A 144,179-nucleotide genomic window follows, 5' to 3' on the forward strand; every position below is an offset into this window, starting at 1 on the left:
TCTCACAGAGTTACAGCTTTCCCCTCAAGAAGCCTTTCGCTAAGACAGTTCTTGTGGAATTGGCAAAGTGATATTTGGAAGCCCATAGAGGGCTATGGTGAAAAAGGAAATATCCTCAGATGAAATCTGGAAAGAAGCTTTCTGAGAAACTGCTTAGTGTTCTGTTAATTCATCTCACAGAGTTACATCTGTATTTCGGGGATCACTTGGCTAGCCTTATTTCTGTGGAATCTGAGAACAGATATTTCGGATCCCTTTGAAGACTATAGGGCCAAAGGAAATATCCTCCGATAACTAAGAGAAAGAAGCTTTCTGAGAAACTTCTTTGTGTTCTGTGAAATCATCTCACAGAGTTACAGCTTTCCCCTCAAGAAGCCTTTCGCTAAGACAGTTCTTGTGGAATTGGCAAAGTGATATTTGGAAGCCCATAGAGGGCTAAGGTCAAAAAGGAAATATCCTCAGATGAAATCTGGAAAGAAGCTTTCTGAGAAACTGCTCAGTGTTCTGTTAATTCATCTCACAGAGTTACATCTGTATTTCGTGGATCTCTTTGCTAGGCTTATTTCTGTGGAATCTGAGAACAGATAATTCGGATCCCTTTGAAGACTATAGGGCCAAAGGAAGTATCCTCGGATAACAAAGAAAAAGAAGCTTTCTGAGAAACTTCTTTGTGTTCTGTGAAATCATCTCACAGAGTTACAGCTTTCCCCTCAAGAAGCCTTTCGCTAAGACAGTTCTTGTGGAATTGGCAAAGTGATATTTGGAAGCCCATAGAGGGCTATGGTGAAAAAGGAAATATCCTCAGATGAAATCTGGAAAGAAGCTTTCTGAGAAACTGCTTAGTGTTCTGTTAATTCATCTCACAGAGTTACATCTATATTTCGTGGATCTCTTTGCTAGCCTTATTTCTGTGGAATCTGAGAACAGATATTTCGGATCCCTTTGAAGACTATAGGGCCAAAGGAAATATCCTCCGAAAACTAACAGAAAGAAGCTTTCTTATAAACTTCTTTGTGTTCTGTGAAATCAGCTCACAGAGTTACAGCTTTCCCTTCAAGAAGCCTTTCGCTAAGACAGTTCTTGTGGAATTGGCAAGGTGATATTTGGAAGCCCATAGAGGGCTATGGTGAAAAAGGAAATATCCTCAGATGAAATCTGGAAAGAAGCTTTCTGAGAAACTGCTCAGTGTTCTGTTAATTCATCTCACAGAGTTACATCTGTATTTCGTGGATCTCTTTGCTAGCCTTATTTCTGTGGAATCTGAGAACAGATATTTCGGATCCCTTTGAAGACTATAGGGCCAAAACAAATATCCTCCGAAAACTAAGAGAAAGAAGCTTTCTGAGAAACTTCTTTGTGTTCTGTGAAATCATCTCACAGAGTTACAGCTTTCCCCTTAAGAAGCCTTTCGCTAAGACAGTTCTTGTGGAATTGGCAAAGTGATATTTCTTAGCCCATAGAGGGCTATGGTGAAAAAGGAAATATCCTCCGATGAAATCTGGAAAGAAGCTTTCTGAGAAAATGCTTAGTGTTCTGTTAATTCATCTCACAGGGTTACATCTGTATTTCGTGGATCTCTTTGCTAGCCTTATTTCTGTGGAATCTGAGAACAGATATTTCGGATCCCTTTGAAGACTATAGGGCCAAAGGAAATATCCTCCGAAAACTAACAGAAAGAAGCTTTCTGAGAAACTTCTTTGTGTTCTGTGAAATCAGCTCACAGAGTTACAGCTTTCCCCTCAAGAAGCCTTTCGCTAAGACAGTTCTTGTGGAATTGGCAAAGTGATATTTGGAAGCCCATAAACGGCTATGGTGAAAAAGGAAATATCCTCCGATGAAATCTGGAAAGAAGCTTTCTGAGAAACTGCTTAGTGTTCTGTTAATTCATCTCACAGAGTTACATCTATATTTCGTGGATCTCTTTGCTAGCCTTATTTCTGTGGAATCTGAGAACAGATATTTCGGATCCCTTTGAAGACTATAGGGCCAAAGGAAATATCCTCCGAAAACTAACAGAAAGAAGCTTTCTTATAAACTTCTTTGTGTTCTGTGAAATCAGCTCACAGAGTTACAGCTTCCCCTTCAAGAAGCCTTTCGCTAAGACAGTTCTTGTGGAATTGGCAAAGTGATATTTGGAAGCCCATAGAGGGCTATGGTGAAAAAGGAAATATCCTCAGATGAAATCTGGAAAGAAGCTTTCTGAGAAACTGCTTAGTGTTCTGTTAATTCATCTCACAGAGTTACATCTATATTTCGTGGATCTCTTTGCTAGCCTTATTTCTGTGGAATCTGAGAACAGATATTTCGGATCCCTTTGAAGACTATAGGGCCAAAGGAAATATCCTCCGATAACTAAGAGAAAGAAGCTTTCTGAGAAACTTCTTTGTGTTCTGTGAAATCATCTCACAGAGTTACAGCTTTCCCCTCAAGAAGCCTTTCGCTAAGACAGTTCTTGTGGAATTGGCAAAGTGGTATTTGGAAGCCCATAGAGGGCTATGGTGAAAAAGGAAATATCCTCAGATGAAATCTGGAAAGAAGCTTTCTGAGAAACTGCTCAGTGTTCTGTTAATTCATCTCACAGAGTTACATCTGTATTTCGTGGATCTCTTTGCTAGGCTTATTTCTGTGGAATCTGAGAACAGATATTTCGGATCCCTTTGAAGACTATAGGGCCAAAGGAAATATCCTCGGATAACAAAGAAAAAGAAGTTTTCTGGGAAACTTCTTTGTGTTCTGTGAAATCATCTCACAGAGTTACAGCTTTCCCCTCAAGAAGCCTTTCGCTAAAACAGTTCTTGTGGAATTGGCAAAGTGATATTTGGAAGCCCATAGAGGGCTATGGTGAAAAAGGAAATATCCTCAGATGAAATCTGTAAAGAAGATTTCTGAGAAACTGCTTAGTGTTCTGTTAATTCATCTCACAGAGTTACATCTGTATTTCGGGGATCACTTGGCTAGCCTTATTTCTGTGGAATCTGAGAACAGATATTTCGGATCCCTTTGAAGACTAAAGGGCCAAAGGAAATATCCTCCGATAACTAAGAGAAAGAAGCTTTCTGAGAAACTTCTTTGTGTTCTGTGAAATCATCTCACAGAGTTATAGCTTTCCCCTCAAGAAGCCTTTCGCTAAGACAGTTCTTGTGGAATTGGCAAAGTGATATTTGGAAGCCCATAGAGGGCTATGGTGAAAAAGGAAATATCCTCCGATGAAATCTGGAAAGAAGCTTTCTGAGAAACTGCTTAGTGTTCTGTTAATTCATCTCACAGAGTTACGTCTATATTTCGTGGATCTCTTTGCTAGCCTTATTTCTGTGGAATCTGACAACAGATATTTCGGATCCCTTTGAAGACTATAGGGCCAAAGGAAATATCCTCCCATAACTAAGAGAAAGAAGCTTTCTGAGAAACTTCTTTGTGTTCTGTGAAATGAGCTCACAGAGTTACAGTTTCCCTTAAGAAGCCTTTCGCTAAGACAGTTCTTGTGGAATTGGCAAAGTGATATTTGGAAGCCCATAGAGGGCTATGGTGAAAAAGGAAATATCCTCAGATGAAATCTGGAAAGAAGCTTTCTGAGAAACTGCTTAGTGTTCTGTTAATTCATCTCACAGAGTTACATCTGTATTTCGTGGATCTCTTTGCTAGCCTTATTTCTGTGGAATCTGAGAACAGATATTTCGGATCCCTTTGAAGACTATAGGGCCAAAGGAAATATCCTCCGATAACAAAGAGAAAGAAGCTTTGTGAGAAATTTCTTTGTGTTCTATGTAATCATCTCACAGAGTTACAGCTTTCCCCTCAAGAAGCCTTTCGCTAAGACAGTTCTTGTGGAATTGGCAAAGTGACATTTGGAAGCCCTTAGAGGGCTATGGTGAAAAAGGAAATATCCTCAGATGAAATCTGGAAAGAAGCTTTCTGAGAAACTGCTTAGTGTTCTGTTAATTCATCTCACAGAGATACATCTGTATTTCGTGGATCACTAGGCTAGCCTTATTTCTGTGGAATCTGAGCACAGATATTTCGGATCCCTTTGAAGACTATAGGGCCAAAGGAAATATCCTCCGATAACTAAGAGAAAGAAGCTTTCTGAGAAACTTCTTAGTGTTCTGTGAAATCATCTCACAGAGTTACAGCTTTCCCCTCAAGAAGCCTTTCGCTAAGACAGTTCTTGTGGAATTGGCAAAGTGATATTTGGAAGCCCATAGAGGGCTATGGTGAAAAAGGAAATATCCTCCGATGAAATCTGGAAAGAAGCTTTCTGAGAAACTGCTTAGTGTTTTGTTAATTCATCTCACAGAGTTACATCTATATTTCGTGGATCTCTTTGCTAGCCTTATTTCTGTGGAATCTGAGAACAGATATTTCGGATCCCTTTGAAGACTATAGGGCCAAAGGAAATATCCTCCGAAAACTAAGAGAAAGAAGCTTTCTGAGAAACTTCTTTGTGTTCTGTGAAATCAGCTCACAGAGTTACAGCTTTCCCTTCAAGAAGCCTTTCGCTAAGACAGTTCTTGTGGAATTGGCAAAGTGATATTTGGAAGCCCATAGAGGGCTATGGTGAAAAAGGAAATATCCTCAGATGAAATCTGGAAAGAAGCTTTCTGAGAAACTGCTTAGTGTTCTGTTAATTCATCTCACAGAGTTACATCTACATTTCGTGGATCTCTTTGCTAGCCTTATTTCTGTGGAATCTGAGAACAGATATTTCGGATCCCTTTGAAGACTATAGGGCCAAAGCAAATATCCTCCGAAAACTAAGAGAAAGAAGCTTTCTAGGAAACTTCTTTTTGTTCTGTGGAATGAGCTCACAGAGTTACAGCTTTCCCCTCAAGAAGCCTTTCGCTAAGACAGTTCTTGTGGAATTGGCAAAGTGATATTTGGAAGCCCATAGAGGGCTATGGTGAAAAAGGAAATATCCTCAGATGAAATCTGGAAAGAAGCTTTCTGAGAAACTGCTTAGTGTTCTGTTAATTCATCTCACAGAGTTACATCTGTATTTCGGGGATCACTTGGCTAGCCTTATTTCTGTGGAATCTGAGAACAGATATTTCGGATCCCTTTGAAGACTATAGGGCCAAAGGAAATATCCTCCGATAACTAAGAGAAAGAAGCTTTCTGAGAAACTTCTTTGTGTTCTGTGAAATCATCTCACAGAGTTACAGCTTTCCCCTCAAGAAGCCTTTCGCTAAGACAGTTCTTGTGGAATTGGCAAAGTGATATTTGGAAGCCCATAGAGGGCTAAGGTCAAAAAGGAAATATCCTCAGATGAAATCTGGAAAGAAGCTTTCTGAGAAACTGCTCAGTGTTCTGTTAATTCATCTCACAGAGTTACATCTGTATTTCGTGGATCTCTTTGCTAGGCTTATTTCTGTGGAATCTGAGAACAGATAATTCGGATCCCTTTGAAGACTATAGGGCCAAAGGAAGTATCCTCGGATAACAAAGAAAAAGAAGCTTTCTGAGAAACTTCTTTGTGGTCTGTGAAATCATCTCACAGAGTTACAGCTTTCCCCTCAAGAAGCCTTTCGCTAAGACAGTTCTTGTGGAATTGGCAAAGTGATATTTGGAAGCCCATAGAGGGCTATGGTGAAAAAGGAAATATCCTCAGATGAAATCTGGAAAGAAGCTTTCTGAGAAACTGCTTAGTGTTCTGTTAATTCATCTCACAGAGTTACATCTATATTTCGTGGATCTCTTTGCTAGCCTTATTTCTGTGGAATCTGAGAACAGATATTTCGGATCCCTTTGAAGACTATAGGGCCAAAGGAAATATCCTCCGAAAACTAACAGAAAGAAGCTTTCTTATAAACTTCTTTGTGTTCTGTGCAATCAGCTCACAGAGTTACAGCTTTCCCTTCAAGAAGCCTTTCGCTAAGACAGTTCTTGTGGAATTGGCAAGGTGATATTTGGAAGCCCAAAGAGGGCTATGGTGAAAAAGGAAATATCCTCAGATGAAATCTGGAAAGAAGCTTTCTGAGAAACTGCTCAGTGTTCTGTTAATTCATCTCACAGAGTTACATCTGTATTTCGTGGATCTCTTTGCTAGCCTTATTTCTGTGGAATCTGAGAACAGATATTTCGGATCCCTTTGAAGACTATAGGGCTAAAACAAATATCCTCCGAAAACTAAGAGAAAGAAGCTTTCTGAGAAACTTCTTTGTGTTCTGTGAAATCATCTCACAGAGTTACAGCTTTCCCCTCAAGAAGCCTTTCTCTAAGACATTTCTTGTGGAATTTCCAAAGTGATATTTGGAAGCCCATAGAGGGCTATGGTCAAAAAGGAAATATCCTCCGATGAAATCTGGAAAGAAGCTTTCTGAGAAACTGTTTAGTGTTCTGTTAATTCATTTCACAGAGTTACATCTATATTTCGTGGATCTCTTTGCTAGCCTTATTTCTGTGGAATCTGAGAACAGATATTTCGGATCCCTTTGAAGAGTATAGGGCCAAAGGAAATATCCTCCGAAAACTAACAGAAAGAAGCTTTCTGAGAAACTTCTTTGTGTTCTGTGAAATCAGCTCACAGAGTTACAGCTTTCCCTTCAAGAAGCCTTTCGCTAAGACAGTTCTTGTGGAATTGGCAAAGTGATATTTGGAAGCCCATAGAGGGCTATGATGAAAAAGGAAATATCCTCAGATGAAATCTGGAAAGAAGCTTTCTGAGAAACTGCTTAGGTTTCTGTTAATTCATCTCACAGAGTTACGTCTATATTTCGTGGATCTCTTTGCTAGGCTTATTTCTGTGGAATCTGAGAACAGATATTTCGGATCCCTTTGAAGACTATAGGGCCAAAGCAAATATCCTCCGATAACTAAGAGAAAGAAGCTTTCTGAGAAACTTCTTTGTGTTCTGTGAAATCAGCTCACAGAGTTACAGCTTTCCCCTCAAGAATCCTTTCGCTAAGACAGTTCTTGTGGAATTGGCAAAGTGATATTTGGAAGCCCATAGAGGGCTATGGTGAAAAAGGAAATATCCTCAGATGAAATCTGGAAAGAAGCTTTCTGAGAAACTGCTTAGTGTTCTGTTAATTCATCTCACAGAGTTACATCTGTATTTCGTGGATCTCTTTGCTAGCCTTATTTCTGTGGAATCTGACAACAGATATTTCGGATCCCTTTGAAGACTATAGGGCCAAAGGAAATATCCTCCGATAACAAAGAGAAAGAAGCTTTGTGAGAAATTTCTTTGTGTTCTATGTAATCATCTCACAGAGTTACAGCTTTCCCCTCAAGAAGCCTTTCGCTAAGACAGTTCTTGTGGAATTGGCAAAGTGATATTTGGAAGCCCATAGAGGGCTATGGTGAAAAAGGAAATATCCTCAGATGAAATCTGGAAAGAAGCTTTCTGAGAAACTGCTTAGTGTTCTGTTAATTCATCTCACAGAGTTACATCTGTATTTCGGGGATCACTTGGCTAGCCTTATTTCTGTGGAATCTGAGAACAGATATTTCGGATCCCTTTGAAGACTATAGGGCCAAAGGAAATATCCTCCGATAACTAAGAGAAAGAAGCTTTCTGAGAAACTTCTTTGTGTTCTGTGAAATCATCTCACAGAGTTACAGCTTTCCCCTCAAGAAGCCTTTCGCTAAGACAGTTCTTGTGGAATTGGCAAAGTGATATTTGGAAGCCCATAGAGGGCTAAGGTCAAAAAGGAAATATCCTCAGATGAAATCTGGAAAGAAGCTTTCTGAGAAACTGCTCAGTGTTCTGTTAATTCATCTCACAGAGTTACATCTGTATTTCGTGGATCTCTTTGCTAGGCTTATTTCTGTGGAATCTGAGAACAGATAATTCGGATCCCTTTGAAGACTATAGGGCCAAAGGAAGTATCCTCGGATAACAAAGAAAAAGAAGCTTTCTGAGAAACTTCTTTGTGTTCTGTGAAATCATCTCACAGAGTTACAGCTTTCCCCTCAAGAAGCCTTTCGCTAAGACAGTTCTTGTGGAATTGGCAAAGTGATATTTGGAAGCCCATAGAGGGCTATGGTGAAAAAGGAAATATCCTCAGATGAAATCTGGAAAGAAGCTTTCTGAGAAACTGCTTAGTGTTCTGTTAATTCATCTCACAGAGTTACATCTATATTTTGTGGATCTCTTTGCTAGCCTTATTTCTGTGGAATCTGAGAACAGATATTTCGGATCCCTTTGAAGACTATAGGGCCAAAGGAAATATCCTCCGAAAACTAACAGAAAGAAGCTTTCTTATAAACTTCTTTGTGTTCTGTGAAATCAGCTCACAGAGTTACAGCTTTCCCTTCAAGAAGCCTTTCGCTAAGACAGTTCTTGTGGAATTGGCAAGGTGATATTTGGAAGCCCATAGAGGGCTATGGTGAAAAAGGAAATATCCTCAGATGAAATCTGGAAAGAAGCTTTCTGAGAAACTGCTCAGTGTTCTGTTAATTCATCTCACAGAGTTACATCTGTATTTCGTGGATCTCTTTGCTAGCCTTATTTCTGTGGAATCTGAGAACAGATATTTCGGATCCCTTTGAAGACTATAGGGCCAAAACAAATATCCTCCGAAAACTAAGAGAAAGAAGCTTTCTGAGAAACTTCTTTGTGTTCTGTGAAATCATCTCACAGAGTTACAGCTTTCCCCTTAAGAAGCCTTTCGCTAAGACAGTTCTTGTGGAATTGGCAAAGTGATATTTCTTAGCCCATAGAGGGCTATGGTGAAAAAGGAAATATCCTCCGATGAAATCTGGAAAGAAGCTTTCTGAGAAAATGCTTAGTGTTCTGTTAATTCATCTCACAGGGTTACATCTGTATTTCGTGGATCTCTTTGCTAGCCTTATTTCTGTGGAATCTGAGAACAGATATTTCGGATCCCTTTGAAGACTATAGGGCCAAAGGAAATATCCTCCGAAAACTAACAGAAAGAAGCTTTCTGAGAAACTTCTTTGTGTTCTGTGAAATCAGCTCACAGAGTTACAGCTTTCCCCTCAAGAAGCCTTTCGCTAAGACAGTTCTTGTGGAATTGGCAAAGTGATATTTGGAAGCCCATAGAGGGCTATGGTGAAAAAGGAAATATCCTCAGATGAAATCTGGAAAGAAGCTTTCTGAGAAACTGCTTAGTGTTCTGTTAATTCATCTCACAGAGTTACCTCTGTATTTCGTGGATCACTTGGCTAGCCTTATTTCTGTGGAATCTGAGAACAGATATTTCGGATCCCTTTGAAGACTATAGGTCCAAAGGAAATATCCTCCGATAACTAAGAGAAAGAAGCTTTCTGAGAAACTTCTTTGTGTTCTGTGAAATCATCTCACAGAGTTACGGCTTTCCCCTCAAGAAGCCTTTCGCTAAGACAGTTCTTGTGGAATTGGCAAAGTGGTATTTGGAAGCCCATATAGGGCTATGGTGAAAAAGGAAATATCCTCAGATGAAATCTGGAAAGAAGCTTTCTGAGAAACTGCTCAGTGTTCTGTTAATTCATCTCACAGAGTTACATCTGTATTTCGTGGATCTCTTTGCTAGGCTTATTTCTGTGTAATCTGAGAACAGATATTTCGGGTCCCTTTGAAGACTATAGGGCCAAAGGAAATATCCTCGGATAACAAAGAAAAAGAAGCTTTCTGAGAAACTTCTTTGTGTTCTGTGAAATCATCTCACAGAGTTACAGCTTTCCCTTCAAGAAGCCTTTCGCTAAGACAGTTCTTGTGGAATTGGCAAAGTGATATTTGGAAGCCCATAAACGGCTATGGTGAAAAAGGAAATATCCTCCGATGAAATCTGGAAAGAAGCTTTCTGAGAAACTGCTTAGTGTTCTGTTAATTCATCTCACAGAGTTACATCTATATTTCGTGGATCTCTTTGCTAGCCTTATTTCTGTGGAATCTGAGAACAGATATTTCGGATCCCTTTGAAGACTATAGGGCCAAAGGAAATATCCTCCGAAAACTAACAGAAAGAAGCTTTCTTATAAACTTCTTTGTGTTCTGTGAAATCAGCTCACAGAGTTACAGCTTCCCCTTCAAGAAGCCTTTCGCTAAGACAGTTCTTGTGGAATTGGCAAAGTGATATTTGGAAGCCCATAGAGGGCTATGGTGAAAAAGGAAATATCCTCAGATGAAATCTGGAAAGAAGCTTTCTGAGAAACTGCTTAGTGTTCTGTTAATTCATCTCACAGAGTTACATCTATATTTCGTGGATCTCTTTGCTAGCCTTATTTCTGTGGAATCTGAGAACAGATATTTCGGATCCCTTTGAAGACTATAGGGCCAAAGGAAATATCCTCCGATAACTAAGAGAAAGAAGCTTTCTGAGAAACTTCTTTGTGTTCTGTGAAATCATCTCACAGAGTTACAGCTTTCCCCTCAAGAAGCCTTTCGCTAAGACAGTTCTTGTGGAATTGGCAAAGTGGTATTTGGAAGCCCATAGAGGGCTATGGTGAAAAAGGAAATATCCTCAGATGAAATCTGGAAAGAAGCTTTCTGAGAAACTGCTCAGTGTTCTGTTAATTCATCTCACAGAGTTACATCTGTATTTCGTGGATCTCTTTGCTAGGCTTATTTCTGTGGAATCTGAGAACAGATATTTCGGATCCCTTTGAAGACTATAGGGCCAAAGGAAATATCCTCGGATAACAAAGAAAAAGAAATTTTCTGGGAAACTTCTTTGTGTTCTGTGAAATCATCTCACAGAGTTACAGCTTTCCCCTCAAGAAGCCTTTCGCTAAAACAGTTCTTGTGGAATTGGCAAAGTGATATTTGGAAGCCCATAGAGGGCTATGGTGAAAAAGGAAATATCCTCAGATGAAATCTGTAAAGAAGATTTCTGAGAAACTGCTTAGTGTTCTGTTAATTCATCTCACAGAGTTACATCTGTATTTCGGGGATCACTTGGCTAGCCTTATTTCTGTGGAATCTGAGAACAGATATTTCGGATCCCTTTGAAGACTAAAGGGCCAAAGGAAATATCCTCCGATAACTAAGAGAAAGAAGCTTTCTGAGAAACTTCTTTGTGTTCTGTGAAATCATCTCACAGAGTTATAGCTTTCCCCTCAAGAAGCCTTTCGCTAAGACAGTTCTTGTGGAATTGGCAAAGTGATATTTGGAAGCCCATAGAGGGCTATGGTGAAAAAGGAAATATCCTCCGATGAAATCTGGAAAGAAGCTTTCTGAGAAACTGCTTAGTGTTCTGTTAATTCATCTCACAGAGTTACGTCTATATTTCGTGGATCTCTTTGCTAGCCTTATTTCTGTGGAATCTGACAACAGATATTTCGGATCCCTTTGAAGACTATAGGGCCAAAGGAAATATCCTCCCATAACTAAGAGAAAGAAGCTTTCTGAGAAACTTCTTTGTGTTCTGTGAAATGAGCTCACAGAGTTACAGTTTCCCTTAAGAAGCCTTTCGCTAAGACAGTTCTTGTGGAATTGGCAAAGTGATATTTGGAAGCCCATAGAGGGCTATGGTGAAAAAGGAAATATCCTCAGATGAAATCTGGAAAGAAGCTTTCTGAGAAACTGCTTAGTGTTCTGTTAATTCATCTCACAGAGTTACATCTGTATTTCGTGGATCTCTTTGCTAGCCTTATTTCTGTGGAATCTGAGAACAGATATTTCGGATCCCTTTGAAGACTATAGGGCCAAAGGAAATATCCTCCGATAACAAAGAGAAAGAAGCTTTGTGAGAAATTTCTTTGTGTTCTATGTAATCATCTCACAGAGTTACAGCTTTCCCCTCAAGAAGCCTTTCGCTAAGACAGTTCTTGTGGAATTGGCAAAGTGACATTTGGAAGCCCTTAGAGGGCTATGGTGAAAAAGGAAATATCCTCAGATGAAATCTGGAAAGAAGCTTTCTGAGAAACTGCTTAGTGTTCTGTTAATTCATCTCACAGAGATACATCTGTATTTCGTGGATCACTTGGCTAGCCTTATTTCTGTGGAATCTGAGCACAGATATTTCGGATCCCTTTGAAGACTATAGGGCCAAAGGAAATATCCTCCGATAACTAAGAGAAAGAAGCTTTCTGAGAAACTTCTTAGTGTTCTGTGAAATCATCTCACAGAGTTACAGCTTTCCCCTCAAGAAGCCTTTCGCTAAGACAGTTCTTGTGGAATTGGCAAAGTGATATTTGGAAGCCCATAGAGGGCTATGGTGAAAAAGGAAATATCCTCCGATGAAATCTGGAAAGAAGCTTTCTGAGAAACTGCTTAGTGTTTTGTTAATTCATTTCACAGAGTTACATCTATATTTCGTGGATCTCTTTGCTAGCCTTATTTCTGTGGAATCTGAGAACAGATATTTCGGATCCCTTTGAAGACTATAGGGCCAAAGGAAATATCCTCCGAAAACTAAGAGAAAGAAGCTTTCTGAGAAACTTCTTTGTGTTCTGTGAAATCAGCTCACAGAGTTACAGCTTTCCCTTCAAGAAGCCTTTCGCTAAGACAGTTCTTGTGGAATTGGCAAAGTGATATTTGGAAGCCCATAGAGGGCTATGGTGAAAAAGGAAATATCCTCAGATGAAATCTGGAAAGAAGCTTTCTGAGAAACTGCTTAGTGTTCTGTTAATTCATCTCACAGAGTTACATCTACATTTCGTGGATCTCTTTGCTAGCCTTATTTCTGTGGAATCTGAGAACAGATATTTCGGATCCCTTTGAAGACTATAGGGCCAAAGCAAATATCCTCCGAAAACTAAGAGAAAGAAGCTTTCTAGGAAACTTCTTTTTGTTCTGTGGAATGAGCTCACAGAGTTACAGCTTTCCCCTCAAGAAGCCTTTCGCTAAGACAGTTCTTGTGGAATTGGCAAAGTGATATTTGGAAGCCCATAGAGGGCTATGGTGAAAAAGGAAATATCCTCAGATGAAATCTGGAAAGAAGCTTTCTGAGAAACTGCTTAGTGTTCTGTTAATTCATCTCACAGAGTTACATCTGTATTTCGGGGATCACTTGGCTAGCCTTATTTCTGTGGAATCTGAGAACAGATATTTCGGATCCCTTTGAAGACTATAGGGCCAAAGGAAATATCCTCCGATAACAAAGAGAAAGAAGCTTTCTGAGAAACTTCTTTGTGTTCTGTGAAATCATCTCACAGAGTTACAGCTTTCCCCTCAAGAAGCCTTTCGCTAAGACAGTTCTTGTGGAATTGGCAAAGTGATATTTGGAAGCCCATAGAGGGCTAAGGTCAAAAAGGAAATATCCTCAGATGAAATCTGGAAAGAAGCTTTCTGAGAAACTGCTCAGTGTTCTGTTAATTCATCTCACAGAGTTACATCTGTATTTCGTGGATCTCTTTGCTAGGCTTATTTCTGTGGAATCTGAGAACAGATAATTCGGATCCCTTTGAAGACTATAGGGCCAAAGGAAGTATCCTCGGATAACAAAGAAAAAGAAGCTTTCTGAGAAACTTCTTTGTGTTCTGTGAAATCATCTCACAGAGTTACAGCTTTCCCCTCAAGAAGCCTTTCGCTAAGACAGTTCTTGTGGAATTGGCAAAGTGATATTTGGAAGCCCATAGAGGGCTATGGTGAAAAAGGAAATATCCTCAGATGAAATCTGGAAAGAAGCTTTCTGAGAAACTGCTTAGTGTTCTGTTAATTCATCTCACAGAGTTACATCTATATTTCGTGGATCTCTTTGCTAGCCTTATTTCTGTGGAATCTGAGAACAGATATTTCGGATCCCTTTGAAGACTATAGGGCCAAAGGAAATATCCTCCGAAAACTAACAGAAAGAAGCTTTCTTATAAACTTCTTTGTGTTCTGTGCAATCAGCTCACAGAGTTACAGCTTTCCCTTCAAGAAGCCTTTCGCTAAGACAGTTCTTGTGGAATTGGCAAGGTGATATTTGGAAGCCCATAGAGGGCTATGGTGAAAAAGGAAATATCCTCAGATGAAATCTGGAAAGAAGCTTTCTGAGAAACTGCTCAGTGTTCTGTTAATTCATCTCACAGAGTTACATCTGTATTTCGTGGATCTCTTTGCTAGCCTTATTTCTGTGGAATCTGAGAACAGATATTTCGGATCCCTTTGAAGACTATAGGGCCAAAACAAATATCCTCCGAAAACTAAGAGAAAGAAGCTTTCTGAGAAACTTCTTTGTGTTCTGTGAAATCATCTCACAGAGTTACAGCTTTCCCCTTAAGAAGCCTTTCGCTAAGACAGTTCTTGTGGAATTGGCAAAGTGATATTTCTTAGCCCATAGAGGGCTATGGTGAAAAAGGAAATATCCTCAGATGAAATCTGGAAAGAAGCTTTCTGAGAAACTGCTTAGTGTTCTGTTAATTCATCTCACAGGGTTACATCTGTATTTCGTGGATCTCTTTGCTAGCCTTATTTCTGTGGAATCTGAGAACAGATATTTCGGATCCCTTTGAAGACTATAGGGCCAAAGGAAATATCCTCCGAAAACTAACAGAAAGAAGCTTTCTGAGAAACTTCTTTGTGTTCTGTGAAATCAGCTCACAGAGTTACAGCTTTCCCCTCAAGAAGCCTTTCGCTAAGACAGTTCTTGTGGAATTGGCAAAGTGATATTTGGAAGCCCATAGAGGGCTATGGTGAAAAAGGAAATATCCTCAGATGAAATCTGGAAAGAAGCTTTCTGAGAAACTGCTTAGTGTTCTGTTAATTCATCTCACAGAGTTACCTCTGTATTTCGTGGATCACTTGGCTAGCCTTATTTCTGTGGAATCTGAGAACAGATATTTCGGATCCCTTTGAAGAGTATAGGGCCAAAGGAAATATCCTCCGATAACTAAGAGAAAGAAGCTTTCTGAGAAACTTCTTTGTGTTCTGTGAAATCATCTCACAGAGTTACGGCTTTCCCCTCAAGAAGCCTTTCGCTAAGACAGTTCTTGTGGAATTGGCAAAGTGGTATTTGGAAGCCCATATAGGGCTATGGTGAAAAAGGAAATATCCTCAGATGAAATCTGGAAAGAAGCTTTCTGAGAAACTGCTCAGTGTTCTGTTAATTCATCTCACAGAGTTACATCTGTATTTCGTGTATCTCTTTGCTAGGCTTATTTCTGTGGAATCTGAGAACAGATATTTCGGATCCCTTTGAAGACTATAGGGCCAAAACAAATATCCTCCGAAAACTAAGAGAAAGAAGCTTTCTGAGAAACTTCTTTGTGTTCTGTGAAATCATCTGACAGAGTTACAGCTTTCCCCTTAAGAAGCCTTTCGCTAAGACAGTTCTTGTGGAATTGGCAAAGTGATATTTCTTAGCCCATAGAGGGCTATGGTGAAAAAGGAAATATCCTCAGATGAAATCTGGAAAGAAGCTTTCTGAGAAAATGCTTAGTGTTCTGTTAATTCATCTCACAGGGTTACATCTGTATTTCGTGGATCTCTTTGCTAGCCTTATTTCTGTGGAATCTGAGAACAGATATTTCGGATCCCTTTGAAGACTATAGGGCCAAAGGAAATATCCTCCGAAAACTAACAGAAAGAAGCTTTCTGAGAAACTTCTTTGTGTTCTGTGAAATCAGCTCACAGAGTTACAGCTTTCCCCTCAAGAAGCCTTTCGCTAAGACAGTTCTTGTGGAATTGGCAAAGTGATATTTGGAAGCCCATAGAGGGCTATGGTGAAAAAGGAAATATCCTCAGATGAAATCTGGAAAGAAGCTTTCTGAGAAACTGCTTAGTGTTCTGTTAATTCATCTCACAGAGTTACCTCTGTATTTCGTGGATCACTTGGCTAGCCTTATTTCTGTGGAATCTGAGAACAGATATTTCGGATCCCTTTGAAGACTATAGGGCCAAAGGAAATATCCTCCGATAACTAAGAGAAAGAAGCTTTCTGAGAAACTTCTTTGTGTTCTGTGAAATCATCTCACAGAGTTACGGCTTTCCCCTCAAGAAGCCTTTCGCTAAGACAGTTCTTGTGGAATTGGCAAAGTGGTATTTGGAAGCCCATAGAGGGCTATGGTGAAAAAGGAAATATCCTCCGATGAAATCTGGAAAGAAGCTTTCTGAGAAACTGCTTAGTGTTCTGTTAATTCATCTCACAGAGTTACATCTATATTTCGTGGATCTCTTTGCTAGCCTTATTTCTGTGGAATCTGAGAACAGATATTTCGGATCCCTTTGAAGACTATAGGGCCAAAGGAAATATCCTCCGAAAACTAAGAGAAAGAAGCTTTCTGAGAAACTTCTTTGTGTTCTGTGAAATCAGCTCACAGAGTTACAGCTTTCCCTTCAAGAAGCCTTTCGCTAAGACAGTTCTTGTGGAATTGGCAAAGTGATATTTGGAAGCCCATAGAGGGCTATGGTGAAAAAGGAAATATCCTCAGATGAAATCTGGAAAGAAGCTTTCTGAGAAACTGCTTAGTGTTCTGTTAATTCATCTCACAGAGTAACATCTACATTTCGTGGATCTCTTTGCTAGCCTTATTTCTGTGGAATCTGAGAACAGATATTTCGGATCCCTTTGAAGACTATAGGGCCAAAGCAAATATCCTCCGAAAACTAAGAGAAAGAAGCTTTCTAGGAAACTTCTTTTTGTTCTGTGGAATGAGCTCACAGAGTTACAGCTTTCCCCTCAAGAAGCCTTTCGCTAAGACAGTTCTTGTGGAATTGGCAAAGTGATATTTGGAAGCCCTTAGAGGACTATGGTGAAAAAGGAAATACCCTCAGATGAAATCTGGAAAGAAGCTTTCTGAGAAACTGCTTAGTGTTCTGTTAATTCATCTCACAGAGTTACATCTGTATTTCGTGGATCTCTTTGCTAGCCTTAATTCTGTGGAATCTGAGAACAGATATTTCGGATCCCTTTGAAGACTATAGGGCCAAAGGAAATATCCTCCGATAACAAAGAGAAAGACGTTTTGTGAGAAATTTCTTTGTGTTCTATGTAGTCATCTCACAGAGTTACAGCTTTCCCCTCAAGGAGCCTTTCGCTAAGACAGTTCTTGTGGAATTGGCAAAGTGATATTTGGAAGCCCATAGAGGGCTATGGTGAAAAAGGAAATATCCTCCGATGAAATCTGGAAAGAAGCTTTCTGAGAAACTGCTTAGTGTTCTGTTAGTTCATCTCACAGAGTTACATCTATATTTCGTGGATCTCTTTGCTAGCCTTATTTCTGTGGAATCTGAGAACAGATATTTCGGATCCCTTTGAAGACTATAGGGCCAAAGGAAATATCCTCCGATAACAAAGAGAAAGAAGCTTTCTGAGAAACTTCTTTGTGTTCTGTGAAATCATCTCACAGAGTTACAGCTTTCCCCTCAAGAAGCCTTTCGCTAAGACAGTTCTTGTGGTATTGGCCAAGTGATATTTGGAAGCCCATAGAGGGCTATGGTGAAAAAGGAAATATCCTCAGATGAAATCTGGAAAGAAGCTTTCTAGAAACTGCTTAGTGTTCTGTTAATTCATCTCACAGAGTTACATCTGTATTTCGTGGATCTCTTTGGTAGCCTTATTTCTGTGGAATCTGAGAACAGATATTTCGGATCCCTTTGAAGACTATAGGGCCAAAGGAAATATCCTCCGAAAACTAAGAGAAAGAAGCTTTCTGAGAAACTTCTTTGTGTTCTGTGAAATCAGCTCACAGAGTTACAGCTTTCCCATCAAGAAGCCTTTCGCTAAGACAGTTCTTGTGGAACTGGCAAAGTGATATTTGGAAGCCCATAGTGGGCTATGGTGAAAAAGGAAATATCCTCAGATGAAATCTGGAAAGAAGCTTTCTGAGAAACTGCTTAGTGTTCTGTTAATTCATCTCACAGAGTTACATCTATATTTCGTGGATCACTTGGCTAGCCTTATTTCTGTGGAATCTGAGAAGAGATATTTCGGATCCCTTTGAAGACTACAGGGCCAAAGGAAATATCCTCCGATAACTAAGACAAAGAAGCTTTCCGGGAAACTTCTTTGTGTTCTGTGAAATCATCTCACAGAGTTACAGCTTTCCCCTCAAGAAGCCTTTCGCTAAGACAGTTCTTGTGGAATTGGCAAAGTGATATTTGGAAGCCCATAGAGGGCTATGGTGAAAAAGGAAATATCCTCCGATGAAATCTGGAAAGAAGCTTTCTGAGAAACTTCTCAGTGTTCTGTTAATTCATCTCACAGAGTTACATCTGTATTTCGTGGATCTCTTTGCTAGGCTTATTTCTGTGGAATCTGAGAACAGATATTTCGGATCCCTTTGAAGACTATAGGGCCAAAGGAAATATCCTCCGAAAACTAAGAGAAAGAAGCTTTCTGAGAAACTTCTTTGTGTTCTGTGAAATCATCTGACAGAGTTACAGCTTTCCCCTCAAGAAGCCTTTCGCTAAGACTCTTCTTGTGGAATTCGCAAAGTGATATTTGGAAGCCCATAGGGGGCTATGGTCAAAAAGGAAATATCCTCAGATGAAATTTGGAAAGAAGCTTTCTGAGAAACTGCTTAGTGTTCTGTTAATTCATCTCACAGAGTTACATCTATATTTCGTGGATCTCTTTGCTAGCCTTATTTCTGTGGAATCTGAGAACAGATATTTCAGATCCCTTTGAAGACTATAGGGCCAAAGCAAATATCCTCCGAAAACTAAGAGAAAGAAGTTTTGTGAGAAATTTCTTTGTGTTCTATGTAATCATCTCACAGAGTTACAGCTTTCCGCTCAAGTAGCCTTTCGCTAAGACAGCTCTTGCGGAATTGGCAAAGTGATATTTGGAAGCCCATAGACGGCTATGGTGAAAAAGGAAATATCCTCAGATGAAATCTGTAAAGAAGCTTTCTGAGAAACTGCTTAGTGTTCTGTTAATTCATCTCACAGAGTTACATCTGTATTTCGTGGATCACTTGGCTAGCCTTATTTCTGTGGAATCAGAGAACAGATATTTCGGATCCCTTTGAAGACTATAGGGCCAAAGGAAATATCCTCCGATAACTAAGAGAAAGAAGCTTTCTGAGAAACTTCTTTGTGTTCTGTGAAATCATCTCACAGAGTTACAGCTTTCCCCTCAAGAAGCCTTTCGCTAAGACAGTTCTTGTGGAATTGGCAAAGTGGTATTTGGAAGCCCATAGAGGGCTATGGTGAAAAAGGAAATATCCTCCGATGAAATCTGGAAAGAAGCTTTCTGAGAAACTGCTCAGTGTTCTGTTAATTCATCTCACAGAGTTACATCTGTATTTCGTGGATCTCTTTGCTAGGCTTATTTCTGTGGAATCTGAGAACAGATATTTCGGATCCCTTTGATGACTATAGGGCCAAAGGAAATATCCTCGGATAACAAAGAAAAAGAAGCTTTCTGAGAAACTTCTTTGTGTTCTTTGAAATCATCTCACAGAGTTACAGCTTTCCCCTCAAGAAGCCTTTCGCTAAGACAGTTCTTGTGGAATTGGCAAAGTGATATTTGGAAGCCCGTAGAGGGCTATGGTCAAAAAGGAAATATCCTCAGATGAAATCTGGAAAGAAGCTTTCTGAGAAACTGCTTAGTGTTCTGTTAATTCATCTCACAGAGTAACATCTGTATTTCGTGGATCTCTTTGCTAGCCTTATTTCTGTGGAATCTGAGAACAGATATTTCGGATCCCTTTGAAGACTATAGGGCAAAAGAAAATATCCTCCGATAACAAAGAGAAAGAAGCTTTGTGAGAAATTTCTTTGTGTTCTATGTAATCATCTCACAGAGTTACAGCTTTCCCCTCAAGAAGCCTTTCGCTAAGACAGTTCTTGTGGAATTGGCAAAGTGATATTTGGAAGCCCATAGACGGCTATGGTGAAAAAGGAAATATCCTCAGATGAAATCTGGAAAGAAGCTTTCTGAGAAACTGCTTAGTGTTCTGTTAATTCATCTCACAGAGTTACATCTGTATTTCGTGGATCACTTGGCTAGCCTTATTTCTGTGGAATCTGAGAATAGATATTTCGGATCCCTTTGAAGACTATAGGGCCAAAGGAAATATCCTCCGAAAACTAAGAGAAAGAAGCTTTCTGAGAAACTTCTTTGTGTTCTGTGAAATGAGCTCACAGAGTTACAGCTTTCCCCTCAAGAAGCCTTTCGCTAAGACAGTTCTTGTGGAATTGGCAAAGTGATATTTGGAAGCCCATAGAGGGCTATGGTGAAAAAGGAAATATCCTCAGATGAAATCTGGAAAGAAGCTTTCTGAGAAACTGCTCAGTGTTCTGTTAATTCATCTCCCAGAGTTACAACTGTATTTCGTGGATCTCTTTGCTAGGCTTATTTCTCTGGAATCTGAGAACAGATATTTCGGATCCCTTTGAAGACTATAGGGCCAAAGGAAATATCCTCGGATAACAAAGAAAAAGAAGATTTCTGAGAAACTTCTTTGTGTTCTGTGAAATCATCTCACAGAAGTACAGCATTCCCCTCAAGAAGCCTTTCGCTAAGACAGTTCTTGTGGAATTGGCCAAGTGATATTTGGAAGCCCATAGACGGCTATCGTGAAAAAGGAAATATCCTCAGATGAAATCTGTAAAGAAGCTTTCTGAGAAACTGCTTAGTGTTCTGTTAATTCATCTCACAGAGTTACATCTGTATTTCGGGGATCACTTGGCTAGCCTTATTTCTGTGGAATCTGAGAACAGATATTTCGGATCCCTTTGAAGACTATAGGGCCAAAGGAAATATCCTCCGATAACTAAGAGAAAGAAGCTTTCTGAGAAACTTCTTTGTGTTCTGTGAAATGAGTTCACAGAGTTACAGTTTCCCCTCAAGAAGTCTTTCGCTAAGACAGTTCTTGTGGAATTGGCCAAGTGATATTTGGAAGCCCATAGAGGGCTATGGTGAAAAAGGAAATATCCTCAGATGAAATCTGGAAAGAAGCTTTCTGAGAAACTGCTTAGTGTTCTGTTAATTCATCTCACAGAGTTACATCTGTATTTCGTGGATCTGTTTGCTAGCCTTATTTCTGTGGAATCTGAGAACAGATATTTCGGATCCCTTCGAAGACTATAGGGCCAAAGGAATTATCCTCCGATAACAAAGAGAAAGAAGCTTTGTGAGAAATTTCTTTGTGTTCTATGTAATCATCTCACAGAGTTACAGCTTTCCTCTCAAGAAGACTTTCGCTAAGACAGTTCTTGTGGAATTGGCAAAGTGATATTTGGAAGCCCTTAGACGGCTATGGTGAAAAAGGAAATATCCTCAGATGAAATCTTTAAAGAAGCTTTCTGAAAAACTGCTTAGTGTTCTGTTAATTCATCTCACAGAGTTACATCTGTATTTCGTGGATCACTTGGCTAGCCTTATTTCTGTGGAATCTGAGCACAGATATTTCGGATCCCTTTGAAGACTATAGGGCCAAAGGAAATATCCTCCGAAAACTAAGAGAAAGAAGCTTTCTGAGAAACTTCTTTGTGTTCTGTGAAATGAGCTCACAGAGTTACAGCTTTCCCCTCAAGAAGCCTTTCGCTAAGACAGTTCTTGTGGAATTGGCAAAGTGATATTTGGAAGCCCCTAGAGGGCTATGGTGAAAAAGGAAATATCCTCAGATGAAATCTGGAAAGAAGCTTTCTGAGAAACTGCTTAGTGTTCTGTTAATTCATCTCACAGAGTTACATCTGTATTTCGTGGATCTCTTTGCTAGCCTTATTTCTGTGGAATCTGAGAACAGATATTTCGGATCCCTTTGAAGACTATAGGGCCAAAGGAAATATCCTCCGAAAACTAAGAGAAAGAAGCTTTCTGAGAAACTTCTTTGTGTTCTGTGAAATGAGCTCACAGAGTTACAGCTTTCCCCTCAAGAAGCCTTTCGCTAAGACAGTTCTTTGGAATTGGCAAAGTGATATTTGGAAGCCCATAGAAGGCTATGGTGAAAAAGGAAATATCCTCAGATGAAATCTGGAAAGAAGCTTTCTGAGAAACTGCTCAGTGTTCTGTTAATTCATCTCACAGAGTTACAACTGTATTTCGTGGATCTCTTTGCTAGGCTTATTTCTCTGGAATCTGAGAACAGATATTTCGGATCCCTTTGAAGACTATAGGGCCAAAGGAAATATCCTCGGATAACAAAGAAAAAGAAGCTTTCTGAGAAACTTCTTTGTGTTCTGTGAAATCATCTCACAGAAGTACAGCATTCCCCTCAAGAAGCCTTTCGCTAAGACAGTTCTTGTGGAATTGGCCAAGTGATATTTGGAAGCCCATAGACGGCTATGTTGAAAAAGGAAATATCCTCAGATGAAATCTGTAAAGAAGCTTTCTGAGAAACTGCTTAGTGTTCTGTTAATTCATCTCACAGAGTTACATCTGTGTTTCGGGGATCACTTCGCTAGCCTTATTTCTGTGGAATCTGAGAACAGATATTTCGGATCCCTTTGAAGACTATAGGGCCAAAGGAAATATCCTCCGATAACTAAGAGAAAGAAGCTTTCTGAGAAACTTCTTTGTGTTCTGTGAAATGAGCTCACAGAGTTACAGTTTCCCCTCAAGAAGTCTTTCGCTAAGACAGTTCTTGTGGAATTGGCCAAGTGATATTTGGAAGCCCATAGAGGGCTATGGTGAAAAAGGAAATATCCTCCGATGAAATCTGGAAAGAAGCTTTCTGAGAAACTGCTTAGTGTTCTGTTAATTCATCTCACAGAGTTACATCTGTGTTTCGGGGATCACTTCGCTAGCCTTATTTCTGTGGAATCTGAGAACAGATATTTCGGATCCCTTTGAAGACTATAGGGCCAAAGGAAATATCCTCCGATAACAAAGAGAAAGACGTTTTGTGAGAAATTTCTTTGTGTTCTATGTAGTCATCTCACAGAGTTACAGCTTTCCCCTCAAGGAGCCTTTCGCTAAGACAGTTCTTGTGGAATTGGCAAAGTGATATTTGGAAGCCCATAGAGGGCTATGGTGAAAAAGGAAATATCCTCCGATGAAATCTGGAAAGAAGCTTTCTGAGAAACTGCTTAGTGTTCTGTTAGTTCATCTCACAGAGTTACATCTATATTTCGTGGATCTCTTTGCTAGCCTTATTTCTGTGGAATCTGAGAACAGATATTTCGGATCCCTTTGAAGACTATAGGGCCAAAGGAAATATCCTCCGATAACAAAGAGAAAGAAGCTTTCTGAGAAACTTCTTTGTGTTCTGTGAAATCATCTCACAGAGTTACAGCTTTCCCCTCAAGAAGCCTTTCGCTAAGACAGTTCTTGTGGAATTGGCCAAGTGATATTTGGAAGCCCATAGAGGGCTATGGTGAAAAAGGAAATATCCTCAGATGAAATCTGGAAAGAAGCTTTCTAGAAACTGCTTAGTGTTCTGTTAATTCATCTCACAGAGTTACATCTGTATTTCGTGGATCTCTTTGGTAGCCTTATTTCTGTGGAATCTGAGAACAGATATTTCGGATCCCTTTGAAGACTATAGGGCCAAAGGAAATATCCTCCGAAAACTAAGAGAAAGAAGCTTTCTGAGAAACTTCTTTGTGTTCTGTGAAATCAGCTCACAGAGTTACAGCTTTCCCATCAAGAAGCCTTTCGCTAAGACAGTTCTTGTGGAACTGGCAAAGTGATATTTGGAAGCCCATAGTGGGCTATGGTGAAAAAGGAAATATCCTCAGATGAAATCTGGAAAGAAGCTTTCTGAGAAACTGCTTAGTGTTCTGTTAATTCATCTCACAGAGTTACATCTATATTTCGTGGATCACTTGGCTAGCCTTATTTCTGTGGAATCTGAGAAGAGATATTTCGGATCCCTTTGAAGACTACAGGGCCAAAGGAAATATCCTCCGATAACTAAGACAAAGAAGCTTTCCGGGAAACTTCTTTGTGTTCTGTGAAATCATCTCACAGAGTTACAGCTTTCCCCTCAAGAAGCCTTTCGCTAAGACAGTTCTTGTGGAATTGGCAAAGTGATATTTGGAAGCCCATAGAGGGCTATGGTGAAAAAGGAAATATCCTCCGATGAAATCTGGAAAGAAGCTTTCTGAGAAACTTCTCAGTGTTCTGTTAATTCATCTAACAGAGTTACATCTGTATTTCGTGGATCTCTTTGCTAGGCTTATTTCTGTGGAATCTGAGAACAGATATTTCGGATCCCTTTGAAGACTATAGGGCCAAAGGAAATATCCTCCGAAAACTAAGAGAAAGAAGCTTTCTGAGAAACTTCTTTGTGTTCTGTGAAATCATCTGACAGAGTTACAGCTTTCCCCTCAAGAAGCCTTTCGCTAAGACTCTTCTTGTGGAATTCGCAAAGTGATATTTGGAAGCCCATAGGGGGCTATGGTCAAAAAGGAAATATCCTCAGATGAAATTTGGAAAGAAGCTTTCTGAGAAACTGCTTAGTGTTCTGTTAATTCATCTCACAGAGTTACATCTATATTTCGTGGATCTCTTTGCTAGCCTTATTTCTGTGGAATCTGAGAACAGATATTTCAGATCCCTTTGAAGACTATAGGGCCAAAGCAAATATCCTCCGAAAACTAAGAGAAAGAAGTTTTGTGAGAAATTTCTTTGTGTTCTATGTAATCATCTCACAGAGTTACAGCTTTCCGCTCAAGTAGCCTTTCGCTAAGACAGCTCTTGCGGAATTGGCAAAGTGATATTTGGAAGCCCATAGACGGCTATGGTGAAAAAGGAAATATCCTCAGATGAAATCTGTAAAGAAGCTTTCTGAGAAACTGCTTAGTGTTCTGTTAATTCATCTCACAGAGTTACATCTGTATTTCGTGGATCACTTGGCTAGCCTTATTTCTGTGGAATCAGAGAACAGATATTTCGGATCCCTTTGAAGACTATAGGGCCAAAGGAAATATCCTCCGATAACTAAGAGAAAGAAGCTTTCTGAGAAACTTCTTTGTGTTCTGTGAAATCATCTCACAGAGTTACAGCTTTCCCCTCAAGAAGCCTTTCGCTAAGACAGTTCTTGTGGAATTGGCAAAGTGGTATTTGGAAGCCCATAGAGGGCTATGGTGAAAAAGGAAATATCCTCCGATGAAATCTGGAAAGAAGCTTTCTGAGAAACTGCTCAGTGTTCTGTTAATTCATCTCACAGAGTTACATCTGTATTTCGTGGATCTCTTTGCTAGGCTTATTTCTGTGGAATCTGAGAACAGATATTTCGGATCCCTTTGAAGACTATAGGGCCAAAGGAAATATCCTCGGATAACAAAGAAAAAGAAGCTTTCTGAGAAACTTCTTTGTGTTCTTTGAAATCATCTCACAGAGTTACAGCTTTCCCCTCAAGAAGCCTTTCGCTAAGACAGTTCTTGTGGAATTGGCAAAGTGATATTTGGAAGCCCGTAGAGGGCTATGGTCAAAAAGGAAATATCCTCAGATGAAATCTGGAAAGAAGCTTTCTGAGAAACTGCTTAGTGTTCTGTTAATTCATCTCACAGAGTAACATCTGTATTTCGTGGATCTCTTTGCTAGCCTTATTTCTGTGGAATCTGAGAACAGATATTTCGGATCCCTTTGAAGACTATAGGGCAAAAGAAAATATCCTCCGATAACAAAGAGAAAGAAGCTTTGTGAGAAATTTCTTTGTGTTCTATGTAATCATCTCACAGAGTTACAGCTTTCCCCTCAAGAAGCCTTTCGCTAAGACAGTTCTTGTGGAATTGGCAAAGTGATATTTGGAAGCCCATAGACGGCTATGGTGAAAAAGGAAATATCCTCAGATGAAATCTGGAAAGAAGCTTTCTGAGAAACTGCTTAGTGTTCTGTTAATTCATCTCACAGAGTTACATCTGTATTTCGTGGATCACTTGGCTAGCCTTATTTCTGTGGAATCTGAGAATAGATATTTCGGATCCCTTTGAAGACTATAGGGCCAAAGGAAATATCCTCCGAAAACTAAGAGAAAGAAGCTTTCTGAGAAACTTCTTTGTGTTCTGTGAAATGAGCTCACAGAGTTACAGCTTTCCCCTCAAGAAGCCTTTCGCTAAGACAGTTCTTGTGGAATTGGCAAAGTGATATTTGGAAGCCCATAGAGGGCTATGGTGAAAAAGGAAATATCCTCAGATGAAATCTGGAAAGAAGCTTTCTGAGAAACTGCTCAGTGTTCTGTTAATTCATCTCCCAGAGTTACAACTGTATTTCGTGGATCTCTTTGCTAGGCTTATTTCTCTGGAATCTGAGAACAGATATTTCGGATCCCTTTGAAGACTATAGGGCCAAAGGAAATATCCTCGGATAACAAAGAAAAAGAAGATTTCTGAGAAACTTCTTTGTGTTCTGTGAAATCATCTCACAGAAGTACAGCATTCCCCTCAAGAAGCCTTTCGCTAAGACAGTTCTTGTGGAATTGGCCAAGTGATATTTGGAAGCCCATAGACGGCTATGGTGAAAAAGGAAATATCCTCAGATGAAATCTGTAAAGAAGCTTTCTGAGAAACTGCTTAGTGTTCTGTTAATTCATCTCACAGAGTTACATCTGTATTTCGGGGATCACTTGGCTAGCCTTATTTCTGTGGAATCTGAGAACAGATATTTCGGATCCCTTTGAAGACTATAGGGCCAAAGGAAATATCCTCCGATAACTAAGAGAAAGAAGCTTTCTGAGAAACTTCTTTGTGTTCTGTGAAATGAGTTCACAGAGTTACAGTTTCCCTTCAAGAAGTCTTTCGCTAAGACAGTTCTTGTGGAATTGGCCAAGTGATATTTGGAAGCCCATAGAGGGCTATGGTGAAAAAGGAAATATCCTCAGATGAAATCTGGAAAGAAGCTTTCTGAGAAACTGCTTAGTGTTCTGTTAATTCATCTCACAGAGTTACATCTGTATTTCGTGGATCTGTTTGCTAGCCTTATTTCTGTGGAATCTGAGAACAGATATTTCGGATCCCTTCGAAGACTATAGGGCCAAAGGAATTATCCTCCGATAACAAAGAGAAAGAAGCTTTGTGAGAAATTTCTTTGTGTTCTATGTAATCATCTCACAGAGTTACAGCTTTCCTCTCAAGAAGACTTTCGCTAAGACAGTTCTTGTGGAATTGGCAAAGTGATATTTGGAAGCCCTTAGACGGCTATGGTGAAAAAGGAAATATCCTCAGATGAAATCTTTAAAGAAGCTTTCTGAAAAACTGCTTAGTGTTCTGTTAATTCATCTCACAGAGTTACATCTGTATTTCGTGGATCACTTGGCTAGCCTTATTTCTGTGGAATCTGAGCACAGATATTTCGGATCCCTTTGAAGACTATAGGGCCAAAGGAAATATCCTCCGAAAACTAAGAGAAAGAAGCTTTCTGAGAAACTTCTTTGTGTTCTGTGAAATGAGCTCACAGAGTTACAGCTTTCCCCTCAAGAAGCCTTTCGCTAAGACAGTTCTTGTGGAATTGGCAAAGTGATATTTGGAAGCCCCTAGAGGGCTATGGTGAAAAAGGAAATATCCTCAGATGAAATCTGGAAAGAAGCTTTCTGAGAAACTGCTTAGTGTTCTGTTAATTCATCTCACAGAGTTACATCTGTATTTCGTGGATCTCTTTGCTAGCCTTATTTCTGTGGAATCTGAGAACAGATATTTCGGATCCCTTTGAAGAATATAGGGCCAAAGGAAATATCCTCCGAAAACTAAGAGAAAGAAGCTTTCTGAGAAACTTCTTTGTGTTCTGTGAAATGAGCTCACAGAGTTACAGCTTTCCCCTCAAGAAGCCTTTCGCTAAGACAGTTCTTGTGGAATTGGCAAAGTGATATTTGGAAGCCCATAGAAGGCTATGGTGAAAAAGGAAATATCCTCAGATGAAATCTGGAAAGAAGCTTTCTGAGAAACTGCTCAGTGTTCTGTTAATTCATCTCACAGAGTTACAACTGTATTTCGTGGATCTCTTTGCTAGGCTTATTTCTCTGGAATCTGAGAACAGATATTTCGGATCCCTTTGAAGACTATAGGGCCAAAGGAAATATCCTCGGATAACAAAGAAAAAGAAGCTTTCTGAGAAACTTCTTTGTGTTCTGTGAAATCATCTCACAGAAGTACAGCATTCCCCTCAAGAAGCCTTTCGCTAAGACAGTTCTTGTGGAATTGGCCAAGTGATATTTGGAAGCCCATAGACGGCTATGTTGAAAAAGGAAATATCCTCAGATGAAATCTGTAAAGAAGCTTTCTGAGAAACTGCTTAGTGTTCTGTTAATTCATCTCACAGAGTTACATCTGTGTTTCGGGGATCACTTCGCTAGCCTTATTTCTGTGGAATCTGAGAACAGATATTTCGGATCCCTTTGAAGACTATAGGGCCAAAGGAAATATCCTCCGATAACTAAGAGAAAGAAGCTTTCTGAGAAACTTCTTTGTGTTCTGTGAAATGAGCTCACAGAGTTACAGTTTCCCCTCAAGAAGTCTTTCGCTAAGACAGTTCTTGTGGAATTGGCCAAGTGATATTTGGAAGCCCATAGAGGGCTATGGTGAAAAAGGAAATATCCTCAGATGAATTCTGGAAAGAAGCTTTCTGAGAAACTGCTTAGTGTTCTGTTAATTCATCTCACAGAGTTACATCTGTATTTCGTGGATCTGTTTGCTAGCTTTATTTCTGTGGAATCTGAGAACAGATATTTCGGATCCCTTTGAAGACTATAGGGCCAAAGGAATTATCCTCCGATAACAAAGAGAAAGAAGCTTTGTGAGAAATTTCTTTGTGTTCTATGTAATCATCTCACAGAGTTACAGCTTTCCTCTCAAGAAGACTTTCGCTAAGACAGTTCTTGTGGAATTGGCAAAGTGATATTTGGAAGCCCTTAGAGGGCTATGGTGAAAAAGGAAATATCCTCAGATGAAATCTGGAAAGAAGCTTTCTGAAAAACTGCTTAGTGTTCTGTTAATTCATCTCACAGAGTTACATCTGTATTTCGTGGATCACTTGGCTAGCCTTATTTCTGTGGAATCTGAGCACAGATATTTCGGATCCCTTTGAAGACTATAGGGCCAAAGGAAATATCCTCCGAAAACTAAGAGAAAGAAGCTTTCTGAGAAACTTCTTTGTGTTCTGTGAAATGAGCTCACAGAGTTACAGCTTTCCCCTCAAGAAGCCTTTCGCTAAGACAGTTCTTGTGGAATTGGCAAAGTGATATTTGGAAGCCCCTAGAGGGCTATGGTGAAAAAGGAAATATCCTCAGATGAAATCTGGAAAGAAGCTTTCTGAGAAACTGCTTAGTGTTCTGTTAATTCATCTCACAGAGTTACATCTGTATTTCGTGGATCTCTTTGCTAGCCTTATTTCTGTGGAATCTGAGAACAGATATTTCGGATCCCTTTGAAGACTATAGGGCCAAAGGAAATATCCTCCGATAATAAAGAGAAAGACGTTTTGTGAGAAATTTCTTTGTGTTCTATGTAATCATCTCACAGAGTTACAGCTTTCCCCTCAAGGAGCCTTTCGCTAAGACAGTTCTTGTGGAATTGGCAAAGTGATATTTGGAAGCCCGTAGACGGCTATGGTGAAAAATGAAATATCCTCAGATGAAATCTGGAAAGAAGCTTTCTGAGAAAATGCTTAGTGTTCTGTTAATTCATCTCACAGAGTTACATCTGTATTTCGTGGATCACTTGGCTAGACTTATTTCTGTGGAATCTGAGAACAGATATTTCGGATTCCTTTGAAGACTATAGGGCCAAAGGAAATATCCTCCGAAAACTAACAGAAAGAAGCTTTCTGAGAAACTTCTTTGTGTTCTGTGAAATCAGCTCACAGATTTACAGCTTTCCCTTCAAGAAGCCTTTCGCTAAGACAGTTCTTGTGGAATTGGCAAAGTGATATTTGGAAGCCCATAGAGGGCTATGGTGAAAAAGGAAATATCCTCAGATGAAATCTGGAAAGAAGCTTTCTGAGAAACTGCTTAGTGTTCTGTTAATTCATCTCACAGAGTTACATCTATATTTCGTGGATCTCTTTGCTAACCTTATTTCTGTGGAATCTGAGAACAGATATTTCGGATCCCTTTGAAGTCTATAGGGCCAAAGCAAATATCCTCCGAAAACAAACAGAAAGAAGCTTTCTGAGAAACTTCTTTGTGTTCTGTGAAATGAGCTCACAGAGTTACAGCTTTCCCCTCAAGAAGCCTTTCGCTAAGACAGTTCTTGTGGAATTGGCAAAGTGATATTTGGAAGCCCATAGAGGGCTATGGTGAAAAAGGAAATATCCTCCGATGAAATCTGGAAAGAAGCTTTCTGAGAAACTTCTCAGTGTTCTGTTAATTCATCTCACAGAGTTACATCTGTATTTCGTGGATCTCTTTGCTAGGCTTATTTCTGTGGAATCTGAGAACAGATATTTCGGATCCCTTTGAAGACTATAGGACCAAAGGAAATATCCTCCGAAAACTAAGAGAAAGAAGCTTTCTGAGAAACTTCTTTGTGTTCTGTGAAATCAGCTCACAGAGTTACAGCTTTCCCCTCAAGAAGCCTTTCACTAAGACTGTTCTTGTGGAATTGGCAAAGTGATATTTGGAAGCCCATAGACGGCTATGGTGAAAAAGGAAATATAATCAGATGAAATCTGGAAAGAAGCTTCCTGAGAAACTGCTTAGTGTTCTGTTAATTCATCTCACAGAGTTACATCTGTATTTCGTGGATCTCTTTGCTAGCCTTATTTCTGTGGAATCTGAGAACAGATATTTCGGATCCCTTTGAAGACTATAGGGCCAAAGGAAATATCCTCCGAAAACTAAGAGAAAGAAGCTTTCTGAGAAACTTCTTTGTGTTCTGTGAAATGAGCTCACAGAGTTACAGCTTTCCCCTCAAGAAGCCTTTCGCTAAGACAGTTCTTGTGGAATTGGCAAAGTGATATTTGGAAGCCCATAGAGGGCTATGGTGAAAAAGGAAATATCCTCAGATGAAATCTGGAAAGAAGCTTTCTGAGAAACTGCTTAGTGTTCTGTTAATTCATCTCACAGAGTTACATCTGTATTTCGTGGATCTCTTTGCTAGCCTTATTTCTGTGGAATCTGAGAACAGATATTTCGGATCCCTTTGAAACTATAGGGCCAAAGGAAATATCCTCCGATAACAAAGAGAAAGAAGCTTTGTGAGAAATTTCTTTGTGTTCTATGTAATCATCTCACAGAGTTACAGCTTTCCCCTCAAGAAGCCTTTCGCTAAGACAGTTCTTGTGGAATTGGCAAAGTGATATTTGGAAGCCCATAGAGGGCTATGGTGAAAAAGGAAATATAATCAGATGAAATCTGGAAAGAAGCTTCCTGAGAAACTGCTTAGTGTTCTGTTAATTCATCTCACAGAGTTACATCTGTATTTCGTGGATCACTTGGCTAGCCTTATTTCTGTGGAATCTGAGAACAGATATTTCGGATCCCTTTGAAGACTACAGGGCCAAGGGAAATATCCTCCGATAACTAAGAGAAAGAAGCTTTCCGAGAAACTTCTTTGTGTTCTGTGAAATCATCTCACAGAGTTACAGCTTTCCCCTCAAGAAGCCTTTCGCTAAGACAGTTCTTGTGGAATTGGCAAAGTGATATTTGGAAGCCCATAGAGGGCTATGGTGAAAAAGGAAATATCCTCCGATGAAATCTGGAAAGAAGCTTTCTGAGAAACTTCTCAGTGTTCTGTTAATTCATCTCACAGAGTTACATCTGTATTTCGTGGATCTCTTTGCTAGGCTTATTTCTGTGGAATCTGAGAACAGATATTTCGGATCCCTTTGAAGACTATAGGGCCAAAGGAAATATCCTCCGAAAACTAAGAGAAAGAAGCTTTCTGAGAAACTTCTTTGTGTTCTGTGAAATCAGCTCACAGAGTTACAGCTTTCCCCTCAAGAAGCCTTTCACTAAGACTGTTCTTGTGGAATTGGCAAAGTGATATTTGGAAGCCCATAGACGGCTATGGTGAAAAAGGAAATATCCTCAGATTAAATCTGGAAAGAAGCTTTCTGAGAAACTGCTTAGTGTTCTGTTAATTCATCTCACAGAGTTACATCTGTATTTCGTGGATCACTTGGCTAGCCTTATTTCTGTGGAATCTGACAACAGATATTTCGGATCCCTTTGAAGACTATAGGGACAAAGGAAATATCCTCGGATGACAAAGAAAAAGAAGCTTTCTGAGAAACTTCTTTGTGTTCTGTGAAATCATCTCACAGAGTTACAGCTTTCCCCTCAAGAAGCCTTTCGCTAAGACAGTTCTTGTGGAATTGGCAAAGTGATATTTGGAAGCCCATAGACGGCTATGGTGAAAAAGGAAATATCCTCAGATGAAATCTGTAAAGAAGCTTTCTGAGAAACTGCTTAGTGTTCTGTTAATTCATCTCACAGAGTTACATCTGTATTTCGTGGATCTCTTTGCTAGGCTTATTTCTGTGGAATCTGAGAACAGATATTTCGGATCCCTTTGAAGACTATAGGGCCAAAGCAAATATCCTCCGAAAACTAAGAGACAGAAGCTTTCTGAGAAACTTCTTTGTGTTCTGTGAAATGAGCTCACAGAGTTACAGTTTCCCCTCAAGAAGCCTTTCGCTAAGACAGTTCTTGTGGAATTGGCAAAGTGATATTTGGAAGCCCTTAGAGGGCTATGGTGAAAAAGGAAATATCCTCAGATGAAATCTGGAAAGAAGCTTTCTGAGAAACTGCTTAGTGTTCTGTTAATTCATCTCACAGAGTTACATCTGTATTTCGTGGATCTCTTTGCTAGCCTTATTTCTGTGGAATCTGAGAATAGATATTTCGGATCCCTTTGAAGACTATAGGGCCAAAGGAAATATCCTCCGAAAACTAAGAGAAAGAAGCTTTCTGAGAAACTTCTTTGTGTTCTGTGAAATGAGCTCACAGAGTTACAGCTTTCCCCTCAAGAAGCCTTTCGCTAAGACAGTTCTTGTGGAATTGGCAAAGTGATATTTGGAAGCCCATAGAGGGCTATGGTGAAAAAGGAAATATCCTCAGATGAAATCTGGAAAGAAGCTTTCTGAGAAACTGCTTAGTGTTCTGTTAATTCATCTCACAGAGTTACATCTGTATTTCGTGGATCACTTTGCTAGCCTTATTTCTGTGGAATCTGAGAACAGATATTTCGGATCCCTTTGAAACTATAGGGCCAAAGGAAATATCCTCCGATAACAAAGAGAAAGAAGCTTTGTGAGAAATTTCTTTGTGTTCTATGTAATCATCTCACAGAGTTACAGCTTTCCCCTCAAGAAGCCTTTCGCTAAGACAGTTCTTGTGGAATTGGCAAAGTGATATTTGGAAGCCCTCAGAGGGCTATGGTGAAAAAGGAAATATAATCAGATGAAATCTGGAAAGAAGCTTCCTGAGAAACTGCTTAGTGTTGTGTTAATTCATCTCACAGAGTTACATCTGTATTTCGTGGATCACTTGGCTAGCCTTATTTCTGTGGAATCTGAGAACAGATATTTCGGATCCCTTTGAAGACTACAGGGCCAAGGGAAATATCCTCCGATAACTAAGAGAAAGAAGCTTTCCGAGAAACTTCTTTGTGTTCTGTGAAATCATCTCACAGAGTTACAGCTTTCCCCTCAAGAAGCCTTTCGCTAAGACAGTTCTTGTGGAATTGGCAAAGTGATATTTGGAAGCCCATAGAGGGCTATGGTGAAAAAGGAAATATCCTCCGATGAAATCTGGAAAGAAGCTTTCTGAGAAACTTCTCAGTGTTCTGTTAATTCATCTCACAGAGTTACATCTGTATTTCGTGGATCTCTTTGCTAGGCTTATTTCTGTGGAATCTGAGAACAGATATTTCGGATCCCTTTGAAGACTATAGGGCCAAAGGAAATATCCTCCGAAAACTAAGAGAAAGAAGCTTTCTGAGAAACTTCTTTGTGTTCTGTGAAATCAGCTCACAGAGTTACAGCTTTCCCCTCAAGAAGCCTTTCACTAAGACTGTTCTTGTGGAATTGGCAAAGTGATATTTGGAAGCCCATAGACGGCTATGGTGAAAAAGGAAATATCCTCAGATGAAATCTGGAAAGAAGCTTTCTGAGAAACTGCTTAGTGTTCTGTTAATTCATCTCACAGAGTTACATCTGTATTTCGTGGATCACTTGGCTAGCCTTATTTCTGTGGAATCTGACAACAGATATTTCGGATCCCTTTGAAGACTATAGGGACAAAGGAAATATCCTCGGATGACAAAGAAAAAGAAGCTTTCTGAGAAACTTCTTTGTGTTCTGTGAAATCATCTCACAGAGTTACAGCTTTCCCCTCAAGAAGCCTTTCGCTAAGACAGTTCTTGTGGAATTGGCAAAGTGATATTTGGAAGCCCATAGACGGCTATGGTGAAAAAGGAAATATCCTCAGATGAAATCTGTAAAGAAGCTTTCTGAGAAACTGCTTAGTGTTCTGTTAATTCATCTCACAGAGTTACATCTGTATTTCGTGGATCTCTTTGCTAGGCTTATTTCTGTGGAATCTGAGAACAGATATTTCGGATCCCTTTGAAGACTATAGGGCCAAAGCAAATATCCTCCGAAAACTAAGAGAAAGAAGCTTTCTGAGAAACTTCTTTGTGTTCTGTGAAATGAGCTCACAGAGTTACAGTTTCCCCTCAAGAAGCCTTTCGCTAAGACAGTTCTTGTGGAATTGGCAAAGTGATATTTGGAAGCCCTTAGAGGGCTATGGTGAAAAAGGAAATATCCTCAGATGAAATCTGGAAAGAAGCTTTCTGAGAAACTGCTTAGTGTTCTGTTAATTCATCTCACAGAGTTACATCTGTATTTCGTGGATCTCTTTGCTAGCCTTATTTCTGTGGAATCTGAGAATAGATATTTCGGATCCCTTTGAAGACTATAGGGCCAAAGGAAATATCCTCCGATAACAAAGAGAAAGAAGCTTTGTGAGAAATTTCTTTGTGTTCTATGTAATCATCTCACAGAGTTACAGCTTTCCCCTCAAGAAGCCTCTCACTAAGACAGTTCTTGTGGAATTGGCAAAGTGATATTTGGAAGCCCTTAGAGGGCTATGGTGAAAAAGGAAATATCCTCAGATGAAATCTGGAAAGAAGCTTTCTGAGAAACTGCTTAGTGTTCTGTTAATTCATCTCACAGAGTTACATCTGTATTTCGTGGATCACTTGGCTAGCCTTATTTCTGTGGAATCTGAGAACAGATATTTCGGATCCCTTTGAAGACTATAGGGCCAAAGGAAATATCCTCCGATAACAAAGAGAAAGAAGCTTTGTGAGAAATTTCTTTGTGTTCTATGTAATCATCTCACAGAGTTACAGCTTTCCCCTCAAGAAGCCTTTCGCTAAGACAGTTCTTGTGGAATTGGCAAAGTGATATTTGGAAGCCCTCAGAGGGCTATGGTGAAAAAGGAAATATAATCAGATGAAATCTGGAAAGAAGCTTCCTGAGAAACTGCTTAGTGTTCTGTTAATTCATCTCACAGAGTTACATCTGTATTTCGTGGATCTCTTTGCTAGCCTTATTTCTGTGGAATCTGAGAACAGATATTTCGGATCCCTTTGAAGACTATAGGGCCAAAGGAAATATCCTCCGAAAACTAAGAGAAAGAAGCTTTCTGAGAAACTTCTTTGTGTTCTGTGAAATGAGCTCACAGAGTTACAGCTTTCCCCTCAAGAAGCCTTTCGCTAAGACAGTTCTTGTGGAATTGGCAAAGTGATATTTGGAAGCCCATAGAGGGCTATGGTGAAAAAGGAAATATCCTCAGATGAAATCTGGAAAGAAGCTTTCTGAGAAACTGCTTAGTGTTCTGTTAATTCATCTCACAGAGTTACATCTGTATTTCGTGGATCTCTTTGCTAGCCTTATTTCTGTGGAATCTGAGAACAGATATTTCGGATCCCTTTGAAACTATAGGGCCAAAGGAAATATCCTCCGATAACAAAGAGAAAGAAGCTTTGTGAGAAATTTCTTTGTGTTCTATGTAATCATCTCACAGAGTTACAGCTTTCCCCTCAAGAAGCCTTTCGCTAAGACAGTTCTTGTGGAATTGGCAAAGTGATATTTGGAAGCCCTCAGAGGGCTATGGTGAAAAAGGAAATATAATCAGATGAAATCTGGAAAGAAGCTTCCTGAGAAACTGCTTAGTGTTCTGTTAATTCATCTCACAGAGTTACATCTGTATTTCGTGGATCACTTGGCTAGCCTTATTTCTGTGGAATCTGAGAACAGATATTTCGGATCCCTTTGAAGACTACAGGGCCAAGGGAAATATCCTCCGATAACTAAGAGAAAGAAGCTTTCCGAGAAACTTCTTTGTGTTCTGTGAAATCATCTCACAGAGTTACAGCTTTCCCCTCAAGAAGCCTTTCGCTAAGACAGTTCTTGTGGAATTGGCAAAGTGATATTTGGAAGCCCATAGAGGGCTATGGTGAAAAAGGAAATATCCTCCGATGAAATCTGGAAAGAAGCTTTCTGAGAAACTTCTCAGTGTTCTGTTAATTCATCTCACAGAGTTACATCTGTATTTCGTGGATCTCTTTGCTAGGCTTATTTCTGTGGAATCTGAGAACAGATATTTCGGATCCCTTTGAAGACTATAGGGCCAAAGGAAATATCCTCCGAAAACTAAGAGAAAGAAGCTTTCTGAGAAACTTCTTTGTGTTCTGTGAAATCAGCTCACAGAGTTACAGCTTTCCCCTCAAGAAGCCTTTCACTAAGACTGTTCTTGTGGAATTGGCAAAGTGATATTTGGAAGCCCATAGACGGCTATGGTGAAAAAGGAAATATCCTCAGATGAAATCTGGAAAGAAGCTTTCTGAGAAACTGCTTAGTGTTCTGTTAATTCATCTCACAGAGTTACATCTGTATTTCGTGGATCACTTGGCTAGCCTTATTTCTGTGGAATCTGACAACAGATATTTCGGATCCCTTTGAAGACTATAGGGACAAAGGAAATATCCTCGGATGACAAAGAAAAAGAAGCTTTCTGAGAAACTTCTTTGTGTTCTGTGAAATCATCTCACAGAGTTACAGCTTTCCCCTCAAGAAGCCTTTCGCTAAGACAGTTCTTGTGGAATTGGCAAAGTGATATTTGGAAGCCCATAGACGGCTATGGTGAAAAAGGAAATATCCTCAGATGAAATCTGTAAAGAAGCTTTCTGAGAAACTGCTTAGTGTTCTGTTAATTCATCTCACAGAGTTACATCTGTATTTCGTGGATCTCTTTGCTAGGCTTATTTCTGTGGAATCTGAGAACAGATATTTCGGATCCCTTTGAAGACTATAGGGCCAAAGCAAATATCCTCCGAAAACTAAGAGAAAGAAGCTTTCTGAGAAACTTCTTTGTGTTCTGTGAAATGAGCTCACAGAGTTACAGTTTCCCCTCAAGAAGCCTTTCGCTAAGACAGTTCTTGTGGAATTGGCAAAGTGATATTTGGAAGCCCTTAGAGGGCTATGGTGAAAAAGGAAATATCCTCAGATGAAATCTGGAAAGAAGCTTTCTGAGAAACTGCTTAGTGTTCTGTTAATTCATCTCACAGAGTTACATCTGTATTTCGTGGATCTCTTTGCTAGCCTTATTTCTGTGGAATCTGAGAATAGATATTTCGGATCCCTTTGAAGACTATAGGGCCAAAGGAAATATCCTCCGATAACAAAGAGAAGGAAGCTTTGTGAGAAATTTCTTTGTGTTCTATGTAATCATCTCACAGAGTTACAGCTTTCCCCTCAAGAAGCCTCTCACTAAGACAGTTCTTGTGGAATTGGCAAAGTGATATTTGGAAGCCCTTAGAGGGCTATGGTGAAAAAGGAAATATCCTCAGATGAAATCTGGAAAGAAGCTTTCTGAGAAACTGCTTAGTGTTCTGTTAATTCATCTCACAGAGTTACATCTGTATTTCGTGGATCACTTGGCTAGCCTTATTTCTGTGGAATCTGAGAACAGATATTTCGGATCCCTTTGAAGACTATAGGGCCAAAGGAAATATCCTCCGATAACTAAGAGAAAGAAGCTTTCTGAGAAACTTCTTTGTGTTCTGTGAAATCATCTCACAGAGTTACAGCTTTCCCCTCAAGAATCCTTTCACTAAGACAGTTCTTGTGGAATTGGCAAAGTGATATTTGGAAGCCCATAGAGGGCTATGGTGAAAAAGGAAATATCCTCAGATGAAATCTGGAAAGAAGCTTTCTGAGAAACTGCTCAGTGTTCTGTTAATTCATCTCACAGAGTTACATCTGTATTTCGTGCATCTCTTTGCTAGGCTTATTTCTGTGGAATCTGAGAACAGATATTTCGGATCCCTTTGAAGACTATAGGGCCAAAGGAAATATCCTCGGATAACAAAGAAAAAGAAGCTTTCTGAGAAACTTCTTTGTGTTCTGTGAAATCATCTCACAGAGTTACAGCTTTCCCCTCAAGAAGCCTTTCGCTAAGACAGTTCTTGTGGAATTGGCAAAGTGATATTTGGAAGCCCATAGAGGGCTATGGTGAAAAAGGAAATATCCTCCGATGAAATCTGGAAAGAAGCTTTCTGAGAAACTGCGTAGTGTTCTGTTAATTCATCTCACAGAGTTACATCTATATTTCGTGGATCTCTTTGCTAGCCTTATTTCTGTGGAATCTGAGAACAGATATTTCGGATCCCTTTGAAGACTCTAGGGCCAAAGGAAATATCCTTCGATAACAAAGAGAAAGAAGCTTTCTGAGAAACTTCTTTGTGTTCTGTGAAATCAGCTCACAGAGTTACAGCTTTCCCTTCAAGAAGCCTTTCGCTAAGACAGTTCTAGTGGAATTGGCAAAGTGATATTTGGAAGCCCATAGAGGGCTATGGTGAAAAAGGAAATATCCTCATATGAAATCTGGAAAGAAGCTTTCTGAGAAACTGCTTAGTGTTCTGTTAATTCATCTCACAGAGTTACATCTATATTTCGTGGATCTCTTTGCTAGCCTTATTTCTGTGGAATCTGAGAACAGATATTTCGGATCCCTTTGAAGACTATAGGGCCAAAGGAAATATCCTCCGAAAACTAAGAGAAAGAAGCTTTCTGAGAAACTTCTTTGTGTTCTGTGAAATGAGCTCACAGAGTTACAGCTTTCCCCTCAAGAAGCCTTTCGCTAAGACAGTTCTTGTGGAATTGGCAAAGTGATATTTGGAAGCCCATAGAGGGCTATGGTGAAAAAGGAAATATCCTCCGATGAAATCTGGAAAGAAGCTTTCTGAGAAACTGCTTAGTGTTCTCTTAATTCATCTCACAGAGTTACATCTGTATTTCGTGGATCTCTTTGCTAGCCTTATTTCTGTGGAATCTGAGAACAGATATTTCGGATCCCTTTGAAACTATAGGGCCAAAGGAAATATCCTCCGAAAACAAAGAGAAAGAAGCTTGGTGAGAAATTTCTTTGTGTTCTATGTAATCATCTCACAGAGTTACAGCTTTCCCCTCAAGAAGCCTTTCGCTAAGACAGTTCTTGTGGAATTGGCAAAGTGATATTTGGAAGCCCACAGAGGGCTATGGTGAAAAAGGAAATATAATCAGATGAAATCTGGAAAGAAGCTTCCTGAGAAACTGCTTAGTGTTCTGTTAATTCATCTCACAGAGTTACATCTGTATTTCGTGGATCACTTGGCTAGCCTTATTTCTGTGGAATCTGAGAACAGATATTTCGGATCCCTTTGAAGACTACAGGGCCAAGGGAAATATCCTCCGATAACTAAGAGAAAGAAGCTTTCCGAGAAACTTCTTTGTGTTCTGTGAAATCATCTCACAGAGTTACAGCTTTCCCCTCAAGAAGCCTTTCGCTAAGACAGTTCTTGTGGAATTGGCAAAGTGATATTTTGAAGCCCATAGGGGGCTATGGTGAAAAAGGAAATATCCTCCGATGAAATCTGGAAAGAAGCTTTCTGAGAAACTTCTCAGTGTTCTGTTAATTCATCTCACAGAGTTACATCTGTATTTCGTGGATCTCTTTGCTAGGCTTATTTCTGTGGAATCTGAGAACAGATATTTCGGATCCCTTTGAAGACTATAGGGCCAAAGGAAATATCCTCCGAAAACTAAGAGAAAGAAGCTTTCTGAGAAACTTCTTTCTGTTCTGTGAAATCAGCTCACAGAGTTACAGCTTTCCCCTCAAGAAGCCTTTCACTAAGACTGTTCTTGTGGAATTGGCAAAGTGATATTTGGAAGCCCATAGAGGGCTATGGTCAAAAAGGAAATATCCTCAAATGAAATCTGGAAAGAAGCTTTCTGAGAAACTGCTTAGTGTTCTGTTAATTCATCTCACAGAGTTACATCTATATTTCGTGGATCTCTTTGCTAGCCTTATTTCTGTGGAATCTGAGAACAGATATTTCGGATCCCTTTGAAGACTATAGGGCCAAGCAAATATCCTCCGAAAACTAAGAGAAAGAAGTTTTGTGAGAAATTTCTTTGTGTTCTATGTAATCATCTCACAGATTTACAGCTTTCCCCTCAAGTAGCCTTTCGCTAAGACAGTTCTTGTGGAATTGGCAAAGTGATATTTGGAAGCCCATAGAGGGCTATGGTGAAAAAGGAAATATCCTCAGATGAAATCTGTAAAGAAGCTTTCTGAGAAACTGCTTAGTGTTCTGTTAATTCATCTCACAGAGTTCCATCTGTATTTCGTGGATCACTTGGCTAGCCTTATTTCTGTGGAATCTGAGAACAGATATTTCGGATCCCTTTGAAGACTCTAGGGCCAAAGGAAATATCCTCCGATAACTAAGAGAAAGAAGCTTTCTGAGAAACTTCTTTGTGTTCTGTGATATCATCTCACAGAGTTACAGCTTTCCCCTCAAGAAGCCTTTCGCTAAGACAGTTCTTGTGGAATTGGCAAAGTGGTATTTGGAAGCCCATAGAGGGCTATGGTGAAAAAGGAAATATCCTCAGATGAAATCTGGAAAGAAGCTTTCTGAGAAACTGCTCAGTGTTCTGTTAATTCATCTCACAGAGTTACATCTGTATTTCGTGGATCTCTTTGCTAGGCTTATTTCTGTGGAATCTGAGAACAGATATTTCGGATCCCTTTGAAGACTCTAGGGCCAAAGGAAATATCCTCCGATAACAAAGAGAAAGAAGCTTTCTGAGAAACTTCTTTGTGTTCTGTGAAATCAGCTCACAGAGTTACAGCTTTCCCTTCAAGAAGCCTTTTGCTAAGACAGTTCTTGTGGAATTGGCAATGTGATATTTGGAAGCCCATAGAGGGCTATGGTGAAAAAGGAAATATCCTCATATGAAATCAAGAAAGAAGCTTTCTGAGATACTGCTTAGTGTTCTGTTAATTCATCTCACAGAGTTACATCTATATTTCGTGGATCTCTTTGCTAGCCTTATTTCTGTGGAATCTGAGAACAGATATTTCGGATCCCTTTGAAGACTATAGGGCCAAAGGAAATATCCTCCGAAAACTAAGAGAAAGAAGCTTTCTGAGAAACTTCTTTGTGTTCTGTGAAATGAGCTCACAGAGTTACAGCTTTCCCCTCAAGAAGCCTTTCGCTAAGACAGTTTTTGTGGAATTGGCAAAGTGATATTTGGAAGCCCATAGAGGGCTATGGTGAAAAAGGAAATATCCTCAGATGAAATCTGGAAAGAAGCTTTCTGAGAAACTGCTTAGTGTTCTGTTAATTCATCGCACAGAGTTACATCTGTATTTCGTGGATCACTTGGCTAGCCTTATTTCTGTGGAATCTGAGAACAGATATTTCGGATCCCTTTGAAGACTACAGGGCCAAGAGAAATATCATCCGATAACTAAGAGAAAGAAGCTTTCCGAGAAACTTCTTTGTGTTCTGTGAAATCATCTCACAGAGTTACAGCTTTCCCCTCAAGAAGCCTTTCGCTAAGACAGTTCTTGTGGAATTGGCAAAGTGATATTTGGAAGCCCATAGAGGGCTATGGTGAAAAAGGAAATATCCTCCGATGAAATCTGGAAAGAAGCTTTCTGAGAAACTTCTCAGTGTTCTGTTAATTCATCTCACAGAGTTACATCTGTATTTCGTGGATCTCTTTGCTAGCCTTATTTCTGTGGAATCTGAGAACAGATATTTCGGATCCCTTTGAAACTATAGGGCCAAAGGAAATATCCTCCGATAACAAAGAGAAAGAAGCTTTGTGAGAAATTTCTTTGTGTTCTATGTAATCATCTCACAGAGTTACAGCTTTCCCCTCAAGAAGCCTTTCGCTAAGACAGTTCTTGTGGAATTGGCAAAGTGATATTTGGAAGCCCACAGAGGGCTATGGTGAAAAAGGAAATATAATCAGATGAAATCTGGAAAGAAGCTTCCTGAGAAACTGCTTAGTGTTCTGTTAATTCATCTCACAGAGTTACATCTGTATTTCGTGGATCACTTGGCTAGCCTTATTTCTGTGGAATCTGAGAACAGATATTTCGGATCCCTTTGAAGACTACAGGGCCAAGGAAAATATCCTCCGATAACTAAGAGAAAGAAGCTTTCCGAGAAACTTCTTTGTGTTCTGTGAAATCATCTCACAGAGTTACAGCTTTCCCCTCAAGAAGCCTTTCGCTAAGACAGTTCTTGTGGAATTGGCAAAGTGATATTTGGAAGCCCCTAGACGGCTATGGTGAAAAAGGAAATATCCTCCGGTGAAATCTGGAAAGAAGCTTTCTGAGAAACTTCTCAGTGTTCTGTTAATTCATCTCACAGAGTTACATCTGTATTTCGTGGATCTCTTTGCTAGGCTTATTTCTGTGGAATCTGAGAACAGATATTTCGGATCCCTTTGAAGACTATAGGGCCAAAGGAAATATCCTCGGATAACAAAGAAAAAGAAGCTTTCTGAGAAACTTCTTTGTGTTCTGTGAAATCATCTCACAGAGTTACCGCTTTCCCCTCAAGAAGCCTTTCGCTAAACAGTTCTTGTGGAATTGGCAAAGTGATATTTGGAAGCCCATAGAGGGCTATGGTGATAAAGGAAATATCCTCAGATGAAATCTGGAAAGAAGCTTTCTGAGAAACTGCTTAGTGTTCTGTTATATCATCTCACAGAGTTACATCTGTATTTCGTGGATCTCTTTGCTAGCCTTATTTCTGTGGAATCTGAGAACAGATATTTCGGATCCCTTTGAAGACTATAGGGCAAAAGAAAATATCCTCCGATAACAAAGAGAAAGAAGCTTTGTGAGAAATTTCTTTCTGTTCTATGTAATCATCTCACAGAGTTACAGCTTTCCCCTCAAGAAGCCTTTCGCTAAGACAGTTCTTGTGGAATTGGCAAAGTGATATTTGGAAGCCCATAGACGGCTATGGTGAAAAAGGAAATATCCTTAGATGAAATCTGTAAAGAAGCTTTCTGAGAAACTGCTTAGTGTTCTGTTAATTCATCTCACCGAGTTACATCTGTATTTCGTGGATCACTTGGCTAGCCTTATTTCTGTGGAATCTGAGAACAGATATTTCGGATCCTTTTGAAGACTCTAGGGCCAAAGGAAATATCCTCCGATAACTAAGAGAAAGAAGCTTTCTGAGAAACTTCTTTGTGTTCTGTGAAATCATCTCACAGTGTTACAGCTTTCCCCTCAAGAAGCCTTTCGCTAAGACAGTTCTTGTGGAATTGGCAAAGTGGTATTTGGAAGCCCATAGAGGGCTATGGTGAAAAAGGAAATATCCTCAGATGAAATCTGGAAAGAAGCTTTCTGAGAAACTGCTCAGTGTTCTGTTAATTCATCTCACAGAGTTACATCTGTATTTCGTGGATCTCTTTGCTAGGCTTATTTCTGTGGAATCTGAGAACAGATATTTCGGATCCCTTAGAAGACTATAGGGCAAAAGAAAATATCCTCCGATAACAAAGAGAAAGAAGCTTTGTGAGAAATTTCTTTCTCTTCTATGTAATCATCTCACAGAGTTACAGCTTTCCCCTCAAGAAGCCTTTCGCTAAGACAGTTCTTGTGGAATTGGCAAAGTGATATTTGGAAGCCCATAGACGGCTATGGTGAAAAAGGAAATATCCTCAGATGAAATCTGGAAAGAAGCTTTCTGAGAAACTGCTTAGTGTTCTCTTAATTCATCTCACAGAGTTACATCTGTATTTCGTGGATCACTTGGCTAGCCTTATTTCTGTGGAATCTGAGAATAGATATTTCGGATCCCTTTGAAGACTATAGGGCCAAAGGAAATATCCTCGGATAACAAAGAGAAAGAAGCTTTCTGAGAAACTTCTTTGTGTTCTGTGAAATCATCTCACAGAGTTACAGCTTACCCCTCAAGAAGCCTTTCGCTAAGACAGTTCTTGTGGAATTGGCAAAGTGATATTTGGAAGCCCATAGACGGCTATGGTGAAAAAGGAAATATCCTCAGATGAAATCTGTAAAGAAGCTTTCTGAGAAACTGCTTAGTGTTCTGTTAATTCATCTCACAGAGTTACATCTGTATTTCGGGGCTCACTTGGCTAGCCTTATTTCTGTGGAATCTGAGAACAGATATTTCGGATCCCTTTTAAGACTATAGGGCCAAAGGAAATATCCTCCGATAACTAAGAGAAAGAAGCTTTCTGAGAAACTTCTTTGTGTTCTGTGAAATCATCTCACAGAGTTACAGCTTTCCCCTCAAGAAGCCTTTCGCTAAGACAGTTCTTGTGGAATTGGCAAAGTGATATTTGGAAGCCCATAGAGGGCTATGGTGAAAAAGGAAATATCCTCAGATGAAATCTGGAAAGAAGCTTTCTGAGAAACTGCTCAGTGTTCTGTTAATTCATCTCACAGAGTTACATCTGTATTTCGTGGATCTCTTTGCTAGGCTTATTTCTGTGGAATCTGAGAACAGATATTTCGGATCCCTTTGAAGACTATAGGGCCAAAGCAAATATCCTCCGAAAACTAAGAGAAAGAAGCTTTCTGAGAAACTTCTTTGTGTTCTGTGAAATGAGCTCACAGAGTTACAGTTTCCACTCAAGAAGCCTTTCGCTAAGACAGTTCTTGTGGAATTGGCAAAGTGATATTTGGAAGCCCTTAGAGGGCTATGGTGAAAACGGAAATATCCTCAGATGAAATCTGGAAAGAAGCTTTCTGAGAAACTGCTTAGTGTTCTGTTAATTCATCTCACAGAGTTACATCTGTATTTCGTGGATCTCTTTGCTAGCCTTATTTCTGTGGAATCTGAGAACAGATATTTCGGATCCCTTTGAAGACTATAGGGCCAAAGGAAATATCCTCCGATAACAAAGAGAAAGAAGCTTTGTGAGAAATTTCTTTGTGTTCTATGTAGTCATCTCACAGAGTTACAGCTTTCCCCTCAAGAAGTCTCTCGCTAAGACAGTTCTTGTGGAATTGGCAAAGTGATATTTGGAAGCCCTTAGAGGGCTATGGTGAAAAAGGAAATATCCTCAGATGAAATCTGGAAAGAAGCTTTCTGAGAAACTGCTCAGTGTTCTGTTAATTCATCTCACAGAGTTACATCTGTATTTCGGGGATCACTTGGCTAGCCTTATTTCTGTGGAATCTGAGAACAGATATTTCGGATCACTTTGAAGACTATAGGGCCAAAGGAAATATCCTCCGATAACTAAGAGAAAGAAGCTTTTTGAGAAACTTCTTTGTGTTCTGTGAAATCATCTCACAGAGTTACAGCTTTCCCCTCAAGAAGCCTTTCGCTAAGACAGTTCTTGTGGAATTGGCAAAGTGATATTTGGAAGCCCATAGAGGGCTATGGTGAAAAAGGAAATATCCTCAGATGAAATCTGGAAAGAAGCTTTCTGAGAAACTGCTCAGTGTTCTGTTAATTCATCTCACAGAGTTACATCTGTATTTCGTGCATCTCTTTGCTAGGCTTATTTCTGTGGAATCTGAGAACAGATATTTCGGATCCCTTTGAAGACTATAGGGCCAAAGGAAATATCCTCGGATAACAAAGAAAAAGAAGCTTTCTGAGAAACTTCTTTGTGTTCTGTGAAATCATCTCACAGAGTTACAGCTTTCCCCTCAAGAGGCCTTTCGCTAAGACAGTTCTTGTGGAATTGGCAAAGTGATATTTGGAAGCCCATAGAGGGCTATGGTGAAAAAGGAAATATCCTCCGATGAAATCTGGAAAGAAGCTTTCTGAGAAACTGCGTAGTGTTCTGTTAATTCATCTCACAGAGTTACATCTGTATTTCGTGGATCTCTTTGCTAGCCTTATTTCTGTGGAATCTGAGAACAGATATTTCGGATCCCTTTGAAGACTATAGGGCCAAAGGAAATATCCTCCGATAACAAAGAGAAAGACGTTTTGTGAGAAATTTCTTTGTGTTCTATGTAATCATCTCACAGAGTTACAGCTTTCCCCTCAAGGAGCCTTTCGCTAAGACAGTTCTTGTGGAATTGGCAAAGTGATATTTGGAAGCCCATAGACGGCTATGGTGAAAAAGGAAATATCCTCAGATGAAATCTGTAAAGAAGCTTTCTGAGAAAATGCTTAGTGTTCTGTTAATTCATCTCACAGAGTTACATCTGTATTTCGTGGATCACTTGGCTAGCCTTATTTCTGTGGAATCTGAGAACAGATATTTCGGATCCCTTTGAAGACTATAGGGCCAAAGGAAATATCCTCCGATAACTAAGAGAAAGAAGCTTTCTGAGAAACTTCTTTGTGTTCTGTGAAATCATCTCACAGAGTTACAGCTTTCCCCTCAAGGAGCCTTTCGCTAAGACAGTTCTTGTGGAATTGTCAAAGTGATATTTGGAAGCCCATAGAGGGCTATGGTGAAAAAGGAAATATCCTCAGATGAAATCTGGAAAGAAGCTTTCTGAGAAACTGCTCAGTGTTCTGTTAATTCATCTCACAGAGTTACATCTGTATTTCGTGGATCTCTTTGCTAGGCTTATTTCTGTGGAATCTGAGAACAGATATTTCGGATCCCTTTGAAGACTACAGGGCCAAAGGAAATATCCTCGGATAACAAAGAAAAAGAAGCTTTCAGAGAAACTTCTTTGTGTTCTGTGAAATCATCTCACAGAGTTACAGCTTTCCCCTCAAGAAGCCTTTCTCTAAGTCAGTTCTTGTGGAATTGGCAAAGTGATATTTGGAAGCCCATAGAGGGCTATGGTGAAAAAGGAAATATCCTCAGATGAAATCTGGAAAGAAGCTTTCTGAGAAACTGCTTAGTGTTCTGTTAATTCATCTCACAGAGTTACATCTGTATTTCGTGGATCTCTTTGCTAGCCTTATTTCTGTGGAATCTGAGAACAGATATTTCGGATCCCTTTGAAGACTATAGGGCCAAAGGAAATATCCTCCGATAACTAAGAGAAAGAAGCTTTCTGGGAAACTTCTTTGTGTTCTGTGAAATCATCTCACAGAGTTACAGCTTTCCCCTCAAGAAGCCTTTCGCTAAGACAGTTCTTGTGGAATTGGCAAAGTGATATTTGGAAGCCCATAGAGTGCTATGGTGAAAAAGGAAATATCCTCCGATGAAATCTGGAAAGAAGCTTTCTGAGAAACTGCTTAGTGTTCTGTTAGTTCATCTCACAGAGTTACATCTATATTTCGTGGATCTCTTTGCTAGCCTTATTTCTGTGGAATCTGAGAACAGATATTTCGGATCCCTTTGAAGACTATAGGGCCAAAGGAAATATCCTCCGATAACAAAGAGAAAGAAGCTTTCGGAGAAACTTCTTTGTGTTCTGTGAAATCATCTCACAGAGTTACAGCTTTCCCCTCAAGAAGCCTTTCGCTAAGACAGTTCTTGTGGAATTGGCAAAGTGGTATTTGGAAGCCCATAGAGGGCTATGGTGAAAAAGGAAATATCCTCAGATGAAATCTGGAAAGAAGCTTTCTGAGAAACTGCTCAGTGTTCTGTTAATTCATCTCACAGAGTTACATCTGTATTTCGTGGATCTCTTTGCTAGGCTTATTTCTGTGGAATCTGAGAACAGATATTTCGGATCCCTTTGAAGACTATAGGGCCAAAGGAAATATCCTCGGATAACAAAGAAAAAGAAGCTTTCTGAGAAACTTCTTTGTGTTCTGTGAAATCATCTCACAGAGTTACCGCTTTCCCCTCAAGAAGCCTTTCGCTAAACAGTTCTTGTGGAATTGGCAAAGTGATATTTGGAAGCCCATAGAGGGCTATGGTGATAAAGGAAATATCCTCAGATGAAATCTGGAAAGAAGCTTTCTGAGAAACTGCTTAGTGTTCTGTTATATCATCTCACAGAGTTACATCTGTATTTCGTGGATCTCTTTGCTAGCCTTATTTCTGTGGAATCTGAGAACAGATATTTCGGATCCCTTTGAAGACTATAGGGCAAAAGAAAATATCCTCCGATAACAAAGAGAAAGAAGCTTTGTGAGAAATTTCTTTCTGTTCTATGTAATCATCTCACAGAGTTACAGCTTTCCCCTCAAGAAGCCTTTCGCTAAGACAGTTCTTGTGGAATTGGCAAAGTGATATTTGGAAGCCCATAGACGGCTATGGTGAAAAAGGAAATATCCTCAGATGAAATCTGGAAAGAAGCTTTCTGAGAAACTGCTTAGTGTTCTCTTAATTCATCTCACAGAGTTACATCTGTATTTCGTGGATCACTTGGCTAGCCCTTTTTCTGTGGAATCTGAGAATAGATATTTCGGATCCCTTTGAAGACTATAGGGCCAAAGGAAATATCCTCGGATAACAAAGAAAAAGAAGCTTTCTGAGAAACTTCTTTGTGTTCTGTGAAATCATCTCACAGAGTTACAGCTTTCCCCTCAAGAAGCCTTTCGCTAAGACAGTTCTTGTGGAATTGGCAAAGTGATATTTGGAAGCCCATAGACGGCTATGGTGAAAAAGGAAATATCCTCAGATGAAATCTGTAAAGAAGCTTTCTGAGAAACTGCTTAGTGTTCTGTTAATTCATCTCACAGAGTTACATCTGTATTTCGGGGCTCACTTGCCTAGCCTTATTTCTGTGGAATCTGAGAACAGATATTTCGGATCCCTTTTAAGACTATAGGGCCAAAGGAAATATCCTCCGATAACTAAGAGAAAGAAGCTTTCTGAGAAACTTCTTTGTGTTCTGTGAAATCATCTCACAGAGTTACAGCTTTCCCCTCAAGAAGCCTTTCGCTAAGACAGTTCTTGTGGAATTGGCAAAGTGATATTTGGAAGCCCTTAGAGGGCTATGGTGAAAACGGAAATATCCTCAGATGAAATCTGGAAAGAATCTTTCTGAGAAACTGCTTAGTGTTCTGTTAATTCATCTCACAGAGTTACATCTGTATTTCGTGGATCTCTTTGCTAGCCTTATTTCTGTGGAATCTGAGAACAGATATTTCGGATCCCTTTGAAGACTATAGGGCCAAAGGAAATATCCTCCGATAACAAAGAGAAAGAAGCTTTGTGAGAAATTTCTTTGTGTTCTATGTAGTCATCTCACAGAGTTACAGCTTTCCCCTCAAGAAGCCTCTCGCTAAGACAATTCTTGTGGAATTGGCAAAGTGATATTTGGAAGCCCTTAGAGGGCTATGGTGAAAAAGGAAATATCCTCAGATGAAATCTGGAAAGAAGCTTTCTGAGAAACTGCTTAGTGTTCTGTTAATTCATCTCACAGAGTTACATCTGTATTTCGTGGATCACTTGGCTAGCCTTATTTCTGTGGAATCTGAGAACAGATATTTCGGATCCCTTTGAAGACTATAGGGCCAAAGGAAATATCCTCCGATAACTAAGAGAAAGAAGCTTTCTGAGAAACTTCTTTGTGTTCTGTGAAATCATCTCACAGAGTTACAGCTTTCCCCTCAAGAAGCCTTTCGCTAAGACAGTTCTTGTGGAATTGGCAAAGTGATATTTGGAAGCCCATAGAGGGCTATGGTGAAAAAGGAAATATCCTCAGATGAAATCTGGAAAGAAGCTTTCTGAGAAACTGCTCAGTGTTCTGTTAATTCATCTCACAGAGTTACATCTGTATTTCGTGCATCTCTTTGCTAGGCTTATTTCTGTGGAATCTGAGAACAGATATTTCGGATCCCTTTGAAGACTATAGGGCCAAAGGAAATATCCTCGTATAACAAAGAAAAAGAAGCTTTCTGAGAAACTTCTTTGTGTTCTGTGAAATCATCTCACAGAGTTACAGCTTTCCCCTCAAGAAGCCTTTCGCTAAGACAGTTCTTGTGGAATTGGCAAAGTGATATTTGGAAGCCCTTAGAGGGCTATGGTGAAAAAGGAAATATCCTCCGATGAAATCTGGAAAGAAGCTTTCTGAGAAACTGCGTAGTGTTCTGTTAATTCATCTCACAGAGTTACATCTATATTTCGTGGATCTCTTTGCTAGCCTTATTTCTGTGGAATCTGAGAACAGATATTTCGGATCCCTTTGAAGACTCTAGGGCCAAAGGAAATATCCTCCGATAACAAAGAGAAAGAAGCTTTTTGAGAAACTTCTTTGTGTTCTGTGAAATCAGCTCAGAGAGTTACAGCTTTCCCTTAAAGAAGCCTTTCGCTAAGACAGTTCTTGTGGAATTGGCAAAGTGATATTTGGAAGCCCATAGAGGGCTATGGTGAAAAAGGAAATATCCTCAGATGAAATCTGGAAAGAAGCTTTCTGAGAAACTGCTTAGTGTTCTGTTAATTCATCTCACAGAGTTACATCTATATTTCGTTGATCTCTTTGCTAGCCTTATTTCTGTGGAATCTGAGAACAGATATTTCGGATCCCTTTGAAGACTATAGGGCCAAAGGAAATATCCTCCCAAAACTAAGAAAAAGAAGCTTTCAGAGAAACTTCTTTGTGTTCTGTGAAATCATCTCACAGAGTTACAGCTTTCCCCTCAAGAATCCTTTCGCTAAGACAGTTCTTGTGGAATTGGCAAAGTGATATTTGGAAGCCCATAGAGGGCTATGGTGAAAAAGGAAATATCCTCAGATGAAATCTGGAAAGAAGCTTTCTGAGAAACTGCTTAGTGTTCTGTTAATTCATCTCACAGAGTTACATCTGTATTTCGTGGATCTCTTTGCTAGCCTTATTTCTGTGGAATCTGAGAACAGATATTTCGGATCCCTTTGAAGACTCTAGGGCCAAAGGAAATATCCTCCGATAACAAAGAGAAAGAAGCTTTCTGAGAAACTTCTTTGTGTTCTGTGAAATCAGCTCACAGAGTTACAGCTTTCCCTTCAAGAAGCCTTTCGCTAAGACAGTTCTTGTGGAATTGGCAAAGTGATATTTGGAAGCCCATAGAGGGCTATGGTGAAAAAGGAAATATCCTCAGATGAAATCTGGAAAGAAGCTTTCTGAGAAACTGCTTAGTGTTCTGTTAATTCATCTCACAGAGTTACATCTATATTTCGTTGATCTCTTTGCTAGCCTTATTTCTGTGGAATCTGAGAACAGATATTTCGGATCCCTTTGAAGACTATAGGGCCAAAGGAAATATCCTCCCAAAACTAAGAGAAAGAAGCTTTCTGAGAAACTTCTTTGTGTTCGGTGAAATGAGCTCACAGAGTTACAGCGTTCCCCTCAAGAAGCCTTTCGCTAAGACAGTTCTTGTGGAATTGGCAAAGTGATATTTGGAAGCCCATAGAGGGCTATGGTGAAAAAGGAAATATCCTCAGATGAAATCTCTAAAGAAGCTTTCTGAGAAACTGCTTAGTGTTCTGTTAATTCATCTCACAGAGTTACATCTGTATTTCGTGGATCTCTTTGCTAGCCTTATTTCTGTGGAATCTGACAACAGATATTTCGGATCCCTTTGAAGACTATAGGGCCAAAGGAAATATCATCCGATAACAAAGAGAAAGACGTTTTGTGAGAAATTTCTTTGTGTTCTATGTAATCATCTCACAGAGTTACAGCTTTCCCCTCAAGGAGCCTTTCGCTAAGACAGTTCTTGTGGAATTGGCAAAGTGATATTTGGAAGCCCATAGACGGCTATGGTGAAAAAGGAAATATCCTCAGATGAAATCTGGAAAGAAGCTTTCTGAGAAACTGCTTAGTGTTCTGTTAATTCATCTCACAGAGTTACATCTGTATTTCGTGGATCTCTTTGCTAGCCTTATTTCTGTGGAATCTGACAACAGATATTTCGGATCCCTTTGAAGACTATAGGGCCAAAGGAAATATCCTCCGATAACAAAGAGAAAGACGTTTTGTGAGAAATCTCTTTGTGTTCTATGTAATCATCTCACAGAGTTACAGCTTTCCCCTCAAGAAGCCTTTCGCTAAGACAGTTCTTGTGGAATTGGCAAAGTGATATTTGGAAGCCCATAGAGTGCTATGGTGAAAAAGGAAATATCCTCCGATGAAATCTGGAAAGAAGCTTTCTGAGAAACTACTTAGTGTTCTGTTAGTTCATCTCACAGAGTTACATCTATATTTCGTGGATCTCTTTGCTAGCCTTATTTCTGTGGAATCTGAGAACAGATATTTCGGATCCCTTTGAAGACTATAGGGCCAAAGGAAATATCCTCCGATAACAAAGAGAAAGAAGCTTTCTGAGAAACTTCTTTGTGTTCTGTGAAATCATCTCACAGAGTTTCAGCTTTCCCCTCAAGAAGCATTTGTCTAAGACATTTCTTGTGGAATTGGCAAAGTGATATTTGGAAGCCCATAGAGGGCTATGGTCAAAAAGGAAATATCCTCCGATGAAATCTGGAAAGAAGCTTTCTGAGAAACTGCTTAGGGTTCTGTTAATTCATCTCACAGAGTTACTTCTATATTTCGTGGATCTCTTTGCTAGCCTTATTTCTGTGGAATCTGAGAACAGATATTTCGGATCCCTTTGAAGACTACAGGGCCAAGCGAAATATCCTCCGATAACTAAGAGAAACAAGCTTTCAGAGAAACTTCTTTGTGTTCTGTGAAATCATCTCACAGAGTTACAGCTTTCCCCTCAAGAAGCCTTTCGCTAAGACAGTTCTTGTGGAATTGGCAAAGTGATATTTGGAAGCCCATAGAGGGCTATGGTGAAAAAGGAAATATCCTCAGATGAAATCTGGAAAGAAGCTTTCTGAGAAACTGCTCAGTGTTCTGTTAATTCATCTCACAGAGTTACATCTGTATTTCGTGGATCTCTTTGCTAGCCTTATTTCTGTGGAATCTGAGAACAGATATTTCGGATCCCTTTGAAGACTATAGGGCCAAAGGATATATCCTCGGATAACAAAGAAAAAGAAGCTTTCTGAGAAACTTCTTTGTGTTCTGTGAAATCATCTCACAGAGTTACAGCTTTCCCCTCAAGAAGCCTTTCGCTAAGACAGTTCTTGTGGAATTGGCAAAGTGATATTTGGAAGCCCATAGGGGGCTATGGTGATAAAGGTAATATCCTCAGATGAAATATGGAAAGAAGCTTTCTGAGAAACTGCTTAGTGTTCTGTTAATTCATCTCACAGAGTTACATCTGTATTTCGTGGATCTCTTTGCTAGCCTTATTTCTGTGGAATCTGAGTACAGATATTTCGGATCCCTTTGAAGACTATAGGGCAAAAGAAAATATCCTCCGATAACAAAGAGAAAGAAGCTTTGTGAGAAATTTCTTTGTGTTCTATGTAATCATCTCACAGACTTACAGCTTTCCCCTCAAGAAGGCTTTCGCTAAGACAGTTCTTGTGGAATTGGCAAAGTGATATTTGGAAGCCCGTAGACGGCTATGGTGAAAAAGGAAATATCCTCAGATGAAATCTGGAAAGAAGCTTTCTGAGAAACTGCTTAGTGTTCTGTTAATTCATCTCACAGAGTTACATCTGTATTTCGTGGATCACTTGGCTAGCCTTATTTCTGTGGAATCTGAGAATAGATATTTCGGATCCCTTTGAAGACTATAGGGCCAAAGGAAATATCCTCGGATAACAAAGAAAAAGAAGCTTTCTGAGAAACTTCTTTGTGTTCTGTGAAATCATCTCACAGAGTTACAGCTTTCCCCTCAAGAAGCCTTTCGCTAAGACAGTTCTTGTGGAATTGGCAAAGTGATATTTGAAAGCCCATAGACGGCTATGGTGAAAAAGGAAATATCCTCCGATGAAATCTGGAAAGAAGCTTTCTGAGAAACTGCTTAGTGTTCTGTTAATTCATCTCACAGAGTTACATCTGTATTTCGGGGATCACTTGGCTAGCCTTATTTCTGTGGAATCTGAGAACAGATATTTCGGATCCCTTTGAAGACTATAGGGCCAAAGGAAATATCCTCCGATAACAAAGAGAAAGAAGCTTTCTGAGAAACTTCTTTTTGTTCTGTGAAATCATCTCACAGAGTTACAGCTTTCCCCTCAAGAAGCCTTTCGCTAATACAGTTCTTGTGGAATTGGCAAAGTGATATTTGGAAGCCCTTAGAGGGCTATGGTGAAAAAGGAAATATCCTCAGATGAAATCTGGAAAGAAGCTTTCTGAGAAACTGCTCAGTGTTCTGTTAATTCATCTCACAGAGTTACATCTGTATTTCGTGGATCTCTTTGCTAGGCTTATTTCTGTGGAATCTGAGAACAGATATTTCGGATCCCTTTGAAGACTATAGGGCCAAAGCAAATATCCTCCGAAAACTAAGAGAAAGAAGCTTTCTGAGAAACTTCTTTGTGTTCTGTGAAATGAGCTCACAAAGTTACAGTTTCCCCTCAAGAAGCCTTTCGCTAAGACAGTTCTTGTGGAATTGGCAAAGTGATATTTGGAAGCCCCTAAAGGGCTATGGTGAAAAAGTAAATATCCTCAGATGAAATCTGTAAAGAAGCTTTCTGAGAAACTGCTTAGTGTTCTGTTAATTCATCTCACAGAGTTACATCTGTATTTCGTGGATCTCTTTGCTAGCCTTATTCTGTGGAATCTGACAACAGATATTTCGGATCCCTTTGAAGACTATAGGGCCAAAGGAAATATCCTCCGATAACAAAGAGAAAGAAGCTTTGTGAGAAATTTCTTTGTGTTCTATGTAATCATCTCACAGAGTTACAGCTTTCCCCTCAAGAAGCCTCTCGCTAAGACAGTTCTTGTGTAATTGGCAAAGTGATATCTGGAAACCCTTAGAGGGCTATGGTGAAAAAGGAAATATCCTCAGATGAAATCTGGAAAGAAGCTTTCTGAGAAACTGCTTAGTGTTCTGTTAATTCATCTCACAGAGTTACATCTGTATTTCGTGGATCACTTGGCTAGCCTTATTTCTGTGGAATCTGAGCACAGATATTTCGGATCCCTTTGAAGACTATAGGGTCAAAGGAAATATCCTCCGATAACATAGAGAAAGAAGCTTTCTGAGAAACTTCTTTGTGTTCTGTGAAATCATCTCACAGAGTTACAGCTTTCCCCTCAAGAAGCCTTTCGCTAAGACAGTTCTTGTGGAATTGGCAAAGTGATATTTGGAAGCCCATAGAGGGCTATGCTGAAAAAGGAAATATCCTCAGATGAAATCTGGAAAGAAGCTTTCTGAGAAACTGCTCAGTGTTCTGTTAATTCATCTCACAGAGTTACATCTGTATTTCGTGCATCTCTTTGCTAGGCTTATTTCTGTGGAATCTGAGAACAGATATTTCGGATCCCTTTGAAGACTATAGGGCCAAAGGAAATATCCTCGGATAACAAAGAAAAAGAAGCTTTCTGAGAAACTTCTTTGTGTTCTGTAAAATCATCTCACAGAGTTACAGCTTTCCCCTCAAGAAGCCTTTCGCTAAGACAGTTCTTGTGGAATTGGCAAAGTGATATTTGGAAGCCCATAGAGGGCTATGGTGAAAAAGGAAATATCCTCCGATGAAATCTGGAAAGAAGCTTTCTGAGAAACTGCTTAGTGTTCTGTTAATTCATCTCACAGAGTTACATCTATATTTCGTGGATCTCTTTGCTAGCCTTATTTCTGTGGAATCTGAGAACAGATATTTCGGATCCCTTTGAAGACTATAGGGCCAAAGGAAATATCCTCCGAAAACTAACAGAAAGAAGCTTTCTGAGAAACTTCTTTGTGTTCTGTGAAATCAGCTCACAGAGTTACAGCTTTCCCTTCAAGAAGCCTTTCGCTAAGACAGTGCTTGTGGAATTGGCAAAGTGATATTTGGAAGCCCATAGAGGGCTATGGTGAAAAAGGAAATATCCTCAGATGAAATCTGGAAAGAAGCTTTCTGAGAAACTGCTTAGTGTTCTGTTAATTCATCTCACAGAGTTACATCTATATTTCGTGGATCTCTTTGCTAGCCTTATTTCTGTGGAATCTGAGAACAGATATTTCGGATCCCTTTGAAGACTATAGGGCCAAAGGAAATATCCTCCGAAAACTAAGAGAAAGAAGCTTTCTGAGAAACTTCTTTGGGTTCTGTGAAATGAGCTCACAGAGTTACAGCTTTCCCCTCAAGAAGCCTTTCACTAAGACAGCTCTTGTGGAATTGGCAAAGTGATATTTGGAAGCCCATAGAGGGCTATGGTGAAAAAGGAAATATCCTCAGATGAAATCTGGAAAGAAGCTTTCTGAGAAACTGCTTAGTGTTCTGTTAATTCACCTCACAGAGTTACATCTGTATTTCGTGGATCTCTTTGCTAGCCTTATTTCTGTGGAATCTGAGAACAGATATTTCGGATCCCTTTGAAGACTATAGGGCCAAAGGAAATATCCTCCGATAACAAAGAGAAAGACGTTTTGTGAGAAATTTCTTTGTGTTCTATGTAATCATCTCACAGAGTTACAGCTTTCCCCTCAAGGAGCCTTTCGCTAAGACAGTTCTTGTGGAATTGGCAAAGTGATATTTGGAAGCCCATAGACGGCTATGCTGAAAAAGGAAATATCCTCAGATGAAATCTGGAAAGAAGCTTTCTGAGAAACTGCTTAGTGTTCTGTTAATTCATCTCACAGAGTTACATCTGTATTTCGTGGATCACTTGGCTAGCCTTATTTCTGTGGAATCTGAGAACAGATATTTCGGATCCCTTTGAAGACTATAGGGCTAAGGAAATATCCTCCGATAACTAAGAGAAAGAAGCTTTCTGAGAAACTTCTTTGTGTTCTGTGAAATCATCTCACAGAGTTACAGCTTTCCCCTCAAGGGGCCTTTCGCTAAGACAGTTCTTGTGGAATTGGCAAAATGATATTTGGAAGCCCATAGAGGGCTATGGTGAAAAAGGAAATATCCTCCGATGAAATCTGGAAAGAAGCTTTCTGAGAAACTGCTCAGTGTTCTGTTAATTCATCTCACAGAGTTACATCTGTATTTCGTGGATCTCTTTGCTAGCCTTATTTCTGTGGAATCTGAGAACAGATATTTCGGATCCCTTTGAAGACTACAGGGCCAAAGGAAATATCCTCGGATAACAAAGAAAAAGAAGCTTTCTGAGAAACTTCTTTGTGTTCTGTGAAATCATCTAACAGAGTTACAGCTTTCCCCTCAAGAAGCCTTTAGCTAAGACAGTTCTTGTGGAATTGGCAAAGTGATATTTGGAAGCCCATAGAGGGCTATGGTGAAAAAGGAAATATCCTCAGATGAAATCTGGAAAGAAGCTTTCTGAGAAACTGCTTAGTGTTCTGTTAAATCATCTCACAGAGTTACATCTGTATTTCGTGGATCTCTTTGCTAGCCTTATTTCTGTGGAATCTGACAACAGATATTTCGGATCCCTTTGAAGACTATAGGGCCAAAGCAAATATCCTCCGATAACTAAGAGAAAGAAGCTTTCTGAGAAACTTCTTTGTGTTCTGTGAAATCATCTCACAGAGTTACAGCTTTCCCCTCAAGAAGCCTTTCGCTAAGACAGTTCTTGTGGAATTGGCAAAGTGATATTTGGAAGCCCATAGAGGGCTATGGTGAAAAAGGAAATATCCTCCGATGAAATCTGGAAAGAAGCTTTCTGAGAAACTGCTTAGTGTTCTGTTAATTCATCTCACAGAGTTACATCTATATTTCCTGGATCTCTTTGCTAGCCTTATTTCTGTGGAATCTGACAACAGATATTTCGGATCCCTTTGAAGACTATAGGGCCAAAGGAAATATCCTCCGAAAACTAACAGAAAGAAGCTTTCTGAGAAACTTCTTTGGGTTCTGTGAAATCAGCTCACAGAGTTACAGCTTTCCCTTCAAGAAGCCTTTCGCTAAGACAGTTCTTGTGGAATTGGCAAAGTGATATTTGGAAGCCCATAGAGGGCTATGGTGAAAAAGGAAATATCCTCAGATGAAATCTGGAAAGAAGCTTTCTGGGAAACTGCTTAGTGTTCTGTTAATTCATCTCACAGAGTTACATCTATATTTGGTGGATCTCTTTGCTAGCCTTATTTCTGTGGAATCTGAGTACAGATATTTCGGATCCCTTTGAAGACTATAGGGCAAAAGAAAATATCCTCCGATAACAAAGAGAAAGAAGCTTTGTGAGAAATTTCTTTGTGTTCTATGTAATCATCTCACAGACTTACAGCTTTCCCCTCAAGAAGGCTTTCGCTAAGACAGTTCTTGTGGAATTGGCAAAGTGATATTTGGAAGCCCGTAGACGGCTATGGTGAAAAAGGAAATATCCTCAGATGAAATCTGGAAAGAAGCTTTCTGAGAAACTGCTTAGTGTTCTGTTAATTCATCTCACAGAGTTACATCTGTATTTCGTGGATCACTTGGCTAGCCTTATTTCTGTGGAATCTGAGAATAGATATTTCGGATCCCTTTGAAGACTATAGGGCCAAAGGAAATATCCTCGGATAACAAAGAAAAAGAAGCTTTCTGAGAAACTTCTTTGTGTTCTGTGAAATCATCTCACAGAGTTACAGCTTTGCCCTCAAGAAGCCTTTCGCTAAGACAGTTCTTGTGGAATTGGCAAAGTGATATTTGAAAGCCCATAGACGGCTATGGTGAAAAAGGAAATATCCTCCGATGAAATCTGGAAAGAAGCTTTCTGAGAAACTGCTTAGTGTTCTGTTAATTCATCTCACAGAGTTACATCTGTATTTCGGGGATCACTTGGCTAGCCTTATTTCTGTGGAATCTGAGAACAGATATTTCGGATCCCTTTGAAGACTATAGGGCCAAAGGAAATATCCTCCGATAACTAAGAGAAAGAAGCTTTCTGAGAAACTTCTTTGTGTTCTGTGAAATCATCTCACAGAGTTACAGCTTTCCCCTCAAGAAGCCTTTCGCTAAGACAGTTCTTGTGGAATTGGCAAAGTGATATTTGGAAGCCCTTAGAGGGCTATGGTGAAAAAGGAAATATCCTCAGATGAAATCTGGAAAGAAGCTTTCTGAGAAACTGCTCAGTGTTCTGTTAATTCATCTCACAGAGTTACATCTGTATTTCGTGGATCTCTTTGCTAGGCTTATTTCTGTGGAATCTGAGAACAGATATTTCGGATCCCTTTGAAGACTATAGGGCCAAAGCAAATATCCTCCGAAAACTAAGAGAAAGAAGCTTTCTGAGAAACTTCTTTGTGTTCTGTGAAATGAGCTCACAAAGTTACAGTTTCCCCTCAAGAAGCCTTTCGCTAAGACAGTTCTTGTGGAATTGGCAAAGTGATATTTGGAAGCCCCTAAAGGGCTATGGTGAAAAAGTAAATATCCTCAGATGAAATCTGTAAAGAAGCTTTCTGAGAAACTGCTTAGTGTTCTGTTAATTCATCTCACAGAGTTACATCTGTATTTCGTGGATCTCTTTGCTAGCCTTATTTCTCTGTAATCTGAGCACAGATATTTCGGATCCCTTTGACGACTATAGGGTCAAAGGAAATATCCTCCGATAACATAGAGAAAGAAGCTTTCTGAGAAACTTCTTTGTGTTCTGTGAAATCATCTCACAGAGTTACAGCTTTCCCCTCAAGAAGCCTTTCGCTAAGACAGTTCTTGTGGAATTGGCAAAGTGATATTTGGAAGCCCATAGAGGGCTATGCTGAAAAAGGAAATACCTCAGATGAAATCTGGAAAGAAGCTTTCTGAGAAACTGCTCAGTGTTCTGTTAATTCATCTCACAGAGTTACATCTGTATTTCGTGCATCTCTTTGCTAGGCTTATTTCTGTGGAATCTGAGAACAGATATTTCGGATCCCTTTGAAGACTATAGGGCCAAAGGAAATATCCTCGGATAACAAAGAAAAAGAAGCTTTCTGAGAAACTTCTTTGTGTTCTGTAAAATCATCTCACAGAGTTACAGCTTTCCCCTCAAGAAGCCTTTCGCTAAGACAGTTCTTGTGGAATTGGCAAAGTGATATTTGGAAGCCCATAGAGGGCTATGGTGAAAAAGGAAATATCCTCCGATGAAATCTGGAAAGAAGCTTTCTGAGAAACTGCTTAGTGTTCTGTTAATTCATCTCACAGAGTTACATCTATATTTCGTGGATCTCTTTGCTAGCCTTATTTCTGTGGAATCTGAGAACAGATATTTCGGATCCCTTTGAAGACTATAGGGCCAAAGGAAATATCCTCCGATAACTAAGAGAAAGAAGCTTTCTGAGAAACTTCTTTGTGTTCTGTGAAATCATCTCACAGAGTTACAGCTTTCCCCTCAAGGAGCCTTTCGCTAAGACAGTTCTTGTGGAATTGGCAAAGTGATATTTGGAAGCCCATAGAGGGCTATGGTGAAAAAGGAAATATCCTCCGATGAAATCTGGAAAGAAGCTTTCTGAGAAACTGCTCAGTGTTCTGTTAATTCATCTCACAGAGTTACATCTGTATTTCGTGGATCTCTTTGCTAGCCTTATTTCTGTGGAATCTGAGAACAGATATTTCGGATCCCTTTGAAGACTACAGGGCCAAAGGAAATATCCTCGGATAACAAAGAAAAAGAAGCTTTCTGAGAAACTTCTTTGTGTTCTGTGAAATCATCTCACAGAGTTACAGCTTTCCCCTCAAGAAGCCTTTCGCTAAGACAGTTCTTGTGGAATTGGCAAAGTGATATTTGGAAGCCCATAGAGGGCTATGGTGAAAAAGGAAATATCCTCAGATGAAATCTGGAAAGAAGCTTTCTGAGAAACTGCTTAGTGTTCTGTTAATTCATCTCACAGAGTTACATCTGTATTTCGTGGATCTCTTTGCTAGCCTTATTTCTGTGGAATCTGACAACAGATATTTCGGATCCCTTTGAAGACTATAGGGCCAAAGCAAATATCCTCCGATAATTAAGAGAAAGAAGCTTTCTGAGAAACTTCTTTGTCTTCTGTGAAATCATCTCACAGAGTTACAGCTTTCCCCTCAAGAAGCCTTTCGCTAAGACAGTTCTTGTGGAATTGGCAAAGTGATATTTGGAAGCCCATAGAGGGCTATGGTGAAAAAGGAAATATCCTCCGATGAAATCTGGAAAGAAGCTTTCTGAGAAACTGCTTAGTGTTCTGTTAATTCATCTCACAGAGTTACATCTATATTTCCTGGATCTCTTTGCTAGCCTTATTTCTGTGGAATCTGACAACAGATATTTCGGATCCCTTTGAAGACTATAGGGCCAAAGGAAATATCCTCCGAAAACTAACAGAAAGAAGCTTTCTGAGAAACTTGTTTGTGTTCTGTGAAATCAGCTCACAGAGTTACAGCTTTCCCTTCAAGAAGGCTTTCGCTAAGACAGTTCTTGTGGAATTGGCAAAGTGATATTTGGAAGCCCATAGAGGGCTATGGTGAAAAAGGAAATATCCTCCGATGAAATCTGGAAAGAAGCTTTCTGAGAAACTGCTTAGTGTTCTGTTAATTCATCTCACAGAGTTACATCTATATTTGGTGGATCTCTTTGCTAGCCTTATTTCTGTGGAATCTGAGAACAGATATTTCGGATCCCTTTGAAGACTATAGGGCCAAAGCAAATATCCTCCGAAAACTAAGAGAAAGAAGCTTTCTGAGAAACTTCTTTGTGTTCTGTGAAATGAGCTCACAGAGTTACAGTTTCCCCTCAAGAAGCCTTTCGCTAAGACAGTTCTTGTGGAATTGGCAAAGTGATATTTGGAAGCCCATAGAGGGCTATGGTGAAAAAGGAAATATCCTCAGATGAAATCTGGAAAGAAGCTTTCTGAGAAACTGCTTAGTGTTCTGTTAATTCATCTCACAGAGTTACATCTATATTTCGTGGATCTCTTTGCTAGCCTTCTTTCTGTGGAATCTGACAACAGATATTTCGGATCCCTTTGAAGACTATAGGGCCAAAGGAAATATCCTCCGATAACTAAGAGAAAGAAGCTTTCTGGAAACTTCTTTGTGTTCTGTGAAATGAGCTCACAGAGTTACAGCTTTCCCCTCAAGAAGCCTTTCGCTAAGACAGTTCTTGTGGAATTGGCAAAGTGATATTTGGAAGCCCATAGAGGGCTATGGTGAAAAAGGAAATATCCTCCGATGAAATCTGGAAAGAAGCTTTCTGAGAAACTGCTTAGTGTTCTGTTAATTCATCTCACAGAGTTACATCTGTATTTCGTGGATCACTTGGCTAGCCTTATTTCTGGGGAATCTGAGCACAGATATTTCGGATCCCTTTGAAGACTATAGGGTCAAAGGAAATATCCTCCGATAACATAGAGAAAGAAGCTTTCTGAGAAACTTCTTTGTGTTCTGTGAAATCATCTCACAGAGTTACAGCTTTCCCCTCAAGAAGCCTTTCGCTAAGACAGTTCTTGTGGAATTGGCAAAGTGATATTTGGAAGCCCATAGAGGGCTATGGTGAAAAAGGAAATATCCTCCGATGAAATCTGGAAAGAAGCTTTCTGAGAAACTGCTCAGTGTTCTGTTAATTCATCTCACAGAGTTACATCTGTATTTCGTGCATCTCTTTGCTAGGCTTATTTCTGTGGAATCTGAGAACAGATATTTCGGATCCCTTTGAAGACTATAGGGCCAAAGGAAATATCCTCGGATAACAAAGAAAAAGAAGCTTTCTGAGAAACTTCTTTGTGTTCTGTGAAATCATCTCACAGAGTTACAGCTTTCCCCTCAAGAAGCCTTTCGCTAAGACAGTTCTTGTGGAATTGGCAAAGTGATATTTGGAAGCCCATAGAGGGCTATGGTGAAAAAGGAAATATCCTCCGATGAAATCTGGAAAGAAGCTTTCTGAGAAACTGCTTAGTGTTCTGTTAATTCATCTCACAGAGTTACATCTATATTTCGTGGATCTCTTTGCTAGCCTTATTTCTGTGGAATCTGAGAACAGATATTTCGGATCCCTTTGAAGACTATAGGGCCAAAGGAAATATCCTCCGAAAACTAACAGAAAGAAGCTTTCTGAGAAACTTCTTTGTGTTCTGTGAAATCAGCTCACAGAGTTACAGCTTTCCCTTCAAGAAGCCTTTAGCTAAGACAGTGCTTGTGGAATTGGCAAAGTGATATTTGGAAGCCCATAGAGGGCTATGGTGAAAAAGGAAATATCCTCAGATGAAATCTGGAAAGAAGCTTTCTGAGAAACTGCTTAGTGTTCTGTTAATTCATCTCACAGAGTTACATCTATATTTGGTGGATCTCTTTGCTAGCCTTATTTCTGTGGAATCTGAGAACAGATATTTCGGATCCCTTTGAAGACTATAGGGCCAAAGGAAATATCCTCCGAAAACTAAGAGAAAGAAGCTTTCTGAGAAACTTCTTTGTGTTCTGTGAAATGAGCTCACAGAGTTACAGCTTTCCCCTCAAGAAGCCTTTCACTAAGACAGTTCTTGTGGAATTGGCAAAGTGATATTTGGAAGCCCATAGAGGGCTATGGTGAAAAAGGAAATATCCTCAGATGAAATCTGGAAAGAAGCTTTCTGAGAAACTGCTTAGTGTTCTGTTAATTCACCTCACAGAGTTACATCTGTATTTCGTGGATCACTTTGCTAGCCTTATTTCTGTGGAATCTGAGAACAGATATTTCGGATCCCTTTGAAGACTATAGGGCCAAAGGAAATATCCTCCGATAACAAAGAGAAAGACGTTTTGTGAGAAATTTCTTTGTGTTCTATGTAATCATCTCACAGAGTTACAGCTTTCCCCTCAAGGAGCCTTTCGCTAAGACAGTTCTTGTGGAATTGGCAAAGTGATATTTGGAAGCCCATAGACGGCTATGCTGAAAAAGGAAATATCCTCAGATGAAATCTGTAAAGAAGCTTTCTGAGAAACTGCTTAGTGTTCTGTTAATTCATCTCACAGAGTTACATCTGTATTTCGTGGATCACTTGGCTAGCCTTATTTCTGTGGAATCTGAGAACAGATATTTCGGATCCCTTTGAAGACTATAGGGCTAAGGAAATATCCTCCGATAACTAAGAGAAAGAAGCTTTCTGAGAAACTTCTTTGTGTTCTGTGAAATCATCTCACAGAGTTACAGCTTTCCCCTCAAGGAGCCTTTCGCTAAGACAGTTCTTGTGGAATTGGCAAAGTGATATTTGGAAGCCCATAGAGGGCTATGGTGAAAAAGGAAATATCCTCCGATGAAATCTGGAAAGAAGCTTTCTGAGAAACTGCTCAGTGTTCTGTTAATTCATCTCACAGAGTTACATCTGTATTTCGTGGATCTCTTTGCTAGCCTTATTTCTGTGGAATCTGAGAACAGATATTTCGGATCCCTTTGAAGACTACAGGGCCAAAGGAAATATCCTCGGATAACAAAGAAAAAGAAGCTTTCTGAGAAACTTCTTTGTGTTCTGTGAAATCATCTAACAGAGTTACAGCTTTCCCCTCAAGAAGCCTTTCGCTAAGACAGTTCTTGTGGAATTGGCAAAGTGATATTTGGAAGCCCCTAGAGGGCTATGGTGAAAAAGGAAATATCCTCCGATGAAATCTGGAAAGAAGCTTTCTGAGAAACTGCTTAGTGTTCTGTTAATTCATCTCACAGAGTTACATCTGTATTTCGTGGATCTCTTTGCTAGCCTTATTTCTGTGGAATCTGACAACAGATATTTCGGATCCCTTTGAAGACTATAGGGCCAAAGCAAATATCCTCCGATAATTAAGAGAAAGAAGCTTTCTGAGAAACTTCTTTGTCTTCTGTGAAATCATCTCACAGAGTTACAGCTTTCCCCTCAAGAAGCCTTTCGCTAAGACAGTTCTTGTGGAATTGGCAAAGTGATATTTGGAAGCCCATAGAGGGCTATGGTGAAAAAGGAAATATCCTCCGATGAAATCTGGAAAGAAGCTTTCTGAGAAACTGCTTAGTGTTCTGTTAATTCATCTCACAGAGTTACATCTATATTTCCTGGATCTCTTTGCTAGCCTTATTTCTGTGGAATCTGAGAACAGATATTTCGGATCCCTTTGAAGACTATAGGGCCAAAGGAAATATCCTCCGAAAACTAACAGAAAGAAGCTTTCTGAGAAACTTCTTTGTGTTCTGTGAAATCAGCTCACAGAGTTACAGCTTACCCTTCAAGAAGGCTTTCGCTAAGACAGTTCTTCTGGAATTGGCAAAGTGATATTTGGAAGCCCATAGAGGGCTATGGTGAAAAAGGAAATATCCTCAGATGAAATCTGGAAAGAAGCTTTCTGAGAAACTGCTTAGTGTTCTGTTAATTCATCTCACAGAGTTACATCTATATTTGGTGGATCTCTTTGCTAGCCTTATTTCTGTGGAATCTGAGAACAGATATTTCGGATCCCTTTGAAGACTATAGGGCCAAAGCAAATATCCTCCGAAAACTAAGAGAAAGAAGCTTTCTGAGAAACTTCTTTGTGTTCTGTGAAATGAGCTCACAGAGTTACAGTTTCCCCTCAAGAAGCCTTTCGCTAAGACAGTTCTTGTGGAATTGGCAAAGTGATATTTGGAAGCCCATAGAGGGCTATGGTGAAAAAGGAAATATCCTCAGATGAAATCTGGAAAGAAGCTTTCTGAGAAACTGCTTAGTGTTCTGTTAATTCATCTCACAGGGTTACATCTGTATTTCGTGGATCACTTGGCTAGCCTTATTTCTGTGGAATCTGAGCACAGATATTTCGGATCCCTTTGAAGACTGTAGGGCCAAAGGAAATATCCTCCGATAACTAAGAGAAAGAAGCTTTCTGAGAAACTTCTTTGTGTTCTGTGAAATCATCTCACAGAGTTACAGCTTTCCCCTCAAGAAGCCTTTCGCTAAGACAGTTCTTGTGGAATTGGCAAAGTGATATTTGGAAGCCCATAGAGGGCTATGGTGAAAAAGGAAATATCCTCCGATGAAATCTGGAAAGAAGCTTTCTGAGAAACTGCTCAGTGTTCTGTTTATTCATCTCACAGAGTTACATCTGTATTTCGTGCATCTCTTTGCTAGGCTTATTTCTGTGGAATCTGAGAACAGATATTTCGGATCCCTTTGAAGACTATAGGGCCAAAGGAAATATCCTCGGATAACAAAGAAAAAGAAGCTTTCTGAGAAACTTCTTTGTGTTCTGTGAAATCATCTCACAGAGTTACAGCTTTCCCCTCAAGAAGCCTTTCGCTAAGACAGTTCTTGTGGAATTGGCAAACTGATATTTGGAAGCCCATAGAGGGCTATGGTGAAAAAGGAAATATCCTCCGATGAAATCTGGAAAGAAGCTTTCTGAGAAACTGCTTAGTGTTCTGTTAATTCATCTCACAGAGTTACATCTATATTTCGTGGATCTCTTTGCTAGCCTTATTTCTGTGGAATCTGAGAACAGATATTTCGGATCCCTTTGAAGACTATAGGGCCAAAGGAAATATCCTCCGAAAACTAAGAGAAAGAAGCTTTCTGAGAAACTTCTTTGTGTTCTGTGAAATGAGCTCACAGAGTTACAGCTTTCCCCTCAAGAAGCCTTTCACTAAGACAGTTCTTGTGGAATTGGCAAAGTGATATTTGGAAGCCCATAGAGGGCTATGGTGAAAAAGGAAATATCCTCAGATGAAATCTGGAAAGAAGCTTTCTGAGAAACTGCTTAGTGTTCTGTTAATTCATCTCACAGAGTTACATCTGTATTTCGTGGATCACTTTGCTAGCCTTATTTCTGTGGAATCTGAGAACAGATATTTCGGATCCCTTTGAAGACTATAGGGCCAAAGGAAATATCCTCCGATAACAAAGAGAAAGACGTTTTGTGAGAAATTTCTTTGTGTTCTATGTAATCATCTCACAGAGTTACAGCTTTCCCCTCAAGGAGCCTTTCGCTAAGACAGTTCTTGTGGAATTGGCAAAGTGATATTTGGAAGCCCATAGACGGCTATGCTGAAAAAGGAAATATCCTCAGATGAAATCTGTAAAGAAGCTTTCTGAGAAACTGCTTAGTGTTCTGTTAATTCATCTCACAGAGTTACATCTGTATTTCGTGGATCACTTGGCTAGCCTTATTTCTGTGGAATCTGAGAACAGATATTTCGGATCCCTTTGAAGACTATAGGGCTAAGGAAATATCCTCCGATAACTAAGAGAAAGAAGCTTTCTGAGAAACTTCTTTGTGTTCTGTGAAATCATCTCACAGAGTTACAGCTTTCCCCTCAAGGAGCCTTTCGCTAAGACAGTTCTTGTGGAATTGGCAAAGTGATATTTGGAAGCCCATAGAGGGCTATGGTGAAAAAGGAAATATCCTCCGATGAAATCTGGAAAGAAGCTTTCTGAGAAACTGCTCAGTGTTCTGTTAATTCATCTCACAGAGTTACATCTGTATTTCGTGGATCTCTTTGCTAGCCTTATTTCTGTGGAATCTGAGAACAGATATTTCGGATCCCTTTGAAGACTACAGGGCCAAAGGAAATATCCTCGGATAACAAAGAAAAAGAAGCTTTCTGAGAAACTTCTTTGTGTTCTGTGAAATCATCTAACAGAGTTACAGCTTTCCCCTCAAGAAGCCTTTCGCTAAGACAGTTCTTGTGGAATTGGCAAAGTGATATTTGGAAGCCCATAGAGGGCTATGGTGAAAAAGGAAATATCCTCAGATGAAATCTGGAAAGAAGCTTTCTGAGAAACTGCTCAGTGTTCTGTTAATTCATCTCACAGAGTTACATCTGTATTTCGTGCATCTCTTTGCTAGGCTTATTTCTGTGGAATCTGAGAACAGATATTTCGGATCCCTTTGAAGACTATAGGGCCAAAGGAAATATCCTCGGATAACAAAGAAAAAGAAGCTTTCTGAGAAACTTCTTTGTGTTCTGTGAAATCATCTCACAGAGTTACAACTTTCCCCTCAAGAAGCCTTTCGCTAAGACAGTTCTTGTGGAATTGGCAAAGTGATATTTGGAAGCCCATAGAGGGCTATGGTGAAAAAGGAAATATCCTCCGATGAAATCTGGAAAGAAGCTTTCTGAGAAACTGCTTAGTGTTCTGTTAATTCATCTCACAGAGTTACATCTATATTTCCTGGATCTCTTTGCTAGCCTTATTTCTGTGGAATCTGAGAACAGATATTTTGGATCCCTTTGAAGACTATAGGGCCAAAGGAAATATCCTCCGAAAACTAACAGAAAGAAGCTTTCTGAGAAACTTCTTTGTGTTCTGTGAAATCAGCTCACAGAGTTACAGCTTTCCCTTCAAGAAGCCTTTCGCTAAGACAGTTCTTGTGGAATTGGCAAAGTGATATTTGGAAGCCCATAGAGGGCTATGGTGAAAAAGGAAATATCCTCAGATGAAATCTGGAAAGAAGCTTTCTGAGAAACTGCTTAGTGTTCTGTTAATTCATCTCACAGAGTTACATCTATATTTCGTGGATCTCTTTGCTAGCCTTATTTCTGTGGAATCTGACAACAGATATTTCGGATCCCTTTGAAGACTATAGGGCCAAAGGAAATATCTTCCGATAACTAAGAGAAAGAAGCTTTCTGAGAAACTTCTTTGTGTTCTGTGAAATCATCTCACAGAGTTACAGCTTTCCCCTCAAGAAGCCTTTCGCTAAGACAGTTCTTGTGGAATTGGCAAAGTGATATTTGGAAGCCCATAGAGGGCTATGGTGAAAAAGGAAATATCCTCCGATGAAATCTGGAAAGAAGCTTTCTGAGAAACTGCTTAGTGTTCTGTTAATTCATCTCACAGAGTTACATCTATATTTCTTGGATCTCTTTGCTAGCCTTATTTCTGTGGAATCTGAGAACAGATATTTCGGATCCCTTTGAAGACTCTAGGGCCAAAGGAAATATCCTCCGATAACAAAGAGAAAGAAGCTTTGTGAGAAATTTCTTTGTGTTCTATGTAATCATCTCACAGAGTTACAGCTTTCCCCTCAAGAAGCCTTTCGCTAAGACAGTTCTTGTGGAATTGGCAAAGTGATATTTGGAAGCCCTTAGAGGGCTATGGTGAAAAAGGAAATATCCTCAGATGAAATCTGGAAAGAAGCTTTCTGAGAAACTGCTTAGTGTTCTGTTAATTCATCTCACAGAGTTACATCTGTATTTCGTGGATCACTTGGCTAGCCTTATTTCTGTGGAATCTGAGCACAGATATTTCGGATCCCTTTGAAGACTATAAAGCCAAAGGAAATATCCTCCGATAACTAAGAGAAAGAAGCTTTCTGAGAAACTTCTGTGTGTTCTGTGAAATCATCTAACAGAGTTACAGCTTTCCCCTCAAGAAGCCTTTCGCTAAGACAGTTCTTGTGGAATTGGCAAAGTGATATTTGGAAGCCCATAGAGGGCTATGGTGAAAAAGGAAATATCCTCAGATGAAATCTGGAAAGAAGCTTTCTGAGAAACTGCTCAGTGTTCTGTTAATTCATCTCACAGAGTTACATCTGTATTTCGTGCATCTCTTTGCTAGGCTTATTTCTGTGGAATCTGAGAACAGATATTTCGTATCCCTTTGAAGACTATTGGGCCAAAGGAAATATCCTCGGATAACAAAGAAAAAGAAGCTTTCTGAGAAACTTCTTTGTGTTCTGTGAAATCATCTCACAGAGTTACAGCTTTCCCCTCAAGAAGCCTTTCGCTAAGACAGTTCTTGTGGAATTGGCAAAGTAATATTTGGAAGCCCATAGAGGGCTATGGTGAAAAAGGAAATATCCTCCGATGAAATCTGGAAAGAAGCTTTCTGAGAAACTGCTTAGTGTTCTGTTAATTCATCTCACAGAGTTACATCTATATTTCCTGGATCTCTTTGCTAGCCTTATTTCTGTGGAATCTGAGAACAGATATTTCGGATCCCTTTGAAGACTATAGGGCCAAAGGAAATATCCTCCGAAAACTAACAGAAAGAAGCTTTCTGAGAAACTTCTTTGTGTTCTGTGAAATCAGCTCACAGAGTTACAGCTTTCCCTTCAAGAAGGCTTTCGCTAAGACAGTTCTTGTGGAATTGGCAAAGTGATATTTGGAAGCCCATAGAGGGCTATGGTGAAAAAGGAAATATCCTCCGATGAAATCTGGAAAGAAGCTTTCTGAGAAACTGCTTAGTGTTCTGTTAATTCATCTCACAGAGTTACATCTATATTTGGTGGATCTCTTTGCTAGCCTTATTTCTGTGGAATCTGAGAACAGATATTTCGGATCCCTTTGAAGACTATAGGGCCAAAGCAAATATCCTCCGAAAACTAAGAGAAAGAAGCTTTCTGAGAAACTTCTTTGTGTTCTGTGAAATGAGCTCACAGAGTTACAGTTTCCCCTCAGGAAGCCTTTCCCTAAGACAGTTCTTGTGGAATTGGCAAAGTGATATTTGGAAGCCCATAGAGGGCTATGGTGAAAAAGGAAATATCCTCAGATGAAATCTGGAAAGAAGCTTTCTGAGAAACTGCTTAGTGTTCTGTTAATTCATCTCACAGAGTTACATCTATATTTCGTGGATCTCTTTGCTAGCCTTCTTTCTGTGGAATCTGACAACAGATATTTCGGATCCCTTTGAAGACTATAGGGCCAAAGGAAATATCCTCCGATAACTAAGAGAAAGAAGCTTTCTGAGAAACTTCTTTGTGTTCTGTGAAATCATCTCACAGAGTTACAGCTTTCCCCTCAAGAAGCCTTTCGCTAAGACAGTTCTTGTGGAATTGGCAAAGTGATATTTGGAAGCCCATAGAGGGTTATGGTGAAAAAGGAAATATCCTCCGATGAAATCTGGAAAGAAGCTTTCTGAGAAACTGCTTAGTGTTCTGTTAATTCATCTCACAGAGTTACATCTGTATTTCGTGGATCACTTGGCTAGCCTTATTTCTGGGGAATCTGAGCACAGATATTTCGGATCCCTTTGAAGACTATAGGGTCAAAGGAAATATCCTCCGATAACATAGAGAAAGAAGCTTTCTGAGAAACTTCTTTGTGTTCTGTGAAATCATCTCACAGAGTTACAGCTTTCCCCTCAAGAAGCCTTTCGCTAAGACAGTTCTTGTGGAATTGGCAAAGTGATATTTGGAAGCCCATAGAGGGCTATGGTGAAAAAGGAAATATCCTCAGATGAAATCTGGAAAGAAGCTTTCTGAGAAACTGCTCAGTGTTCTGTTAATTCATCTCACAGAGTTACATCTGTATTTCGTGCATCTCTTTGCTAGGCTTATTTCTGTGGAATCTGAGAACAGATATTTCGGATCCCTTTGAAGACTATAGGGCCAAAGGAAATATCCTCGGATAACAAAGAAAAAGAAGCTTTCTGAGAAACTACTTTGTGTTCTGTGAAATCATCTCACAGAGTTACAGCTTTCCCCTCAAGAAGCCTTTCGCTAAGACAGTTCTTGTGGAATTGGCAAAGTGATATTTGGAAGCCCATAGAGGGCTATGGTGTAAAAGGAAATATCCTCAGATGAAATCTGGAAAGAAGCTTTCTGAGAAACTGCTTAGTGTTCTGTTAATTCATCTCACAGAGTTACATCTATATTTCGTGGATCTCTTTGCTAGCCTTCTTTCTGTGGAATCTGAGAACAGATATTTCGGATCCCTTTGAAGACTATAGGGCCAAAGGAAATATCCTCCGAAAACTAACAGAAAGAAGCTTTCTGAGAAACTTCTTTGTGTTCTGTGAAATCAGCTCACAGAGTTACAGCTTTCCCCTCAAGAAGCCTTTCGCTAAGACAGTTCTTGTGGAATTGGCAAAGTGATATTTGGAAGCCCATAGAGGGCTATGGTGAAAAAGGAAATATCCTCAGATGAAATCTGGAAAGAAGCTTTCTGAGAAACTGCTTAGTGTTCTGTTAATTCATCTCACAGAGTTACATCTATATTTCGTGGATCTCTTTGCTAGCCTTATTTCTGTGGAATCTGAGAACAGATATTTCGGATCCCTTTGAAGACTATAGGGCCAAAGGAAATATCCTCCGAAAACTAAGAGAAAGAAGCTTTCTGAGAAACTTCTTTGTGTTCTGTGAAATGAGCTCACAGAGTTACAGCTTTCCCCTCAAGAAGCCTTTCACTAAGGCAGTTCTTGTGGAATTGGCAAAGTGATATTTGGAAGCCCATAGAGGGCTATGGTGAAAAAGGAAATATCCTCAGATGAAATCTGGAAAGAAGCTTTCTGAGAAACTGCTTAGTGTTCTGTTAATTCATCTCACAGAGTTACATCTGTATTTCGTGGATCTCTTTGCTAGCCTTATTTCTGTGGAATCTGAGAACAGATATTTCGGATCCCTTTGAAGACTATAGGGCCAAAGGAAATATCCTCCGATAACAAAGAGAAAGACTTTTTGTGAGAAATTTCTTTGTGTTCTATGTAATCATCTCACAGAGTTACAGCTTTCCCCTCAAGGAGCCTTTCGCTAAGACAGTTCTTGTGGAATTGGCAAAGTGATATTTGGAAGCCCATAGAGGGCTATGGTGAAAAAGGAAATATCCTCCGATGAAATCTGCAAAGAAGCTTTCTGAGAAACTGCTCAGTGTTCTGTTAATTCATCTCACAGAGTTACATCTGTATTTCGTGGATCTCTTTGCTAGCCTTATTTCTGTGGAATCTGAGAACAGATATTTCGGATCCCTTTGAAGACTACAGGGCCAAAGGAAATATCCTCGGATAACAAAGAAAAAGAAGCTTTCTGAGAAACTTCTTTGTGTTCTGTGAAATCATCTAACAGAGTTACAGCTTTCCCCTCAAGAAGCCTTTCGCTAAGACAGTTCTTGTGGAATTGGCAAAGTGATATTTGGAAGCCCATAGAGGGCTATGGTGAAAAAGGAAATATCCTCAGATGAAATCTGGAAAGAAGCTTTCTGAGAAACTGCTTAGTGTTCTGTTAATTCATCTCACAGAGTTACATCTATATTTCCTGGATCTCTTTGCTAGCCTTATTTCTGTGGAATCTGAGAACAGATATTTCGGATCCCTTTGAAGACTATAGGGCCAAAGGAAATATCCTCCGAAAACTAACAGAAAGAAGCTTTCTGAGAAACTTCTTTGTGTTCTGTGAAATCAGCTCACAGAGTTACAGCTTTCCCTTCAAGAAGGCTTTCGCTAAGACAGTTCTTGTGGAATTGGCAAAGTGATATTTGGAAGCCCATAGAGGGCTAGGGTGAAAAAGGAAATATCCTCAGATGAAATCTGGAAAGAAGCTTTCTGAGAAACTGCTTAGTGTTCTGTTAATTCATCTCACAGAGTTACATCTATATTTGGTGGATCTCTTTGCTAGACTTATTTCTGTGGAATCTGAGAACAGATATTTCGGATCCCTTTGAAGACTATAGGGCCAAAGCAAATATCCTCCGAAAACTAAGAGAAAGAAGCTTTCTGAGAAACTTCTTTGTGTTCTGTGAAATGAGCTCACAGAGTTACAGTTTCCCCTCAAGAAGCCTTTCGCTAAGACAGTTCTTGTGGAATTGGCAAAGTGATATTTGGAAGCCCATAGAGGGCTACGGTGAAAAAGGAAATATCCTCAGATGAAATCTGGAAAGAAGCTTTCTGAGAAACTGCTTAGTGTTCTGTTAATTCATCTCACAGAGTTACATCTATATTTCGTGGATCTCTTTGCTAGCCTTATTTCTGTGGAATCTGACAACAGATATTTCGGATCCCTTTGAAGACTATAGGGCCAAAGGAAATATCCTCCGATAACTAAGAGAAAGAAGCTTTCTGAGAAACTTCTTTGTGTTCTGTGAAATCATCTCACAGAGTTACAGCTTTCCCCTCAAGAAGCCTTTCGCTAAGACAGTTCTTGTGGAATTGGCAAAGTGATATTTGGAAGCCCATAGAGGGCTATGGTGAAAAAGGAAATATCCTCCGATGAAATCTGGAAAGAAGCTTTCTGAGAAACTGCTTAGTGTTCTGTTAATTCATCTCACAGAGTTACATCTATATTTCGTGGATCTCTTTGCTAGCCTTATTTCTGTGGAATCTGAGAACAGATATTTCGGATCCCTTTGAAGACTCTAGGGCCAAAGGAAATATCCTCCGATAACAAAGAGAAAGAAGCTTTGTGAGAAATTTCTTTGTGTTCTATGTAATCATCTCACAGAGTTACAGCTTTCCCCTCAAGAAGCCTTTCGCTAAGACAGTTCTTGTGGAATTGGCAAAGTGATATTTGGAAGCCCTTAGAGGGCTATGGTGAAAAAGGAAATATCCTCAGATGAAATCTGGAAAGAAGCTTTCTGAGAAACTGCTTAGTGTTCTGTTAATTCATCTCACAGAGTTACATCTGTATTTCGTGGATCACTTGGCTAGCCTTATTTCTGTGGAATCTGAGCACAGATATTTCGGATCCCTTTGAAGACTATAGGGCCAAAGGAAATATCCTCCGATAACTAAGAGAAAGAAGCTTTCTGAGAAACTTCTTTGTGTTCTGTGAAATCATCTCACAGAGTTACAGCTTTCCCCTCAAGAAGCCTTTCGCTAAGACAGTTCTTGTGGAATTGGCAAAGTGATATTTGGAAGCCCATAGAGGGCTATGGTGAAAAAGGAAATATCCTCCGATGAAATCTGGAAAGAAGCTTTCTGAGAAACTGCTCAGTGTTCTGTTAATTCATCTCACAGAGTTACATCTGTATTTCGTGCATCTCTTTGCTAGGCTTATTTCTGTGGAATCTGAGAACAGATATTTCGGATCCCTTTGAAGACTATAGGGCCAAAGGAAATATCCTCGGATAACAAAGAAAAAGAAGCTTTCTGAGAAACTTCTTTGTGTTCTGTGAAATCATCTCACAGAGTTACAGCTTTCCCCTCAAGAAGCCTTTCGCTAAGACAGTTCTTGTGGAATTGGCAAAGTGATATTTGGAAGCCCTTAGAGGGCTATGGTGAAAAAGGAAATATCCTCAGATGAAATCTGGAAAGAAGCTTTCTGAGAAACTGCTTAGTGTTCTGTTAATTCATCTCACAGAGTTACATCTATATTTCGTGGATCTCTTTGCTAGCCTTATTTCTGTGGAATCTGAGAACAGATATTTCGGATCCCTTTGAAGACTATAGGGCCAAAGGAAATATCCTCCGAAAACTAAGAGAAAGAAGCTTTCTGAGAAACTTCTTTGTGTTCTGTGAAATGAGCTCACAGAGTTACAGCTTTCCCCTCAAGAAGCCTTTCACTAAGACAGTTCTTGTGGAATTGGCAAAGTGATATTTGGAAGCCCATAGAGGGCTATGGTGAAAAAGGAAATATCCTCAGATGAAATCTGGAAAGAAGCTTTCTGAGAAACTGCTTAGTGTTCTGTTAATTCATCTCACAGAGTTACATCTGTATTTCGTGGATCACTTTGGTAGCCTTATTTCTGTGGAATCTGAGAACAGATATTTCGGATCCCTTTGAAGACTATAGGGCCAAAGGAAATATCCTCCGATAACAAAGAGAAAGACGTTTTGTGAGAAATTTCTTTGTGTTCTATGTAATCATCTCACAGAGTTACAGCTTTCCCCTCAAGGAGCCTTTCGCTAAGACAGTTCTTGTGGAATTGGCAAAGTGATATTTGGAAGCCCATAGACGGCTATGCTGAAAAAGGAAATATCCTCAGATGAAATCTGTAAAGAAGCTTTCTGAGAAACTGCTTAGTGTTCTGTTAATTCATCTCACAGAGTTACATCTGTATTTCGTGGATCACTTGGCTAGCCTTATTTCTGTGGAATCTGAGAACAGATATTTCGGATCCCTTTGAAGACTATAGGGCTAAGGAAATATCCTCCGATAACTAAGAGAAAGAAGCTTTCTGAGAAACTTCTTTGTGTTCTGTGAAATCATCTCACAGAGTTACAGCTTTCCCCTCAAGGAGCCTTTCGCTAAGACAGTTCTTGTGGAATTGGCAAAGTGATATTTGGAAGCCCATAGAGGGCTATGGTGAAAAAGGAAATATCCTCCGATGAAATCTGGAAAGAAGCTTTCTGAGAAACTGCTCAGTGTTCTGTTAATTCATCTCACAGAGTTACATCTGTATTTCGTGGATCTCTTTGCTAGCCTTATTTCTGTGGAATCTGAGAACAGATATTTCGGATCCCTTTGAAGACTACAGGGCCAAAGGAAATATCCTCGGATAACAAAGAAAAAGAAGCTTTCTGAGAAACTTCTTTGTGTTCTGTGAAATCATCTAACAGAGTTACAGCTTTCCCCTCAAGAAGCCTTTCGCTAAGACAGTTCTTGTGGAATTGGCAAAGTGATATTTGGAAGCCCATAGAGGGCTATGGTGAAAAAGGAAATATCCTCAGATGAAATCTGGAAAGAAGCATTCTGAGAAACTGCTCAGTGTTCTGTTAATTCATCTCACAGAGTTACATCTGTATTTCGTGCATCTCTTTGCTAGGCTTATTTCTGTGGAATCTGAGAACAGATATTTCGGATCCCTTTGAAGACTATAGGGCCAAAGGAAATATCCTCGGATAACAAAGAAAAAGAAGCTTTCTGAGAAACTTCTTTGTGTTCTGTGAAATCATCTCACAGAGTTACAACTTTCCCCTCAAGAAGCCTTTCGCTAAGACAGTTCTTGTGGAATTGGCAAAGTGATATTTGGAAGCCCATAGAGGGCTATGGTGAAAAAGGAAATATCCTCCGATGAAATCTGGAAAGAAGCTTTCTGAGAAACTGCTTAGTGTTCTGTTAATTCATCTCACAGAGTTACATCTATATTTCCTGGATCTCTTTGCTAGCCTTATTTCTGTGGAATTTGAGAACAGATATTTTGGATCCCTTTGAAGACTATAGGGCCAAAGGAAATATCCTCCGAAAACTAACAGAAAGAAGCTTTCTGAGAAACTTCTTTGTGTTCTGTGAAATCAGCTCACAGAGTTACAGCTTTCCCTTCAAGAAGCCTTTCGCTAAGACAGTTCTTGTGGAATTGGCAAAGTGATATTTGGAAGCCCATAGAGGGCTATGGTGAAAAAGGAAATATCCTCAGATGAAATCTGGAAAGAAGCTTTCTGAGAAACTGCTTAGTGTTCTGTTAATTCATCTCACAGAGTTACATCTATATTTCGTGGATCTCTTTGCTAGCCTTATTTCTGTGGAATCTGACAACAGATATTTCGGATCCCTTTGAAGACTATAGGGCCAAAGGAAATATCCTCCGATAACTAAGAGAAAGAAGCTTTCTGAGAAACTTCTTTGTGTTCTGTGAAATCATCTCACAGAGTTACAGCTTTCCCCTCAAGAAGCCTTTCGCTAAGACAGTTCTTGTGGAATTGGCAAAGTGATATTTGGAAGCCCATAGAGGGCTATGGTGAAAAAGGAAATATCCTCCGATGAAATCTGGAAAGAAGCTTTCTGAGAAACTGCTTAGTGTTCTGTTAATTCATCTCACAGAGTTACATCTATATTTCTTGGATCTCTTTGCTAGCCTTATTTCTGTGGAATCTGAGAACAGATATTTCGGATCCCTTTGAAGACTCTAGGGCCAAAGGAAATATCCTCCGATAACAAAGAGAAAGAAGCTTTGTGAGAAATTTCTTTGTGTTCTATGTAATCATCTCACAGAGTTACAGCTTTCCCCTCAAGAAGCCTTTCGCTAAGACAGTTCTTGTGGAATTGGCAAAGTGATATTTGGAAGCCCTTAGAGGGCTATGGTGAAAAAGGAAATATCCTCAGATGAAATCTGGAAAGAAGCTTTCTGAGAAACTGCTTAGTGTTCTGTTAATTCATCTCACAGAGTTACATCTGTATTTCGTGGATCACTTGGCTAGCCTTATTTCTGTGGAATCTGAGCACAGATATTTCGGATCCCTTTGAAGACTATAAGGCCAAAGGAAATATCCTCCGATAACTAAGAGAAAGAAGCTTTCTGAGAAACTTCTTTGTGTTCTGTGAAATCATCTAACAGAGTTACAGCTTTCCCCTCAAGAAGCCTTTCGCTAAGACAGTTCTTGTGGAATTGGCAAAGTGATATTTGGAAGCCCATAGAGGGCTATGGTGAAAAAGGAAATATCCTCAGATGAAATCTGGAAAGAAGCTTTCTGAGAAACTGCTCAGTGTTCTGTTAATTCATCTCACAGAGTTACATCTGTATTTCGTGCATCTCTTTGCTAGGCTTATTTCTGTGGAATCTGAGAACAGATATTTCGTATCCCTTTGAAGACTATAGGGCTAAAGGAAATATCCTCGGATAACAAAGAAAAAGAAGCTTTCTGAGAAACTTCTTTGTGTTCTGTGAAATCATCTCACAGAGTTACAGCTTTCCCCTCAAGAAGCCTTTCGCTAAGACAGTTCTTGTGGAATTGGCAAAGTGATATTTGGAAGCCCATAGAGGGCTATGGTGAAAAAGGAAATATCCTCCGATGAAATCTGGAAAGAAGCTTTCTGAGAAACTGCTTAGTGTTCTGTTAATTCATCTCACAGAGTTACATCTATATTTCCTGGATCTCTTTGCTAGCCTTATTTCTGTGGAATCTGAGAACAGATATTTCGGATCCCTTTGAAGACTATAGGGCCAAAGGAAATATCCTCCGAAAACTAACAGAAAGAAGCTTTCTGAGAAACTTCTTTGTGTTCTGTGAAATCAGCTCACAGAGTTACAGCTTTCCCTTCAAGAAGGCTTTCGCTAAGACAGTTCTTGTGGAATTGGCAAAGTGATATTTGGAAGCCCATAGAGGGCTATGGTGAAAAAGGAAATATCCTCAGATGAAATCTGGAAAGAAGCTTTCTGAGAAACTGCTTAGTGTTCTGTTAATTCATCTCACAGAGTTACATCTATATTTGGTGGATCTCTTTGCTAGCCTTATTTCTGTGGAATCTGAGAACAGATATTTCGGATCCCTTTGAAGACTATAGGGCCAAAGCAAATATCCTCCGAAAACTAAGAGAAAGAAGCTTTCTGAGAAACTTCTTTGTGTTCTGTGAAATGAGCTCACAGAGTTACAGTTTCCCCTCAAGAAGCCTTTCCCTAAGACAGTTCTTGTGGAATTGGCAAAGTGATATTTGGAAGCCCATAGAGGGCTATGGTGAAAAAGGAAATATCCTCAGATGAAATCTGGAAAGAAGCTTTCTGAGAAACTGCTTAGTGTTCTGTTAATTCATCTCACAGAGTTACATCTATATTTCGTGGATCTCTTTGCTAGCCTTATTTCTGTGGAATCTGACAACAGATATTTCGGATCCCTTTGAAGACTATAGGGCCAAAGGAAATATCCTCCGATAACTAAGAGAAAGAAGCTTTCTGAGAAACTTCTTTGTGTTCTGTGAAATCATCTCACAGAGTTACAGCTTTCCCCTCAAGAAGCCTTTCGCTAAGACAGTTCTTGTGGAATTGGCAAAGTGATATTTGGAAGCCCATAGAGGGCTATGGTGAAAAAGGAAATATCCTCCGATGAAATCTGGAAAGAAGCTTTCTGAGAAACTGCTTAGTGTTCTGTTAATTCATCTCACAGAGTTACATCTATATTTCGTGGATCTCTTTGCTAGCCTTATTTCTGTGGAATCTGAGAACAGATATTTCGGATCCCTTTGAAGACTCTAGGGCCAAAGGAAATATCCTCCGATAACAAAGAGAAAGAAGCTTTGTGTGAAATTTCTTTGTGTTCTATGTAATCATCTCACAGAGTTACAGCTTTCCCCTCAAGAAGCCTTTCACTAAGACAGTTCTTGTGGAATTGGCAAAGTGATATTTGGAAGCCCTTAGAGGGCTATGGTGAAAAAGGAAATATCCTCAGATGAAATCTGGAAAGAAGCTTTCTGAGAAACTGCTTAGTGTTCTGTTAATTCATCTCACAGAGTTACATCTGTATTTCGTGGATCACTTGGCTAGCCTTATTTCTGTGGAATCTGAGCACAGATATTTCGGATCCCTTTGAAGACTATAGGGCCAAAGGAAATATCCTCCGATAACTAAGAGAAAGAAGCTTTCTGAGAAACTTCTTTGTGTTCTGTGAAATCATCTCACAGAGTTACAGCTTTCCCCTCAAGAAGCCTTTCGCTAAGACAGTTCTTGTGGAATTGGCAAACTGATATTTGGAAGCCCATAGAGGGCTATGGTGAAAAAGGAAATATCCTCCGATGAAATCTGGAAAGAAGCTTTCTGAGAAACTGCTTAGTGTTCTGTTAATTCATCTCACAGAGTTACATCTATATTTCGTGGATCTCTTTGCTAGCCTTATTTCTGTGGAATCTGAGAACAGATATTTCGGATCCCTTTGAAGACTATAGGGCCAAAGGAAATATCCTCCGAAAACTAACAGAAAGAAGCTTTCTGAGAAACTTCTTTGTGTTCTGTGAAATCAGCTCACAGAGTTACAGCTTTCCCTTCAAGAAGCCTTTCGCTAAGACAGTTCTTGTGGAATTGGCAAAGTGATATTTGGAAGCCCATAGAGGGCTATGGTGAAAAAGGAAATATCCTCAGATGAAATCTGGAAAGAAGCTTTCTGAGAAACTGCTTAGTGTTCTGTTAATTCATCTCACAGAGTTACATCTATATTTCGTGGATCTCTTTGCTAGCCTTATTTCTGTGGAATCTGAGAACAGATATTTCGGATCCCTTTGAACACTATAGGGCCAAAGCAAATATCCTCCGAAAACTAAGAGAAAGAAACTTTCTGAGAAACTTCTTTGTGTTCTGTGAAATGAGCTCACAGAGTTACAGCTTTCCCCTCAAGAAGCCTTTCGCTAAGACAGTTCTTGTGGAATTGGCAAAGTGATATTTGGAAGCCCATAGAGGGCTATGGTGAAAAAGGAAATATCCTCAGATGAAATCTGGAAAGAAGCTTTCTGAGAAACTGCTTAGTGTTCTGTTAATTCATCTCACAGAGTTACATCTGTATTTCGTGGATCTCTTTGCTAGCCTTATTTCTGTGGAATCTGAGAACAGATATTTCGGATCCCTTTGAAGACTATAGGGCCAAAGGAAATATCCTCCGATAACAAACAGAAAGACGTTTTGTGAGAAATTTCTTTGTGTTCTATGTAATCATCTCACAGAGTTACAGCTTTCCCCTCAAGGAGCCTTTCGCTAAGACAGTTCTTGTGGAATTGGCAAAGTGATATTTGGAAGCCCATAGACGGCTATGGTGAAAAAGAAAATATCCTCCGATGAAATCTGGAAAGAAGCTTTCTGAGAAACTGCTTAGTGTTCTGTTAATTCATCTCACAGAGTTACATCTATATTTCCTGGATCTCTTTGCTAGCCTTATTTCTGTGGAATCTGAGAACAGATATTTCGGATCCCTTTGAAGACTATAGGGCCAAAGGAAATATCCTCCGAAAACTAACAGAAAGAAGCTTTCTGAGAAACTTCTTTGTGTTCTGTGAAATCAGCTCACAGAGTTACAGCTTTCCCTTCAAGAAGCCTTTCGCTAAGACAGTTCTTGTGGAATTGGCAAAATGATATTTGGAAGCCCATAGAGGGCTATGGTGAAAAAGGAAATATCCTCAGATGAAATCTGGAAAGAAGCTTTCTGAGAAACTGCTTAGTGTTCTGTTAATTCATCTCACAGAGTTACATCTATATTTCCTGGATCTCTTTGCTAGCCTTATTTCTGTGGAATCTGACAACAGATATTTCGGATCCCTTTGAAGACTATAGGGCCAAAGGAAATATCCTCCGATAACTAAGAGAAAGAAGCTTTCTGAGAAACTTCTTTGTGTTCTGTGAAATCATCTCACAGAGTTACAGCTTTCCCCTCAAGAAGCCTTTCGCTAAGACAGTTCTTGTGGAATTGGCAAAGTGATATTTGGAAGCCCATAGAGGGCTATGGTGAAAAAGGAAATATCCTCCGATGAAATCTGGAAAGAAGCTTTCTGAGAAACTGCTTAGTGTTCTGTTAATTCATCTCACAGAGTTACATCTATATTTCTTGGATCTCTTTGCTAGCCTTATTTCTGTGGAATCTGAGAACAGATATTTCGGATCCCTTTGAAGACTCTAGGGCCAAAGGAAATATCCTCCGATAACAAAGAGAAAGAAGCTTTGTGAGAAATTTCTTTGTGTTCTATGTAATCATCTCACAGAGTTACAGCTTTCCCCTCAAGAAGCCTTTCGCTAAGACAGTTCTTGTGGAATTGGCAAAGTGATATTTGGAAGCCCTTAGAGGGCTATGGTGAAAAAGGAAATATCCTCAGATGAAATCTGGAAAGAAGCTTTCTGAGAAACTGCTTAGTGTTCTGTTAATTCATCTCACAGAGTTACATCTGTATTTCGTGGATCACTTGGCTAGCCTTATTTCTGTGGAATCTGAGCACAGATATTTCGGATCCCTTTGAAGACTATAGGGCCAAAGGAAATATCCTCCGATAACTAAGAGAAAGAAGCTTTCTGAGAAACTTCTTTGTGTTCTGTGAAATCATCTCACAGAGTTACAGCTTTCCCCTCAAGAAGCCTTTCGCAAAGACAGTTCTTGTGGAATTGGCAAAGTGATATTTGGAAGCCCATAGAGGGCTATGGTGAAAAAGGAAATATCCTCAGATGAAATCTGGAAAGAAGCTTTCTGAGAAACTGCTCAGTGTTCTGTTAATTCATCTCACAGAGTTACATCTGTATTTCGTGCATCTCTTTGCTAGGCTTATTTCTGTGGAATCTGAGAACAGATATTTCGGATCCCTTTGAAGACTATAGGGCCAAAGGAAATATCCTCGGATAACAAAGAAAAAGAAGCTTTCTGAGAAACTTCTTTGTGTTCTGTGAAATCATCTCACAGAGTTACAGCTTTCCCCTCAAGAAGCCTTTCGCTAAGACAGTTCTTGTGGAATTGGCAAAGTGATATTTGGAAGCCCATAGAGGGCTATGGTGAAAAAGGAAATATCCTCCGATGAAATCTGGAAAGAAGCTTTCTGAGAAACTGCTTAGTGTTCTGTTAATTCATCTCACAGAGTTACATCTATATTTCCTGGATCTCTTTGCTAGCCTTATTTCTGTGGAATCTGAGAACAGATATTTCGGATCCCTTTGAAGACTATAGGGCCAAAGGAAATATCCTCCGAAAACTAACAGAAAGAAGCTTTCTGAGAAACTTCTTTGTGTTCTGTGAAATCAGCTCACAGAGTTACAGCTTTCCCTTCAAGAAGCCTTTCGCTAAGACAGTTCTTGTGGAATTGGCAAAATGATATTTGGAAGCCCATAGAGGGCTATGGTGAAAAAGGAAATATCCTCAGATGAAATCTGGAAAGAAGCTTTCTGAAAAACTGCTTAGTGTTCTGTTAATTCATCTCACAGAGTTACATCTATATTTCCTGGATCTCTTTGCTAGCCTTATTTCTGTGGAATCTGACAACAGATATTTCGGATCCCTTTGAAGACTATAGGGCCAAAGGAAATATCCTCCGATAACTAAGAGAAAGAAGCTTTCTGAGAAACTTCTTTGTGTTCTGTGAAATCATCTCACAGAGTTACAGCTTTCCCCTCAAGAAGCCTTTCGCTAAGACAGTTCTTGTGGAATTGGCAAAGTGATATTTGGAAGCCCATAGAGGGCTATGGTGAAAAAGGAAATATCCTCCGATGAAATCTGGAAAGAAGCTTTCTGAGAAACTGCTTAGTGTTCTGTTAATTCATCTCACAGAGTTACATCTATATTTCTTGGATCTCTTTGCTAGCCTTATTTCTGTGGAATCTGAGAACAGATATTTCGGATCCCTTTGAAGACTCTAGGGCCAAAGGAAATATCCTCCGATAACAAAGAGAAAGAAGCTTTGTGAGAAATTTCTTTGTGTTCTATGTAATCATCTCACAGAGTTACAGCTTTCCCCTCAAGAAGCCTTTCGCTAAGACAGTTCTTGTGGAATTGGCAAAGTGATATTTGGAAGCCCTTAGAGGGCTATGGTGAAAAAGGAAATATCCTCAGATGAAATCTGGAAAGAAGCTTTCTGAGAAACTGCTTAGTGTTCTCTTAATTCATCTCACAGAGTTACATCTGTATTTCGTGGATCACTTGGCTAGCCTTATTTCTGTGGAATCTGAGCACAGATATTTCGGATCCCTTTGAAGACTATAGGGCCAAAGGAAATATCCTCCGATAACTAAGAGAAAGAAGCTTTCTGAGAAACTTCTTTGTGTTCTGTGAAATCATCTCACAGAGTTACAGCTTTCCCCTCAAGAAGCCTTTCGCTAAGACAGTTCTTGTGGAATTGGCAAAGTGATATTTGGAAGCCCATAGAGGGCTATGGTGAAAAAGGAAATATCCTCAGATGAAATCTGGAAAGAACCTTTCTGAGAAACTGCTCAGTGTTCTGTTAATTCATCTCACAGAGTTACATCTGTATTTCGTGCATCTCTTTGCTAGGCTTATTTCTGTGGAATCTGAGAACAGATATTTCGGATCCCTTTGAAGACTATAGGGCCAAAGGAAATATCCTCGGATAACAAAGAAAAAGAAGCTTTCTGAGAAACTTCTTTGTGTTCTGTGAAATCATCTCACAGAGTTACAGCTTTCCCCTCAAGAAGCCTTTCGCTAAGACAGTTCTTGTGGAATTGGCAAAGTGATATTTGGAAGCCCATAGAGGGCTATGGTGAAAAAGGAAATATCCTCCGATGAAATCTGGAAAGAAGCTTTCTGAGAAACTGCTTAGTGTTCTGTTAATTCATCTCACAGAGTTACATCTATATTTCCTGGATCTCTTTGCTAGCCTTATTTCTGTGGAATCTCAGAACAGATATTTCGGATCCCTTTGAAGACTATAGGGCCAAAGGAAATATCCTCCGAAAACTAACAGAAAGAAGCTTTCTGAGAAACTTCTTTGTGTTCTGTGAAATCAGCTCACAGAGTTACAGCTTTCCCTTCAAGAAGGCTTTCGCTAAGACAGTTCTTCTGGAATTGGCAAAGTGATATTTGGAAGCCCATAGAGGGCTATGGTGAAAAAGGAAATATCCTCAGATGAAATCTGGAAAGAAGCTTTCTGAGAAACTGCTTAGTGTTCTGTTAATTCATCTCACAGAGTTACATCTATATTTGGTGGATCTCTTTGCTAGCCTTATTTCTGTGGAATCTGAGAACAGATATTTCGGATCCCTTTGAAGACTATAGGGCCAAAGCAAATATCCTCCGAAAACTAAGAGAAAGAAGCTTTCTGAGAAACTTCTTTGTGTTCTGTGAAATGAGCTCACAGAGTTACAGTTTCCCCTCAAGAAGCCTTTCGCTAAGACAGTTCTTGTGGAATTGGCAAAGTGATATTTGGAAGCCCATAGAGGGCTATGGTGAAAAAGGAAATATCCTCAGATGAAATCTGGAAAGAAGCTTTCTGAGAAACTGCTTAGTGTTCTGTTAATTCATCTCACAGAGTTACATCTATATTTCGTGGATCTCTTTGCTAGCCTTATTTCTGTGGAATCTGACAACAGATATTTCGGATCCCTTTGAAGACTATAGGGCCAAAGGAAATATCCTCCGATAACTAAGAGAAAGAAGCTTTCTGAGAAACTTCTTTGTGTTCTGTGAAATCATCTCACAGAGTTACAGCTTTCCCCTCAAGAAGCCTTTCGCTAAGACAGTTCTTGTGGAATTGGCAAAGTGATATTTGGAAGCCCATAGAGGGCTATGGTGAAAAAGGAAATATCCTCCGATGAAATCTGGAAAGAAGCTTTCTGAGAAACTGCTTAGTGTTCTGTTAATTCATCTCACAGAGTTACATCTATATTTCGTGGATCCCTTTGCTAGCCTTATTTCTGTGGAATCTGAGAACAGATATTTCGGATCCCTTTGAAGACTCTAGGGCCAAAGGAAATATCCTCCGATAACAAAGAGAAAGAAGCTTTGTGTGAAATTTCTTTGTGTTCTATGTAATCATCTCACAGAGTTACAGCTTTCCCCTCAAGAAGCCTTTCACTAAGACAGTTCTTGTGGAATTGGCAAAGTGATATTTGGAAGCCCTTAGAGGGCTATGGTGAAAAAGGAAATATCCTCCGATGAAATCTGGAAAGAAGCTTTCTGAGAAACTGCTTAGTGTTCTGTTAATTCATCTCACAGAGTTACATCTGTATTTCGTGGATCACTTGGCTAGCCTTATTTCTGTGGAATCTGAGCACAGATATTTCGGATCCCTTTGAAGACTATAGGGCCAAAGGAAATATCCTCCGATAACTAAGAGAAAGAAGCTTTCTGAGAAACTTCTTTGTGTTCTGTGAAATCATCTCACAGAGTTACAGCTTTCCCCTCAAGAAGCCTTTCGCTAAGACAGTTCTTGTGGAATTGGCAAAGTGATATTTGGAAGCCCATAGAGGGCTATGGTGAAAAAGGAAATATCCTCAGATGAAATCTGGAAAGAAGCTTTCTGAGAAACTGCTCAGTGTTCTGTTAATTCATCTCACAGAGTTACATCTGTATTTCGTGCATCTCTTTGCTAGGCTTATTTCTGTGGAATCTGAGAACAGATATTTCGGATCCCTTTGAAGACTATAGGGCCAAAGGAAATATCCTCGGATAACAAAGAAAAAGAAGCTTTCTGAGAAACTTCTTTGTGTTCTGTGAAATCATCTCACAGAGTTACAGCTTTCCCCTCATGAAGCCTTTCGCTAAGACAGTTCTTGTGGAATTGGCAAACTGATATTTGGAAGCCCATAGAGGGCTATGGTGAAAAAGGAAATATCCTCCGATGAAATCTGGAAAGAAGCTTTCTGAGAAACTGCTTAGTGTTCTGTTAATTCATCTCACAGAGTTACATCTATATTTCGTGGATCTCTTTGCTAGCCTTATTTCTGTGGAATCTGAGAACAGATATTTCGGATCCCTTTGAAGACTATAGGGCCAAAGGAAATATCCTCCGAAAACTAACAGAAAGAAGCTTTCTGAGAAACTTCTTTGTGTTCTGTGAAATCAGCTCACAGAGTTACAGCTTTCCCTTCAAGAAGCCTTTCGCTAAGACAGTTCTTGTGGAATTGGCAAAGTGATATTTGGAAGCCCATAGAGGGCTATGGTGAAAAAGGAAATATCCTCAGATGAAATCTGGAAAGAAGCTTTCTGAGAAACTGCTTAGTGTTCTGTTAATTCATCTCACAGAGTTACATCTATATTTCGTGGATCTCTTTGCTAGCCTTATTTCTGTGGAATCTGAGAACAGATATTTCGGATCCCTTTGAAGACTATAGGGCCAAAGCAAATATCCTCCGAAAACTAAGAGAAAGAAGCTTTCTGAGAAACTTCTTTGTGTTCTGTGAAATGAGCTCACAGAGTTACAGCTTTCCCCTCAAGAAGCCTTTCGCTAAGACCGTTCTTGTGGAATTGGCAAAGTGATATTTGGAAGCCCATAGAGGGCTATGGTGAAAAAGGAAATATCCTCAGATGAAATCTGGAAAGAAGCTTTCTGAGAAACTGCTTAGTGTTCTGTTAATTCATCTCACAGAGTTACATCTGTATTTCGTGGATCTCTTTGCTAGCCTTATTTCTGTGGAATCTGAGAACAGATATTTCGGATCCCTTTGAAGACTATAGGGCCAAAGGAAATATCCTCCGATAACAAACAGAAAGACGTTTTGTGAGAAATTTCTTTGTGTTCTATGTAATCATCTCACAGAGTTACAGCTTTCCCCTCAAGGAGCCTTTCGCTAAGACAGTTCTTGTGGAATTGGCAAAGTGATATTTGGAAGCCCATAGACGGCTATGGTGAAAAAGGAAATATCCTCAGATGAAATCTGGAAAGAAGCTTTCTGAGAAACTGCTTAGTGTTCTGTTAATTCATCTCACTGAGTTACATCTGTATTTCGTGGATCACTTGGCTAGCCTTATTTCTGTGGAATCTGAGAACAGATATTTCGGATCCCTTTGAAGACTATAGGGCCAAAGGAAATATCCTCCGATAACTAAGAGAAAGAAGCTTTCTGATAAACTTCTTTGTGTTCTGTGAAATCATCTCACAGAGTTACAGCTTTCCCCTCAAGGAGCCTTTCGCTAAGACAGTACTTGTGGAATTGGCAAAGTGATATTTGGAAGCCCATAGAGGGCTATGGTGAAAAAGGAAATATCCTCCGATGAAATCTGGAAAGAAGCTTTCTGAGAAACTGCTCAGTGTTCTGTTAATTCATCTCACAGAGTTACATCTGTATTTCGTGGATCTCTTTGCTAGGCTTATTTCTGTGGAATCTGAGAACAGATATTTCGGATCCCTTTGAAGACTACAGGGCCAAAGGAAATATCCTCGGATAACAAAGAAAAAGAAGCTTTCTGAGAAACTTCTTTGTGTTCTGTGAAATCATCTAACAGAGTTACAGCTTTCCCCTCAAGAAGCCTTTCGCTAAGACAGTTCTTGTGGAATTGGCAAAGTGATATTTGGAAGCCCATAGAGGGCTATGGTGAAAAAGGAAATATCCTCAGATGAAATCTGGAAAGAAGCTTTCTGAGAAACTGCTTAGTGTTCTGTTAATTCATCTCACAGAGTTACGTCTGTATTTCGTGGATCTCTTTGCTAGCCTTATTTCTGTGGAATCTGACAACAGATATTTCGGATCCCTTTGAAGACTATAGGGCCAAAGGAAATATCCTCCGATAACTAAGAGAAAGAAGCTTTCTGAGAAACTTCTTTGTGTTCTGTGAAATCATCTCACAGAGTTACAGCTTTCCCCTCAAGAAGCCTTTCGCTAAGACAGTTCTTGTGGAATTGGCAAAGTGATATTTGGAAGCCCATAGAGGGCTATGGTGAAAAAGGAAATATCCTCAGATGAAATCTGGAAAGAAGCTTTCTGAGAAACTGCTTAGTGTTCTCTTAGTTCATCTCACAGAGTTACATCTATATTTCGTGGATCTCTTTGCTAGCCTTATTTCTGTGGAATCTGAGAACAGATATTTCGGATCCCTTTGAAGACTATAGGGCCAAAGGAAATATCCTCCGATAACAAAGAGAAAGAAGCTTTCTGAGAAACTTCTTTGTGTTCTGTGAAATCATCTCACAGAGTTACAGCTTTCCCCTCAAGAAGCCTTTCGCTAAGACAGTTCTTGTGGAATTGGCCAAGTGATATTTGGAAGCCCCTAGAGGGCTATGGTGAAAAAGGTAATATCCTCCGATGAAATCTGGAAAGAAGCTTTCTGAGAAACTGCTTAGTGTTCTGTTAATTCATCTCACAGAGTTACATCTGTATTTCGTGGATCTCTTTGCTAGCCTTATTTCTGTGGAATCTGACAACAGATATTTCGGAACCCTTTGAAGACTATAGGGCCAAAGGAAATATCCTCCGATAACTAAGAGAAAGAAGCTTTCTGAGAAACTTCTTTGTGTTCTGTGAAATCATCTCACAGAGTTACAGCTTTCCCCTCAAGAAGCCTTTCGCTAAGACAGTTCTTGTGGAATTGGCAAAGTGATATTTGGAAGCCCATAGAGGGCTATGGTGAAAAAGGAAATATCCTCAGATGAAACCTGGAAAGAAGCTTTCTGAGAAACTGCTTAGTGTTCTGTTAGTTCATCTCACAGAGTTACATCTATATTTCGTGGATCTCTTTGCTAGCCTTATTTCTGTGGAATCTTAGAACAGATATTTCGGATCCCTTTGAAGACTATAGGGCCAAAGGAAATATCCTCCGATAACAAAGAGAAAGAAGCTTTCTGAGAAACTTCTTTGTGTTCTGTGAAATCATCTCACAGAGTTACAGCTTTCCCCTCAAGAAGCCTTTCGCTAAGACAGTTCTTGTGGAATTGGCAAAGTGATATTTGGAAGCCCATAGACGGCTATGGTGAAAAAGGAAATATCCTCAGATGAAATCTGGAAAGAAGCTTTCTGAGAAACTGCTTAGTGTTCTGTTAATTCATCTCACAGAGTTACATCTGTATTTCGTGGATCTCTTTGGTAGCCTTATTTCTGTGGAATCTGAGAACAGATATTTCGGATCCCTTTGAAGACTACAGGGCCAAAAGAAATATCCTCCGAAAACTAAGAAAAAGAAGCTTTCTGAGAAACTTCTTTGTGTTCTGTGAAATCATCTCACAGAGGTACAGCTTTCCCCCAAGAAGCATTTGTCTAAGACATTTCTTGTGGAATTGGCAAAGTGATATTTGGAAGCCCATAGAGGGCTATGGTCAAAAAGGAAATATCCTCCGATGAAATCTGGAAAGAAGCTTTCTGAGAAACTGCTTAGGGTTCTGTTAATTCATCTCACAGAGTTACTTCTATATTTCGTGGATCTCTTTGTTAGCCTTATTTCTGTGGAATCTGACAATAGATATTTCGGATCCCTTTGAAGACTATAGGGCCAAAGGAAATATCCTCCGAAAACTAAGAGAAAGAAGCTTTCTGAGAAACTTCTTTGTGTTCTGTGAAATCAGCTCACAGAGTTACAGCTTTCCCCTCAAGAAGCCTTTCGCTAAGACAGTTCTTGTGGAATTGGCAAAGTGATATTTGGAAGCCCATAGAGGGCTATGGTGAAAAAGGAAATATCTTCAGATGAAATCTGGAAAGAAGCTTTCTGAGAAACTGCTTAGTGTTCTGTTAATTCATCTCACAGAGTTACATCTGTATTTCGTGGATCTCTTTGCTAGCCTTATTTCTGTGGAATCTGAGAACAGATATTTCGGATCCCTTTGAAACTATAGGGCCAAAGGAAATATCCTCCGATAACAAAGAGAAAGAAGCTTTGTGAGAAATTTCTTTGTGTTCCATGTAATCATCTCACAGAGTTACAACTTTCCCCTCAAGAAGCCTTTTGCTAAGACAGTTCTTGTGGAATTGGCAAAGTGATATTTGGAAGCCCACAGAGGGCTACGGTGAAAAAGGAAATGTAATCAGATGAAATCTGGAAAGAAGCTTTCTGAGAAACTGCTTAGTGTTCTGTTAATTCATCTCACAGAGTTACATCTGTATTTCGTGGATCACTTGGCTAGCCTTATTTCTGTGGAATCTGAGAACAGATATTTCGGATCCCTTTGAAGACTACAGGGCCAAAGGAAATATCCTCCGATAACTAAGAGAAAGAAGCTTTCCGAGAAACTTCTTTGTGTTCTGTGAAATCATCTCACAGAGTTACAGCTTTCCCCTCAAGAAGCCTTTCGCTAAGACAGTTCTTGTGGAATTGGCAAAGTGATATTGCGAAGCCCATAGAGGGCTATGGTGAAAAAGGAAATATCCTCCGATGAAATCTGGAAAGAAGCTTTCTGAGAAACTGCTCAGTGTTCTGTTAGTTCATCTCACAGAGTTACATCTATATTTCGTGGATCTCTTTGCTAGCCTTATTTCTGTGGAATCTGAGAACAGATATGTCGTATCCCTTTGAAGACTATAGGGCCAAAGGAAATATCCTCCGATAACAAAGAGAAAGAAGCTTTGTGAGGAATTTCTTTGTGTTCTATGTAATCATCTCACAGAGTTACAGCTTTCCCCTCAAGTAGCCTTTCGCTAAGACAGTTCTTGTGGAATTGGCAAAGTGATATTTGGAAGCCCATAGACGGCTATGGTGAAAAAGGAAATATCCTCCGATGAAATCTGGAAAGAAGCTTTCTGAGAAACTGCTTAGTGTTCTGTTAATTCATCTCACAGAGTTACATCTGTATTTCGTGGATCACTTGGCTAGCCTTATTTCTGTGGAATCTGAGAATAGATATTTCGGATCCCTTTGAAGACTATAGGGCCAAAGGAAATATCCTCCGAAAACTAAGAGAAAGAAGCTTTCTGAGAAACTTCTTTGTGTTCTGTGAAATGAGCTCACAGAGTTACAGCTTTCCCCTCAAGAAGCCTTTCGCTAAGACAGCTCTTGTGGAATTGGCAAAGTGATATTTGGAAGCCCATAGAGGGCTATGGTGAAAAAGGAAATATCCTCAGATGAAATCTGGAAAGAAGCTTTCTGAGAAACTGCTAAGTGTTCTGTTAATTCATCTCACGGAGTTACATCTGTATTTCGTGGATCTCTTTGCTAGGCTTATTTCTGTGGAATCTGAGAACAGATATTTCGGATCCCTTTGAAGACTATAGGGTCAAAGGAAATATCCTCCGATAACAAATTGAAAGAAGCTTTCTGAGAAACTTCTTTGTGTTCTGTGAAATCATCTCACAGAGTTACAGCTTTCCCCTCAAGAAGCCTTTCGCTAAGACAGTTCTTGTGGAATTGGCCAAGTGATATTTGGAAGCCCATAGAGGGCTATGGTGAAAAAGGAAATATCCTCCGATGAAATCTGGAAAGAAGCTTTCTGAGAAACTGCTTAGTGTTCTGTTAATTCATCTCACAGAGTTACATCTGTATTTCGTGGATCTCTTTGGTAGCCTTATTTCTGTGGAATCTGAGAAGAGATATTTCGGATCCCTTTGAAGACTACAGGGCCAAAGGAAATATCCTCCGAAAACTAAGAAAAAGAAGCTTTCTGAGAAACTTCTTTGTGTTCTGTGAAATCATCTCACAGAGGTACAGCTTTCCCCTCAAGAAGCCTTTCGCTAAGACATTTCTTGTGGAATTGGCAAAGTGATATTTGGAAGCCCATAGAGGGCTATGGTGAAAAAGGAAATATCCTCCGATGAAATCTGGAAAGAAGCTTTCTGAGAAACTGCTTAGGGTTCTGTTAATTCATCTCACAGAGTTACTTCTATATTTCGTGGATCTCTTTGCTAGCCTTATTTCTGTGGAATCTGAGAACAGATATTTCGGATCCCTTTGAAGACTATAGGGCCAATTGAAATATCCTCCGATAACTAAGAGAAAGAAGCTTTCTGAGAAACTTCTTTGTGTTCTGTGAAATCATCTCACAGAGTTACAGCTTTCCCCTCAAGAAGCCTTTCGCTAAGACAGTTCTTGTGGAATTGGCAAAGTGATATTTGGAAGCCCATAGAGGGCTATGGTGAAAAAGGAAATATCCTCAGATGAAATCTGGAAAGAAGCTTTCTGAGAAACTGCTCAGTGTTCTGTTAATTCATCTCACAGAGTTACATCTGTATTTCGTGGATCTCTTTGCTAGCCTTATTTCTGTGGAATCTGAGAACAGATATTTCGGATCCCTTTGAAGACTATAAGGCCAAAGGAAATATCCTCCGATAACAAAGAGAAAGAAGCTTTTTGAGAAATTTCTTTGTGTTCTATGTAATCATCTCACAGAGTTACAGCTTTCCCCTCAAGAAGCCTTTCGCTAAGACAGTTCTTGTGGAATTGGCAAAGTGATATTTGGAAGCCCTTAGAGGGCTATGGTGAAAAAGGAAATATCCTCAGATGAAATCTGGAAAGAAGCTTTCTGAGAAACTGCTTAGTGTTCTGTTAATTCATCTCACAGAGTTACATCTGTATTTCGTGGATCACTTGGCTAGCCTTATTTCTGTGGAATCTGAGAACAGATATTTCGGATCCCTTTGAAGACTATTGGGCCAAAGGAAATATCCTCCGATAACTAAGAGAAAGAAGCTTTCTGAGAAACTTCTTTGTGTTCTGTGAAATCATCTCACAGAGTTACAGCTTTCCCCTCAAGAAGCCTTTCGCTAAGACAGTTCTTGTGGAATTGGCCAAGTGATATTTGGAAGCCCATAGAGGGCTATGGTGAAAAAGGAAATATCCTCCGATGAAATCTGGAAAGAAGCTTTCTGAGAAACTGCTTAGTGTTCTGTTAATTCATCTCACAGAGTTACATCTGTATTTCGTGGATCTCTTTGGTAGCCTTATTTCTGTGGAATCTGAGAACAGATATTTCGGATCCCTTTGAAGACTACAGGGCCAAAGGAAATATCCTCCGAAAACTAAGAAAAAGAAGCTTTCTGAGAAACTTCTTTGTGTTCTGTGAAATCATCTCACAGAGGTACAGCTTTCCCCTCAAGAAGCCTTTCGCTAAGACATTTCTTGTGGAATTGGCAAAGTGATATTTGGAAGCCCATAGAGGTCTATGGTCAAAAAGGAAATATCCTCCGATGAAATCTGGAAAGAAGCTTTCTGAGAAACTGCTTAGGGTTCTGTTAATTCATCTCACAGAGTTACTTCTATATTTCGTGGATCTCTTTGCTAGCCTTATTTCTGTGGAATCTGAGAACAGATATTTCGGATCCCTTTGAAGACTGTAGGGCCAATTGAAATATCCTCCGATAACTAAGAGAAAGAAGCTTTCTGAGAAACTTCTTTGTGTTCTGTGAAATCATCTCACAGAGTTACAGCTTTCCCCTCAAGAAGCCTTTCGCTAAGACAGTTCTTGTGGAATTGGCAAAGTGATATTTGGAAGCCCATAGAGGGCTATGGTGAAAAAGGAAATATCCTCCGATGAAATCTGGAAAGAAGCTTTCTGAGAAACTGCTCAGTGTTCTGTTAATTCATCTCACAGAGTTACATCTGTATTTCTTGGATCTCTTTGCTAGCCTTATTTCTGTGGAATCTGAGAACAGATATTTCGGATCCCTTTGAAGACTATAAGGCCAAAGGAAATATCCTCCGATAACAAAGAGAAAGAAGCTTTGTGAGAAATTTCTTTGTGTTCTATGTAATCATCTAACAGAGTTACAGCTTTCCCCTCAAGAAGCCTTTCGCTAAGACAGTTCTTGTGGAATTGGCAAAGTGATATTTGGAAGCCCTTAGAGGGCTATGGTGAAAAAGGAAATATCCTCCGATGAAATCTGGAAAGAAGCTTTCTGAGAAACTGCTTAGTGTTCTGTTAATTCATCTCACAGAGTTACATCTGTATTTCGTGGATCACTTGGCTAGCCTTATTTCTGTGGAATCTGAGAACAGATATTTCGGATCCCTTTGAAGACTACAGGGCCAAAGGAAATATCCTCCGATAACTAAGAGAAAGAAGCTTTCCGAGAAACTTCTTTGTGTTCTGTGAAATCATCTCACAGAGTTACAGCTTTCCCCTCAAGAAGCCTTTCGCTAAGACAGTTCTTGTGGAATTGGCAAAGTGATATTGCGAAGCCCATAGAGGGCTATGGTGAAAAAGGAAATATCCTCCGATGAAATCTGGAAAGAAGCTTTCTGAGAAACTGCTCAGTGTTCTGTTAGTTCATCTCACAGAGTTACATCTATATTTCGTGGATCTCTTTGCTAGCCTTATTTCTGTGGAATCTGAGAACAGATATGTCGTATCCCTTTGAAGACTATAGGGCCAAAGGAAATATCCTCCGATAACAAAGAGAAAGAAGCTTTGTGAGGAATTTCTTTGTGTTCTATGTAATCATCTCACAGAGTTACAGCTTTCCCCTCAAGTAGCCTTTCGCTAAGACAGTTCTTGTGGAATTGGCAAAGTGATATTTGGAAGCCCATAGACGGCTATGGTGAAAAAGGAAATATCCTCCGATGAAATCTGGAAAGAAGCTTTCTGAGAAACTGCTTAGTGTTCTGTTAATTCATCTCACAGAGTTACATCTGTATTTCGTGGATCACTTGGCTAGCCTTATTTCTGTGGAATCTGAGAATAGATATTTCGGATCCCTTTGAAGACTATAGGGCCAAAGGAAATATCCTCCGAAAACTAAGAGAAAGAAGCTTTCTGAGAAACTTCTTTGTGTTCTGTGAAATGAGCTCACAGAGTTACAGCTTTCCCCTCAAGAAGCCTTTCGCTAAGACAGCTCTTGTGGAATTGGCAAAGTGATATTTGGAAGCCCATAGAGGGCTATGGTGAAAAAGGAAATATCCTCAGATGAAATCTGGAAAGAAGCTTTCTGAGAAACTGCTAAGTGTTCTGTTAATTCATCTCACGGAGTTACATCTGTATTTCGTGGATCTCTTTGCTAGGCTTATTTCTGTGGAATCTGAGAACAGATATTTCGGATCCCTTTGAAGACTATAGGGTCAAAGGAAATATCCTCCGATAACAAATTGAAAGAAGCTTTCTGAGAAACTTCTTTGTGTTCTGTGAAATCATCTCACAGAGTTACAGCTTTCCCCTCAAGAAGCCTTTCGCTAAGACAGTTCTTGTGGAATTGGCCAAGTGATATTTGGAAGCCCATAGAGGGCTATGGTGAAAAAGGAAATATCCTCCGATGAAATCTGGAAAGAAGCTTTCTGAGAAACTGCTTAGTGTTCTGTTAATTCATCTCACAGAGTTACATCTGTATTTCGTGGATCTCTTTGGTAGCCTTATTTCTGTGGAATCTGAGAAGAGATATTTCGGATCCCTTTGAAGACTACAGGGCCAAAGGAAATATCCTCCGAAAACTAAGAAAAAGAAGCTTTCTGAGAAACTTCTTTGTGTTCTGTGAAATCATCTCACAGAGGTACAGCTTTCCCCTCAAGAAGCCTTTCGCTAAGACATTTCTTGTGGAATTGGCAAAGTGATATTTGGAAGCCCATAGAGGGCTATGGTGAAAAAGGAAATATCCTCCGATGAAATCTGGAAAGAAGCTTTCTGAGAAACTGCTTAGGGTTCTGTTAATTCATCTCACAGAGTTACTTCTATATTTCGTGGATCTCTTTGCTAGCCTTATTTCTGTGGAATCTGAGAACAGATATTTCGGATCCCTTTGAAGACTATAGGGCCAATTGAAATATCCTCCGATAACTAAGAGAAAGAAGCTTTCTGAGAAACTTCTTTGTGTTCTGTGAAATCATCTCACAGAGTTACAGCTTTCCCCTCAAGAAGCCTTTCGCTAAGACAGTTCTTGTGGAATTGGCAAAGTGATATTTGGAAGCCCATAGAGGGCTATGGTGAAAAAGGAAATATCCTCAGATGAAATCTGGAAAGAAGCTTTCTGAGAAACTGCTCAGTGTTCTGTTAATTCATCTCACAGAGTTACATCTGTATTTCGTGGATCTCTTTGCTAGCCTTATTTCTGTGGAATCTGAGAACAGATATTTCGGATCCCTTTGAAGACTATAAGGCCAAAGGAAATATCCTCCGATAACAAAGAGAAAGAAGCTTTTTGAGAAATTTCTTTGTGTTCTATGTAATCATCTCACAGAGTTACAGCTTTCCCCTCAAGAAGCCTTTCGCTAAGACAGTTCTTGTGGAATTGGCAAAGTGATATTTGGAAGCCCTTAGAGGGCTATGGTGAAAAAGGAAATATCCTCAGATGAAATCTGGAAAGAAGCTTTCTGAGAAACTGCTTAGTGTTCTGTTAATTCATCTCACAGAGTTACATCTGTATTTCGTGGATCACTTGGCTAGCCTTATTTCTGTGGAATCTGAGAACAGATATTTCGGATCCCTTTGAAGACTATTGGGCCAAAGGAAATATCCTCCGATAACTAAGAGAAAGAAGCTTTCTGAGAAACTTCTTTGTGTTCTGTGAAATCATCTCACAGAGTTACAGCTTTCCCCTCAAGAAGCCTTTCGCTAAGACAGTTCTTGTGGAATTGGCCAAGTGATATTTGGAAGCCCATAGAGGGCTATGGTGAAAAAGGAAATATCCTCCGATGAAATCTGGAAAGAAGCTTTCTGAGAAACTGCTTAGTGTTCTGTTAATTCATCTCACAGAGTTACATCTGTATTTCGTGGATCTCTTTGGTAGCCTTATTTCTGTGGAATCTGAGAACAGATATTTCGGATCCCTTTGAAGACTACAGGGCCAAAGGAAATATCCTCCGAAAACTAAGAAAAAGAAGCTTTCTGAGAAACTTCTTTGTGTTCTGTGAAATCATCTCACAGAGGTACAGCTTTCCCCTCAAGAAGCCTTTCGCTAAGACATTTCTTGTGGAATTGGCAAAGTGATATTTGGAAGCCCATAGAGGTCTATGGTCAAAAAGGAAATATCCTCCGATGAAATCTGGAAAGAAGCTTTCTGAGAAACTGCTTAGGGTTCTGTTAATTCATCTCACAGAGTTACTTCTATATTTCGTGGATCTCTTTGCTAGCCTTATTTCTGTGGAATCTGAGAACAGATATTTCGGATCCCTTTGAAGACTGTAGGGCCAATTGAAATATCCTCCGATAACTAAGAGAAAGAAGCTTTCTGAGAAACTTCTTTGTGTTCTGTGAAATCATCTCACAGAGTTACAGCTTTCCCCTCAAGAAGCCTTTCGCTAAGACAGTTCTTGTGGAATTGGCAAAGTGATATTTGGAAGCCCATAGAGGGCTATGGTGAAAAAGGAAATATCCTCCGATGAAATCTGGAAAGAAGCTTTCTGAGAAACTGCTCAGTGTTCTGTTAATTCATCTCACAGAGTTACATCTGTATTTCTTGGATCTCTTTGCTAGCCTTATTTCTGTGGAATCTGAGAACAGATATTTCGGATCCCTTTGAAGACTATAAGGCCAAAGGAAATATCCTCCGATAACAAAGAGAAAGAAGCTTTGTGAGAAATTTCTTTGTGTTCTATGTAATCATCTAACAGAGTTACAGCTTTCCCCTCAAGAAGCCTTTCGCTAAGACAGTTCTTGTGGAATTGGCAAAGTGATATTTGGAAGCCCTTAGAGGGCTATGGTGAAAAAGGAAATATCCTCAGATGAAATCTGGAAAGAAGCTTTCTGAGAAACTGCTTAGTGTTCTGTTAATTCATCTCACAGAGTTACATCTGTATTTCGTGGATCACTTGGCTAGCCTTATTTCTGTGGAATCTGAGAACAGATATTTCGGATCCCTTTGAAGACTATAGGGCCAAAGGAAATATCCTCCGATAACTAAGAGAAAGAAGCTTTCTGAGAAACTTCTTTGTGTTCTGTGAAATCATCTCACAGAGTTACAGCTTTCCCCTCAAGAAGCCTTTCGCTAAGACAGTTCTTGTGGAATTGGCAAAGTGATATTTGGAAGCCCATAGAGGGCTATGGTGAAAAAGGAAATATCCTCCGATGAAATCTGGAAAGAAGCTTTCTGAGAAACTGCTCAGTGTTCTGTTAATTCATCTCACAGAGTTACATCTGTATTTCTTGGATCTCTTTGCTAGCCTTATTTCTGTGGAATCTGAGAACAGATATTTCGGATCCCTTTGAAGACTATAAGGCCAAAGGAAATATCCTCCGATAACAAAGAGAAAGAAGCTTTGTGAGAAATTTCTTTGTGTTCTATGAAATCATCTCACAGAGTTACAGCTTTCCCCTCAAGAAGCCTTTCGCTAAGACAGTTCTTGTGGAATTGGCAAAGTGATATTTGGAAGCCCTTAGAGGGCTATGGTGAAAAAGGAAATATCCTCAGATGAAATCTGGAAAGAAGCTTTCTGAGAAACTGCTTAGTGTTCTGTTAATTCATCTCACAGAGTTACATCTGTGTGTCGTGGATCACTTGGCTAGCCTTATTTCTGTGGAATCTGAGAACAGATATTTCGGATCCCTTTGAAGACTATAGGGCCAAAGGAAATATCCTCCGATAACTAAGAGAAAGAAGCTTTCTGAGAAACTTCTTTGTGTTCTGTGAAATCATCTCACAGAGTTACAGCTTTCCCCTCAAGAAGCCTTTCGCTAAGACAGTTCTTGTGGAATTGGCAAAGTGATATTTGGAAGCCCATAGAGGGCTATGGTGAAAAAGGAAATATCCTCCGATAAAATCTGGAAAGAAGCTTTCTGAGAAACTGCTTAGTGTTCTGTTAATTCATCTCACAGAGTTACATCTATATTTCGTGGATCTCTTTGCTAGCCTTCTTTCTGTGGAATCTGAGAACAGATATTTCGGATCCCTTTGAAGACTATAGGGCAAAGGAAATATCCTCCGAAAACTAACAGAAAGAAGCTTTCTGAGAAACTTCTTTGTGTTCTGTGAAATCAGCTCACAGAGTTACAGCTTTCCCTTCAAGAAGCCTTTCGCTAAGACAGTTCTTGTGGAATTGGCAAAGTGATATTTGGAAGCCCATAGAGGTCTATGGTCAAAAAGGAAATATCCTCCGATGAAATCTGGAAAGAAGCTTTCTGAGAAACTGCTTAGGGTTCTGTTAATTCATCTCACAGAGTTACTTCTATATTTCGTGGATCTCTTTGCTAGCCTTATTTCTGTGGAATCTGAGAACAGATATTTCGGATCCCTTTGAAGACTGTAGGGCCAATTGAAATATCCTCCGATAACTAAGAGAAAGAAGCTTTCTGAGAAACTTCTTTGTGTTCTGTGAAATCATCTCACAGAGTTACAGGTTTCCCCTCAAGAAGCCTTTCGCTAAGACAGTTCTTGTGGAATTGGCAAAGTGATATTTGGAAGCCCATAGAGGGCTATGGTGAAAAAGGAAATATCCTCCGATGAAATCTGGAAAGAAGCTTTCTGAGAAACTGCTCAGTGTTCTGTTAATTCATCTCACAGAGTTACATCTGTATTTCTTGGATCTCTTTGCTAGCCTTATTTCTGTGGAATCTGAGAACAGATATTTCGGATCCCTTTGAAGACTATAAGGCCAAAGGAAATATCCTCCGATAACAAAGAGAAAGAAGCTTTGTGAGAAATTTCTTTGTGTTCTATGTAATCATCTAACAGAGTTACAGCTTTCCCCTCAAGAAGCCTTTCGCTAAGACAGTTCTTGTGGAATTGGCAAAGTGATATTTGGAAGCCCTTAGAGGGCTATGGTGAAAAAGGAAATATCCTCAGATGAAATCTGGAAAGAAGCTTTCTGAGAAACTGCTTAGTGTTCTGTTAATTCATCTCACAGAGTTACATCTGTATTTCGTGGATCACTTGGCTAGCCTTATTTCTGTGGAATCTGAGAACAGATATTTCGGATCCCTTTGAAGACTATAGGGCCAAAGGAAATATCCTCCGATAACTAAGAGAAAGAAGCTTTCTGAGAAACTTCTTTGTGTTCTGTGAAATCATCTCACAGAGTTACAGCTTTCCCCTCAAGAAGCCTTTCGCTAAGACAGTTCTTGTGGAATTGGCAAAGTGATATTTGGAAGCCCATAGAGGGCTATGGTGAAAAAGGAAATATCCTCCGATGAAATCTGGAAAGAAGCTTTCTGAGAAACTGCTCAGTGTTCTGTTAATTCATCTCACAGAGTTACATCTGTATTTCTTGGATCTCTTTGCTAGCCTTATTTCTGTGGAATCTGAGAACAGATATTTCGGATCCCTTTGAAGACTATAAGGCCAAAGGAAATATCCTCCGATAACAAAGAGAAAGAAGCTTTGTGAGAAATTTCTTTGTGTTCTATGTAATCATCTCACAGAGTTACAGCTTTCCCCTCAAGAAGCCTTTCGCTAAGACAGTTCTTGTGGAATTGGCAAAGTGATATTTGGAAGCCCTTAGAGGGCTATGGTGAAAAAGGAAATATCCTCAGATGAAATCTGGAAAGAAGCTTTCTGAGAAACTGCTTAGTGTTCTGTTAATTCATCTCACAGAGTTACATCTGTGTGTCGTGGATCACTTGGCTAGCCTTATTTCTGTGGAATCTGAGAACAGATATTTCGGATCCCTTTGAAGACTATAGGGCCAAAGGAAATATCCTCCGATAACTAAGAGAAAGAAGCTTTCTGAGAAACTTCTTTGTGTTCTGTGAAATCATCTCACAGAGTTACAGCTTTCCCCTCAAGAAGCCTTTCGCTAAGACAGTTCTTGTGGAATTGGCAAAGTGATATTTGGAAGCCCATAGAGGGCTATGGTGAAAAAGGAAATATCCTCCGATAAAATCTGGAAAGAAGCTTTCTGAGAAACTGCTTAGTGTTCTGTTAATTCATCTCACAGAGTTACATCTATATTTCGTGGATCTCTTTGCTAGCCTTCTTTCTGTGGAATCTGAGAACAGATATTTCGGATCCCTTTGAAGACTATAGGGCCAAAGGAAATATCCTCCGAAAACTAACAGAAAGAAGCTTTCTGAGAAACTTCTTTGTGTTCTGTGAAATCAGCTCACAGAGTTACAGCTTTCCCTTCAAGAAGCCTTTCGCTAAGACAGTTCTTGTGGAATTGGCAAAGTGATATTTGGAAGCCCATAGAGGTCTATGGTCAAAAAGGAAATATCCTCCGATGAAATCTGGAAAGAAGCTTTCTGAGAAACTGCTTAGGGTTCTGTTAATTCATCTCACAGAGTTACTTCTATATTTCGTGGATCTCTTTGCTAGCCTTATTTCTGTGGAATCTGAGAACAGATATTTCGGATCCCTTTGAAGACTGTAGGGCCAATTGAAATATCCTCCGATAACTAAGAGAAAGAAGCTTTCTGAGAAACTTCTTTGTGTTCTGTGAAATCATCTCACAGAGTTACAGGTTTCCCCTCAAGAAGCCTTTCGCTAAGACAGTTCTTGTGGAATTGGCAAAGTGATATTTGGAAGCCCATAGAGGGCTATGGTGAAAAAGGAAATATCCTCCGATGAAATCTGGAAAGAAGCTTTCTGAGAAACTGCTCAGTGTTCTGTTAATTCATCTCACAGAGTTACATCTGTATTTCTTGGATCTCTTTGCTAGCCTTATTTCTGTGGAATCTGAGAACAGATATTTCGGATCCCTTTGAAGACTATAAGGCCAAAGGAAATATCCTCCGATAACAAAGAGAAAGAAGCTTTGTGAGAAATTTCTTTGTGTTCTATGTAATCATCTAACAGAGTTACAGCTTTCCCCTCAAGAAGCCTTTCGCTAAGACAGTTCTTGTGGAATTGGCAAAGTGATATTTGGAAGCCCTTAGAGGGCTATGGTGAAAAAGGAAATATCCTCAGATGAAATCTGGAAAGAAGCTTTCTGAGAAACTGCTTAGTGTTCTGTTAATTCATCTCACAGAGTTACATCTGTATTTCGTGGATCACTTGGCTAGCCTTATTTCTGTGGAATCTGAGAACAGATATTTCGGATCCCTTTGAAGACTATAGGGCCAAAGGAAATATCCTCCGATAACTAAGAGAAAGAAGCTTTCTGAGAAACTTCTTTGTGTTCTGTGAAATCATCTCACAGAGTTACAGCTTTCCCCTCAAGAAGCCTTTCGCTAAGACAGTTCTTGTGGAATTGGCAAAGTGATATTTGGAAGCCCATAGAGGGCTATGGTGAAAAAGGAAATATCCTCCGATGAAATCTGGAAAGAAGCTTTCTGAGAAACTGCTCAGTGTTCTGTTAATTCATCTCACAGAGTTACATCTGTATTTCTTGGATCTCTTTGCTAGCCTTATTTCTGTGGAATCTGAGAACAGATATTTCGGATCCCTTTGAAGACTATAAGGTCAAAGGAAATATCCTCCGATAACAAAGAGAAAGAAGCTTTGTGAGAAATTTCTTTGTGTTCTATGTAATCATCTCACAGAGTTACAGCTTTCCCCTCAAGAAGCCTTTCGCTAAGACAGTTCTTGTGGAATTGGCAAAGTGATATTTGGAAGCCCTTAGAGGGCTATGGTGAAAAAGGAAATATCCTCAGATGAAATCTGGAAAGAAGCTTTCTGAGAAACTGCTTAGTGTTCTGTTAATTCATCTCACAGAGTTACATCTGTATTTCGTGGATCACTTGGCTAGCCTTATTTCTGTGGAATCTGAGAACAGATATTTCGGATCCCTTTGAAGACTATAGGGCCAAAGGAAATATCCTCCGATAACTAAGAGAAAGAAGCTTTCTGAGAAACTTCTTTGTGTTCTGTGAAATCATCTCACAGAGTTACAGCTTTCCCCTCAAGAAGCCTTTCGCTAAGACAGTTCTTGTGGAATTGGCAAAGTGATATTTGGAAGCCCATAGAGGGCTATGGTGAAAAAGGAAATATCCTCCGATAAAATCTGGAAAGAAGCTTTCTGAGAAACTGCTTAGTGTTCTGTTAATTCATCTCACAGAGTTACATCTATATTTCGTGGATCTCTTTGCTAGCCTTCTTTCTGTGGAATCTGAGAACAGATATTTCGGATCCCTTTGAAGACTATAGGGCCAAAGGAAATATCCTCCGAAAACTAACAGAAAGAAGCTTTCTGAGAAACTTCTTTGTGTTCTGTGAAATCAGCTCACAGAGTTACAGCTTTCCCTTCAAGAAGCCTTTCGCTAAGACAGTTCTTGTGGAATTGGCAAAGTGATATTTGGAAGCCCATAGAGGGCTATGGTGAAAAAGGAAATATCCTCAGATGAAATCTGGAAAGAAGCTTTCTGAGAAACTGCTTAGTGTTCTGTTAATTCATCTCACAGAGTTACATCTATATTTCGTGGATCTCTTTGCTAGCCTTATTTCTGTGGAATCTGAGAACAGATATTTCGGATCCCTTTGAAGACTCTAGGGCCAAAGCAAATATCCTCCGAAAACTAAGAGAAAGAAGCTTTCTGAGAAACTTCTTTGTGTTCTGTGAAATGAGCTCACAGAGTTACAGCTTTCCCCTCAAGAAGCCTTTCGCTAAGACAGTTCTTGTGGAATTGGCAAAGTGATATTTGGAAGCCCATAGAGGGCTATGGTGAAAAAGGAAATATCCTCCGATGAAATCTGGAAAGAAGCTTTCTGAGAAACTGCTCAGTGTTCTGTTAATTCATCTCACAGAGTTACATCTGTATTTCTTGGATCTCTTTGTTAGCCTTATTTCTGTGGAATCTGAGAACAGATATTTCGGATCCCTTTGAAGACTATAAGGCCAAAGGAAATATCCTCCGATAACAAAGAGAAAGAAGCTTTGTGAGAAATTTCTTTGTGTTCTATGTAATCATCTCACAGAGTTACAGCTTTCCCCTCAAGAAGCCTTTCGCTAAGACAGTTCTTGTGGAATTGGCAAAGTGATATTTGGAAGCCCTTAGAGGGCTATGGTGAAAAAGGAAATATCCTCAGATGAAATCTGGAAAGAAGCTTTCTGAGAAACTGCTTAGTGTTCTGTTAATTCATCTCACCGAGTTACATCTGTATTTCGTGGATCTCTTTGCTAGCCTTCTTTCTGTGGAATCTGAGAACAGATATTTCGGATCCCTTTGAAGACTATAGGGCCAAAGGAAATATCCTCCGAAAACTAACAGAAAGAAGCTTTCTGAGAAACTTCTTTGTGTTCTGTGAAATCAGCTCACAGAGTTACAGCTTTCCCTTCAAGAAGCCTTTCGCTAAGACAGTTCTTGTGGAATTGGCAAAGTGATATTTCGAAGCCCATAGAGGGCTATGGTGAAAAAGGAAATATCCTCAGATGAAATCTGGAAAGAAGCTTTCTGAGAAACTGCTTAGTGTTCTGTTAATTCATCTCACAGAGTTACATCTGTATTTCGTGGATCACTTGGCTAGCCTTATTTCTGTGGAATCTGAGAACAGATATTTCGGATCCCTTTGAAGACTATAGGGCCAAAGGAAATATCCTCCGATAACTAAGAGAAAGAAGCTTTCTGAGAAACTTCTTTGTGTTCTGTGAAATCATCTCACAGAGTTACAGCTTTCCCCTCAAGAAGCCTTTCGCTAAGACAGTTCTTGTGGAATTGGCAAAGTGATATTTGGAAGCCCATAGAGGGCTATGGTGAAAAAGGAAATATCCTCCGATAAAATCTGGAAAGAAGCTTTCTGAGAAACTGCTTAGTGTTCTGTTAATTCATCTCACAGAGTTACATCTATATTTCGTGGATCTCTTTGCTAGCCTTCTTTCTGTGGAATCTGAGAACAGATATTTCGGATCCCTTTGAAGACTCTAGGGCCAAAGCAAATATCCTCCGAAAACTAACAGAAAGAAGCTTTCTGAGAAACTTCTTTGTGTTCTGTGAAATCAGCTCACAGAGTTACAGCTTTCCCTTCAAGAAGCCTTTCGCTAAGACAGTTCTTGTGGAATTGGCAAAGTGATATTTGGAAGCCCATAGAGGGCTATGGTGAAAAAGGAAATATCCTCAGATGAAATCTGGAAAGAAGCTTTCTGAGAAACTGCTCAGTGTTCTGTTAATTCATCTCACAGAGTTACATCTATATTTCGTGGATCTCTTTGCTAGCCTTATTTCTGTGGAATCTCAGAACAGATATTTCGGATCCCTTTGAAGACTATAGGGCCAAAGCAAATATCCTCCGAAAACTAAGAGAAAGAAGCTTTCTTAGAAACTTCTTTGTGTTCTGTGAAATGAGCTCACAGAGTTACAGTTTCCCCTCAAGAAGCCTTTCGCTAAGACAGTTCTTGTGGAATTGGCAAAGTGATATTTGGAAGCCCATAGAGGGCTATGGTGAAAAAGGAAATATCCTCCGATGAAATCTGGAAAGAAGCTTTCTGAGAAACTGCTCAGTGTTCTGTTAATTCATCTCACAGAGTTACATCTGTATTTCTTGGATCTCTTTGTTAGCCTTATTTCTGTGGAATATGAGAACAGATATTTCGGATCCCTTTGAAGACTATAGGGCCAAAGGAAATATCCTCCGATAACAAAGAGAAAGAAGCTTTGTGAGAAATTTCTTTGTGTTCTATGTAATCATCTCACAGAGTTACAGCTTCCCCCTCAAGAAGCCTTTCGCTAAGACAGTTCTTGTGGAATTGGCAAAGTGATATTTGGAAGCCCTTAGAGGGCTATGGTGAAAAAGGAAATATCCTCAGATGAAATCTGGAAAGAAGCTTTCTGAGAAACTGCTTAGTGTTCTGTTAATTCATCTCACAGAGTTACATCTGTATTTCGTGGATCTCTTTGCTAGCCTTCTTTCTGTGGAATCTGAGAACAGATATTTCGGATCCCTTTGAAGACTATAGGGCCAAAGGAAATATCCTCCGAAAACTAACAGAAAGAAGCTTTCTGAGAAACTTCTTTGTGTTCTGTGAAATCAGCTCACAGAGTTACAGCTTTCCCTTCAAGAAGCCTTTCGCTAAGACAATTCTTGTGGAATTGGCAAAGTGATATTTGGAAGCCCATAGAGGACTATGGTGAAAAAGGAAATATCCTCAGATGAAATCTGGAAAGAAGCTTTCTGAGAAACTGCTTAGTGTTCTGTTAATTCATCTCACAGAGTTACATCTATATTTCGTGGATCTCTTTGCTAGCCTTATTTCTGTGGAATCTGAGAACAGATATTTCGGATCCCTTTGAAGACTCTAGGGCCAAAGGAAATATCCTCCGAAAACTAAGAGAAAGAAGCTTTCTGAGAAACTTCTTTGTGTTCTGTGAAATCAGCTCACAGAGTTACAGTTTCCCCTCAAGAAGCCTTTCGCTAAGACAGTTCTTGTGGAATTGGCAAAGTGATATTTGGAAGCCCATAGAGGGCTATGGTGAAAAAGGAAATATCCTCCAATGAAATCTGGAAAGAAGCTTTCTGAGAAACTGCTTAGTGTTCTGTTAATTCATCTCACAGAGTTACATCTGTATTTCGTGGATCTCTTTGCTAGCCTTATTTCTGTGGAATCTGAGAACAGATATTTCGGATCCCTTTGAAGACTATAGGGCCAAAGGAAATATCCTCCGATAACAGAGAGAAAGAAGCTTTGTGAGAAATTTCTTTGTGTTCTATGTAATCATCTCACAGAGTTACAGCTTTCCCCTCAAGAAGCCCTTCGCTAAGACAGTTCTTGTGGAATTGGCAAAGTGATATTTGGAAGCCCTTAGAGGGCTATGGTGAAAAAGGAAATATCCTCAGATGAAATCTGGAAAGAAGCTTTCTGAGAAACTGCTTAGTGTTCTGTTAATTCATCTCACAGAGTTACATCTGTATTTCGTGCATCTCTTTGCTAGGCTTATTTCTGTGGAATCTGAGAACAGATATTTCGGATCCCTTTGAAGACTATAGGGCCAAAGGAAATATCCTCCGATAACTAAGAGAAAGAAGCTTTCTGAGAAACTTCTTTGTGTTCTGTGAAATCATCTCACAGAGTTACAGCTTTCCCCTCAAGAAGCCTTTCGCTAAGACAGTTCTTGTGGAATTGGCAAAGTGATATTTGGAAGCCCATAGAGGGCTATGGTGAAAAAGGAAATATCCTCAGATGAAATCTGGAAAGAAGCTTTCTGAGAAACTGCTCAGTGTTCTGTTAATTCATCTCACAGAGTTACATCTGTATTTCGTGCATCTCTTTGCTAGGCTTATTTCTGTGGAATCTGAGAACAGATATTTCGGATCCCTTTGAAGACTCTAGGGCCAAAGGAAATATCCTCGGATAACAAAGAAAAAGAAGCTTTCTGAGAAACTTCTTTGTGTTCTGTGAAATCATCTCACAGAGTTACAGCTTTCCCCTCAAGAAGCCTTTCGCTAAGACAGTTCTTGTGGAATTGGCAAACTGATATTTGGAAGCCCATAGAGGGCTATGGTGAAAAAGGAAATATCCTCCGATGAAATCTGGAAAGAAGCTTTCTGAGAAACTGCTTAGTGTTCTGTTAATTCATCTCACAGAGTTACATCTATATTTCGTGGATCTCTTTGCTACCCTTATTTCTGTGGAATCTGAGAACAGATATTTCGGATCCCTTTGAAGACTATAGGGCCAAAGGAAATATCCTCCGAAAACTAACAGAAAGAAGCTTTCTGAGAAACTTCTTTGTGTTCTGTGAAATCAGCTCACAGAGTTACAGCTTTCCCTTCAAGAAGCCTTTCGCTAAGACAGTTCTTGTGGAATTGGCAAAGTGATATTTGGAAGCCCATAGAGGGCTATGGTGAAAAAGGAAATATCCTCAGATGAAATCTGGAAAGAAGCTTTCTGAGAAACTGCTTAGTGTTCTGTTAATTCATCTCACAGAGTTACATCTATATTTCGTGGATCTCTTTGCTAGCCTTATTTCTGTGGAATCTGAGAACAGATATTTCGGATCCCTTTGAAGACTCTAGGGCCAAAGCAAATATCCTCCGAAAACTAAGAGAAAGAAGCTTTCTGAGAAACTTCTTTGTGTTCTGTGAAATGAGCTCACAGAGTTACAGCTTTCCCCTCAAGAAGCCTTTCGCTAAGACATTTCTTGTGGAATTGGCAATGTGATATTTGGAAGCCCATAGAGGTCTATGGTGAAAAAGGAAATATCCTCAGATGAAATCTGGAAAGAAGCTTTCTGAGAAACTGCTTAGTGTTCTGTTAATTCATCTCACAGAGTTACATCTGTATTTCGTGGATCTCTTTGCTAGCCTTATTTCTGTGGAATCTGAGAACAGATATTTCGGATCCCTTTGAAGACTATAGGGCCAAAGGAAATATCCTCCGATAACAAACAGAAAGACGTTTTGTGAGAAATTTCTTTGTGTTCTATGTAATCATCTCACAGAGTTACAGCTTTCCCCTCAAGGAGCCTTTCGCTAAGACAGTTCTTGTGGAATTGGCAAAGTGATATTTGGAAGCCCATAGACGGCTATGGTGAAAAAGGAAATATCCTCAGATGAAATCTGGAAAGAAGCTTTCTGAGAAACTGCTTAGTGTTCTGTTAATTCATCTCACTGAGTTACATCTGTATTTCGTGGATCACTTGGCTAGCCTTATTTCTGTGGAATCTGAGAACAGATATTTCGGATCCCTTTGAAGACTATAGGGCCAAAGGAAATATCCTCCGATAACTAAGAGAAAGAAGCTTTCTGAGAAACTTCTTTGTGTTCTGTGAAATCATCTCACAGAGTTACAGCTTTCCCCTCAAGGAGCCTTTCGCTAAGACAGTACTTGTGGAATTGGCAAAGTGATATTTGGAAGCCCATAGAGGGCTATGGTGAAAAAGGAAATATCCTCAGATGAAATCTGGAAAGAAGCTTTCTGAGAAACTGCTCAGTGTTCTGTTAATTCATCTCACAGAGTTACATCTGTATTTCGTGGATCTCTTTGCTAGGCTTATTTCTGTGGAATCTGAGAACAGATATTTCGGATCCCTTTGAAGACTACAGGGCCAAAGGAAATATCCTCGGATAACAAAGAAAAAGAAGCTTTCTGAGAAACTTCTTTGTGTTCTGTGAAATCATCTAACAGAGTTACAGCTTTCCCCTCAAGAAGCCTTTCGCTAAGACAGTTCTTGTGGAATTGGCAAAGTGATATTTGGAAGCCCATAGAGGGCTATGGTGAAAAAGGAAATATCCTCAGATGAAATCTGGAAAGAAGCTTTCTGAGAAACTGCTTAGTGTTCTGTTAATTCATCTCACAGAGTTACGTCTGTATTTCGTGGATCTCTTTGCTAGCCTTATTTCTGTGGAATCTGACAACAGATATTTCGGATCCCTTTGAAGACTATAGGGCCAAAGGAAATATCCTCCGATAACTAAGAGAAAGAAGCTTTCTGAGAAACTTCTTTGTGTTCTGTGAAATCATCTCACAGAGTTACAGCTTTCCCCTCAAGAAGCCTTTCGCTAAGACAGTTCTTGTCGAATTGGCAAAGTGATATTTGGAAGCCCATAGAGGGCTATGGTGAAAAAGGAAATATCCTCCAATGAAATCTGGAAAGAAGCTTTCTGAGAAACTGCTAAGTGTTCTGTTAATTCATCTCACGGAGTTACATCTGTATTTCGTGGATCTCTTTGCTAGGCTTATTTCTGTGGAATCTGAGAACAGATATTTCGGATCCCTTTGAAGACTATAGGGTCAAAGGAAATATCCTCCGATAACAAAGAGAAAGAAGCTTTCTGAGAAACTTCTTTGTGTTCTGTGAAATCAGCTCACAGAGTTACAGTTTCCCCTCAAGAAGCCTTTCGCTAAGACAGTTCTTGTGGAATTGGCAAAGTGATATTTGGAAGCCCATAGAGGGCTATGGTGAAAAAGGAAATATCCTCCAATGAAATCTGGAAAAAAGCTTTCTGAGAAACTGCTTAGTGTTCTGTTAATTCATCTCACAGAGTTACATCTGTATTTCGTGGATCTCTTTGCTAGCCTTATTTCTGTGGAATCTGAGAACAGATATTTCGGATCCCTTTGAAGACTATAGGGCCAAAGGAAATATCCTCCGATAACAGAGAGAAAGAAGCTTTGTGAGAAATTTCTTTGTGTTCTATGTAATCATCTCACAGAGTTACAGCTTTCCCCTCAAGAAGCCCTTCGCTAAGACAGTTCTTGTGGAATTGGCAAAGTGATATTTGGAAGCCCTTAGAGGGCTATGGTGAAAAAGGAAATATCCTCAGATGAAATCTGGAAAGAAGCTTTCTGAGAAACTGCTTAGTGTTCTGTTAATTCATCTCACAGAGTTACATCTGTATTTCGTGCATCTCTTTGCTAGGCTTATTTCTGTGGAATCTGAGAACAGATATTTCGGATCCCTTTGAAGACTATAGGGCCAAAGGAAATATCCTCCGATAACTAAGAGAAAGAAGCTTTCTGAGAAACTTCTTTGTGTTCTGTGAAATCATCTCACAGAGTTACAGCTTTCCCCTCAAGAAGCCTTTCGCTAAGACAGTTCTTGTGGAATTGGCAAAGTGATATTTGGAAGCCCATAGAGGGCTATGGTGAAAAAGGAAATATCCTCAGATGAAATCTGGAAAGAAGCTTTCTGAGAAACTGCTCAGTGTTCTGTTAATTCATCTCACAGAGTTACATCTGTATTTCGTGCATCTCTTTGCTAGGCTTATTTCTGTGGAATCTGAGAACAGATATTTCGGATCCCTTTGAAGACTCTAGGGCCAAAGGAAATATCCTCGGATAACAAAGAAAAAGAAGCTTTCTGAGAAACTTCTTTGTGTTCTGTGAAATCATCTCACAGAGTTACAGCTTTCCCCTCAAGAAGCCTTTCGCTAAGACAGTTCTTGTGGAATTGGCAAACTGATATTTGGAAGCCCATAGAGGGCTATGGTGAAAAAGGAAATATCCTCCGATGAAATCTGGAAAGAAGCTTTCTGAGAAACTGCTTAGTGTTCTGTTAATTCATCTCACAGAGTTACATCTATATTTCGTGGATCTCTTTGCTACCCTTATTTCTGTGGAATCTGAGAACAGATATTTCGGATCCCTTTGAAGACTATAGGGCCAAAGGAAATATCCTCCGAAAACTAACAGAAAGAAGCTTTCTGAGAAACTTCTTTGTGTTCTGTGAAATCAGCTCACAGAGTTACAGCTTTCCCTTCAAGAAGCCTTTCGCTAAGACAGTTCTTGTGGAATTGGCAAAGTGATATTTGGAAGCCCATAGAGGGCTATGGTGAAAAAGGAAATATCCTCAGATGAAATCTGGAAAGAAGCTTTCTGAGAAACTGCTTAGTGTTCTGTTAATTCATCTCACAGAGTTACATCTATATTTCGTGGATCTCTTTGCTAGCCTTATTTCTGTGGAATCTGAGAACAGATATTTCGGATCCCTTTGAAGACTCTAGGGCCAAAGCAAATATCCTCCGAAAACTAAGAGAAAGAAGCTTTCTGAGAAACTTCTTTGTGTTCTGTGAAATGAGCTCACAGAGTTACAGCTTTCCCCTCAAGAAGCCTTTCGCTAAGACATTTCTTGTGGAATTGGCAATGTGATATTTGGAAGCCCATAGAGGGCTATGGTGAAAAAGGAAATATCCTCAGATGAAATCTGGAAAGAAGCTTTCTGAGAAACTGCTTAGTGTTCTGTTAATTCATCTCACAGAGTTACATCTGTATTTCGTGGATCTCTTTGCTAGCCTTATTTCTGTGGAATCTGAGAACAGATATTTCGGATCCCTTTGAAGACTATAGGGCCAAAGGAAATATCCTCCGATAACAAACAGAAAGACGTTTTGTGAGAAATTTCTTTGTGTTCTATGTAATCATCTCACAGAGTTACAGCTTTCCCCTCAAGGAGCCTTTCGCTAAGACAGTTCTTGTGGAATTGGCAAAGTGATATTTGGAAGCCCATAGACGGCTATGGTGAAAAAGGAAATATCCTCAGATGAAATCTGGAAAGAAGCTTTCTGAGAAACTGCTTAGTGTTCTGTTAATTCATCTCACTGAGTTACATCTGTATTTCGTGGATCACTTGGCTAGCCTTATTTCTGTGGAATCTGAGAACAGATATTTCGGATCCCTTTGAAGACTATAGGGCCAAAGGAAATATCCTCCGATAACTAAGAGAAAGAAGCTTTCTGAGAAACTTCTTTGTGTTCTGTGAAATCATCTCACAGAGTTACAGCTTTCCCCTCAAGGAGCCTTTCGCTAAGACAGTACTTGTGGAATTGGCAAAGTGATATTTGGAAGCCCATAGAGGGCTATGGTGAAAAAGGAAATATCCTCAGATGAAATCTGGAAAGAAGCTTTCTGAGAAACTGCTCAGTGTTCTGTTAATTCATCTCACAGAGTTACATCTGTATTTCGTGGATCTCTTTGCTAGGCTTATTTCTGTGGAATCTGAGAACAGATATTTCGGATCCCTTTGAAGACTACAGGGCCAAAGGAAATATCCTCGGATAACAAAGAAAAAGAAGCTTTCTGAGAAACTTCTTTGTGTTCTGTGAAATCATCTAACAGAGTTACAGCTTTCCCCTCAAGAAGCCTTTCGCTAAGACAGTTCTTGTGGAATTGGCAAAGTGATATTTGGAAGCCCATAGAGGGCTATGGTGAAAAAGGAAATATCCTCAGATGAAATCTGGAAAGAAGCTTTCTGAGAAACTGCTTAGTGTTCTGTTAATTCATCTCACAGAGTTACGTCTGTATTTCGTGGATCTCTTTGCTAGCCTTATTTCTGTGGAATCTGACAACAGATATTTCGGATCCCTTTGAAGACTATAGGGCCAAAGGAAATATCCTCCGATAACTAAGAGAAAGAAGCTTTCTGAGAAACTTCTTTGTGTTCTGTGAAATCATCTCACAGAGTTACAGCTTTCCCCTCAAGAAGCCTTTCGCTAAGACAGTTCTTGTCGAATTGGCAAAGTGATATTTGGAAGCCCATAGAGGGCTATGGTGAAAAAGGAAATATCCTCCAATGAAATCTGGAAAGAAGCTTTCTGAGAAACTGCTAAGTGTTCTGTTAATTCATCTCACGGAGTTACATCTGTATTTCGTGGATCTCTTTGCTAGGCTTATTTCTGTGGAATCTGAGAACAGATATTTCGGATCCCTTTGAAGACTATAGGGTCAAAGGAAATATCCTCCGATAACAAAGAGAAAGAAGCTTTCTGAGAAACTTCTTTGTGTTCTGTGAAATCATCTCACAGAGTTACAGCTTTCCCCTCAAGAAGCCTTTCGCTAAGACAGTTCTTGTGGAATTGGCCAAGTGATATTTGGAAGCCCTTAGAGGGCTATGGTGAAAAAGGAAATATCCTCCGATGAAATCTGGAAAGAAGCTTTCTGAGAAACTGCTTAGTGTTCTGTTAATTCATCTCACAGAGTTACATCTGTATTTCGTGGATCTCTTTGGTAGCCTTATTTCTGTGGAATCTGAGAACAGATATTTCGGATCCCTTTGAAGACTACAGGGCCAAAGGAAATATCCTCCGAAAACTAAGAAAAAGAAGCTTTCTGAGAAACTTCTTTGTGTTCTGTGAAATCATCTCACAGAGGTACAGCTTTCCCCTCAAGAAGCCTTTCGCTAAGACATTTCTTGTGGAATTGGCAAAGTTATATTTGGAAGCCCATAGAGGTCTATGGTCAAAAAGGAAATATCCTCCGATGAAATCTGGAAAGAAGCTTTCTGAGAAACTGCTTAGGGTTCTGTTAATTCATCTCACAGAGTTACTTCTATATTTCGTGGATCTCTTTGCTAGCCTTATTTCTGTGGAATCTGAGAACAGATATTTCGGATCCCTTTGAAGACTATAGGGCCAATTGAAATATCCTCCGATAACTAAGAGAAAGAAGCTTTCTGAGAAACTTCTTTGTGTTCTGTGAAATCATCTCACAGAGTTACAGCTTTCCCCTCAAGAAGCCTTTCGCTAAGACAGTTCTTGTGGAATTGGCAAAGTGATATTTGGAAGCCCATAGAGGGCTATGGTGAAAAAGGAAATATCCTCAGATGAAATCTGGAAAGAAGCTTTCTGAGAAACTGCTCAGTGTTCTGTTAATTCATCTCACAGAGTTACATCTGTATTTCGTGGATCCCTTTGCTAGCCTTATTTCTGTGGAATCTGAGAACAGATATTTCGGATCCCTTTGAAGACTATAAGGCCAAAGGAAATATCCTCCGATAACAAAGAGAAAGAAGCTTTGTGAGAAATTTCTTTGTGTTCTATGTAATCATCTCACAGAGTTACAGCTTTCCCCTCAAGAAGCCTTTCGCTAAGACAGTTCTTGTGGAATTGGCAAAGTGATATTTGGAAGCCCTTAGAGGGCTATGGTGAAAAAGGAAATATCCTCAGATGAAATCTGGAAAGAAGCTTTCTGAGAAACTGCTTAGTGTTCTGTTAATTCATCTCACAGAGTTACATCTGTATTTCGTGGATCACTTGGCTAGCCTTATTTCTGTGGAATCTGAGAACAGATATTTCGGATCCCTTTGAAGACTATTGGGCCAAAGGAATTATCCTCCGATAACTAAGAGAAAGAAGCTTTCTGAGAAACTTCTTTGTGTTCTGTGAAATCATCTCACAGAGTTACAGCTTTCCCCTCAAGAAGCCTTTCGCTAAGACAGTTCTTGTGGAATTGGCAAAGTGATATTTGGAAGCCCATAGAGGGCTATGGTGAAAAAGGAAATATCCTCCAATGAAATCTGGAAAGAAGCTTTCTGAGAAACTGCTAAGTGTTCTGTTAATTCATCTCACGGAGTTACATCTGTATTTCGTGGATCTCTTTGCTAGGCTTATTTCTATGGAATCTGAGTACAGATATTTCGGATCCCTTTGAAGACTATAGGGTCAAAGGAAATATCCTCCGATAACAAAGAGAAAGAAGCTTTCTGAGAAACTTCTTTGTGTTCTGTGAAATCATCTCACAGAGTTACAGCTTTCCCCTCAAGAAGCCTTTCGCTAAGACAGTTCTTGTGGAATTGGCCAAGTGATATTTGGAAGCCCATAGAGGGCTATGGTTAAAAAGGAAATATCCTCCGATGAAATCTGGAAAGAAGCTTTCTGAGAAACTGCTTAGTGTTCTGTTAATTCATCTCACAGAGTTACATCTGTATTTCGTGGATCTCTTTGGTAGCCTTATTTCTGTGGAATCTGAGAACAGATATTTCGGATCCCTTTGAAGACTACAGGGCCAAAGGAAATATCCTCCGAAAACTAAGAAAAAGAAGCTTTCTGAGAAACTTCTTTGTGTTCTGTGAAATCATCTCACAGAGGTACAGCTTTCCCCTCAAGAAGCCTTTCGCTAAGACATTTCTTGTGGAATTGGCAAAGTGATATTTGGAAGCCCATAGAGGGCTATGGTCAAAAAGGAAATATCCTCCGATGAAATCTGGAAAGAAGCTTTCTGAGAAACTGCTTAGGGTTCTGTTAATTCATCTCACAGAGTTACTTCTATATTTCGTGGATCTCTTTGCTAGCCTTATTTCTGTGGAATCTGAGAACAGATATTTCGGATCCCTTTGAAGACTGTAGGGCCAATTGAAATATCCTCCGATAACTAAGAGAAAGAAGCTTTCTGAGAAACTTCTTTGTGTTCTGTGAAATCATCTCACAGAGTTACAGGTTTCCCCTCAAGAAGCCTTTCGCTAAGACAGTTCTTGTGGAATTGGCAAAGTGATATTTGGAAGCCCATAGAGGGCTATGGTGAAAAAGGAAATATCCTCCGATGAAATCTGGAAAGAAGCTTTCTGAGAAACTGCTCAGTGTTCTGTTAATTCATCTCACAGAGTTACATCTGTATTTCTTGGATCTCTTTGCTAGCCTTATTTCTGTGGAATCTGAGAACAGATATTTCGGATCCCTTTGAAGACTATAAGGCCAAAGGAAATATCCTCCGATAACAAAGAGAAAGAAGCTTTGTGAGAAATTTCTTTGTGTTCTATGTAATCATCTAACAGAGTTACAGCTTTCCCCTCAAGAAGCCTTTCGCTAAGACAGTTCTTGTGGAATTGGCAAAGTGATATTTGGAAGCCCTTAGAGGGCTATGGTGAAAAAGGAAATATCCTCAGATGAAATCTGGAAAGAAGCTTTCTGAGAAACTGCTTAGTGTTCTGTTAATTCATCTCACAGAGTTACATCTGTATTTCGTGGATCACTTGGCTAGCCTTATTTCTGTGGAATCTGAGAACAGATATTTCGGATCCCTTTGAAGACTATAGGGCCAAAGGAAATATCCTCCGATAACTAAGAGAAAGAAGCTTTCTGAGAAACTTCTTTGTGTTCTGTGAAATCATCTCACAGAGTTACAGCTTTCCCCTCAAGAAGCCTTTCGCTAAGACAGTTCTTGTGGAATTGGCAAAGTGATATTTGGAAGCCCATAGAGGGCTATGGTGAAAAAGGAAATATCCTCCGATGAAATCTGGAAAGAAGCTTTCTGAGAAACTGCTCAGTGTTCTGTTAATTCATCTCACAGAGTTACATCTGTATTTCTTGGATCTCTTTGCTAGCCTTATTTCTGTGGAATCTGAGAACAGATATTTCGGATCCCTTTGAAGACTATAAGGCCAAAGGAAATATCCTCCGATAACAAAGAGAAAGAAGCTTTGTGAGAAATTTCTTTGTGTTCTATGTAATCACCTCACAGAGTTACAGCTTTCCCCTCAAGAAGCCTTTCGCTAAGACAGTTCTTGTGGAATTGGCAAAGTGATATTTGGAAGCCCTTAGAGGGCTATGGTGAAAAAGGAAATATCCTCAGATGAAATCTGGAAAGAAGCTTTCTGAGAAACTGCTTAGTGTTCTGTTAATTCATCTCACAGAGTTACATCTGTATTTCGTGGATCACTTGGCTAGCCTTATTTCTGTGGAATCTGAGAACAGATATTTCGGATCCCTTTGAAGACTATAGGGCCAAAGGAAATATCCTCCGATAACAGAGAGAAAGAAGCTTTGTGAGAAATTTCTTTGTGTTCTATGTAATCATCTCACAGAGTTACAGCTTTCCCCTCAAGAAGCCCTTCGCTAAGACAGTTCTTGTGGAATTGGCAAAGTGATATTTGGAAGCCCTTAGAGGGCTATGGTGAAAAAGGAAATATCCTCAGATGAAATCTGGAAAGAAGCTTTCTGAGAAACTGCTTAGTGTTCTGTTAATTCATCTCACAGAGTTACATCTGTATTTCGTGCATCTCTTTTCTAGCCTTATTTCTGTGGAATCTGAGAACAGGTATTTCTGATCCCTTTGAAGACTATAGGGCCAAAGGAAATATCCTCCGATAACTAAGAGAAAGAAGCTTTCTGAGAAACTTCTTTGTGTTCTGTGAAATCATCTCACAGAGTTACAGCTTTCCCCTCAAGAAGCCTTTCGCTAAGACAGTTCTTGTGGAATTGGCAAAGTGATATTTGGAAGCCCACAGAGGGCTACGGTGAAAAAGGAAATATAATCAGATGAAATCTGGAAAGAAGCTTTCTGAGAAACTGCTTAGTGTTCTGTTAATTCATCTCACAGAGTTACATCTGTATTTCGTGGATCACTTGGCTAGCCTTATTTCTGTGGAATCTGAGAACAGATATTTCGGATCCCTTTGAAGACTACAGGGCCAAAGGAAATATCCTCCGATAACTAAGAGAAAGAAGCTTTCCGAGAAACTTCTTTGTGTTCTGTGAAATCATCTCACAGAGTTACAGCTTTACCCTCAAGAAGCCTTTCGCTAAGACAGTTCTTGTGGAATTGGCAAAGTGATATTGCGAAGCCCATAGAGGGCTATGGTGAAAAAGGAAATATCCTCCGATGAAATCTGGAAAGAAGCTTTCTGAGAAACTGCTCAGTGTTCTGTTAATTCATCTCACAGAGTTACATCTGTATTTCGTGGATCTCTTTGCTAGGCTTATTTCTGTGGAATCTGAGAACAGATATTTCGGATCCCTTTGAAGTCTATAGGGCCAAAGGAAATATCCTCCGAAAACTAAGAGAAAGAAGCTTTCTTAGAAACTTCTTTGTGTTCTGTGAAATCAGCTCACAGAGTTACAGCTTTCCCCTCAAGAAGCCTTTCGCTAAGACAGTTCTTGTGGAATTGGCAATGTGATATTTGGAAGCCCTTAGGGGGCTATGGTGAAAAAGGAAGTATCCTCCGATGAAATCTGGAAAGAAGCTTTCTGAGAAACTGCTTAGTGTTCTGTTAATTCATCTCACAGAGTTACATCTGTATTTCGTGGATCTCTTTGCTAGCCTTATTTCTGTGGAATCTGAGAACAGATATTTCGGATCCCTTTGAAGACTACAGGGCCAAAGGAAACATCCTCCGAAAACTAAGAAAAAGAAGCTTTCTGAGAAACTTCTCTGTGTTCTGTGAAATCATCTCACAGAGGTACAGCTTTCCCCTCAAGAAGCATTTGTCTAAGACATTTCTTGTGGAATTGGTAAAGTGATATTTGGAAGCCCATAGAGGGCTATGGTCAAAAAGGAAATATCCTCCGATGAAATCTGGAAAGAAGCTTTCTGAGAAACTGCTTAGGGTTCTGTTAATTCATCTCACAGAGTTACTTCTATATTTCGTGGATCTCTTTGCTAGCCTTATTTCTGTGGAATCTGAGAACAGATATTTCGGATCCCTTTGAAGATTATAGGGCCAAAGGAAATATCCTCCGAAAACTAAGAGAAAGAAGCTTTCTGAGAAACTTCTTTGTGTTCTGTGAAATCAGCTCACAGAGTTACAGCTTTCACCTCAAGAAGCCTTTCGCTAAGACAGTTCTTGTGGAATTGGCAAAGTGATATTTGGAAGCCCATAGAGGGCTATGGTGAAAAAGGAAATATCCTCAGATGAAATCTGGAAAGAAGCTTTCTGAGAAACTGCTTAGTGTTCTGTTAATTCATCTCACAGAGTTACATCTGTATTTCGTGGATCTCTTTGCTAGCCTTATTTCTGTGGAATCTGAGAACAGATATTTCGGATCCCTTTGAAACTATAGGGCCAAAGGAAATATCCTCCGATAACAAAGAGAAAGAAGCTTTGTGAGAAATTTCTTTGTGTTCTATGTAATCATCTCACAGAGTTACAGCTTTCCCCTCAAAAAGCCTTTCGCTAAGACAGTTCTTGTGGAATTGGCAAAGTGATATTTGGAAGCCCACAGAGGGCTATGGTGAAAAAGGAAATATAATCAGATGAAATCTGGAAAGAAGCTTCCTGAGAAACTGCTTAGTGTTCTGTTAATTCATCTCACAGAGTTACATCTGTATTTCGTGGATCTCTTTGCTAGCCTTATTTCTGTGGAATCTGCGAACAGATATTTCGGATCCCTTTGAAGACTATAGGGCCAAAGGAAATATCCTCCGAAAACTAAGAGAAAGAAGCTTTCTGAGAAACTTCTTTGTGTTCTGTGAAATCAGCTCACAGTGTTACAGCTTTCCCCTCAAGAAGCCTTTCGCTAAGACTGTTCTTGTGGAATTGGCAAAGTGATATTTGGAAGCCCATAGAGGGCTATGGTCAAAAAGGAAATATCCTCAGATGAAACCTGGAAAGAAGCTTTCTGAGAAACTGCTTAGTGTTCTGTTAATTCATCTCACAGAGTTACATCTGTATTTCGTGGATCTCTTTGCTAGCCTTATTTCTGTGGAATCTGAGAACAGATATTTCGGATCCCTTTGAAGACTATAGGGCCAAAGCAAATATCCTCCGAAAACTAAGCGAAAGAAGTTTTGTGAGAAATTTCTTTGTGTTCTATGTAATCATCTCACAGAGTTACAGCTTTCCCCTCAAGTAGCCTTTCGCTAAGACAGTTCTTGTGGAATTGGCAAAGTGATATTTGGAAGCCCATAGACGGCTATGGTGAAAAAGGAAATATCCTCATATGAAATCTGTAAAGAAGCTTTCTGAGAAACTGCTTAGTGTTCTGTTAATTCGTCTCACAGAGTTACATCTGTATTTCGTGGATCACTTGGCTAGCCTTATTTCTGTGGAATCTGAGAGCAGATATTTCGGATCCCTTTGAAGACTCTAGGTCCAAAGGAAATATCCTCCGATAACTAAGAGAAAGAAGCTTTCTGAGAAACTTCTTTGTGTTCTGTGATATCATCTCACAGAGTTACAGCTTTCCCCTCAAGAAGCCTTTCGCTAAGACAGTTCTTGTGGAATTGGCAAAGTGGTATTTGGAAGCCCATAGAGGGCTATGGTGAAAAAGGAAATATCCTCAGATGAAATCTGGAAAGAAGCTTTCTGAGAAACTGCTCAGTGTTCTGTTAATTCATCTCACAGAGTTACATCTCTATTTCGTGGATCTCTTTGCTAGGCTTATTTCTCTGGAATCTGAGAACAGATATTTCGGATCCCTTTGAAGACTATAGGGCCAAAGGAAATATCCTCGGATAACAAAGAAAAAGAAGCTTTCTGAGAAACTTCTTTGTGTTCTGTGAAATCATCTCACAGAGTTACAGCTTTCCCCTCAAGAAGCCTTTCGCTAAGACAGTTCTTGTGGAATTGGCAAAGTGATATTTGGAAGCCCATAGAGGGCTATGGTGATAAAGGAAATATCCTCAGATGAAATCTGGAAAGAAGCTTTCTGAGAAACTGCTTAGTGTTCTGTTAATTCATCTCATAGAGTTACATCTGTATTTCGTGGATCTCTTTGCTAGCCTTATTTCTGTGGAATCTGAGAACAGATATTTCGGATCCCTTTGAAGACTATAGGGCAAAACAAAATATCCTCCGATAACAAAGAGAAAGAAGCTTTGTGAGAAATTTCTTTGTGTTCTATGTAATCATCTCACAGAGTTACAGCTTTCCCCTCAAGAAGCCTTTCGCTAAGACAGTTCTTGTGGAATTGGCAAAGTGATATTTGGAAGCCCATAGACGGCTATGGTGAAAAAGGAGATATCCTCAGGTGAAATCTGGAAAGAAGCTTTCTGAGAAACTGCTTAGTGTTCTGTTAATTCATCTCACAGAGTTACATCTGTATTTCGGGGATCACTTGGCGAGCCTTACTTCTGTGGAATCTGAGAATAGATATTTCGGATCCCTTTGAAGACTATAGGGCCAAAGGAAATATCCTCGGATAACAAAGAAAAAGAAGCTTTCTGAGAAACTTCCTTGTGTTCTGTGAAATCATCTCACAGAGTTACAGCTTTCCCCTCAAGAAGCCTTTCGCTAAGACAGTTCTTGTGGAATTGGCAAAGTGATATTTGGAAGCCCATAGACGGCTATGGTGAAAAAGGAAATATCCTCAGATGAAATCTGTAAAGAAGCTTTCTGAGAAACTGCTTAGTGTTCTGTTAATTCATCTCACAGAGTTACATCTGTATTTCGGGGATCACTTTGCTAGCCTTATTTCTGTGGAATCTGAGAACAGATATTTCGGATCCCTTTGAAGACTATAGGGCCAAAGGAAATATCCTCCGATAACTAAGAGAAAGAAGCTTTCTGAGAAACTTCTTTGTGTTCTGTGAAATCATCTCACAGAGTTACAGCTTTCCCCTCAAGAAGCCTTTCGCTAAGACAGTTCTTGTGGAATTGGCAAAGTGATATTTGGAAGCCCATAGAGGGCTATGGTGAAAAAGGAAATATCCTCAGATGAAATCTGGAAAGAAGCTTTCTGAGAAACTGCTCAGTGTTCTGTTAATTCATCTCACAGAGTTACATGTGTATTTCGTGGATCTCTTTGCTAGGCTTATTTCTGTGGAATCTGAGAACAGATATTTCGGATCCCTTTGAAGACTATAGGGCCAAAGCAAATATCCTCCGAAAACTAAGAGAAAGAAGCTTTCTGAGAAACTTCTTTGTGTTCTGTGAAATGAGCTCACAGAGTTACAGTTTCCCCTCAAGAAGCCTTTCGCTAAGACAGTTCTTGTGGAATTGGCAAAGTGATATTTGGAAGCCCATAGAGGGCTATGGTGAAAAAGGAAATATCCTCCGATGAAATCTGGAAAGAAGCTTTCTGAGAAACTGCTTAGTGTTCTGTTAATTCATCTCACAGAGTTACATCTGTATTTCGTGGATCTCTTTGCTAGCCTTATTTCTGTGGAATCTGAGAACAGATATTTCGGATCCCTTTGAAGACTATAGGGCCAAAGGAAATATCCTCCGATAACAAAGAGAAAGAAGCTTTGTGAGAAATTTCTTTGTGTTCTATGTAATCATCTCACAGAGTTACAGCTTTCCACTCAAGAAGCCTCTCGCTAAGACAGTTCTTGTGGATTTGGCAAAGTGATATTTGGAAGCCCTTAGAGGGCTATGGTGAAAAAGGAAATATCCTCCGATGAAATCTGGAAAGAAGCTTTCTGAGAAACTGCTTAGTGTTCTGTTAATTCATCTCACAGAGTTACATCTGTATTTCGTGGATCACTTGGCTAGCCTTATTTCTGTGGAATCTGAGAACAGATATTTCGGATCCCTTTGAAGACTATAGGGCCAAAGGAAATATCCTCCGATAACTTAGAGAAAGAAGCTTTCTGAGAAACTTCTTTGTGTTCTGTGAAATCATCTCACAGAGTTACAGCTTTCCCCTCAAGAAGCCTTTCGCTAAGACAGTTCTTGTGGAATTGGCAAAGTGATATTTGGAAGCCCATAGAGGGCTATGGTGAAAAAGGAAATATCCTCAGATGAAATCTGGAAAGAAGCTTTCTGAGAAACTGCTCAGTGTTCTGTTAATTCATCTCACAGAGTTACATCTGTATTTCGTGCATCTCTTTGCTAGGCTTATTTCTGTGGAATCTGAGAACAGATATTTCGGATCCCTTTGAAGACTATAGGGCCAAAGGAAATATCCTCGGATAACAATGAAAAAGAAGCTTTCTGAGAAACTTCTTTGTGTTCTGTGAAATCATCTCACAGAGTTACAGCTTTCCCCTCAAGAAGCCTTTCGCTAAGACAGTTCTTGTGGAATTGGCAAAGTGATATTTGGAAGCCCATAGAGGGCTATGGTCAAAAAGGAAATATCCTCCGATGAAATCTGGAAAGAAGCTTTCTGAGAAACTGCGTAGTGTTCTGTTAATTCATCTCACAGAGTTACATCTATATTTCGTGGATCTCTTTGCTAGCCTTATTTCTGTGGAATCTGAGAACAGATATTTCGGATCCCTTTGAAGACTATAGGGCCAAAGGAAATATCCTCCGATAACAAAGAGAAAGAAGCTTTCTGAGAAACTTCTTTGTGTTCTGTGAAATCAGCTCACAGAGTTACAGCTTTCCCTTCAAGAAGCCTTTCGCTAAGACAGTTCTTGTGGAATTGGCAAAGTGATATTTGGAAGCCCACAGAGGGCTATGGTGAAAAAGGAAATATAATCAGATGAAATCTGGAAAGAAGCTTCCTGAGAAACTGCTTAGTGTTCTGTTAATTCATCTCACAGAGTTACTTCTATATTTCATGGATCTCTTTGTTAGCCTTTTTTCTGTGGAATCTGACAACAGATATTTCGGATCCCTTTGAAGACTATAGGGCCAAAGGAAATATCCTCCGAAAACTAAGAGAAAGAAGCTTTCTGAGAAACTTCTTTGTGTTCTGTGAAATCATCTCACAGAGGTACAGCTTTCCCCTCAAGAAGCATTTGTCTAAGACATTTCTTGTGGAATTGGCAAAGTGATATTTGGAAGCCCATAGAGGGCTATGGTGAAAAAGGAAATATCTTCAGATGAAATCTGGAAAGAAGCTTTCTGAGAAACTGCTTAGTGTTCTGTTAATTCATCTCACAGAGTTACATCTGTATTTCGTGGATCTCTTTGCTAGCCTTATTTCTGTGGAATCTGAGAACAGATATTTCGGATACGTTTGAAACTATAGAGCCAAAGGAAATATCCTCCGATAACTAAGAGAAAGAAGCTTTCTGAGAAATTTCTTTGTGTTCTATGTAATCCTCTCACAGAGTTACAACTTTCCCCTCAAGAAGCCTTTCGCTAAGACAGTTCTTGTGGAATTGGCAAAGTGATATTTGGAAGCCCACAGAGGGCTACGGTGAAAAAGGAAATATAATCAGATGAAATCTGGAAAGAAGCTTTCTGAGAAACTTCTTAGTGTTCTGTTAATTCATCTCACAGAGTTACATCTGTATTTCGTGGATCACTTGGCTAGCCTTATTTCTGTGGAATCTGAGAACAGATATTTCGGATCCCTTTGAAGACTACAGGGCCAAAGGAAATATCCTCCGATAACTAAGAGAAAGAAGCTTTCCGAGAAACTTCTTTGTGTTCTGTGAAATCAGCTCACAGAGTTACAGCTTTCCCCTCAAGAAGCCTTTCGCTAAGACTGTTCTTGTGGAATTGGCAAAGTGATATTTGGAAGCCCATAGAGGGCTATGGTCAAAAAGGAAATATCCTCAGATGAAATCTGGAAAGAAGCTTTCTGAGAAACTGCTTAGTGTTCTGTTAATTCATCTCACAGAGTTACATCTGTATTTCGTGGATCTCTTTGCTAGCCTTATTTCTGTGGAATCTGAGAGCAGATATTTCGGATCCCTTTGAAGACTATAGGGCCAAAGGAAATATCCTCCGATAACAAAGAGAAAGAAGCTTGGTGAGAAATTTCTTTGTGTTCTATGTAATCATCTCACAGAGTTACAGCTTTCCCCTCAAGAAGCCTTTCGCTAAGACAGTTCTTGTGGAATTGGCAAAGTGATATTTGGAAGCCCACAGAGGGCTATGGTGAAAAAGGAAATATAATCAGATGAAATCTGCAAAGAAGCTTTCTGAGAAACTGCTTTGTGTTCTGTTAATTCATCTCACAGAGTTACATCTGTATTTCGTGGATCACTTGGCTACCCTTATTTCTGTGGAATCTGAGAACAGATATTTCGGATCCCTTTGAAGACTACAGGGCCAAGGGAAATATCCTCCGATAACTAAGAGAAAGAAGCTTTCCGAGAAACTTCTTTGTGTTCTGTGAAATCATCTCACAGAGTTACAGCTTTCCCCTCAAGAAGCCTTTCGCTAAGACAGTTCTTGTGGAATTGGCAAAGTGATATTTGGAAGCCCATAGAGGGCTATGGTGAAAAAGGAAATATCCTCCGATGAAATCTGGAAAGAAGCTTTCTGAGAAACTTCTCAGTGTTCTGTTAATTCATCTCACAGAGTTACATCTGTATTTCGTGGATCTCTTTGCTAGGCTTATTTCTGTGGAATCTGAGAACAGATATTTCGGATCCCTTTGAAGACTATAGGGCCAAAGGAAATATCCTCCGAAAACTAAGAGAAAGAAGTTTTGTGAGAAATTTCTTTGTGTTCTATGTAATCATCTCACAGAGTTACAGCATTCCCCTCAAGTAGCCTTTCGCTAAGACAGTTCTTGTGGAATTGGCAAAGTGGTATTTGGAAGCCCATAGAGGGCTATGGTGAAAAAGGAAATATCCTCAGATGAAATCTGGAAAGAAGCTTTCTGAGAAACTGCTCAGTGTTCTGTTAATTCATCTCACAGAGTTACATCTGTATTTCGTGGATCTCTTTGCTAGGCTTATTTCTGTGGAATCTGAGAACAGATATTTCGGATCCCTTTGAAGACTATAGGGCCAAAGGAAATATCCTCGGATAACAAAGAAAAAGAAGCTTTCTGAGAAACTTCTTTGTGTTTTGTGAAATCATCTCTCAGAGTTACAGCTTTCCCCTCAAGAAGCCTTTCGCTAAGACAGTTCTTGTGGAATTGGCAAAGTGATATTTGGAAACCCATAGAGGGCTATGGTGAAAAAGGAAATATCCTCAGATGAAATCTGGAAAGAAGCTTTCTGAGAAACTGCTTAGTGTTCTGTTAATTCATCTCACAGAGTTACATCTGTATTTCGTGGATCTCTTTGCTAGCCTTATTTCTGTGGAATCTGAGAACAGATATTTCGGATCCCTTTGAAGACTATAGGGCAAAAGAAAATATCCTCCGATAACAAAGAGAAAGAAGCTTTGTGAGAAATTTCTTTGTGTTCTATGTAATCATCTCACAGAGTTACAGCTTTCCCCTCAAGAAGCCTTTCGCTAAGACAGTTCTTGTGGAATTGGCAAAGTGATATTTGGAAGCCCATAGACGGCTATGGTGAAAAAGGAAATATCCTCAGATGAAATCTGGAAAGAAGCTTTCTGAGAAACTGCTCAGTGTTCTGTTAATTCATCTCACAGAGTTACATCTGTATTTCGTGGATCTCTTTGCTAGGCTTATTTCTGTGGAATCTGAGAACAGATATTTCGGATCCCTTTGAAGACTATAGGGCCAAAGGAAATATCCTCCGATAACAAAGAAAAAGAAGCTTTCTGAGAAACTTCTTTGTGTTCTGTGAAATCATCTCACAGAGTTACAGCTTTCCCCTCAAGAAGCCTTTCGCTAAGACAGTTCTTGTGGAATTGGCAAAGTGATATTTGGAAGCCCATAGAGGGCTACGGTGAAAAAGGAAATATCCTCCGATGAAATCTGGAAAGAAGCTTTCTGAGAAACTGCTTAGTATTCTGTTAATTCATCTCACAGAGTTACTTCTATATTTCGTGGATCTCTTTGCTAGCCTTATTTCTGTGGAATCTGACAACAGATATTTCGGATCCCTTTGAAGACTATAGGGCCAAAGGAAATATCCTCCGAAAACTAAGAGAAAGAAGCTTTCTGAGAAACTTCTTTGTGTTCTGTGAAATCAGCTCACAGAGTTACAGCTTTTCCCTCAAGAAGCCTTTCGCTAAGACAGTTCTTGTGGAATTGGCAAAGTGATATTTGGAAGCCCATAGACGGCTATGGTGAAAAAGGAAATATCCTCAGATGAAATCTGGAAAGAAGCTTTCTGAGAAACTGCTTAGTGTTCTGTTAATTCATCTCACAGAGTTACATCTGTATTTCGTGGATCTCTTTGCCAGCCTTATTTCTGTGGAATCTGAGAACAGATATTTCGGATCCCTTTGAAGACTATAGGGCCAAAGGAAATATCCTCCGATAACAAAGAGAAAGACGTTTTGTGAGAAATTTCTTTGTGTTCTATGTAATCATCTCAAAGAGTTACAGCTTTCCCCTCAAGGAGCCTTTCGCTAAGACAGTTCTTGTGGAATTGGCAAAGTGATATTTGGAAGCTCATAGACGGCTTTGGTGAAAAAGGAAATATCCTCAGATGAAATCTGGAAAGAAGCTTTCTGAGAAACTGCTTAGTGTTCTGTTAATTCATCTCACAGAGTTACATCTGTATTTCGTGGATCTCTTTGCTAGCCTTATTTCTGTGGAATCTGACAACAGATATTTCGGATCCCTTTGAAGACTATAGGGCCAAAGGAAATATCCTCCGATAACAAAGAGAAAGACGTTTTGTGAGAAATTTCTTTGTGTTCTATGTAATCATCTCACAGAGTTACAGCTTTCCCCTCAAGGAGCCTTTCGCTAAGACAGTTCTTGTGGAATTGGCAAAGTGATATTTGGAAGCCCATAGACGGCTATGGTGAAAAAGGAAATATCCTCAGATGAAATCTGTAAAGAAGCTTTCTGAGAAAATGCTTAGTGTTCTGTTAATTCATCTCACAGAGTTACATCTGTATTTCGTGGATCACTTGGCTAGCCTTATTTCTGTGGAATCTGAGAACAGATATTTCGGATCCCTTTGAAGATTATAGGGCCAAAGGAAATATCCTCCGATAACTAAGAGAAAGAAGCTTTCTGAGAAACTTCTTTGTGTTCTGTGAAATCATCTCACAGAGTTACAGCTTTCCCCTCAAGGAGCCTTTCGCTAAGACAGTTCTTGTGGAATTGGCAAAGTGATATTTGGAAGCCCATAGAGGGCTATGGTGAAAAAGGAAATATCCTCAGATGAAATCTGGAAAGAAGCTTTCTGAGAAACTGCTCAGTGTTCTCTTAATTCATCTCACAGAGTTACATCTGTATTTCGTGGATCTCTTTGCTAGGCTTATTTCTGTGGAATCTGAGAACAGATATTTCGGATCCCTTTGAAGACTACAGGGCCAAAGGAAATATCCTCGGATAACAAAGAAAAAGAAGCTTTCTGAGAAACTTCTTTGTGTTCTGTGAAATCATCTCACAGAGTTACAGCTTTCCCCTCAAGAAGCCTTTCGCTAAGACAGTTCTTGTGGAATTGGCAAAGTGATATTTGGAAGCCCATAGAGGGCTATGGTGAAAAAGGAAATATCCTCCGATGAAATCTGGAAAGAAGCTTTCTGAGAAACTGCGTAGTGTTCTGTTAATTCATCTCACAGAGTTACATCTATATTTCGTGGATCTCTTTGCTAGCCTTATTTCTGTGGAATCTGAGAACAGATATTTCGGATCCCTTTGAAGACTCTAGGGCCAAAGGAAATATCCTCCGAAAACTAAGAGAAAGAAGCTTTCTGAGAAACTTCTTTGTGTTCTGTGAAATCAGCTCACAGAGTTTACAGCTTTCCCCTCAAGAAGCCTTTCGCTAAGACTGTTCTTGTGGAATTGGCAAAGTGATATTTGGAAGCCCATAGAGGGCTATGGTCAAAAAGGAAATATCCTCAGATGAAATCTGGAAAGAAGCTTTCTGAGAAACTGCTTAGTGTTCTGTTAATTCATCTCACAGAGTTACATCTATATTTCGTGGATCTCTTTGCTAGCCTTATTTCTGTGGAATCTGAGAACAGATATTTCGGATCCCTTTGAAGACTATAGGGCCAAAGCAAATATCCTCCGAAAACTAAGAGAAAGAAGTTTTGTGAGAAATTTCTTTGTGTTCTATGTAATCATCTCACAGAGTTACAGCTTTCCCCTCAAGTAGCCTTTCGCTAAGACAGTTCTTGTGGAATTGGCAAAGTGATATTTGGAAGCCCATAGACGGCTATGGTGAAAAAGGAAATATCCTCAGATGAAATCTGTAAAGAAGCTTTCTGAGAAACTGCTTAGTGTTCTGTTAATTCATCTCACAGAGTTACATCTGTATTTCGTGGATCACTTGGCTAGCCTTATTTCTGTGGAATCTGAGAACAGATATTTCGGATCCCTTTGAAGACTCTAGGGCCAAAGGAAATATCCTCCGATAACTAAGAGAAAGAAGCTTTCTGAGAAACTTCTTTGTGTTCTGTGATATCATCTCACAGAGTTACAGCTTTCCCCTCAAGAAGCCTTTCGCTAAGACAGTTCTTGTGGAATTGGCAAAGTGGTATTTGGAAGCCCATAGAGGGCTATGGTGAAAAAGGAAATATCCTCAGATGAAATCTGGAAAGAAGCTTTCTGAGAAACTGCTCAGTGTTCTGTTAATTCATCTCACAGAGTTACATCTGTATTTCGTGGATCTCTTTGCTAGCCTTATTTCTGTGGAATCTGAGAACAGATATTTCGGATCCCTTTGAAGACTATAGGGCCAAAGGAAATATCCTCGGATAACAAAGAAAAAGAAGCTTTCTGAGAAACTTCTTTGTGTTCTGTGAAATCATCTCACAGAGTTACAGCTTTCCCCTCAAGAAGCCTTTCGCTAAGACAGTTCTTGTGGAATTGGCAAAGTGATATTTGGAAGCCCATAGAGGGCTATGGTGATAAAGGAAATATCCTCAGATGAAATCTGGAAAGAAGCTTTCTGAGAAACTGCTTAGTGTTCTGTTAATTCATCTCACTGAGTTACATCTGTATTTCGTGGATCTCTTTGCTAGCCTTATTTCTGTGGAATCTGAGAACAGATATTTCGGATCCCTTTGAAGACTATAGGGCAAAAGAAAATATCCTCCGATAACAAAGAGAAAGAAGCTTTGTGAGAAATTTCTTTGTGTTCTATGTAATCATCTCACAGAGTTACAGCCTTCCCCTCAAGAAGCCTTTCGCTAAGACAGTTCTTGTGGAATTGGCAAAGTGATATTTGGAAGCCCATAGACGGCTATGGTGAAAAAGGAGATATCCTCAGATGAAATCTGGAAAGAAGCTTTCTGAGAAACTGCTTAGTGTTCTGTTAATTCATCTCACAGAGTTACATCTGTATTTCGGGGATCACTTGGCGAGCCTTATTTCTGTGGAATCTGAGAATAGATATTTCGGATCCCTTTGAAGACTATAGGGCCAAAGGAAATATCCTCGGATAACAAAGAAAAAGAAGCTTTCTGAGAAACTTCTTTGTGTTCTGTGAAATCATCTCACAGAGTTACAGCTTTCCCCTCAAGAAGCCTTTCGCTAAGACAGTTCTTGTGGAATTGGCAAAGTGATATTTGGAAGCCCATAGACGGCTATGTTGAAAAAGGAAATATCCTCAGATGAAATCTGTAAAGAAGCTTTCTGAGAAACTGCTTAGTGTTCTGTTAATTCATCTCACAGAGTTACATCTGTATTTCGGGGATCACTTGGCTAGCCTTATTTCTGTGGAATCTGAGAACAGATATTTCGGATCCCTTTGAAGACTATAGGGCCAAAGGAAATATCCTCCGAAAACTAAGAGAAAGAAGCTTTCTGAGAAACTTCTTTGTGTTCTGTGATATCATCTCACAGAGTTACAGCTTTCCCCTCAAGAAGCCTTTCGCTAAGACAGTTCTTGTGGAATTGGCAAAGTGGTATTTGGAAGCCCATAGAGGGCTATGGTGAAAAAGGAAATATCCTCAGATGAAATCTGGAAAGAAGCTTTCTGAGAAACTGCTCAGTGTTCTGTTAATTCATGTCACAGAGTTACATCTGTATTTCGTGGATCTCTTTGCTAGGCTTATTTCTGTGGAATCTGAGAACAGATATTTCGGATCCCTTTGAAGACTATAGGGCCAAAGGAAATATCCTCGGATAACAAAGAAAAAGAAGCTTTCTGAGAAACTTCTTTGTGTTCTGTGAAATCATCTCACAGAGTTACAGCTTTCCCCTCAAGAAGCCTTTCGCTAAGACAGTTCTTGTGGAATTGGCAAAGTGATATTTGGAAGCCCATAGAGGGCTATGGTGATAAAGGAAATATCCTCAGATGAAATCTGGAAAGAAGCTTTCTGAGAAACTGCTTAGTGTTCTGTTAATTCATCTCACTGAGTTACATCTGTATTTCGTGGATCTCTTTGCTAGCCTTATTTCTGTGGAATCTGAGAACAGATATTTCGGATCCCTTTGAAGACTATAGGGCAAAAGAAAATATCCTCCGATAACAAAGAGAAAGAAGCTTTGTGAGAAATTTCTTTGTGTTCTATGTAATCATCTCACAGAGTTACAGCTTTCCCCTCAAGAAGCCTTTCGCTAAGACAGTTCTTGTGGAATTGGCAAAGTGATATTTGGAAGCCCATAGACGGCTATGGTGAAAAAGGAAATATCCTCAGATGAAATCTGGAAAGAAGCTTTCTGAGAAACTGCTTAGTGTTCTGTTAATTCATCTCACAGAGTTACATCTGTATTTCGTGGATCACTTGGCTAGCCTTATTTCTGTGGAATCTGAGAACAGATATTTCGGATCCCTTTGAAGACTATAGGGCCAAAGGAAATATCCTCCGATAACTAAGAGAAAGAAGCTTTCTGAGAAACTTCTTTGTGTTCTGTGAAATCATCTCACAGAGTTACAGCTTTCCCCTCAAGAAGCCTTTCGCTAAGACAGTTCTTGTGGAATTGGCAAAGTGATATTTGGAAGCCCATAGAGGGCTATGGTGAAAAAGGAAATATCCTCAGATGAAATCTGGAAAGAAGCTTTCTGAGAAACTGCTCAGTGTTCTGTTAATTCATCTCACAGAGTTACATCTGTATTTCGTGCATCTCTTTGCTAGGCTTATTTCTGTGGAATCTGGGAACAGATATTTCGGATCCCTTTGAAGACTATAGGGCCAAAGGAAATATCCTCGGATAACAAAGAAAAAGAAGCTTTCTGAGAAACTTCTTTGTGTTCTGTGAAATCATCTCACAGAGTTACAGCTTTCCCCTCAAGAAGCCTTTCGCTAAGACAGTTCTTGTGGAATTGGCAAAGTGATATTTGGAAGCCCATAGAGGGCTATGGTGAAAAAGGAAATATCCTCCGATGAAATCTGGAAAGAAGCTTTCTGAGAAACTGCGTAGTGTTCTGTTAATTCATCTCACAGAGTTACATCTATATTTCGTGGATCTCTTTGCTAGCCTTATTTCTGTGGAATCTGAGAACAGATATTTCGGATCCCTTTGAAGACTCTAGGGCCAAAGGAAATATCCTCCGAAAACTAAGAGAAAGAAGCTTTCTGAGAAACTTCTTTGTGTTCTGTGAAATCAGCTCACAGAGTTTACAGCTTTCCCCTCAAGAAGCCTTTCGCTAAGACTGTTCTTGTGGAATTGGCAAAGTGATATTTGGAAGCCCATAGAGGGCTATGGTCAAAAAGGAAATATCCTCAGATGAAATCTGGAAAGAAGCTTTCTAAGAAACTGCTTAGTGTTCTGTTAATTCATCTCACAGAGTTACATCTATATTTCGTGGATCTCTTTGCTAGCCTTATTTCTGTGGAATCTGAGAACAGATATTTCGGATCCCTTTGAAGACTATAGGGCCAAAGCAAATATCCTCCGAAAACTAAGAGAAAGAAGTTTTGTGAGAAATTTCTTTGTGTTCTATGTAATCATCTCACAGAGTTACAGCTTTCCCCTCAAGTAGCCTTTCGCTAAGACAGTTCTTGTGGAATTGGCAAAGTGATATTTGGAAGCCCATAGACGGCTATGGTGAAAAAGGAAATATCCTCAGATGAAATCTGTAAAGAAGCTTTCTGAGAAACTGCTTAGTGTTCTGTTAATTCATCTCACAGAGTTACATCTGTATTTCGTGGATCACTTGGCTAGCCTTATTTCTGTGGAATCTGAGAACAGATATTTCGGATCCCTTTGAAGACTCTAGGGCCAAAGGAAATATCCTCCGATAACTAAGAGAAAGAAGCTTTCTGAGAAACTTCTTTGTGTTCTGTGATATCATCTCACAGAGCTACAGCTTTCCCCTCAAGAAGCCTTTCGCTAAGACAGTTCTTGTGGAATTGGCAAAGTGGTATTTGGAAGCCCATAGAGGGCTATGGTGAAAAAGGAAATATCCTCAGATGAAATCTGGAAAGAAGCTTTCTGAGAAACTGCTCAGTGTTCTGTTAATTCATCTCACAGAGTTACATCTGTATTTCGTGGATCTCTTTGCTAGCCTTATTTCTGTGGAATCTGAGAACAGATATTTCGGATCCCTTTGAAGACTATAGGGCCAAAGGAAATATCCTCGGATAACAAAGAAAAAGAAGCTTTCTGAGAAACTTCTTTGTGTTCTGTGAAATCATCTCACAGAGTTACAGCTTTCCCCTCAAGAAGCCTTTCGCTAAGACAGTTCTTGTGGAATTGGCAAAGTGATATTTGGAAGCCCATAGAGGGCTATGGTGATAAAGGAAATATCCTCAGATGAAATCTGGAAAGAAGCTTTCTGAGAAACTGCTTAGTGTTCTGTTAATTCATCTCACTGAGTTACATCTGTATTTCGTGGATCTCTTTGCTAGCCTTATTTCTGTGGAATCTGAGAACAGATATTTCGGATCCCTTTGAAGACTATAGGGCAAAAGAAAATATCCTCCGATAACAAAGAGAAAGAAGCTTTGTGAGAAATTTCTTTGTGTTCTATGTAATCATCTCACAGAGTTACAGCTTTCCCCTCAAGAAGCCTTTCGCTAAGACAGTTCTTGTGGAATTGGCAAAGTGATATTTGGAAGCCCATAGACGGCTATGGTGAAAAAGGAGATATCCTCAGATGAAATCTGGAAAGAAGCTTTCTGAGAAACTGCTTAGTGTTCTGTTAATTCATCTCACAGAGTTACATCTGTATTTCGGGGATCACTTGGCGAGCCTTATTTCTGTGGAATCTGAGAATAGATATTTCGGATCCCTTTGAAGACTATAGGGCCAAAGGAAATATCCTCGGATAACAAAGAAAAAGAAGCTTTCTGAGAAACTTCTTTGTGTTCTGTGAAATCATCTCACAGAGTTACAGCTTTCCCCTCAAGAAGCCTTTCGCTAAGACAGTTCTTGTGGAATTGGCAAAGTGATATTTGGAAGCCCATAGACGGCTATGTTGAAAAAGGAAATATCCTCAGATGAAATCTGTAAAGAAGCTTTCTGAGAAACTGCTTAGTGTTCTGTTAATTCATCTCACAGAGTTACATCTGTATTTCGGGGATCACTTGGCTAGCCTTATTTCTGTGGAATCTGAGAACAGATATTTCGGATCCCTTTGAAGACTATAGGGCCAAAGGAAATATCCTCCGAAAACTAAGAGAAAGAAGCTTTCTGAGAAACTTCTTTGTGTTCTGTGATATCATCTCACAGAGTTACAGCTTTCCCCTCAAGAAGCCTTTCGCTAAGACAGTTCTTGTGGAATTGGCAAAGTGGTATTTGGAAGCCCATAGAGGGCTATGGTGAAAAAGGAAATATCCTCAGATGAAATCTGGAAAGAAGCTTTCTGAGAAACTGCTCAGTGTTCTGTTAATTCATGTCACAGAGTTACATCTCTATTTCGTGGATCTCTTTGCTAGGCTTATTTCTGTGGAATCTGAGAACAGATATTTCGGATCCCTTTGAAGACTATAGGGCCAAAGGAAATATCCTCGGATAACAAAGAAAAAGAAGCTTTCTGAGAAACTTCTTTGTGTTCTGTGAAATCATCTCACAGAGTTACAGCTTTCCCCTCAAGAAGCCTTTCGCTAAGACAGTTCTTGTGGAATTGGCAAAGTGATATTTGGAAGCCCATAGAGGGCTATGGTGATAAAGGAAATATCCTCAGATGAAATCTGGAAAGAAGCTTTCTGAGAAACTGCTTAGTGTTCTGTTAATTCATCTCACTGAGTTACATCTGTATTTCGTGGATCTCTTTGCTAGCCTTATTTCTGTGGAATCTGAGAACAGATATTTCGGATCCCTTTGAAGACTATAGGGCAAAAGAAAATATCCTCCGATAACAAAGAGAAAGAAGCTTTGTGAGAAATTTCTTTGTGTTCTATGTAATCATCTCACAGAGTTACAGCTTTCCCCTCAAGAAGCCTTTCGCTAAGACAGTTCTTGTGGAATTGGCAAAGTGATATTTGGAAGCCCATAGACGGCTATGGTGAAAAAGGAAATATCCTCAGATGAAATCTGGAAAGAAGCTTTCTGAGAAACTGCTTAGTGTTCTGTTAATTCATCTCACAGAGTTACATCTGTATTTCGTGGATCACTTGGCTAGCCTTATTTCTGTGGAATCTGAGAACAGATATTTCGGATCCCTTTGAAGACTATAGGGCCAAAGGAAATATCCTCCGATAACTAAGAGAAAGAAGCTTTCTGAGAAACTTCTTTGTGTTCTGTGAAATCATCTCACAGAGTTACAGCTTTCCCCTCAAGAAGCCTTTCGCTAAGACAGTTCTTGTGGAATTGGCAAAGTGATATTTGGAAGCCCATAGAGGGCTATGGTGAAAAAGGAAATATCCTCAGATGAAATCTGGAAAGAAGCTTTCTGAGAAACTGCTCAGTGTTCTGTTAATTCATCTCACAGAGTTACATCTGTATTTCGTGCATCTCTTTGCTAGGCTTATTTCTGTGGAATCTGAGAACAGATATTTCGGATCCCTTTGAAGACTATAGGGCCAAAGGAAATATCCTCGGATAACAAAGAAAAAGAAGCTTTCTGAGAAACTTCTTTGTGTTCTGTGAAATCATCTCACAGAGTTACAGCTTTCCCCTCAAGAAGCCTTTCGCTAAGACAGTTCTTGTGGAATTGGCAAAGTGATATTTGGAAGCCCATAGAGGGCTATGGTGAAAAAGGAAATATCCTCCGATGAAATCTGGAAAGAAGCTTTCTGAGAAACTGCGTAGTGTTCTGTTAATTCATCTCACAGAGTTACATCTATATTTCGTGGATCTCTTTGCTAGCCTTATTTCTGTGGAATCTGAGAACAGATATTTCGGATCCCTTTGAAGACTCTAGGGCCAAAGGAAATATCCTCCGAAAACTAAGAGAAAGAAGCTTTCTGAGAAACTTCTTTGTGTTCTGTGAAATCAGCTCACAGAGTTTACAGCTTTCCCCTCAAGAAGCCTTTCGCTAAGACTGTTCTTGTGGAATTGGCAAAGTGATATTTGGAAGCCCATAGAGGGCTATGGTCAAAAAGGAAATATCCTCAGATGAAATCTGGAAAGAAGCTTTCTGAGAAACTGCTTAGTGTTCTGTTAATTCATCTCACAGAGTTACATCTATATTTCGTGGATCTCTTTGCTAGCCTTATTTCTGTGGAATCTGAGAACAGATATTTCGGATCCCTTTGAAGACTATAGGGCCAAAGCAAATATCCTCCGAAAACTAAGAGAAAGAAGTTTTGTGAGAAATTTCTTTGTGTTCTATGTAATCATCTCACAGAGTTACAGCTTTCCCCTCAAGTAGCCTTTCGCTAAGACAGTTCTTGTGGAATTGGCAAAGTGATATTTGGAAGCCCATAGACGGCTATGGTGAAAAAGGAAATATCCTCAGATGAAATCTGTAAAGAAGCTTTCTGAGAAACTGCTTAGTGTTCTGTTAATTCATCTCACAGAGTTACATCTGTATTTCGTGGATCACTTGGCTAGCCTTATTTCTGTGGAATCTGAGAACAGATATTTCGGATCCCTTTGAAGACTATAGGGCCAAAGGAAATATCCTCCGATAACTAAGAGACAGAAGCTTTCTGAGAAACTTCTTTGTGTTCTGTGATATCATCTCACAGAGTTACAGCTTTCCCCTCAAGAAGCCTTTCGCTAAGACAGTTCTTGTGGAATTGGCAAAGTGGTATTTGGAAGCCCATAGAGGGCTATGGTGAAAAAGGAAATATCCTCAGATGAAATCTGGAAAGAAGCTTTCTGAGAAACTGCTCAGTGTTCTGTTAATTCATCTCACAGAGTTACATCTGTATTTCGTGGATCTCTTTGCTAGGCTTATTTCTGTGGAATCTGAGAACAGATATTTCGGATCCCTTTGAAGACTATAGGGCCAAAGGAAATATCCTCGGATAACAAAGAAAAAGAAGCTTTCTGAGAAACTTCTTTGTGTTCTGTGAAATCATCTCACAGAGTTACAGCTTTCCCCTCAAGAAGCCTTTCGCTAAGACAGTTCTTGTGGAATTGGCAAAGTGATATTTGGAAGCCCATAGAGGGCTATGGTGATAAAGGAAATATCCTCAGATGAAATCTGGAAAGAAGCTTTCTGAGAAACTGCTTAGTGTTCTGTTAATTCATCTCACTGAGTTACATCTGTATTTCGTGGATCTCTTTGCTAGCCTTATTTCTGTGGAATCTGAGAACAGATATTTCGGATCCCTTTGAAGACTATAGGGCAAAAGAAAATATCCTCCGATAACAAAGAGAAAGAAGCTTTGTGAGAAATTTCTTTGTGTTCTATGTAATCATCTCACAGAGTTACAGCTTTCCCCTCAAGAAGCCTTTCGCTAAGACAGTTCTTGTGGAATTGGCAAAGTGATATTTGGAAGCCCATAGACGGCTATGGTGAAAAAGGAGATATCCTCAGATGAAATCTGGAAAGAAGCTTTCTGAGAAACTGCTTAGTGTTCTGTTAATTCATCTCACAGAGTTACATCTGTATTTCGGGGATCACTTGGCGAGCCTTATTTCTGTGGAATCTGAGAATAGATATTTCGGATCCCTTTGAAGACTATAGGGCCAAAGGAAATATCCTCGGATAACAAAGAAAAAGAAGCTTTCTGAGAAACTTCTTTGTGTTCTGTGAAATCATCTCACAGAGTTACAGCTTTCCCCTCAAGAAGCCTTTCGCTAAGACAGTTCTTGTGGAATTGGCAAAGTGATATTTGGAAGCCCATAGACGGCTATGTTGAAAAAGGAAATATCCTCAGATGAAATCTGTAAAGAAGCTTTCTGAGAAACTGCTTAGTGTTCTGTTAATTCATCTCACAGAGTTACATCTGTATTTCGGGGATCACTTGGCTAGCCTTATTTCTGTGGAATCTGAGAACAGATATTTCGGATCCCTTTGAAGACTATAGGGCCAAAGGAAATATCCTCCGAAAACTAAGAGAAAGAAGCTTTCTGAGAAACTTCTTTGTGTTCTGTGAAATCATCTCACAGTTACAGCTTTCCCCTCAAGAAGCCTTTCGCTAAGACAGTTCTTGTGGAATTGGCAAAGTGATATTTGGAAGCCCATAGAGGGCTATGGTGAAAAAGGAAATATCCTCAGATGAAATCTGGAAAGAAGCTTTCTGAGAAACTGCTCAGTGTTCTGTTAATTCATCTCACAGAGTTACATCTGTATTTCGTGGATCTCTTTGCTAGGCTTATTTCTGTGGAATCTGAGAACAGATATTTCGGATCCCTTTGAAGACTATAGGGCCAAAGGAAATATCCTCGGATAACAAAGAAAAAGAAGCTTTCTGAGAAACTTCTTTGTGTTCTGTGAAATCATCTCACAGAGTTACAGCTTTCCCCTCAAGAAGCCTTTCGCTAAGACAGTTCTTGTGGAATTGGCAAAGTGATATTTGGAAGCCCATAGAGGGCTATGGTGAAAAAGGAAATATCCTCCGATGAAATCTGGAAAGAAGCTTTCTGAGAAACTGCGTAGTGTTCTGTTAATTCATCTCACAGAGTTACATCTATATTTCGTGGATCTCTTTGCTAGCCTTATTTCTGTGGAATCTGAGAACAGATATTTCGGATCCCTTTGAAGACTATAGGGCCAAAGGAAATATCCTCGGATAACAAAGAAAAAGAAGCTTTCTGAGAAACTTCTTTGTGTTCTGTGAAATCATCTCACAGAGTTACAGCTTTCCCCTCAAGAAGCCTTTCGCTAAGACAGTTCTTGTGGAATTGGCAAAGTGATATTTGGAAGCCCATAGAGGGCTATGGTGAAAAAGGAAATATCCTCCGATGAAATCTGGAAAGAAGCTTTCTGAGAAACTGCGTAGTGTTCTGTTAATTCATCTCACAGAGTTACATCTATATTTCGTGGATCTCTTTGCTAGCCTTATTTCTGTGGAATCTGAGAACAGATATTTCGGATCCCTTTGAAGACTCTAGGGCCAAAGGAAATATCCTCCGATAACAAAGAGAAAGAAGCTTTCTGAGAAACTTCTTTGTGTTCTGTGAAATCAGCTCACAGAGTTACAGCTTTCCCTTCAAGAAGCCTTTCGCTAAGACAGTTCTTGTGGAATTGGCAAAGTGATATTTGGAAGCCCATAGAGGGCTATGGTGAAAAAGGAAATATCCTCATATGAAATCTGGAAAGAAGCTTTCTGAGAAACTGCTTAGTGTTCTGTTAATTCATCTCACAGAGTTACATCTATATTTCGTGGATCTCTTTGCTAGCCTTATTTCTGTGGAATCTGAGAACAGATATTTCGGATCCCTTTGAAGACTATAGGGCCAAAGGAAATATCCTCCGAAAACTAAGAGAAAGAAGCTTTCTGAGAAACTTCTTTGTGTTCTGTGAAATGAGCTCACAGAGTTACAGCTTTCCCCTCAAGAAGCCTTTCGCTAAGACAGTTCTTGTGGAATTGGCAAAGTGATATTTGGAAGCCCTTAGAGGGCTATGGTGAAAAAGGAAATATCCTCAGATGAAATCTGGAAAGAAGCTTTCTGAGAAACTGCTTAGTGTTCTGTTAATTCATCTCACAGAGTTACATCTGTATTTCGTGGATCTCTTTGCTAGCCTTATTTCTGTGGAATCTGAGAACAGATATTTCGGATCCCTTTGAAGACTATAGGGCCAAAGGAAATATCCTCCGATAACAAAGAGAAAGACGTTTTGTGAGAAATTTCTTTGTGTTCTATGTAATCATCTCACAGAGTTACAGCTTTCCCCTCAAGGAGCCTTTCGCTAAGACAGTTCTTCTGGAATTGGCAAGGTGATATTTGGAAGCCCATAGACGGCTATGGTGAAAAAGGAAATATCCTCAGCTGAAATCTGGAAAGAAGCTTTCTGAGAAACTGCTTAGTGTTCTGTTAATTCATCTCACAGAGTTACATCTGTATTTCGTGGATCTCTTTGCTAGCCTTATTTCTGTGGAATCTGACAACAGATATTTCGGATCCCTTTGAAGACTATAGGGCCAAAGGAAATATCCTCCGATAACAAAGAGAAAGACGTTTTGTGAGAAATTTCTTTGTGTTCTATGTAATCATCTCACAGAGTTACAGCTTTCCCCTCAAGGAGCCTTTCGCTAAGACAGTTCTTGTGGAATTGGCAAAGTGATATATGGAAGCCCATAGACGGCTATGGTGAAAAAGGAGATATCCTCAGATGAAATCTGGAAAGAAGCTTTCTGAGAAACTGCTTAGTGTTCTGTTAATTCATCTCACAGAGTTACATCTGTATTTCGGGGATCACTTGGCGAGCCTTATTTCTGTGGAATCTGAGAATAGATATTTCGGATCCCTTTGAAGACTATAGGGCCAAAGGAAATATCCTCGGATAACAAAGAAAAAGAAGCTTTCTGAGAAACTTCTTTGTGTTCTGTGAAATCATCTCACAGAGTTACAGCTTTCCCCTCAAGAAGCCTTTCGCTAAGACAGTTCTTGTGGAATTGGCAAAGTGATATTTGGAAGCCCATAGACGGCTATGTTGAAAAAGGAAATATCCTCAGATGAAATCTGTAAAGAAGCTTTCTGAGAAACTGCTTAGTGTTCTGTTAATTCATCTCACAGAGTTACATCTGTATTTCGGGGATCACTTGGCTAGCCTTATTTCTGTGGAATCTGAGAACAGATATTTCGGATCCCTTTGAAGACTATAGGGCCAAAGGAAATATCCTCCGAAAACTAAGAGAAAGAAGCTTTCTGAGAAACTTCTTTGTGTTCTGTGAAATCATCTCACAGAGTTACAGCTTTCCCCTCAAGAAGCCTTTCGCTAAGACAGTTCTTGTGGAATTGGCAAAGTGATATTTGGAAGCCCATAGAGGGCTATGGTGAAAAAGGAAATATCCTCAGATGAAATCTGGAAAGAAGCTTTCTGAGAAACTGCTCAGTGTTCTGTTAATTCATCTCACAGAGTTACATCTGTATTTCGTGGATCTCTTTGCTAGGCTTATTTCTGTGGAATCTGAGAACAGATATTTCGGATCCCTTTGAAGACTATAGGGCCAAAGGAAATATCCTCGGATAACAAAGAAAAAGAAGCTTTCTGAGAAACTTCTTTGTGTTCTGTGAAATCATCTCACAGAGTTACAGCTTTCCCCTCAAGAAGCCTTTCGCTAAGACAGTTCTTCTGGAATTGGCAAAGTGATATTTGGAAGCCCATAGAGGGCTATGGTGAAAAAGGAAATATCCTCCGATGAAATCTGGAAAGAAGCTTTCTGAGAAACTGCGTAGTGTTCTGTTAATTCATCTCACAGAGTTACATCTATATTTCGTGGATCTCTTTGCTAGCCTTATTTCTGTGGAATCTGAGAACAGATATTTCGGATCCCTTTGAAGACTCTAGGGCCAAAGGAAATATCCTCCGATAACAAAGAGAAAGAAGCTTTCTGAGAAACTTCTTTGTGTTCTGTGAAATCAGCTCACAGAGTTACAGCTTTCCCTTCAAGAAGCCTTTCGCTAAGACAGTTCTTGTGGAATTGGCAAAGTGATATTTGGAAGCCCATAGAGGGCTATGGTGAAAAAGGAAATATCCTCATATGAAATCTGGAAAGAAGCTTTCTGAGAAACTGCTTAGTGTTCTGTTAATTCATCTCACAGAGTTACATCTATATTTCGTGGATCTCTTTGCTAGCCTTATTTCTGTGGAATCTGAGAACAGATATTTCGGATCCCTTTGAAGACTATAGGGCCAAAGGAAATATCCTCCGAAAACTAAGAGAAAGAAGCTTTCTGAGAAACTTCTTTGTGTTCTGTGAAATGAGCTCACAGAGTTACAGCTTTCCCCTCAAGAAGCCTTTCGCTAAGACAGTTCTTGTGGAATTGGCAAAGTGATATTTGGAAGCCCTTAGAGGGCTATGGTGAAAAAGGAAATATCCTCAGATGAAATCTGGAAAGAAGCTTTCTGAGAAACTGCTTAGTGTTCTGTTAATTCATCTCACAGAGTTACATCTGTATTTCGTGGATCTCTTTGCTAGCCTTATTTCTGTGGAATCTGAGAACAGATATTTCGGATCCCTTTGAAGACTATAGGGCCAAAGGAAATATCCTCCGATAACAAAGAGAAAGACGTTTTGTGAGAAATTTCTTTGTGTTCTATGTAATCATCTCACAGAGTTACAGCTTTCCCCTCAAGGAGCCTTTCGCTAAGACAGTTCTTCTGGAATTGGCAAGGTGATATTTGGAAGCCCATAGACGGCTATGGTGAAAAAGGAAATATCCTCAGATGAAATCTGGAAAGAAGCTTTCTGAGAAACTGCTTAGTGTTCTGTTAATTCATCTCACTGAGTTACATCTGTATTTCGTGGATCTCTTTGCTAGCCTTATTTCTGTGGAATCTGACAACAGATATTTCGGATCCCTTTGAAGACTATAGGGCCAAAGGAAATATCCTCCGATAACAAAGAGAAAGACGTTTTGTGAGAAATTTCTTTGTGTTCTATGTAATCATCTCACAGAGTTACAGCTTTCCCCTCAAGGAGCCTTTCGCTAAGACAGTTCTTGTGGAATTGGCAAAGTGATATTTGGAAGCCCATAGACGGCTATGGTGAAAAAGGAAATATCCTCAGATGAAATCTGTAAAGAAGCTTTCTGAGAAAATGCTTAGTGTTCTGTTAATTCATCTCACAGAGTTACATCTGTATTTCGTGGATCACTTGGCTAGCCTTATTTCTGTGGAATCTGAGAACAGATATTTCGGATCCCTTTGAAGACTATAGGGCCAAAGGAAATATCCTCCGATAACTAAGAGAAAGAAGCTTTCTGAGAAACTTCTTTGTGTTCTGTGAAATCATCTCACAGAGTTACAGCTTTCCCCTCAAGGAGCCTTTCGCTAAGACAGTTCTTGTGGAATTGGCAAAGTGATATTTGGAAGCCCATAGAGGGCTATGGTGAAAAAGGAAATATCCTCAGATGAAATCTGGAAAGAAGCTTTCTGAGAAACTGCTCAGTGTTCTGTTAATTCATCTCACAGAGTTACATCTGTATTTCGTGGATCTCTTTGCTAGGCTTATTTCTGTGGAATCTGAGAACAGATATTTCGGATCCCTTTGAAGACTACAGGGCCAAAGGAAATATCCTCGGATAACAAAGAAAAAGAAGCTTTCAGAGAAACTTCTTTGTGTTCTGTGAAATCATCTCACAGAGTTACAGCTTTCCCCTCAAGAAGCCTTTCGCTAAGACAGTTCTTGTGGAATTGGCAAAGTGATATTTGGAAGCCCATAGAGGGCTATGGTGAAAAAGGAAATATCCTCAGATGAAATCTGGAAAGAAGCTTTCTGAGAAACTGCTCTGTGTTCTGTTAATTCATCTCACAGAGTTACATCTGTATTTCGTGGATCTCTTTGCTAGGCTTATATCTGTGGAATCTGACAACAGATATTTCGGATCCCTTTGAAGACTATAGGGCCAAAGGAAATATCCTCCGATAACTAAGAGAAAGAAGCTTTCTGAGAAACTTCTTTGTGTTCTGTGAAATGAGCTCACAGAGTTACAGCTTTCCCCTCAAGAAGCCTTTCGCTAAGACAGTTCTTGTGGAATTGGCAAAGTGATATTTGGAAGCCCATAGAGTGCTATGGTGAAAAAGGAAATATCCTCCGATGAAATCTGGAAAGAAGCTTTCTGAGAAACTGCTTAGTGTTCTGTTAGTTCATCTCACAGAGTTACATCTATATTTCGTGGATCTCTTTGCTAGCCTTATTTCTGTGGAATCTGAGAACAGATATTTCGGATCCCTTTGAAGACTATAGGGCCAAAGGAAATATCCTCCGATAACAAAGAGAAAGAAGCTTTCTGAGAAACTTCTTTGTGTTCTGTGAAATCATCTCACAGAGTTACAGCTTTCCCCTCAAGAAGCATTTGTCTAAGACATTTCTTGTGGAATTGGCAAAGTGATATTTGGAAGCCCATAGAGGGCTATGGTCAAAAAGGAAATATCCTCCGATGAAATCTGGAAAGAAGCTTTCTGAGAAACTGCTTAGGGTTCTGTTAATTCATCTCACAGAGTTACATCTGTATTTCGTGGATCTCTTTGCTAGCCTTATTTCTGTGGAATCTGAGAACAGATATTTCGGATCCCTTTGAAATTATAGGGCCAAAGGAAATATCCTCGGATAACAAAGAGAAAGAAGCTTTGTGAGAAATTTCTTTGTGTTCTATGTAATCATCTCACAGAGTTACAGCTTTCCCCTCAAGAAGCCTTTCGCTAAGACAGTTCTTGTGGAATTGGCAAAGTGATATTTGGAAGCCCCCAGAGGGCTATGGTGAAAAAGGAAATATAATCAGATGAAATCTGGAAAGAAGCTTTCTGAGAAACTGCTTAGTGTTCTGTT

The sequence above is a fragment of the Macaca nemestrina genome, chromosome 6, assembly GCF_043159975.1.
Source record: "Macaca nemestrina isolate mMacNem1 chromosome 6, mMacNem.hap1, whole genome shotgun sequence".
Taxonomy (NCBI): domain Eukaryota; kingdom Metazoa; phylum Chordata; class Mammalia; order Primates; family Cercopithecidae; genus Macaca; species Macaca nemestrina.